This window comes from Lepisosteus oculatus, chromosome 4 (assembly GCF_040954835.1).
Source record: "Lepisosteus oculatus isolate fLepOcu1 chromosome 4, fLepOcu1.hap2, whole genome shotgun sequence".
In the NCBI taxonomy this organism is placed as follows: domain Eukaryota; kingdom Metazoa; phylum Chordata; class Actinopteri; order Semionotiformes; family Lepisosteidae; genus Lepisosteus; species Lepisosteus oculatus.
Genome location: NC_090699.1, coordinates 1,335,099 through 1,477,948, shown reverse-complemented (window position 1 = coordinate 1,477,948; position 142,850 = coordinate 1,335,099). Strand labels below are relative to the sequence as shown.

General features: G+C 53.5%; 5 protein-coding genes and 1 pseudogene across 21 annotated transcripts in view; 2 read left to right on the top strand and 4 right to left on the bottom strand.

Annotated features, from left to right (window-relative positions):
* The window catches only part of coro1a (coronin, actin binding protein, 1A), a 17,273-nt gene extending 6,012 nt beyond the window's left edge, over positions 1-11,261 (bottom strand). The window contains exons 1-4 of the mRNA XM_069188328.1: positions 11,135-11,261; positions 6,880-7,090; positions 2,866-2,988; positions 1,043-1,172 (exon numbers count right to left, since the gene is read on the bottom strand). Of these exons, the coding sequence (XP_069044429.1) occupies positions 1,043-1,172; positions 2,866-2,988; positions 6,880-7,077 (451 nt within the window). The 5' untranslated portion in view covers positions 7,078-7,090; positions 11,135-11,261. The remainder of the gene's footprint in view (positions 1-1,042; positions 1,173-2,865; positions 2,989-6,879; positions 7,091-11,134) is intronic.
* A 5,485-nt stretch (positions 11,262-16,746) lies between these two features.
* Positions 16,747-24,830, top strand: LOC138238239 (zinc finger protein 585A-like; annotated as a pseudogene).
* A 4,377-nt stretch (positions 24,831-29,207) lies between these two features.
* Positions 29,208-54,344, bottom strand: LOC107076123 (calcium-activated chloride channel regulator 3A-1-like). Of its 8 annotated transcripts, XM_069188324.1 has the most exons (16): positions 53,247-54,341; positions 53,019-53,162; positions 51,972-52,134; positions 50,909-51,017; positions 49,045-49,204; positions 47,118-47,342; positions 44,831-45,055; positions 44,226-44,403; positions 40,998-41,104; positions 39,659-39,880; positions 38,067-38,337; positions 34,764-34,934; positions 34,265-34,492; positions 31,741-31,970; positions 30,081-30,323; positions 29,208-30,037 (listed from the first exon to the last, which is right to left on the bottom strand). In XM_069188324.1, exons 1-15 carry the CDS (start codon positions 53,394-53,396, stop codon positions 30,102-30,104), a joined length of 2,805 nt encoding a protein of 934 aa, XP_069044425.1. In that variant the 5' UTR covers positions 53,397-54,341; the 3' UTR covers positions 29,208-30,037; positions 30,081-30,101. The 8 variants fall into 8 exon arrangements, 4 of the variants coding, with proteins under 4 accessions (XP_069044425.1, XP_069044424.1, XP_069044426.1 ...); XM_069188323.1 differs by having other exon boundaries at positions 29,208-30,323; positions 53,247-54,340; XR_011189330.1 differs by lacking the exons at positions 29,208-30,037; positions 30,081-30,323; positions 31,741-31,970 and adding exons at positions 31,977-32,109; positions 32,195-32,712 and having other exon boundaries at positions 53,247-54,344.
* An 11,066-nt stretch (positions 54,345-65,410) lies between these two features.
* On the top strand, positions 65,411-88,782 carry LOC138238237 (progestin and adipoQ receptor family member 4-like). Of its 2 annotated transcripts, XR_011189328.1 has the most exons (4): positions 65,411-66,371; positions 81,665-81,883; positions 84,136-87,064; positions 87,175-88,782. XR_011189328.1 is itself a non-coding variant. In XM_069188320.1 (3 exons), exons 1-3 carry the CDS (start codon positions 65,471-65,473, stop codon positions 84,567-84,569), a joined length of 1,554 nt encoding a protein of 517 aa, XP_069044421.1. In that variant the 5' UTR covers positions 65,411-65,470; the 3' UTR covers positions 84,570-88,782. The 2 variants fall into 2 exon arrangements, 1 of the variants encoding a protein (XP_069044421.1); XM_069188320.1 differs by having other exon boundaries at positions 84,136-88,782.
* Positions 88,783-89,288: 506 nt separating this feature from the next.
* Positions 89,289-101,950, bottom strand: pelo (pelota mRNA surveillance and ribosome rescue factor). Of its 2 annotated transcripts, none has more exons than XM_069188322.1 (15): positions 101,767-101,950; positions 99,794-100,019; positions 98,346-98,438; positions 96,758-96,908; positions 96,061-96,151; positions 95,099-95,262; positions 94,523-94,583; positions 93,648-93,809; positions 93,012-93,058; positions 92,530-92,603; positions 91,426-91,497; positions 90,917-90,991; positions 90,780-90,811; positions 90,138-90,258; positions 89,289-89,445 (listed from the first exon to the last, which is right to left on the bottom strand). In XM_069188322.1, exons 2-14 carry the CDS (start codon positions 99,832-99,834, stop codon positions 90,164-90,166), a joined length of 1,158 nt encoding a protein of 385 aa, XP_069044423.1. In that variant the 5' UTR covers positions 99,835-100,019; positions 101,767-101,950; the 3' UTR covers positions 89,289-89,445; positions 90,138-90,163. The 2 variants fall into 2 exon arrangements, with proteins under 2 accessions (XP_069044423.1, XP_069044422.1); XM_069188321.1 differs by having other exon boundaries at positions 101,805-101,950.
* A 4,466-nt stretch (positions 101,951-106,416) lies between these two features.
* LOC107076124 (uncharacterized) lies at positions 106,417-142,544 on the bottom strand. 8 transcript variants are annotated; one of them, XM_069188313.1, is made up of 31 exons: positions 142,424-142,544; positions 140,946-141,005; positions 139,497-139,544; positions 138,905-138,970; positions 138,174-138,212; positions 138,067-138,096; positions 137,943-137,984; positions 137,648-137,692; positions 137,520-137,567; positions 129,779-129,823; positions 128,929-128,970; positions 128,755-128,802; positions 126,834-126,860; positions 126,659-126,707; positions 125,189-125,214; positions 125,015-125,062; positions 123,506-123,547; positions 123,332-123,379; positions 122,452-122,538; positions 120,846-120,926; positions 119,066-119,218; positions 118,933-118,995; positions 118,776-118,832; positions 118,247-118,318; positions 117,702-117,761; positions 117,382-117,423; positions 115,594-115,782; positions 114,429-114,467; positions 109,911-109,949; positions 108,626-108,679; positions 106,417-106,782 (listed from the first exon to the last, which is right to left on the bottom strand). In XM_069188313.1, the coding sequence occupies exons 1-31, from the start codon at positions 142,488-142,490 to the stop codon at positions 106,778-106,780; spliced, it is 1,761 nt and encodes a 586-aa protein (XP_069044414.1). In that variant the 5' UTR covers positions 142,491-142,544; the 3' UTR covers positions 106,417-106,777. The 8 variants fall into 8 exon arrangements, with proteins under 8 accessions (XP_069044414.1, XP_069044413.1, XP_069044416.1 ...); XM_069188312.1 differs by having other exon boundaries at positions 125,189-125,230; positions 126,660-126,707; XM_069188315.1 differs by lacking the exon at positions 109,911-109,949 and having other exon boundaries at positions 125,189-125,230; positions 126,660-126,707.
* Positions 142,545-142,850: the final 306 nt, after the last annotated feature.

Below are 142,850 nucleotides of genomic sequence, written 5' to 3'. Positions count from 1 at the left end.
CACACTGACTGACACTCCAGTACATGAACACTGCACTGAGAGAGAGAGGGGTTCATACAGACACACTGACTGGACACTCCAGTACAGTAACACTGCACTGAGAGAGAGGGGTTAATACAGACACACTGACTGGACACTCCAGTACAGTAACACTGCACTGAGAGAGAGAGGGGTTAATACACACACACTGACTGGACACTCCAGTACAGTAACACTGCACTGAGAGAGAGAGGGGTTAATACACACACACTGACTGGACACTCCAGTACATTAACACTGCACTGAGAGAGAGAGGGGTTAATACAGACACACTGACTGGACACTCCAGTACATTAACACTGCACTGAGAGAGAGGGGGTTAATACAGACACACTGACTGGACACTCCAGTACATTAACACTGCACTGAGAGAGAGAGGGGTTCATACACACACACTGACTGGACACTCCAGTACATTAACACTGCACTGAGAGAGAGAGGGGTTAATACACACACACTGACTGACACTCCAGTACATTAACACTGCACTGAGAGAGAGAGGGGTTAATACACACACACTGACTGGACACTCCAGTACATTAACACTGCACTGAGAGAGAGAGGGGTTAATACAGACACACTGACTGGACACTCCAGTACATTAACACTGCACTGAGAGAGAGAGAGGGGTTAATACAGACACACTGACTGGACACTCCAGTACATTAACACTGCACTGAGAGAGAGGGGGGTTAATACAGTCACACTGACTGGACACTCCAGTACATTAACACTGCACTGAGAGAGAGAGGGGTTAATACAGTCACACTGACTGGACACTCCAGTACATTAACACTGCACTGAGAGAGAGAGGGGTTAATACACACACACTGACTGGACACTCCAGTACATTAACACTACCAGTTTGCAAGGTGTGTTCAGATGATTTTCAGTGTTTGCTCAGGTTTGTAGGATGTGTTGAGGGAGTTTTTAGGGTGCATTCAGGGTGTGTTCAGGGAGTGTGCAGGGAGTGTTCAGGGAGTGTGCAGTGGGGATGCAGTACCTGCGCTGAGTAGAACATTGTGTGCAGTGGGGTGCCAGCTCAGAATCCCGACACGCTTGGAGTGACCCTCCAGAGTGACCACTGCCTCGGTCATCGGCTTGGTCAGACCCCCGTCAGGAATCTCCCAGATCTACAGAGAGAGAGAGAGTGGTCAGAGAGACAGAGTGACCACTGGCCTGCTCAGACCCCCGTCAGGAATCTCCCAGATCTACAGAGAGAGAGAGAGTGGTCAGAGAGACAGAGTGACCACTGGCCTGCTCAGACCCCCGTCAGGAATCTCCCAGATATACAGAGAGAGAGAGTGGTCAGAGAGACAGAGTGACCACTGGCCTGCTCAGACTCCCGTCAGGAATCTCCCAGATCTACAGAGAGAGAGAGTGGTCAGAGAGACAGAGTGACCACTGGCCTGCTCAGACCCCCGTCAGGAATCTCCCAGATCTACAGAGAGAGAGAGTGGTCAGAGAGACAGAGTGACCATTGGCCTGCTCAGACTCCCGTCAGGAATCTCCCAGATCTACAGAGAGAGAGAGAGTGGTCAGAGAGACAGAGTGACCACTGGCCTGCTCAGACTCCCGTCAGGAATCTCCCAAATCTACAGAGAGAGAGAGTGGTCAGAGAGACAGAGTGACCACTGGCCTGCTCAGACTCCCGTCAGGAATCTCCCAGATCTACAGAGAGAGAGAGAGTGGTCAGAGAGACAGAGTGACCACTGGCCTGCTCAGACTCCCGTCAGGAATCTCCCAGATCTACAGAGAGAGAGAGAGTGGTCAGAGAGACAGAGTGACCACTGGCCTGCTCAGACTCCCGTCAGGAATCTCCCAGATCTACAGAGAGAGAGAGAGTGGTCAGAGAGACAGAGTGACCACTGGCCTGCTCAGACTCCCGTCAGGAATCTCCCAGATCTACAGAGAGAGAGAGTGGTCAGAGAGACAGAGTGACCACTGGCCTGCTCAGACTCCCGTCAGGAATCTCCCAGATCTACAGAAAGAGAGAGAGTGGTCAGAGAGACAGAGTGACCACTGGCCTGCTCAGACCCCTGTCAGGAATCTCCCAGATCTACAGAGAGAGAGAGAGTGGTCAGAGAGACAGAGTGACCACTGGTCTGCTCAGACCCCCGTCAGGAATCTCCCAGATCTACAGAGAGAGAGAGAGTGGTCAGAGAGACAGAGTGACCACTGGTCTGCTCAGACCCCTGTCAGGAATCTCACACAGTCTGTACTGATCGTCTCCCTCAGCGTCCAGCCAGTTCCAGACATGTCCAGTCTCATGGACACTGACCAGCAGAGACACAGACAGGATGACCAGTAGACAGACAGAGAGACAGACAGGCAGACAGGCAGAAATGCAGACAGACAAGCAGAGAGACAGACAGACAAGTAGACAGAGAGACAAACAGACAGAATTGCAGACAGAGAGGCAGAGAGACAGACAGACAAGTAGACAGAGAGACAAACAGACAGAATTGCAGACAGAGAGGCAGAGAGAGAGAGTCAGACAGGTAGATTAACAGACAGACAGGCTGAAGGACAGACAGGCAGAAATGCAGACAGACAGACAGAAATACAAACAAACAGGCAGAGAGACAGACAGGCAGAAATGCAGACAGACAGGCAGGACAGAGAAACAGGCTGAGAGACCGACAGACAGTCAAACAGGCAGAGAGACAGGCAGACAGACAAAGAGACAGGCAGAAATCCAGACAGACAGGCAGAGAGACAGACAGACAGGCAGAGCAGCCTACAGAGCTACAGGGAGGTCACAGCGACCTCTCACAGTGAGTCATGGGAAGGCTCTGGCTGAGTGAGGCAGCGTGGGAATCTCACCATGACTGAACAGTCCTCAGAACCGCTGGCGATGATGTTGTCATTGTGAGGACACCACTCAATATCCAGGACAGGACCAGTGTGACCACACACCGTGGGCTGGGCGATGTCAACACGACCTGTCTGAGAGAGAGAGAGGGGTCAATACAGACACACTGACTGGACACTCCAGTACATGAACACTGCACTGAGAGAGAGAGGGGTTAATACAGACACACAGACTGGACACTCCAGTACATTAACACTGCACTGAGAGAGAGAGGGGTTCATACACACACACTGACTGGACACTCCAGCACATTAACACTGCACTGAGAGAGAGGGGTTAATACAGACACACTGACTGGACACTCCAGTACATTAACACTGCACTGAGAGAGAGGGGTTAATACAGACACACTGACTGGACACTCCAGTACATTAACACTGCACTGAGAGAGAGAGGGGTTAATACAGACACACTGACTGGACACTCCAGTACATTAACACTGCACTGAGAGAGAGAGGGGTTCATACACACACTGACTGGACACTCCAGCACATTAACACTGCACTGAGAGAGAGGGGTTCATACAGACACACTGACTGGACACTCCAGTACATTAACACTGCACTGAGAGAGAGAGGGGTTAATACACACACTGAATGGACACTCCAGTACATTAACACTGCACTGAGAGAGAGAGGGGTTAATACACACACTGACTGGACACTCCAGTACATTAACACTGCACTGAGAGAGAGAGGGGTTAATACAGACACACTGGACACTCCAGTACATTAACACTGCACTGAGAGAGAGAGGGGTTAATACAGACACACTGACTGGACACTCCAGTACATTAACACTGCACTGAGAGAGAGAGGGGTTAATACAGACACACTGACTGGACACTCCAGTACATTAACACTGCACTGAGAGAGAGAGGGGTTAATACACACACTGACTGGACACTCCAGTACATTAACACTGCACTGAGAGAGAGGGGTTCATACAGACACACTGACTGGACACTCCAGCACATTAACACTGCACTGAGAGAGAGGGGTTCATACAGACACACTGACTGACACTCCAGTACATTAACACTGCACTGAGAGAGAGAGGGGTTCATACAGACACACTGACTGGACACTCCAGTACATTAACACTGCACTGAGAGAGAGAGGGGTTAATACACACACACTGACTGGACACTCCAGTATATTAACACTGCACTGAGAGAGAGAGGGGTTAATACACACACACTGACTGGACACTCCAGTACATTAACACTGCACTGAGAGAGAGAGGGGTTAATACACACACACTGACTGGACACTCCAGTACATTAACACTGCACTGAGAGAGAGAGGGGTTCATACACACACACTGACTGGACACTCCAGTATATTAACACTTCACTGAGAGAGAGAGGGGTTAATACACACACACTGACTGGACACTCCAGTACATTAACACTGCACTGAGAGAGAGAGGGGTTAATACACACACACTGACTGGACACTCCAGTACATTAACACTGCACTGAGAGAGAGAGGGGTTCATACAGACACACTGACTGGACACTCCAGTACATTAACACTGCACTGAGAGAGAGAGGGGTTAATACACACACACTGACTGGACACTCCAGTACATTAACACTGCACTGAGAGAGAGAGGGGTTCATACAGACACACTGACTGGACACTCCAGTACATTAACACTGCACTGAGAGAGAGAGGGGTTAATACACACACACTGACTGGACACTCCAGTACATTAACACTGCACTGAGAGAGAGAGGGGTTAATACACACACACTGACTGGACACTCCAGTACATTAACACTGCACTGAGAGAGAGAGGGGTTCATACAGACACACTGACTGGACACTCCAGTACATTAACACTGCACTGAGAGAGAGAGGGGTTAATACACACACACTGACTGGACACTCCGGTACATTAACACTGCACTGAGAGAGAGGGGTTAATACAGACATACTGACTGGACACTCCAGTACATTAACACTGCACTGAGAGAGAGAGAGGCTAATGGCAGCCTAGGGATGAATTCAGTCAGATGGTTTGAATTTGTGTGGACATGCCACCAATTACCCCAGTCAGCCTGAGTTTGTTAATAGTCTGTAGCTGTGTGTGAGACAGGGAGGAGATCAGGGAGAGTGTGGCTTCGTGACGACACTGCTTTCTGGACTGGGGTACTCAGAGCTGGCTACCATCGTGAACACACTCCTAAACCAGGGTTCGACACTTGTGCAGATATCACAGATAGCGCAGGGGTGCCGAGTCTGTTCTGTGTCTGTGAATCAACAGATTCAGAGCTCAGAGTCACCAGTACAGATTCAGAGCTCAGAGTCACCAGTAGAGATTCAGAATTCAGAGTGACCAGTACAGATTCAGGGCTCAGAGTGACCAGTACAGATTCAGGGCTCAGAGTGACCAGTACAGATTCAGAACTCAGAGTGACCAGCAGAGATTCAGAGCTCAGAGTCACCAGTACAGATTCAGGGCTCAGAGTGACCAGTAGAGATTCAGAGCTCAGAGTCACCAGTACAGATTCAGGGCTCAGAGTGACCAGTACAGATTCAGAGCTCAGAGTCACCAGTAGAGATTCAGACCTCAGAGTCACCAGTACAGATTCAGGGCTCAGAGTCACCAGTAGAGATTCAGAGCTCAGAGTCACCAGTACAGATTCAGGGCTCAGAGTGACCAGTAGAGATTCAGAGCTCAGAGTGACCAGTACAGATTCAGGGCTCAGAGTGACCAGTACAGATTCAGAGCTCAGAGTGACCAGTAGAGATTCAGGGCTCAGAGTCACCAGTACAGATTCAGGGCTCAGAGTGACAAGTAGAGATTCAGAGCTCAGAGTGACCAGTACAGATTCAGAGCTCAGAGTCACCAGTACAGATTCAGAGCTCAGAGTGACCAGTACAGATTCAGGGCTCAGAGTTACCAGTACAGATTCAGAGCTCAGAGTGACCAGTACAGATTCACACAGATCCTCTCTCTGTGTTTGTGTTTCTCAGTCTCTGTCTAGTTCACATACAAATTCCCTCTTAAATTTAATTTCAAACTCTCTCTTTCTCTCTTTCAATTCAATTCAATTCAAGGTGCTTTATTAGCATGACCGATGGGTACAATCAGTGTTGCCAAAGCAAATAAAATAATGAAATTCACATGAAACAAAACAGAAAATAAAAGTAAAATAAAATCTACAGACATATTACAGACATTTACAGCAAAGACTCAGTCTCTCTCTCTCTCAGTCTCTCTCTCTCTCAGTCTCTCTCTCTCTCAGTCTCTCTCAGTCTCTCTCTCTCAGTCTCTCTCAGCTCCGCCCACATCACCACTTCCTGGCAGCTGCACTCAGGGCTGCTGTGACCGAATAAGGTAAAAGTACCAGAGACAGCGAAAGCACACACACAGACACACACAGACACACACAGACACACACAGACCCCAGACCTGCACTGACCCCAGACCTCACTGACCCCAGCTCTCTGCACTGACCCCAGCCCTCACTGACCCCAGACCTCACTGACCCCAGCTCTCTGCACTGACCCCAGATCTCACTGACCCCAGCTCTCTGCACTGACCCCAGCCCTCACTGACCCCAGCTCTCTGCACTGACCCCAGCCCTCACTGACCCCAGACCTCACTGACCCCAGCTCTCTGCACTGACCCCAGCCCTCACTGACCCCAGACCTCACTGACCCCAGCTCTCTGCACTGACCCCAGATCTCACTGACCCCAGATCTCACTGACCCCAGCTCTCTGCACTGACCCCAGCTCTCTGCACTGACCCCAGCCCTCACTGACCCCAGCTCTCTGCACTGACCCCAGCCCTCACTGACCCCAGCCCACACTGACCCCAGCTCTCTGCACTGACCCCAGCCCTCACTGACCCCAGCCCTCACTGACCCCAGCTCTCTGCACTGACCCCAGCCCTCACTGACCCCAGCCCTGCACAGGGCTGCCAGCAGGTGGCGCTGTCGCACGGCTGGTACCTTGGCGAGGGGCAGCACCATGAAGGCACCCCCTCCACTGGCCTCCACGATCATGGCCAGGAACTTGGGGTTGACGGAGCAGAAGGTGCTGTCCCAGGTCATCTGCGAGATGCGCATATCATCGTAGCACTGGTCAGCCTTCACCCCTTGGCCAAACACGTGGCGGAACTTACTGGTGCGGACAACCTTCCTGGACATGGTCAGTGGTCAACTGAGGGAGAGAGAGAGAGGGGTTCATACAGACACACTGACTGGACACTCCAGTACATTAACACTGCACTGAGAGAGAGAGAGGGGTTCATACAGACACACTGACTGGACACTCCAGTACATTAACACTGCACTGAGAGAGAGAGGGGTTAATACAGACACACTGACTGGACACTCCAGTACATTAACACTGCACTGAGAGAGAGAGGGGTTAATACAGACACACTGACTGGACACTCCAGTACATTAACACTGCACTGAGAGAGAGAGGGGTTAATACAGACACACTGACTGGACACTACAGTACATTAACACTGCACTGAGAGGGAGAGGGGTTCATACAGACACACTGACTGGACACTCCAGTACATTAACACTGCACTGAGAGGGAGAGGGGTTCATACAGACACACTGACTGGACACTCCAGTACATTAACACTGCACTGAGAGAGAGAGGGGTTCATACAGACACACTGACTGGACACTCCAGTACATTAACACTGCACTGAGAGAGAGAGGGGTTAATACAGACACACTGACTGGACACTCCAGTACATTAACACTGCACTGAGAGAGAGGGGTTAATACAGACACACTGACTGGACACTCCAGTACATTAACACTGCACTGAGAGAGAGAGGGGTTAATACACACACACTGACTGGACACTCCAGTACATTAACACTGCACTGAGAGAGAGAGGGGTTCATACAGACACACTGCAGTGGTTGATGTGTCTTAGTGGTCATGAGTTACAGCTCAGTACGTCTGTTTCACACAGGAAGTCACAGACCAGGATGGAGCTGTACCACTCCCTTCTGCTGCTGAGAAAGAGCTTCAGCCGTCTCATGTGAACTGATCTGCAGGGGTCTCACTGGGCTTTACTGTGCTGTACTGTGTTTCTACCCTGCTCTCACTGGGCTTTACTGCCCTGTACTGTGTTTCTACCCTGCTCTCACTGGGCTTTACTGCGCTGTACTGTGTTTCTACCCCGATCTCACTGGGCTTTACTGCGCTGTACTGTGTTTCTACCCTGATCTCACTGGGCTTTACTGCGCTGTACTGTGTTTCAACCCGATCTCACTGGGCTTTACTGCGCTGTACTGTGTTTCTACCCTGCTCTCACTGGGCTTTACTGCGCTGTACTGTGTTTCTACCCCGATCTCACTGGGCTTTACTGCGCTGTACTGTGTTTCTACCCCGATCTCACTGGGCTTTACTGCGCTGTACTGTGTTTCTACCCTGCTCTCACTGGGCTTTACTGCGCTGTACTGTGTTTCAACCCGATCTCACTGGGCTTTACTGCGCTGTACTGTGTTTCTACCCTGCTCTCACTGGGCTTTACTGCGCTGTACTGTGTTTCTACCCTGCTCTCACTGGGCTTTACTGCGCTGTACTGTGTTTCTACCCCGATCTCACTGGGCTTTACTGCGCCGTACTGTGTTTCAACCCGATCTCACTGGGCTTTACTGCGCTGTACTGTGTTTCTACCCCGATCTCACTGGGCTTTACTGCGCTGTGCTGTGTTTCTACCCCGATCTCACTGGGCTTTACTGCGCTGTGCTGTGTTTCTACCCTGCTCTCACTGGGCTTTACTGCGCTGTACTGTGTTTCTACCCTGCTCTCTAGTCTCGACGTGCTGCTCTCTTGCACACACAGGCATCAGAGGAAGGAAGTGGAAACAGAGAGTTTTGAAACTCGACCTGCTTTTAAAAACAGCAAAACAGAAACCACAGACTCACATCAGCGACTTATAAGGGCACAAACTGGCTCCTGCCCTCTGCCCCTGCCCCGCCCCCTGCCCCCCCGCTCGGAGCTGTGTGCAGGTTCCCCATTTCTGCACTGACATCACCCTGAGAGACACAGACACCTGAGCCAGCACTGAACACTCATCACACTCCACAGGACTGGACCAGCGGTCCTCCTGGTCCAACAGGACCAGACCTGAGCCACTGGCCCAGCTGTCCTCCTGTGACTACAGGACTGGACCTGACTGTTATCTAGTCTGACCCTGGGAGAGGACAGTGATCCACTCTAACCCTGGGAGAGAGCAGTGATCCAGTTTGACCCTGAGAGACAGCAGTGGTATAGTCTGACCCTGGGAGAGGACAGTGATCCACTCTGACCCTGGGAGAGAGCAGTGATCCAGTGTGACCCTGAGAGACAGCAGTGATCTAGTCTGACCCTGAGAGAGGACACTGATCCACTCTGACTCTGGGAAAGCGCAGTGATCCAGTGTGACCCCGAGAGAGAACAGTGATCTAGTCTGACGCTGGGAGAGAGCAGTGGTCCATTCTGAAACCGAGAGAGAGCAGTGCTCCACTCTGACCCTGGGAAATGGATCCAGTGTGACCCTGAGAGACAGCAGTGATCCTGGGAGAAAGCTGTGCATTAAACAGAGAGATCAGTAGTCTGTGTGACAGAGACAGTGAGGAGTTGGTGTGATAGAGAGAGGATGTGGTCTAACTGCTCTCTCCCTCTTCTGCAGAATGCACTCTCTCATCTCTGCCACTTCTGTCTCATCTCTCTGGGTCACATCAGTGCACAAAAGAGCTGTGTCTCTGTGGGACAGTAATAGAGATCAGTGCTGTAAGAGAGCTGTGTCTCTGTGTGGGACAGTAATAGAGATCAGTGCTGTAAGAGAGCTGTGTCTCTGTGTGGGACAGTAATAGAGATCAGTGCTGTAAAAGAGCTGTGTCTCTGTGCGACAGTAATAGAGATCAGTGCTGTAAAAGAGCTGTGTCTCTGTGTGACAGTAATAGAGATCAGTGCTGTAAAAGAGCTGTGTCTCTGTGTGGGACAGTAATAGAGATCAGTGCTGTAAGAGAGCTGTGTCTCTGTGTGACAGTAATTGAGATCAGTGCTGTAAGAGAGCTGTGTCTCTGTGTGGGACAGTAATAGAGATCAGGGCTGTAAGAGAGCAGTGTCTCTGTGTGGGACAGTAATAGAGATCAGTGCTGTAAGAGAGCTGTGTCTCTGTGTGGGACAGTAATAGAGATCAGTGCTGTAAAAGAACTGTGTCTCTGTGTGACAGTAATAGAGATCAGTGCTGTAAGAGAGCTGTGTCTCTGTGGGACAGTAATAGAGATCAGTGCTGTAAGAGAGCTGTGTCTCTGTGTGGGACAGTAATAGAGATCAGTGCTGTAAAAGAACTGTATCTCTGTGTGGGACAGTAATAGAGATCAGTGCTGTAAAAGAGCTGTGTCTCTGTCTGACAGTAATAGAGATCAGTGCTGTAAAAGAGCTGTGTCTCTGTGTGGGACAGTAATAGAGATCAGTGCTGTAAAAGAGCTGTGTCTCTGTCTGACAGTAATAGAGATCAGTGCTGTAAAAGAGCTGTGTCTCTGTGTGGGACAGTAATAGAGATCAGTGCTGTAAAAGAGCTGTGTCTCTTTGGGACAGTAATAGAGATCAGTGCTGTAAGAGAGTTGTGTCTCTGTGTGACAATAACAGAGATCAGTGCTGTAAAAGAGCTGTGTCTCTGTGTGGGACAGTAATAGAGATCAGTGCTGTAAAAGAGCTGTGTCTCTGTGTGGGACAGTAATAGAGATCAGTGCTGTAGGAGAGCTGTGTCTCTGTGTGGGACAGTAATAGAGATCAGTGCTGTAAAAGAGCTGTGTCTCTGTGTAGGACAGTAATAGAGATCAGTGCTGTAAGAGAGACAGTAGTAGAGATGTACTAACACTGCTGTACTGTACTCTTACTGCAGCTCCTGGTATAACAGAACTGGTCTGTTGTAACACAGTGTTAGCGCAGTGGACTGTGATGACAGTGGGTGTTTCTAACAGGCCCAGTTGAAGCAGAAGGGACTCCAGTCTGCTGTGATACAGAGCCTGTCCCTGAAACACACACCACACGAGCTCTCTCCCTCTCTCCACACACTCGCTGCCTCTGCTACCCAATTAGCAGCAATTAGCAACAACAATCAGCCTTTGTACAACGCTGGAGGAGTTCACACAGAAACCTCCGCTGGCCTCCTCTCTCTGCCAGCCTGTCCACCTCCCTCCCCCCCCCGCCGGACGCAGAGGCGCTGGACAGTCCTTACCAGGTCAGCGAGAGGACGAGCAGGCCGGGTCGGGTCGGGTCGAGTCGGGTCTGTCAGGCGGCGGACCGGCGTCTCAGCGCGAGAGAGTGGAGTGAGGAAGAGCTGAGACTCACCGCAGCCTTAACTGACAGAGAGGAAGTGAGAGAGAGGGAGGAGAGAGAGAGGAGAGAGAGGAGGGAGAGAGGAGAGAGAGAGACAGACAGACAGTCAAAAAGCTAGTGAGACTTGTTAAACACACCAACTCCACTGAGCACGTCTGGGATCAACTCGCCCATCCCTGTACAACACAGAGCCTGAGAGAGTCAGGGCCTGACCAGTCACACACACACACACCCCACTGAGCACGTCTGGGATCAACTCACCCATCCCTGTACAACACAGAGCCTGAGAGAGTCAGGGCCTGACCAGTCACACACACACACACCCACTGAGCACGTCTGGGATCAACTCACCCATCCCTGTACAACACAGAGCCTGAGAGAGTCAGGGCCTGACCAGTCACACACACACACACCCCACTGAGCACGTCTGGGATCAACTCGCCCATCCCTGTACAACACAGAGCCCGAGAGTCAGGGTGGTTGTGTTTTATATCAGAAGATATGGAGCCTGAATCAGTCTACAGGAGCTCCAAACCCCTCCCTGTCTATAGGAGCACCACACCCCTCCCTGTCTATAGGAGCCCCACACCTGTTCCTGTCTATAGGAGCTCCACACCTGTTCCTGTCTATAGGAGCTCCACACCTGTTCCTGTCTATAGGAGCACCATACCCCTCCCTGTCTATAGGAGCCCCACACCTGTTCCTGTCAATAGGAGCGCCACACCTGTTCCTGTCTATAGGAGCACCACACCTGTTCCTGTCTATAGGAGCTCCAAACCCCTCCCTGTCTATAGGAGCACCATACCCCTCCCTGTCTATAGGAGCCCCACACCTGTTCCTGTCTATAGGAGCCCCACACCTGTTCCTGTCTACAGGAGCTCCACACCTGTTCCTGTCTATAGGAGCACCACACCTGTTCCTGTCTATAGGAGCCCCACACCTGTTCCTGTCTATAGGAGCGCCACACCTGTTCCTGTCTATAGGAGCACCATACCCCTCCCTGTCTATAGGAGCCCCACACCTGTTCCTGTCTATAGGAGCTCCACACCTGTTCCTGTCTATAGGAGCACCAAACCCCTCCCTGTCTATAGGAGCACCATACCCCTCCCTGTCTATAGGAGCCCCACACCTGTTCCTGTCTATAGGAGCACCATACCCCTCCCTGTCTATAGGAGCCCCACACCTGTTCCTGTCTATAGGAGCGCCACACCTGTTCCTGTCTATAGGAGCACCACACCTGTTCCTGTCTATAGGAGCTCCAAACCCCTCCCTGTCTATAGGAGCACCATACCCCTCCCTGTCTATAGGAGCCCCACACCTGTTCCTGTCTATAGGAGCTCCACACCTGTTCCTGTCTATAGGAGCCCCACACCTGTTCCTGTCTATAGGAGCACCATACCCCTCCCTGTCTATAGGAGCACCACACCTGTTCCTGTCTATAGGAGCTCCACACCTGTTCTTGTCTATAGGAGCCCCACACCTGTTCCTGTCTATAGGAGCACCACACCTGTTCCTGTCTATAGGAGCTCCACACCTGTTCCTGTCTATAGGAGCACCATACCCCTCCCTGTCTATAGGAGCACCATACCTGTTCCTGTCTATAGGAGCACCATACCCCTCCCTGTCTATAGGAGCCCCACACCTGTTCCTGTCTATAGGAGCACCACACCTGTTCCTGTCTATAGGAGCTCCACACCTGTTCCTGTCTATAGGAGCACCATACCCCTCCCTGTCTACAGGAGCCCACACCTGTTCCTGTCTATAGGAGCTCCACACCTGTTCCTGTCTATAGGAGCACCATACCCCTCCCTGTCTACAGGAGCCCACACCTGTTCCTGTCTATAGGAGCACCATACCCCTCCCTGTCTATAGGAGCACCATACCTGTTCCTGTCTATAGGAGCCCCACACCTGTTCCTGTCTATAGGAGCACCACAGCTGTTCCTGTCTATAGGAGCGCCATACCCCTCCCTGTCTATAGGAGCTCCAAACCCCTCCCTGTCTACAGGAGCCCCACACCTGTTCCTGTCTATAGGAGCGCCATACCTGTTCCTGTCTATAGGAGCACCACACCTGTTCCTGTCTATAGGAGCGCCATACCCCTCCCTGTCTATAGGAGCACCACACCTGTTCCTGTCTATAGGAGCGCCATACCCTTCCCTGTCTACAGGAGCGCCATACCCCTCCCTGTCTATAGGAGCACCACACCTGTTCCTGTCTATAGGAGCTCCACACCTGTTCCTGTCTATAGGAGCACCATACCTGTTCCTGTCTATAGGAGCCCCACACCTGTTCCTGTCTATAGGAGCCCCACACCTGTTCCTGTCTATAGGAGCTCCACAGCTGTTCCTGTCTATAGGAGCACCATACCCCTCCCTGTCTATAGGAGCACCATACCCCTCCCTGTCTACAGGAGCTCCACACCTGTTCCAGTCTATAGGAGCTCCACACCTGTTCCTGTCTATAGGAGCACCATACCCCTCCCTGTCTATAGGAGCTCCACACCTGTTCCTGTCTATAGGAGCACCACACCTGTTCCTGTCTATAGGAGCTCCACACCTGTTCCTGTCTATAGGAGCTCCACATCTGTTCCTGTCTATAGGAGCCCCACACCTGTTCCTGTCTATAGGAGCTCCACACCTGTTCCTGTCTATAGGAGCGCCATACCCCTCCCTGTTTATAGGAGCACCATACCCCTCCCTGTCTACAGGAGCCCCACACCTGTTCCTGTCTATAGGAGCTCCACACCTGTTCCTGTCTATAGGAGCTCCAAACCCCTCCCTGTCTATAGGAGCCCCACACCTGTTCCTGTCTATAGGAGCTCCACACCTGTTCCTGTCTATAGGAGCGCCATACCCCTCCCTGTCTACAGGAGCTCCACACCTGTTCCTGTCTATAGGAGCCCCACACCTGTTCCTGTCTATAGGAGCACCATACCTGTTCCTGTCTATAGGAGCACCATACCCCTCCCTGTCTATAGGAGCCCCACACCTGTTCCTGTCTATAGGAGCCCCACACCTGTTCCTGTCTATAGGAGCCCCACACCTGCTCCTGTCTATAGGAGCTCCACAGCTGTTCCTGTCTATAGGAGCACCATACCTGTTCCTGTCTATAGGAGCCCCACACCTGTTCCTGTCTATAGGAGCTCCACACCTGTTCCTGTCTATAGGAGCACCATACCCCTCCCTGTCTATAGGAGCACCATACCCCTCCCTGTCTATAGGAGCTCCACACCTGTTCCTGTCTATAGGAGCCCCACACCTGTTCCTGTCTATAGGAGCCCCACACCTGTTCCTGTCTATAGGAGCCCCACACCTGTTCCTGTCTATAGGAGCTCCTATAATCCTATCTACAGCTGGCGGTCTCTCTAGGTTACTCTATGCCTCTCTTGTCTTGGATGTACTGTCAAGTCTTTCGGAAAATATTTGGAGGATTAAAATATTTGTGAAACACAGGCAGAACGGGGCTTAAATAGACTTTTGAACATTTAACACACATTCCAAAATAAAATGATTACAGAATTATTCATAAAATAATCTAAGCTGGTGGTGTATATCTGCTCGTTTCTCAAGAAGTAGGGGGTATTTTCACTGACATAATTCCGATGTGGGGCAATGTGCTTCCGTAGGCGACCCCTCCCGTCGGTATACCACCGGAGCATCAGAAAGAGGGGACTTGTGCTCTGAAAACGGGGCTGAAGGTGGTGTCATCTGGGTAAAACACTGACCTGGTGCTGATGGGGCAATGTCTAATCACACCGACTGTGAACAGATAATAATGTCCTGCTACAGTTCATCAATACTAGATTGAAAGTTGACGCCCGTGCTGCAGATCCGAAGAAGGGCGCTGCCTCCTTCCAGAAACTGTGACAGTGGTCCATCAGAAACCATGGAGGACTGACAGCCTGGATCAGGCAGAAAGGAAAGGCCACATTCAGCCATACAGTAGGTTTATAATAGTTCATAACGAATACAGCAATATCTTGTCAGTTAAACTAGTTTGGACAACTCGTTTCGGATCCAATTCCACTGGAATAAAATAGGGATGAATGCTGTATAACCAGCTGTGTTTCTTCTCTTCTCAGCAGGAACACACCTGGACTTGTTCCCTCACAGCCTGCGCCCGCCCGCGCAGATCCTGGCTCGAGCTAGGTGAGGGAGATGTATAGAACTGTTCATCAGATTTACCCAGGAAAGACCCTTGGTGTGCGGAGATTTCCAATTAATTTAGGAGCTCCGGAAACTTGGTACAATACCATTTGTTTTCGCCATGTCCTCAATCTCAGGAGTGAGGGGCGAGAGACACACACTCTCTCAGGGGTGAGGGGGAGACACTCTCTCAGGGGTGAGGGGCGAGAGACACTCTCAGGGGTGAGAAATGAGAGACACACTCTCTCAGGGGTGAGGGGGAGACACTCTCTCAGGAGTGAGGGGCGAGAGACACACACTCTCTCAGGGGTGAGGGGGAGACACTCTCTCAGGGGTGAGGGGCGAGAGACACACACTCAATTTTTCAATTCAATTCAAGGTGCTTTATTAGCATGACCGATGGGTACAATCAGTGTTGCCAAAGCAAATAAAAATAATAAAATTAACATGGAACAAAACAAAAAATAGAAGTAAAATAAAATCTACAGACATGTTACAGACATTTACAACAAAGACATATTATATAATATTGACATATACTGTAGGCGGCTGGAGCATTATTGGGAGACGGACTCACTGTTCCTCAGGCTGTGACAGGAGATCACATACTGGGCTGCCAGATCAACTGAGTTCCCTCCTCCCTCTCCCGGTAGGATTGGGACCTGTTGTGGTTTTGGCAGGTGTGGGAACTCTGGGATTAGATTTCTGAATTTCGGGAAGAATGTTTCTCTAATCCCAGAGTATCTGTCACAGTGCAGTAGGAAGTGCACCTCTGTCTCTATTTCTCCCTGCTGGCAGTGGGAGCACAGCCTGTCCCCTCTGGGCAGCCAGGTCTGCCTGTGTCGCCCAGTTTCTATGGCCAGGCTGTCTCAGGGGCGAGGGGTGAGAGACACACACTCTCTTAGGGGTGAGGGGCGAGAGACACACTCTCTCAGGGGTGAAGTGGAGACACTTTCTCAGGAGTTTCGCTATGTCCTAGAGTGATCTGCGAAATGACATAAAGCAATATGTTGCTTTACTTTAGAATCCCGTTGAGAATAAATGCAGGAATGTCATGTGTTATTGACTCCGCCGTCCTGCTGGCCGTGAGCACACACAGGACACGGAGCGGTCTGGCAAGAGATTGAGGGCGTATCTCCGGACTCTACAAGTAAGAATATGAAAGCTGCGCGTACTTTATTTACCTCATTTAATCTTTCTTTTTAACGTGCAGATGTGTACTCTTCTGTGTATTGCGTATATATATATATTTATTTATTTTTCCTCGTCTTGCTGAAATGATAAAGAAGGTTGATCAGAAAAGAAAAAAAACAGGGCGTTGCTAAGTGAGTGACGTCACTCACCCGCGTCGCATCGGCGCGGGCTCTGGCGTCATCGCGGCGACGGAAGAGGAAGCCCGATGAACCATAACAACAACAACAAGAGCAGTAATAATTCTGTAGTAGTTCTGTATGGGTGTATTTAGAGTTGATATATTAAGTATGAAGTATTTTACTTCTGCCGTGTCCGCTCTCTGAAGCCGGGCTGTGGGGAGACCGGGCGGCAGGACAGAGCGGGGTAGGTACGGCGGTGCCTCTGCCCGGCGGGGGGCAGTTTCTCATGGAGCACGACCGCAGCGCGGTGTTAAACAGCCCCGCCAGCGACACAGCGCCAGGCCGTGCCGTGCCTCTCTGGACAGCCATCAGTGCCTGTGTCCAGTTTCTGTGTCTGAGCTGTGATCTGGCAGTTGTCATTATTCCTAGTTATCACAATAATCATAACTTAATTATCTATTCAGTAATTAGGTCATCGGAAATTATTAGATATGGTATAAGTATTAATTGTTTATCATATAAACATTATGCAACATCAATAATTAGATCATTAATGCTTAAGAAGAAATAAAATGTACCGTTTTATCAGTAAAATATGTGTGCAAGTGTATTTTTTATGTTTATTACTTTTTAATTGCAGAATAAATGTATATGTGAGACTGATCTGCTGCCTGAGCTGCTGTCCTGTGTGGACTGTATAAACAGACTGATCTGCTGTCCTGTGTGGACTGTATAAATAGACTGATCTGCTGTCCTGTGTGGACTGTATAAACAGACTGAGCTGCTGTCCTGTGTGGACTGTATAAACAGAGTGATCTGCTGTCCTGTGTGGACTGTATAAACAGACTGAACTGCTGTCCTGTGTGGACTGTATAAACAGACTGATCTGCTGTCCTGTGTGGACTGTATAAACAGACTGATCTGCTGTCCTGTGTGGACTGTATAAATAGTCTGGATCTCCCTGCAGGAGACTCGGCCCACTGGAATCTGCTGGAATGGAGAAGGAGCTCAGTGGGCCAGCAGCGGTCTGCGTGACAGAACTGTTCCCGGCGACCTCTGAAGGCAGGACCAGCGAACCTGAGTCCGACCCAGTTACAGACGGGCAGCTCAGCGGGTCAGAGCCGGACAGCGATGGAGGAGACTCTGTCTGCTCTGGGGACATAACCACTGTCCGTGTCAAGGAGGAAATGGAGGCCGAAGACTGTTTCCACCCCGAGGGAGTGGAGTCGGTCCACATCAAGCAGGAAGAGACGGATGAAGAGGAGTACATCTGTGGCGGACTTGCAGAGACGTCAGATCGCACTGACCACAACCCCGAGGTGCTAACAGTTCTGATCAAAGAAGAGCCAGATGACCCAGTCTGTGGCCCGGCTGACCCGGAACCCCAGCGGCCCGGCGCCGGAGCGCGGCCGTACCGCTGCGCTCAGTGTGGGAAGACGTTCAGTCACTCTCAGAACCTGAAGGCTCACCAGCAGATCCACACTGGCCAGGGCCCCTACATCTGCAGCGAGTGTGGGAAGAGTTTCACCCTGGTCCAGAACCTGAAGGTGCACCAGCGTATCCACAGCGGCGAGCGGCCCTACAGCTGCCTGCACTGCGGCAGGGGCTTCGTCTACTCGGGGGACCTGAAGAAGCACCAGCGCATCCACACGGGCGAGACCCCCTACCCCTGTGCCCAGTGTGGGAAGAGCTTCAGCCGGCTTGACCAGCTGCAGATCCACCAGCGCATCCACACCGGCGAGCGGCCCTACTGCTGCTCCCAGTGCGGGAAGAGCTTCATCGACTCGGGGGCCCTGAAGAAGCACCAGCAGACCCACACGGGCGAGAGGCCGCACCGCTGCTCGCACTGCGGCAAGGGCTTCACTCAGTCCGGGGACCTGAAGAAGCACCAGCGCATCCACACGGGCGAACGGCCCTACCCCTGCGCCCAGTGCGGGAAGAGCTTCAGCCAGTCGGCGGTCCTGAGGAACCACGAGCGCACGCACACCGGCGAGCGGCCCTACTCCTGCTCCCAGTGCGGGAAGAGCTTCAGCCAGTCGGCGGTCCTGAAGAAGCACCAGCAGACCCACACGGGCGAGAGGCCGCACCGCTGCTCGCACTGCGGCAAGGGCTTCAGCCAGATGTCCAACCTCAGGACGCACCAGCGCATCCACACGGGGGAGAAGCCCTACACCTGCGCCCAGTGCGGGAAGAGCTTCATCCGCTCCATCGTGCTCAGGAACCACCAGCGGACTCACGCTGGGGAGAAGGCGTAGCTCTGGCCTCTGAGTGGGGATCAACTCTGTGTTCTGTACTGTCACCGGGCTGTGTCCCTGAGCCTGTCCTCTCTGGACAGCCAGGTCTGCCTGTGTCCAGTGTGTGTGTCCAGGCTGTGGACACTGAGCCTGTCCTCTCTGGACAGCCAGGTCTGCCTGTGTCCAGTGTGTGTTGAGCTGGATGTTAAGGTTATTTTTTACTCACAATAAAAACTTAATTGGTGAGACCATTGAGTCAGAGAAGGACTGTGCTGTGTGTGTCGGGGAAGGGCGTGTGAGTTTGTGTGTGAGTGTGTCAGCGTGTGTGAATGTGTGTGTGTCGGGGCAGGGTGTGTGAGTTTGTGTGTGAGTGTGTCGGTGTGTGTGAATGTGTGTGTGTCGGGGAAGGGTGTGTGAGTTTGTGTGTGAGAGTGTCAGTGTGTGATAATGTGTGTGTCTGGGAGGGGTGTGTGTGAGTGTTGGAGAGTTTGAGTGTCTCAGTGAGAGTGTGTTCTGTGTGTGCATGTTTCAGTGTGTGTATCAGTAAGAGTGTGTGTGTGGGATGTGAGTATATGTCAGCGAGAATGTGCTAGTGTGTGTAAGTGTCAGTGAGAGTGTGTCAGTGTGTGTATCTCAGTGAGTGATAGTGTGTCAGTGAGAGTGTGTCAGTGTGTGTATCTCAGTGAGTGATAGTGTGTCAGTGAGAGTGTGTCAGTGTGTGTATCTCAGTGAGTGATAGTGTGTCAGTGAGAGTGTCAGTGTGTGTATCTCAGTGAGTGATAGTGTGTCAGTGAGAGTGTGTCAGTGTGTGTATCTCAGTGAGTGATAGTGTGTCAGTGAGAGTGTGTCAGTGTGTGTATCTCAGTGAGTGATAGTGTGTCAGTGTGTGTATCTCAGTGAGTGATAGTGTGTCAGTGAGAGTGTGTCAGTGTGTGTATCTCAGCGAGTGATAGTGTGTCAGTGAGAGTGTCAGTGTGTGTATCTCAGTGAGTGATAGTGTCTCAGTGAGAGTGTGTCAGTGTGTGTATCTCAGTGAGTGATAGTGTGTCAGTGTGTGTATCGCAGTGAGTGATAGTGTGTCAGTGAGAGTGTATCAGTGTGTGTATCTCAGTGAGTGATAGTGTGTCAGTGAGAGTGTGTCAGTGTGTGTATCTCAGTGAGTGATAGTGTGTCAGTGAGAGTGTATCAGTGTGTGTATCTCAGTGAGTGATAGTGTGTCAGTGAGAGTGTGTCAGTGTGTGTATCTCAGTGAGTGATAGTGTGTCAGTGAGAGTGTGTCAGTGTGTGTATCTCAGTGAGTGATAGTGTGTCAGTGAGAGTGTGTCAGTGTGTGTATCTCAGTGAGTGATAGTGTGTGTTCATGTCAGTGAGAGTGTGTCGGTGTGTGTATATGTCAGTGAGAGTGTGACAGTGTGTGTCAGTGTGTGTACATGTCAGTGAGAGTGTGTCAGTGTGTGTACATGTCAGTGAGAGTGTGTCGGTGTGTGTTTATGTCAGTGAGTGTTCTGGAGTTTGCAGGTTCACATCTCCAGTGAGGCTGGTCCCCGCTACAGGCGCCCCCTGCTGTGTTCGACACACACGCCCGCCGCTCGGTGACGTGAATGAACGGAGCAAGACGACAGATTTACGGTCCCGGCCGCTGAGCGCGTTTCCTCCGGCAGCCGGCCGGACAGGAGAGGCTCATGAACGCCGCAGCCGCGCAGCCCCCTGCCAACATGGCGGCCGCCGCGGCCGCGGGCGCGCGTGTGACGTCACCCGCAAGCGCTCCGCCCCGCGGCCCGTGCCTTCCCGAGCCGCCGCGCACTTCCGGCCACCAGCGGTTCGCTCCTTGTTACGGAAAAGGCCGAGGCGCGCCGAGGCGGCCCGGGTGGTGTTGTGCTTGTGAGCCGTGTGTGTGTTTGTTTCCCCTGCCCCGCTGACCGCCGCTGAGCCCCCGGACATGTCTCGGCTCGCTGGCGGCGCGGTGCTGTGAGAGCGGCCGGCCGGACCGGAGCTCGGGGGCCCAGGAGCGCACAGGCCGGGCCGGGCCGGGCCGGGCAGCCGCGGGACCCGGGTGGACAGACCGGCCCTGCGGACACAGGGGCAGGACAGAGCGGGTAGGTACTGCGGTCCCTCTTCCCGGGGGGTAGTTTCGTGTCACGTGAGCGGTCTGCGGCAGCATCGGCGTCAGGCCCTGCAGCCGGGGGCTCTGGGACATGCAGACTCCTCACCGAGGGGCTGCTCTCGTCCAGCTGGAAGTGTAAACAGCCTCTGTCCCTCTGACACCCTGGCTGACAGGCGTCTCTGACCTCCAGTATCCCCACCGGCAGAGCTGAGGTCTGAGGACACACAGAAGACAGACAGGACTCCAGTCTGAGGACACACACACACACACAGCTCCTGACGACAGACAGGACCAGTCTGAGGACACGCACACACACACACACACACACAGCTCCTGAAGACAGACAGGACCAGTCTGAGGACACACACACACACAGCTCCTGATGACAGATAGGACCAGTCTGAGGACACACACACACACACAGCTCCTGAAGACAGACAGGACCAGTCTGGGACACACACACACACACACACACACAGCTCCTGACGACAGACAGGACCAGTCTGAGGACACACACACACACACACACACACACAGCTCCTGACGACAGACAGGACCAGTCTGAGGACACGCACACACACACACACACACACAGCTCCTGACGACAGACAGGACCAGTCTGAGGACACGCACACACACACACACACAGCTCCTGAAGACAGACAGGACCAGTCTGAGGACACACACACACACACACAGCTCCTGATGACAGATAGGACCAGTCTGAGGACACACACACACACACAGCTCCTGAAGACAGACAGGACCAGTCTGGGACACACACACACACACACACAGCTCCTGAAGACAGACAGGACTCCAGTCTGAAGTCTGAGGGTCACACTCTGACCTACATAAAGACAGTTTACACTGACGTGAGTTTCCTGTACAGGGACTGTATATACTGCTCTGGTCTTCCTGTACAGAGAGACTAAGTTCACTGCTCCGATGTTCCTATCCAGAGATACTGTTTATACTGACCCAAGCTTCCTATAATGAGACTGTATACAGTAACATATATATATATACATGTGAGAAAAGATCTGCTACCTGAACTGTTATCCTGTGTGGACTCTATAAACAGCCCCTGATCTGCTGCCTGAACTGCTGTCCCGTGTGGACTGTAGAAACAGAACCCTGAGCTGCTGTCCTGTGTGGACTGTATAAATAGACTGAACTGCTGTCCTGTGTGGACTGTTTAAACAGACTGATCTGCTGTCCTGTGTGGACTGTATAAACAGACTGATCTGCTGTCCTGTGTGGACTGTATAAACAGACCGATCTGCTGCCTGATCTGCTGTCCTGTGTGGACTGTATAAACAGACTGATCTGCTGTCCTGTGTGGACTGTATAAACTGACTGATCTGCTGTCCTGTGTGGACTGTATAAACAGACTGATCTGCTGTCCTGTGTGGACTGTATAAACAGACTGATCTGCTGTCCTGTGTGGACTGTATAAATAGTCTGGATCTCCCTGCAGGAGACTCGGCCCACTGGAATCTGCTGGAATGGAGAAGGAGCTCAGTGGGCCAGCAGCGGTCTGCGTGACAGAACTGTTCCCGGCGACCTCTGAAGGCAGGACCAGCGAACCTGAGTCCGACCCAGTTACAGACGGGCAGCTCAGCGGGTCAGAGCCGGACAGCGATGGAGGAGACTCTGTCTGCTCTGGGGACATAACCACTGTCCGTGTCAAGGAGGAAATGGAGGCCGAAGACTGTTTCCACCCCGAGGGAGTGGAGTCGGTCCACATCAAGCAGGAAGAGACGGATGAAGAGGAGTACATCTGTGGCGGACTTGCAGAGACGTCAGATCGCACTGACCACAACTCCGAGGTGCTAACAGTTCTGATCAAAGAAGAGCCAGATGACCCAGTCTGTGGCCCGGCTGACCCGGAACCCCAGCGGCCCGGCGCCGGAGCGCGGCCGTACCGCTGCGCTCAGTGTGGGAAGACGTTCAGTCACTCTCAGAACCTGAAGGCTCACCAGCAGATCCACACTGGCCAGGGCCCCTACATCTGCAGCGAGTGTGGGAAGAGTTTCACCCTGGTCCAGTACCTGAAGGTGCACCAGCGCATCCACAGCGGCGAGCGGCCCTACAGCTGCCTGCACTGCGAGAAGACCTTCGTCTACTCGGGGGACCTGAAGAAGCACCAGCGCATCCACACGGGCGAGCGGCCGTATTCCTGCTCGCAGTGCGGGAAGGGCTTCATTCAGCTGGGCACCCTGCAGACGCACCAGCGCACCCACACCGGCGAGCGGCCCTACCGCTGCCCCACCTGCGGCAAGGGCTTCGTCTACTCGGGGGACCTGAAGAAGCACCAGCGCATCCACACGGGCGAGCGGCCCTACCCCTGCGCCCAGTGCGGCAAGAGCTTCGGCAGCGCGGGCAGCCTGGAGCGCCACCAGCGCATCCACACGGGCGAGAAGCTCTACTCCTGCCCCCAGTGCGGGAAGAGCTTCAACCACTCGGGCAACCTGGAGCGCCACCAGCAGACCCACACCCCTGACCGGCCCTTCCCCTGCCCGCAGTGCCCCAAGAGCTTCAAGACGGCGCGGTACCTGGCGCAGCACCAGCGCATCCACACGGGCGAGCGGCCCTTCCCCTGCGCGCACTGCGGCAAGCGCTTCATGCTGGCCGTGCACCTCAAGGCCCACCAGCGCATCCACGCCGCCGTCAACCCCTACCGCTGCGCGCAGTGCGACAAGAGCTTCGGCCAGCTGTCGCACCTGCAGATCCACCAGCGCACCCACACCGGCGAGCGGCCCTACCGCTGCCCCACCTGCGGCAAGGGCTTCATCTACTCGGGGGACCTGAAGAAGCACCAGCGCATCCACACGGGCGAGCGGCCCTACCCCTGCGCCCAGTGCGGCAAGAGCTTCAGCCAGCTCTCCCAGCTGCAGATCCACCAGCGCATCCACACCGGCGAGCGGCCCTACTGCTGCCCGCAGTGCGGGAAGAGCTTCATCGACTCGGGGGCCCTGAAGAAGCACCAGCAGACCCACACGGGCGAGAGGCCGCACCGCTGCTCGCACTGCGGCAAGGGCTTCAGCCAGATGTCCAACCTCAAAACGCACCAGCGCATCCACACGGGGGAGAAGCCCTACACCTGCGCCCAGTGCGGGAAGAGCTTCATCCAGTCGGGGGTCCTGAGGAAACACCAGCGGACTCACGCTGGGGAGAAGGCGTAGCTGGGGATCAACTCTGTGATCTGTACTGTCACTGTCCTCTCTGGACAGTCAGGGCTGAATGACTCTGCATGGGAGTGACTCTCTGTCCCGTGCTGTCCCAGACACTTCCAGAGGCAGCGATGGAGTCGCTGTCCTCGCAGGAGAGACTCGGTCAGGTCTCTGCTCTGTAGAGGGCTGAGAAGAACCTTGTGCCAGTGGGCTTAGAGATCTTCCAGCACCTGTGTCTGTCTCTCTGTCTCTCTGTCTCTCTGTCTCTCTGTCTCTCTGTCTCTGTTCCTCTGTCTCTCTGTCTCTCCCCTCTCCATCTCTCCGTCTGTCTCTCTCCCTCTCTGTCTCTGCCTCTCTGTTCATCTGTCTCTCTGTCTCTCTGTCTCTCCCCTCTCCCCTCTCCGTCTCTGTCTCTCTGTCTCTCCCTCTCTGTTCCTCTGTTCCTCTGTCTCTCTGTCTCTCCCCTCTCCGTCTCTCCATCTCTGTCTCTCTGTCTCTCCCTCTCTATTCCTCTTTCACCACAGTGTCCTTATTGTCTGTTCTGTCTCACTCTCAGCCTCGCTTCAAAGGTTGGATTTAAACTGTTTCTGATTAGTAATAAAAACAAAATGCTCTACTGTGTATGGATAAATCTATGGTATCACTTTATTTCTGAAATGAATTTTCTTTTACCAAAACAAGACTCCAGAAAAACTCCAGCTCACTGGTATGTATCGGGGACCTGGCGTCCTGCAGTGTTTCGCTCTGCTGCCTGGTGTCCGGCAGTGTATCGCTCTGCTGCCTGGCGTCCTGCAGTGTTTCGCTCTGCTGCCTGGTGTCCTGCTGTGTTTCGCTCTGCTGCCTGGCGTCCTTCAGTGTTTCTGTCTGCTGCCTGGCGTCCTGCTGTGTTTCTCTCTGCTGACTGGCGTCCTGCAGTGTTTCACACTGCTGAATGGTGTCCTGCAGTGTTTCTCTCTGTTGCCTGGCGTCCTGCAGTGTTTCACTCTGCTGCCTGGCGTCCTGCTGTGTTTCACTCTGCTGCCTGGCGTCCTGCTGTGTTTCACTCTGCTGCCTGGCGTCCTGCAGTGTTTCTGTCTGCTGCCTGGCGTCCTGCTGTGTTTCTCTCTGCTGACTGGCGTCCTGCAGTGTTTCACACTGCTGAATGGTGTCCTGCAGTGTTTCTCTCTGTTGCCTGGCGTCCTGCAGTGTTTCACTCTGCTGCCTGGCGTCCTGCTGTGTTTCAGTCTGCTGCCTGGCATCCTGCTGTGTTTCTGTCTGCTGCCTGGTGTCCTGCAGTGTTTCTCTCTGCTGCCTGGTGTCCTGCAGTGTTTCTCTCTGCTGCCTGGCGTCCTACTGTGTTTCTCTCTGCTGCCTGGTGTCCTGCAGTGTTTCTGTCTGCTGCCTGGTGTCCTGCAGTGTTTCACACTGCTGAATGGTGTCCTGCAGTGTTTCTCTCTGTTGCCTGGCGTCCTGCAGTGTTTCACTCTGCTGCCTGGCGTCCTGCTGTGTTTCAGTCTGCTGCCTGGCATCCTGCTGTGTTTCGGTCTGCTGCCTGGTGTCCTGCAGTGTTTCTCTCTGCTGCCTGGTGTCCTGCAGTGTTTCTCTCTGCTGCCTGGCGTCCTACTGTGTTTCTCTCTGCTGCCTGGTGTCCTGCAGTGTTTCTGTCTGCTGCCTGGTGTCCTGCAGTGTTTCACACTGCTGCCTGGCGTCCTACTGTGTTTCTCTCTGCTGCCTGGTGTCCTGCAGTGTTTCTCTCTGCTGCCTGGTGTCCTGCAGTGTTTCTCTCTGCTGCCTGGTGTCCTGCAGTGTTTCTCTCTGCTGCCTGGTGTCCTGCAGTGTTTCGCTCTGCTGCCTGGTGTCCTGCAGTGTTTCTCTGTGCTGCCTGGTGTCCTGCAGTGTTTCTCTCTGCTGCCTGGTGTCCTGCAGTGTTTCGCTCTGCTGCCTGGTGTCCTGCAGTGTTTCTCTCTGCTGCCTGGTGTCCTGCTGTGTTTCACTCTGCTGCCTGGTGTCCTGCAGTGTTTCACTCTGTTGCCTGGTGTCCTGCAGTGTTTCGCTCTGGTGCCTGGCGTCCTGCAGTGTTTCTCTCTGCTGCCTGGCGTCCTGCAGTGTTTCTCTCTGCTGCCTGGTGTCCTGCAGTGTTTCACTCTGCTGCCTGGTGTCCTGCTGTGTTTCTGTCTGCTGCCTGGCGTCCTTCAGTGTTTCTGTCTCCTGCCTGGCGTCCTGCAGTGTTTCTCTCTGCTGCCTGGCGTCCTGCAGTGTTTCACTCTGCTACCTGGTGTCCTACTGTGTTTAACTCTGCTGCCTGGCGTCCTTCAGTGTTTCTGTCTCCTGCCTGGCGTCCTGCAGTGTTTGTCTCTGCTGCCTGGCGTCCTGCAGTGTTTCTCTCTGCTGCCTGGTGTCCTACTGTGTTTAACTCTGCTGCCTGGCGTCCTACTGTGTTTAACTCTGCTGCCTGGTGTCCTGCTGTGTTTCACTCTGCTGCTTGGCGTCCTTCAGTGTTTCTGTCTCCTGCCTGGCGTCCTGCAGTGTTTCTCTCTGCTGCCTGGCGTCCTGCAGTGTTTCTCTCTGCTGCCTGGCGTCCTTCAGTGTTTCACTCTGCTACCTGGTGTCCTACTGTGTTTAACTCTGCTGCCTGGCGTCCTTCAGTGTTTCTCTCTCCTGCCTGGCGTCTTGCTGTGTTTCTCTCTGCTGCCTGGTGTCCTGCTGTGTTTAACTCTGCTGCCTGGCGTCCTGCTGTGTTTCAATCTGCTGCCTGGTGTCCTGCAGTGTTTCTCTCTGCTGCCTGGCGTCCTGCAGTGTTTCTGTCTGCTGCCTGGCGTCCTGCAGTGTTTCTGTCTGCTGCCTGGCGTCCTTCAGTGTTTCTGTCTCCTGCCTGGCGTCCTGCTGTGTTTCATTCTGCTGCCTGGCGTCCTGCTGTGTTTCATTCTGCTGCCTGGCGTCCTGCAGTGTTTCTCTCTGCTGCCTGGTGTCCTGCAGTGTTTCGCTCTGCTGCCTGGTGTCCTGCTGTGTTTCACTCTGCTGCCTGGTGTCCTGCAGTGTTTCACTCTGCTGCCTGGTGTCCTGCAGTGTTTCTCTCTGCTGCCTGGTGTCCTGCAGTGTTTCTCTCTGCTGCCTGGTGTCCTGCAGTGTTTCTCTGTGCTGCCTGGTGTCCTGCAGTGTTTCGCTCTGCTGCCTGGTGTCCTGCAGTGTTTCTCTCTGCTGACTGGTGTCCTGCTGTGTTTCACTCTGCTGCCTGGCGTCCTGCAGTGTTTCTGTCTCCTGCCTGGCGTCCTGCAGTGTTTCACTCTGCTGCCTGGTGTCCTGCAGTGTTTCACTCTGCTGCCTGGTGTCCTGCAGTGTTTCTCTCTGCTGACTGGCGTCCTGCTGTGCTTCACACTGCTGATTGGTGTCCTGCAGTGTTTCGCACTGCTGACTGGCGTCCTGTAGTGTTCTCAATAATACAGTGTGTGACCTCCTGTCCCAGCCTGAGGAACAGACAGTGAGCCTGTCTCTCAATAATAATAATAATACAGTGTGTGATCTCCTGTCCCAGCCTGAGGAACAGACAGTGAGCCTGTCTCTCAGTAATAATAATACAGTGTGTGATCTCCTGTCCCAGCCTGAGGAACAGACAGTGAGCCTGTCTTTCAATAATAAAAATACAGTGTGTGATCTCCTGTCCCAGCCTGAGGAACAGACAGTGAGTCTGTCTCTCAGTAATAATAATCCAGTGTGTGATCTCCTGTCCCAGCCTGAGGAACAGACAGTGAGCCTGTCTCCCAATAATAATAATACAGTGTGTGATCTCCTGTCCCAGCCTGAGGAACAGATAGTGAGCCCGTCTCTCAATAATAATAATACAGTGTGTGATCCTGTCCCAGCCTGAGGAACAGACAGTGAGCCCGTCTCTCAATAATAATAATAATACAGTGTGTGATCTCCTGTCCCAGCCTGAGGAACAGACAGTGAGCCTGTCTCCCAATAATAATAATACAGTGTGTGATCTCCTGTCCCAGCCTGAGGAACAGACAGTGAGCCCGTCTCTCAATAATAATAATACAGTGTGTGATCTCCTGTCCCAGCCTGAGGAACAGACAGTGAGCCTGTCTCTCAATAATAATAATACAGTGTGTGATCTCCTGTCCCAGCCTGAGGAACAGACAGTGAGCCTGTCTCTCAATAATCATAATACGGAGTGTGATCTCCTGTCCCAGCCTGAGGAACAGACAGTGAGCCTGTCTAATACAGTGTGTGATCTCCTGTCCCAGCCTGAGGAACAGACAGTGAGCCCGTCTCTCAATAATAATAATACAGTGTGTGATCTCCTGTCCCAGCCTGAGGAACAGACAGTGAGCCTGTCTCTCAATAATAATAATACAGTGTGTGATCTCCTGTCCCAGCCTGAGGAACAGACAGTGAGCCCGTCTCTCAATAATAATAATACAGTGTGTGATCTCCTGTCCCAGCCTGAGGAACAGACAGTGAGCCTGTCTCTCAATAATAATAATACAGGTGTGATCTCCTGTCCAAACCTGAGGAACCTTGAGCCTGTCTCTCAATAATGCTCCATATATTTATATGTTTACAGTATATCTTATGGCCGTGTCTTTATTGACAACAAAGTCTTTATTGTCTTTATTGGGTGGTGGGGTGGCTCTGGGGTTCAGGACCTGCGCCTGTGGCCGGGAGGTTGCCGGTTTGAATCCTACTCTGTTGGGCCCCTGATCGAGGCCCCTGAACCCCAGCTTCTCTCCCTGTGTGTGTGTGTGTGTGTGTGTGTGTATACAGTGTGTCCTGGAGAGTTGGGCCCCTGAGCCAGGCCCCTGAACCCCAGCTGCTCCAGGGGTGCTGTGTAAATGTGTGACCCTGCGCTCTGACCCCCAGCTTCTCTCCCTGTGTGTGTCTCCTGGAGAGCTGGGGCCCCTGAGCCAGGCCCCTGACCCCCAGCTGCACTCCCTGTGTGTGTGTGTGTGTGTGTGTGTCTCCTGGAGAGCAGGCTGGGGTCTGTGACAAGACAGACTCCTCACACGAGAGACTGTATCTGGCTTATAAAGTGATCTTTATTGTTGATTTTAGTTTATGTTAATTGTTTTTGTTTTGCATTGGTAACACAGGTTTCACTGACTGGTCCTGCCATTAAAACACCGGGAATTGAAATTGAAATTGAAAATTGACAGAGAGAGAGTGGGAGTGAGAGAGTGAGAGAGTGAGAGGTACTGACAGTGTCTGGGAGAGGAAGGGATTGTCAGGAGCGATGACCCGGTCTGACTCTGCCCGGAGCTCTGGGCCCTGCTGGGCCTGGTTCTGGACTGGTTCCCAGTGTGTCCCTGGGCCTGCTCCTGCAGACGTACTGAGGATAGGAGCACTGCGTCTTCGCCTTGGGCTCAGGGGCAACGTCACCATTGACAGTCTTCAATCACAAGGGCAGATCATCTGGAAACTAGTGTGTGTGTGTGGAGTCTCAGTCACACAGAGGGGTGTGTGTGTGTGGAGTCTCAATCACAGAGGGGTGTGTGTGTGTGGAGTCTCAGTCACACAGAGGGGTGTGTGTGTGTGGAGTCTCAGTCACACAGAGGGGTGTGTGTGTGTGTGGAGTCTCAGTCACACAGAGGGGTGTGTGTGTGTGGAGTCTCAATCACAGAGGGGTGTGTGTGTGTGGAGTCTCAGTCACACAGAGGGGTGTGTGTGTGTGGAGTCTCAATCACAGAGGGGTGTGTGTGTGTGGAGTCTCAGTCACACAGAGGGGTGTGTGTGTGTGGAGTCTCAGTCACACAGAGGGGTGTGTGTGTGTGGAGTCTCAGTCACACAGAGGGGTGTGTGTGGAGTCTCATTCACACAGAGGGGTGTGTGTGTGTGGAGTCTCAGTCACACAGAGGGGTGTGTGTGTGTGGGGAGTCTCACTGTCCTGTGGTATGGCTCCCCCTGCTGGTCAGGTCAGTGCTTGGCCATCGCCATGGCGTTGTGGATGGTCAGTCCTCCGGCCTGCTGCTGTCTCCTGCGTCTCCTCCAGCAGATCGCCACGGCGACGCAGGCCAGCGGCCCACCCAGCAGCAGGAGGGTCGCCCACCACAGCGCACAGCGGTCAGCGCCTGTCCCGGCCTGGGGGGCGGGCTGGGGGGCCGGAGGGGCCGGAGGGGTGTACACAGACACCGAGACCTGCAGGAGAGAGAGACAGGTCCTGTCAGACCGGGCTCTGTCTGTCTGTCTGTCTGTCTGTCTGTCTGTCTGTCTGTGTCCAGACCACAGGACAGCTGCCCCCTGTCTGTCTGTCTGTCTGTGTCCAGACCACAGGACAGCTGCCCTCTGTCTGTCTGTCTGTCTGTGTCCAGACCACAGGACAGCTGCCCTCTGTCTGTCTGTCTGTGTCCAGACCACAGGACAGCTGCCCTCTGTCTGTCTGTCTGTGTCCAGACCACAGGACAGCTGCCCCCTGTCTGTCTGTCTGTCTGTCTGTCTGTCTGTCTGTGTCCAGACCACAGGACAGCTGCCCCCTGTCTGTCTGTCTGTCTGTCTGTCTGTGTCCAGACCACAGGACAGCTGCCCTCTGTCTGTCTGTGTCCAGACCACAGGACAGCTGCCCTCTGTCTGTCTGTCTGTGTCCAGACCACAGGACAGCTGCCCTCTGTCTGTCTGTCTGTCTGTCTGTCTGTCTGTGTCCAGACCACAGGACAGCTGCCCTCTGTCTGCCTCTCTGTGTCCAGATACTGACTTGCATGCAGATTGGAGTGCTGACCCCTGTGCTGACCTGTGTGATGACTCCTGTGATGACCCCTGTGCTGGCCCCTCTGCTGACCCCTGTGCTGGCCCCTGTGCTGACCCCTGTGCTGACCCCTGTGCTGACCCCTCTGCTGACCCCTGTGCTGGCCCCTGTGCTGGCCCCTGTGCTGGCCCCTCTGCTGACCCCTGTGCTGACCCCTGTGCTGACCCCTGTGCTGGCCCCTCTGCTGACCCCTGTGCTGGCCTGTGTGCTGGCCCCTCTGCTGACCCCTGTGCTGACCCCTGTGCTGGCCCCTGTGCTGGCCCCTCTGCTGACCCCTGTGCTGACCCCTCTGCTGACCCCTGTGCTGGCCCCTCTGCTGACCCCTGTGCTGACCCCTGTGCTGACCCCTGTGCTGGCCCCTGTGCTGACCCCTGTGCTGGCCCCTGTGCTGACCCCTGTGCTGACCTGTGTGCTGACCCCTGTGCTGGCCCCTGTGCTGGCCCCTGTGCTGACCTGTGTGCTGACCCCTGTGCTGGCCCCTGTGCTGACCTGTGTGCTGGCCTGTGTGCTGACCCCTGTGCTGACTCCTGTGCTGGCCTGTGTGCTGACCCCTGTGCTGACTCCTGTGCTGGCCTGTGTGCTGACCCCTGTGCTGGCCCCTGTGCTGGCCCCTGTGCTGGCCTGTGTGCTGACCCCTGTGCTGACTCCTGTGATGACCCCTGTGCTGACCCCTGTGCTGACCTGTGTGCTGACCCCTGTGCTGGCCCCTGTGCTGGCCTGTGTGCTGGCCCCTCTGCTGACCCCTGTGCTGACCTGTGTGCTGACCCCTGTGCTGACCCCTGTGCTGGCCCCTGTGCTGGCCCCTCTGCTGACCTGTGTGATGATGGAGGTGGGTGACTCCTGTCCAGCCTCGTCCTGGGCGCGCAGGGCGAAGTACAGGACTGACCGGTTCCCGGCGGGCAGCTCGTCCAGCGCCGCGCGGAGGCTCTGGGGCTGACCGGCAGCCAAAATGACCACAGAGGACGTGTTGATCTGGGCGCATGCTGTGAAGTTGTCCCTCAGGGCGTGGGGGCTGGGGTGCACCCTGAGGTCATAGCGTGAGACTGGGGACACAGACACGGTCAGCTGACACACTGCGCATGTCCAGCAGCTCACAGCCCAGAGAGAGAAGAATAAAGAGGACAGGCGGCTTCCTGTCCCACCTGTCCCACCTGTCCCAGGACAGCCAGCATCCTGTCTCACCTGTCCAACCTGTCTCACCTTTCCCACCTGTCTCTCCTGTCCCTCCTGTCCTAGGACAGTCAGCATCCTGTCTCATGTGTCTCACCTGTCCCACCTGTCCCAGGACAGCCAGCATCCTGTCTCACCTGTCTCACCTGTCCCAGGACAGCCAGCATTCTGTCTCACCTGTCCCACCTGTCCCAGGACAGCCAGCATCCTGTCTCACCTGTCTCACCTGTCCCAGGACAGCCAGCATTCTGTCTCACCTGTCCCAGGACAGCCAGCATCCTGTCTCACCTGTCTCTCCTGTCCAACCTGTCTCACCTTTCCCAGCTGTCTCTCCTGTCCCTCCTGTCCTAGGACAGCCAGCATCCTGTCTCATGTGTCTCACCTGTCCCACCTGGCCCAGGACAGCCAGCATCCTGTCTCACCTGTCTCACCTGTCCCAGGACAGCCAGCATTCTGTCTCACCTGTCCCACCTGTCCCAGGACAGCCAGCATCCTGTCCCACCTGTCTCACCTGTCCCAGGACAGCCAGCATCCTGTCCCACCTGTCTCTCCTGTCCAACCTGTCTCACCTTTCCCACCTGTCTCTCCTGTCCCAGGACAGCCAGCATCTCCTCACTGGGACAAGTCAGATGGGAGAGTGAGAGAATGTCTGTGAGGGGGACGGACGTCTAGTCACTGTGTCTCAGGGTCGTCTCTGGGTGTGTCTCCTGTCCCAGTGTGTCTCCTGTTCCGGTGTGTCACCTGTCCCAGTGTGTCTCCTGTCCCATTGTAGTAGTCGTCTCAGGGTATGCCCATCTGTCCCAGTGTAGTAGTCGTCTCTGGGTGTGTCTCCTGTCCCAGTGTGTCTCCTGTCCCAGTGTAGTAGTTGTCTCCGGGTGTGTCTCCTGTCCCAGTGTAGTAGTCGTCTCCGGGTGTGTCTCCTGTCCCTGTGTGTCACCTGTCCCTGTGTAGTAGTCGTCTCCGGGTGTGTCTCCTGTCCCAGTGTGTCACCTGTCCCAGTGTAGTAGTCGTCTCCGGGTGTGTCTCCTGTCCCTGTGTGTCACCTGTCCCAGTGTAGTAGTCGTCTCCGGGTGTGTCTCCTGTCCCAGTGTGTCACCTGTCCCAGTGTAGTAGTCGTCTCCGGGTGTGTCTCCTGTCCCAGTGTAGTAGTCGTCTCCTGTCCCTGTGTGTCTCCTGTCCCTGTGTGGTAGTCGTCTCTGGGTGTGTCACCTGTCCCAGTGTAGTAGTCGTCTCCGGGTGTGTCACCTGTCCCAGTGTAGTAGTCGTCTCCGGGTGTGTCTCCTGTCCCAGTGTGTCACCTGTCCCAGTGTAGTAGTCGTCTCCGGGTGTGTCTCCTGTCCCTGTGTGTCACCTGTCCCAGTGTAGTAGTCGTCTCCGGGTGTGTCTCCTGTCCCTGTGTGTCACCTGTCCCAGTGTAGTAGTCGTCTCCAGGTGTGTCTCCTGTCCCTGTGTGTCACCTGTCCCAGTGTAGTAGTCGTCTCCAGGTGTGTCTCCTGTCCCAGTGTAGTAGTCGTCTCCGGGTGTGTCACCTGTCCCAGTGTAGTAGTCGTCTCCGGGTGTGTCTCCTGTCCCTGTGTGTCACCTGTCCCAGTGTAGTAGTCGTCTCCGGGTGTGTCTCCTGTCCCTGTGTGTCTCCTGTCCCAGTGCAGTAGTCGTCTCCGGGTGTGTCTCCTGTCCCAGTGTGTCTCCTGTCCCAGTGTAGTAGTTGTCTCCGGGTGTGTCACCTGTCCCAGTGTAGTAGTCGTCTCCGGGTGTGTCTCCTGTCCCTGTGTGTCACCTGTCCCAGTGTAGTAGTCGTCTCCAGGTGTGTCTCCTGTCCCTGTGTGTCTCCTGTCCCTGTGTGTCACCTGTCCCAGTGTAGTAGTCGTCTCCAGGTGTGTCTCCTGTCCCAGTGTAGTAGTCGTCTCCGGGTGTGTCACCTGTCCCAGTGTAGTAGTCGTCTCCGGGTGTGTCTCCTGTCCCTGTGTGTCACCTGTCCCAGTGTAGTAGTCGTCTCCAGGTGTGTCTCCTGTCCCTGTGTGTCTCCTGTCCCTGTGTGTCACCTGTCCCAGTGTAGTAGTCGTCTCCAGGTGTGTCTCCTGTCCCAGTGTAGTAGTCGTCTCCGGGTGTGTCACCTGTCCCAGTGTAGTAGTCGTCTCCGGGTGTGTCTCCTGTCCCTGTGTGTCACCTGTCCCAGTGTAGTAGTCGTCTCCAGGTGCTGTCCACAGCAGCTCCACGCTGCGGTTGAGCAGAGCAGCCTGCAGGTCAGTCACCCGGCCGGGGGGGAACTGGTCTCGGGGCGCGGGGGGCACCTGGCTGACCGTCACTGTGCCCCCACTGCCACTGCGGCTGAAGTTGCCCAGCGCTGTGCCGTTCTGCCCCGGCCGGCCAGAGGGGGCGCTGGGGTGCAGCGTTCCTGCGGAGGAGAGGAGGCACAGCGTCCCCGAGCAGCCTGGGCTGCAGGGGGGCTGCGGGGGGTGAGCTGGAGGTGGGGCACAGGAGGGTGAGGTAGGACTTGGGGTGCAGGGGGGAGGGGGGCTGATATTGGGGCGCAGGGGCGGAGGAGGACAGGTTGGGGTGCAGGGGGCTGGAATTGGGGTGCAGAGGGGCGAGGGACAGTGGGGGAGATAGGAGTTGGAGTGGAGGAGGGTGAGGGGGGCTGGAGTTGTGGTGCAGGGGGTGCTCACCATTGCCATCGATGTATTCAGGCTGAGGAGAGACGGAGTTCGCTGCCTGTGTCCAGACCTGCACTGTCCCCCCAGTCCCCATCACCTCGAACTTCAGACTGTACCGACCATCACCCCCATAGCTGAAGAACAACCCCGAGTACACCCCATCATTCCTGAAGATATCAGCACCTAGAGAGAGAGGGGTTAATACACTGCAGTCCACTAACACTGCACTGAGAGAGAGAGGGGTTCATACAGACACACTGACTGGACACTCCAGTACAGTAACACTGCACTGAGAGAGAGAGAGGTTAATACAGACACTGACTGGACACTCCAGTACATTAACACTGCACTGAGAGAGAGAGGGGTTCATACAGACACACTGACTGGACACTCCAGTACATTAACACTGCACTGAGAGAGAGAGAGGGGTTAATACACACACACTGACTGGACACTCCAGTACATTAACACTGCACTGAGAGAGAGAGGGGTTAATACAGACACACTGACTGGACACTCCAGTACATTAACACTGCACTGAGAGAGAGGGGTTAATACACACACACTGACTGGACACTCCAGTACATTAACACTGCACTGAGAGAGAGAGGGGTTCATACACACACACTGACTGGACACTCCAGTACATTAACACTGCACTGAGAGAGAGAGGGGGGTTAATACACACACACTGACTGGACACTCCAGTACATTAACACTGCACTGAGAGAGAGAGGGGTTAATACAGACACACTGACTGGACACTCCAGTACATTAACACTGCACTGAGAGAGAGGGGTTCATACACACACTGACTGGACACTCCAGTACATTAACACTGCACTGAGAGAGAGAGGGGTTAATACAGACACACTGACTGGACACTCCAGTACATTAACACTGCACTGAGAGAGAGAGGGGTTAATACACACACACTGACTGGACACTCCAGTACATGAACACTGCACTGAGAGAGAGGGGTTCATACACACACACTGACTGGACACTCCAGTACATTAACACTGCACTGAGAGGGAGAGAGGGGTTAATACACACACACTGACTGGACACTCCAGTACATGAACACTGCACTGAGAGAGAGGGGTTCATACACACACACTGACTGGACACTCCAGTACATTAACACTGCACTGAGAGGGAGAGAGGGGTTAATACACACACACTGACTGGACACTCCAGTACATTAACACTGCACTGAGAGAGAGAGGGGTTAATACACACACACTGACTAGACACTCCAGTACATTAACACTGCACTGAGAGAGAGAGGGGTTAATACACACACTGACTGGACACTCCAGTACATTAACACTGCACTGAGAGAGAGAGGGGTTAATACACACACACTGACTGGACACTCCAGTACATCAACACTGCACTGAGAGAGAGAGGGGTTAATACAGACACACTGACTGGACACTCCAGTACATTAACACTGCACTGAGAGAGAGAGAGAGGGGTTAATACAGACACACTGACTGGACACTCCAGTACATTAACACTGCACTGAGAGAGAGAGAGAGAGGGGTTAATACAGACACACTGACTGGACACTCCAGTACATTAACACTGCACTGAGAGAGAGAGGGGTTAATACAGACACACTGACTGGACACTCCAGTACATTAACACTGCACTGAGAGAGAGAGGGGTTAATACACACACACTGACTGGACACTCCAGGACATTAACACTGCACTGAGAGAGAGAGGGGTTAATACAGACACACTGACTGGACACTCCAGTACATTAACACTGCACTGAGAGAGAGAGGGGTTAATACACACACACTGACTGGACACTCCAGTACATGAACACTGCACTGAGAGAGAGAGAGGGGTTAATACAGACACACTGACTGGACACTCCAGTACATTAACACTGCACTGAGAGAGAGGGGTTCATACACACACACTGACTGGACACTCCAGTACATTAACACTGCACTGAGAGAGAGAGGGGTTAATACAGACACTGACTGGACACTCCAGTACATTAACACTGCACTGAGAGAGAGAGGGGTTAATACAGACACACTGACTGGACACTCCAGTACATTAACACTGCACTGAGAGAGAGAGGGGTTAATACACACACACTGACTGGACACTCCAGTACATGAACACTGCACTGAGAGAGAGGGGTTCATACACACACACTGACTGGACACTCCAGTACATTAACACTGCACTGAGAGGGAGAGAGGGGTTAATACACACACACTGACTGGACACTCCAGTACATGAACACTGCACTGAGAGAGAGGGGTTCATACACACACACTGACTGGACACTCCAGTACATTAACACTGCACTGAGAGGGAGAGAGGGGTTAATACACACACACTGACTGGACACTCCAGTACATTAACACTGCACTGAGAGAGAGAGGGGTTAATACACACACACTGACTAGACACTCCAGTACATTAACACTGCACTGAGAGAGAGAGGGGTTAATACACACACTGACTGGACACTCCAGTACATTAACACTGCACTGAGAGAGAGAGGGGTTAATACACACACACTGACTGGACACTCCAGTACATCAACACTGCACTGAGAGAGAGAGGGGTTAATACAGACACACTGACTGGACACTCCAGTACATTAACACTGCACTGAGAGAGAGAGAGAGGGGTTAATACAGACACACTGACTGGACACTCCAGTACATTAACACTGCACTGAGAGAGAGAGAGAGAGGGGTTAATACAGACACACTGACTGGACACTCCAGTACATTAACACTGCACTGAGAGAGAGAGGGGTTAATACAGACACACTGACTGGACACTCCAGTACATTAACACTGCACTGAGAGAGAGAGGGGTTAATACACACACACTGACTGGACACTCCAGGACATTAACACTGCACTGAGAGAGAGAGGGGTTAATACAGACACACTGACTGGACACTCCAGTACATTAACACTGCACTGAGAGAGAGAGGGGTTAATACACACACACTGACTGGACACTCCAGTACATGAACACTGCACTGAGAGAGAGAGAGGGGTTAATACAGACACACTGACTGGACACTCCAGTACATTAACACTGCACTGAGAGAGAGGGGTTCATACACACACACTGACTGGACACTCCAGTACATTAACACTGCACTGAGAGAGAGAGGGGTTAATACAGACACTGACTGGACACTCCAGTACATTAACACTGCACTGAGAGAGAGAGGGGTTAATACAGACACACTGACTGGACACTCCAGTACATTAACACTGCACTGAGAGAGAGAGGGGTTAATACACACACACTGACTGCACACCTATGCCGTTGTCCTGTAGAGGCAGCCTGATTTTGGACCCGTTGGCGAGCTCCATGATTGCCACGACGATGGCGTTGACAACAGGCCTGTCGCCCTGGGAGACCCGCACGGTGATGGTGATTGGCTGGGGGTAGGTGGTGGCGGTGACATTCATGCCTCCCGTCACAGTGATGGGAGACACACACTCGTGCGCAGCGCTGGAGGTCACAGTCAGGGTGAAGGTCTGCTGACTGCTGTCAGTGTTGAGGACAGAGTAGCTCCAGCTTCCAGCCTGCAGCACACAGACAGGGCTCACAGGGGCAGAGACAGACAGACAGGGCTCACAGGGGGAGAGACAGACAGACAGACAGGGCTCACAGGGGGAGAGACAGACAGACAGGCCACACAGGGGGAGAGACAGACAGACAGACAGGCCACACAGGGGCAGAGACAGACAGACAGGGCTCACAGGGGGAGAGACAGACAGACAGACAGGGCTCACAGGGGGAGAGACAGACAGACAGACAGGCCACACAGGGGGAGAGACAGACAGACAGGGCTCACAGGGGGAGAGACAGACAGACAGACAGGGCTCACAGGGGGAGAGACAGACAGACAGACAGGCCACACAGGGGGAGAGACAGACAGACAGGGCTCACAGGGGGAGAGACAGACAGACAGACAGACAGACAGGGCTCACAGGGGGAGAGACAGACAGACAGGGCTCACAGGGGGAGAGACAGACAGACAGACAGACAGACAGGGCTCACAGGGGGAGAGACAGACAGACAGGGCTCACAGGGGGAGAGACAGACAGACAGACAGACAGACAGGGCTCACAGGGAGAGAGACAGACAGACAGGCCACACAGGGGGAGAGACAGACAGACAGACAGGGCTCACAGGGGGAGAGACAGACAGACAGACAGGGGGAGAGACAGACAGACAGGGCTCACAGGGGGAGAGACAGACAGATAGAGCTAACAGGGAGACAGACAGACAGACAGACAGACAGACAGACAGGGCTCACAGGGGGAGAGACAGACAGGGCTCACAGGGAGAGAGACAGACAGACAGGGCTCACAGGGGGACGGGATCAGAGAGACAGACAGACAGGGCTCACAGGGGGGAGAGACAGACAGACAGGGCTCACAGGGGCAGAGACAGACAGACAGGGCTCACTGGGGGACAGGATCAGAGAGACAGACAGACAGGCCACACAGGGAGAGAGACAGACAGACAGAGCTCACAGGGAGAGAGACAGACAGACAGGGCTCACAGGGGGACAGGATCAGAGAGACAGACAGACAGGGCTCACAGGGGGAGAGACAGACAGATAGAGCTCACAGGGAGAGAGACAGACAGACAGGCCACACAGGGAGAGAGACAGACAGACAGGGCTCACAGGGGGAGAGACAGACAGACAGACAGGGCTCACAGGGAGACAGGATCAGAGAGACAGACAGACAGGCCTCACAGGGAGAGAGACAGACAGGGCTCACAGGGGGAGAGACAGACAGACAGACAGACAGACAGGGCTCACAGGGAGACAGGATCAGAGAGACAGACAGACAGGCCTCACAGACAGACAGACGGACAGACAGACAGCTGTACCTCGGCCACCCCTGGCACTCTGAGGCGGCTGACGCGTGGGCTCTGCTGGGGGTCCAGGTGTGAGCTGTTGTAGGCGTCCCCGCGGGGGCTGTCCACCTGGATGTCCGGCGGGCTGCTCTGCCAGGTGACAGTGAACACGGTGCTGTTGCCCACAGTGGAGTCCAGAGTCACTGTGCCTCTGAGCCGGGCTCCAGGACCGATCACAGCACTCACACTCAGGACCTGGGGACAGGGGGGCAGGGGGACAGAGCTGAGTCCGCAGTTCCAGTGTGGGAGGGGGGCAGACACAACACTGACACAACACTGACACAACACTGACACAATAATGACACAACGATGACACAATAATGACACAATAATGACACAATAATGACACAACAGCCAATTACAGCTGGAATGATGGAAATAATCTGACAGAGAGTCTCCCCAGGACAGAGAGTGTCCCCTGTCCTCCCCAGGACAGAGAGTGTCCCCAGTCCTCCCCAGGACAGAGAGTCTCCCCAGTCCTCCCCAGGACAGAGAGTGTCCCCAGTCCTCCCCAGGACAAAGAGTGTCCCCAGTCCTCCCCAGGACAGAGAGTCTCCCCAGTCCTCCCCAGGACAGAGAGTCTCCCCAGGACAGAGAGTCTCCCCAGTCCTCCCCAGGACAGAGAGTGTCCCCAGGACAGAGAGTCTCCCCAGTCCTCCCCAGGACAGAGAGTGTCCCCAGTCCTCCCCAGGACAGTGAGTGTCCCCAGTCCTCCCCAGGACAGAGAGTCTCCCCAGTCCTCCCCAGGACAGAGAGTCTCCCCAGGACAGAGAGTCTCCCCAGTCCTCCCCAGGACAGTGAGTGTCCCCAGTCCTCCCCAGGAGAGAGAGTGTCCCCAGGACAGTGAGTGTCCCCAGTCCTCCCCAGGACAGAGAGTGTCCCCAGGACAGTGAGTGTCCCCAGTCCTCCCCAGGACAGCGAGTGTCCCCAGTCCTCCCCAGGACAGTGAGTGTCCCCAGGACAGTGAGTGTCCCCAGTCCTCCCCAGGACAGTGAGTGTCCCCAGGACAGTGAGTGTCCCCAGTCCTCCCCAGGACAGTGAGTGTCCCCAGGACAGTGAGTGTCCCCAGTCCTCCCCAGGACAGTGAGTGTCGTCAGGACACTGAGTGTCCCCAGGACAGTGAGTGTCCCCAGTCCTCCCCAGGACAGTGAGTGTCCCCAGTCCTCCCAAGGACAGTGAGTGTCCCCAGGACAGCGAGTGTCCCCCAGTCCTCCCCAGGACAGTGGTGTCCCCAGGACAGTGAGTGTCCCCAGTCCTACCCAGGACAGAGGTGGGGTTAAGTGATGAGGTCAGAAGGTTCTGGAAGACTTGCCTGGATGGTGGTGACACTGTCGTCTCCAGACTCAGAGGAGAAGTCACTGAACGCATCGATCAGGGCAGTGGAGTCCAGCCTGTCACTGCTCGAGAACCGCTGTCCCCCTGCAGGACAACACAGCAGGACAGGAGGGTCAGCTGTCCCCCCAAAACCCCTCCCCTCCCTCATGTGTCCAGGGAGTGTCAGGACAGGCTCTGTGTGGGACTGGACACTCCTGGGTCAGTGAGGAGGGAGAGAGAGGGGTCAGGACAGGCTCTGTGTGGGACTGGACACTCCTGGGTCAGTGAGGAGGGAGAGAGGGGTCAGGACAGGCTCTGTGTGGGACTGGACACTCCTGGGTCAGTGAGGAGGGAGAGAGGGGTCAGGACAGGCTCTGTGTGGGACTGGACACTCCTGGGTCAGTGAGGAGGGAGAGAGGGGTCAGGACAGGCTCTGTGTGGGACTGGACACTCCTGGGTCAGTGAGGAGGGAGAGAGAGGGGTCAGGACAGGCTCTGTGTGGGACTGGGACACTCCTGGGTCAGTGAGGAGGGGGGGAGGGGTCAGGACAGGCTCTGTGTGGGACTGGACACTCCTGGGTCAGTGAGGAGGGAGAGAGGGGTCAGGACAGGCTCTGTGTGGGACTGGACACTCCTGGGTCAGTGAGGAGGGAGAGAGGGGTCAGGACAGGCTCTGTGTGGGACTGGACACTCCTGGGTCAGTGAGGAGAGGGAGAGAGGGGTCAGGACAGGCTCTGTGTGGGACTGGACACTCCTGGGTCAGTGAGGAGGGAGAGAGGGGTCAGGACAGGCTCTGTGTGGGACTGGACACTCCTGGGTCAGTGAGGAGGGGAGAGAGGGGTCAGGACAGGCTCTGTGTGGGACTGGACACTCCTGGGTCAGTGAGGAGGGAGAGAGGGGTCAGGACAGGCTCTGTGTGGGACTGGACACTCCCTGGGTCAGTGAGGAGGGAGAGAGAGGGGTCAGGACAGGCTCTGTGTGGGACTGGACACTCCTGGGTCAGTGAGGAGAGGGAGAGAGAGGGGTCAGGACAGGCTCTGTGTGGGACTGGACACTCCTGGGTCAGTGAGGAGGGAGAGAGGGGTCAGGACAGGCTCTGTGTGGGACTGGACACTCCTGGGTCAGTGAGGAGAGGAGAGAGAGGGGTCAGGACAGGCTCTGTGTGGGACTGGACACTCCTGGGTCAGTGAGGAGAGGAGAGAGGGGTCAGGACAGGCTCTGTGTGGGACTGGACACTCCTGGGTCAGTGAGGAGGGAGAGAGGGGTCAGGACAGGCTCTGTGTGGGACTGGACACTCCTGGGTCAGTGAGGAGAGGGAGAGAGGGGTCAGGACAGGCTCTGTGTGGGACTGGACACTCCTGGGTCAGTGAGGAGGGAGAGAGGGGTCAGGACAGGCTCTGTGTGGGACTGGACACTCCTGGGTCAGTGAGGAGGGAGAGAGGGGTCAGGACAGGCTCTGTGTGGGACTGGACACTCCTGGGTCAGTGAGGAGGGAGAGAGAGGGGTCAGGACAGGCTATGTGTGGGACTGGACACTCCTGGGTCAGTGAGGAGGGAGAGAGGGGTCAGGACAGGCTCTGTGTGGGACTGGACACTCCTGGGTCAGTGAGGAGGGAGAGAGAGGGGTCAGGACAGGCTCTGTGTGGGACTGGACACTCCTGGGTCAGTGAGGAGAGGGAGAGAGGGGTCAGGACAGGCTCTGTGTGGGACTGGACACTCCTGGGTCAGTGAGGAGGGAGAGAGAGGTCAGGACAGGCTCTGTGTGGGACTGGACACTCCTGGGTCAGTGAGGAGAGGGAGAGAGGGGTCAGGACAGGCTCTGTGTGGGACTGGACACTCCTGGGTCAGTGAGGAGGGAGAGAGAGGGGTCAGGACAGGCTCTGTGTGGGACTGGACACTCCTGGGTCAGTGAGGAGGGAGAGAGGGGTCAGGACAGGCTCTGTGTGGGACTGGACACTCCTGGGTCAGTGAGGAGGGAGAGAGGGGTCAGGACAGGCTCTGTGTGGGACTGGACACTCCTGGGTCAGTGAGGAGGGAGAGAGGGGTCAGGACAGGCTCTGTGTGGGACTGGACACTCCTGGGTCAGTGAGGAGGGAGAGAGAGGGGTCAGGACAGGCTCTGTGTGGGACTGGACACTCCTGGGTCAGTGAGGAGGGAGAGAGGGGTCAGGACAGGCTCTGTGTGGGACTGGACACTCCTGGGTCAGTGAGGAGGGAGAGAGAGGGGTCAGGACAGGCTCTGTGTGGGACTGGACACTCCTGGGTCAGTGAGGAGAGAGAGAGGGGTCAGGACAGGCTCTGTGTGGGACTGGACACTCCTGGGTCAGTGAGGAGGGAGAGAGGGGTCAGGACAGGCTCTGTGTGGGACTGGACACTCCTGGGTCAGTGAGGAGAGGGAGAGAGGGGTCAGGACAGGCTCTGTGTGGGACTGGACACTCCTGGGTCAGTGAGGAGGAGGGAGAGAGGGGTCAGGACAGGCTCTGTGTGGGACTGGACACTCCTGGGTCAGTGAGGAGAGGGAGAGAGGGGTCAGGACAGGCTCTGTGTGGGACTGGACACTCCTGGGTCAGTGAGGAGGGGAGAGAGGGGTCAGGACAGGCTCTGTGTGGGACTGGACACTCCTGGGTCAGTGAGGAGGGAGAGAGGGGTCAGGACAGGCTCTGTGTGGGACTGGACACTCCTGGGTCAGTGAGGAGGGAGAGAGGGGTCAGGACAGGCTCTGTGTGGGACTGGACACTCCTGGGTCAGTGAGGAGGGAGAGAGAGGGGTCAGGACAGGCTCTGTGTGGGACTGGACACTCCTGGGTCAGTGAGGAGGGAGAGAGGGGTCAGGACAGGCTCTGTGTGGGACTGGACACTCCTGGGTCAGTGAGGAGGGAGAGAGGGGGTCAGGACAGGCTCTGTGTGGGACTGGACACTCCTGGGTCAGTGAGGAGGGAGAGAGGGGTCAGGACAGGCTCTGTGTGGGACTTGACACTCCTGGGTCAGTGAGGAGGGAGAGAGGGGTCAGGACAGGCTCTGTGTGGGACTGGACACTCCTGGGTCAGTGAGGAGGGAGAGAGGGGTCAGGACAGGCTCTGTGTGGGACTGGACACTCCTGGGTCAGTGAGGAGAGGGAGAGAGGGGTCAGGACAGGCTCTGTGTGGGACTGGACACTCCTGGGTCAGTGAGGAGGGAGAGAGGGGTCAGGACAGGCTCTGTGTGGGACTCACACAGAGGGGGATCCCTACCTGTTCGAAGGGCGAACTGCTCCAGCAGAGGGTCAGCGCTGGGGCCCAGTGCCACTGTGTGGATAGTGACCCCACTGCTCTGCGCTGTCTGCAGACAGGAGCCCACATTGCTGTCCTCCCCGTCTGTCAGTAGGATGATCTCAGTGCCCGCGACGTCCTGGTCATCCTCTCTCAGGACCTGGAGCAAGGCAGACCTGGTCACTCCGGGGCGGAGACCAGGGGGACAGCTGGTCCAGTGGCTCAGGTCAAGTCCTGTTTGACCAGGAGGACAGCTGGCCCAGTGGCTCAGGTCCAGTCCTGTTTGACCAGGAGGACAGCTGGTCCAGTGGTTCAGGTCCGGTTCTGTTGGACCAGGGGGACAGCTGGCCCAGTGGCTCAGGTCCGGTTGGACCATGAGGACAGCTGGTGCGGTGGTTTAGGTCCAGTCCTGTTGGACTGGGGTCTCCGGGTCCAGTTGATATGTGAGTGGACCGATGGTCCAGTGCGTAATGAGACCTCTGGGGTCTGTATAGTGACGTCCTGCTACGAAGGCCCACAGGAGACACGGTGTGTTGACCCTGCAGGCTGTGGACACCAGGGGGCACTAAGGAGAAGCTCTCTCTCACCTCGAACCCCTTGTTTAGACCCTCACAGATGTTGGTCCCTCCTGAGGCCTGGGTGGGCAGCTTGCGGGCCAGCTCTGTCCGCACGGCCAGCCCACTGACCAGGGTGAGGTGCTGCAGGATGACGGCGCTGCTATCAAAGCGCACGATTCCGGCCAGCGAGTCCTGCTCCAGGATCTGGACCAGGAAGATCTCCGCAGCCTGGCGCATCCGAGCGATCCTGTCAGACTGAGGAAATAACGTCTGTACGAGTGCGCTGCCACAGAATCACCACTGCACCACCACTGTACTAATGCACTGCCACAGAATCACCACTGCACAACCACTGCACTAGTGCACTGCCACAGAATCACCACTGCACCACCACTGTACTAGTGTACTGCCACAGAATCACCACTGCACCACCACTGTACTAGTGCGCTGCCACAGAATCACCAGTGCACCACCACTGTACTAGTGCACTGCCACAGAATCACCACAGAATAAACACTGCACTAGTGTACTGCCACAGAATCACCACTGCACAACCACTGCACTAGTGCACTGCCACAGAATCACCACTGCACCACCACTGTACTAGTGCACTGCCACAGAATCACCACCACTGTACTAGTGCACTGCCACAGAATCACCACTGCACCACCACTGTACTAGTGCACTGCCACAGAATCACCACTGCACAACCACTGCACTAGTGCACTGCCACAGAATCACCACTGCACCACCACTGCACTAGTGCGCTGCCACAGAATCACCACTGCACAACCACTGCACTAGTGCACTGCCACAGAATCACCACTGCACCACCACTGCACTAGTGCACTGCCACAGAATCACCACTGCACAACCACTGCACTAGTGCGCTGCCACAGAATCACCACTGCACCACCACTGCACTAGTGCGCTGCCACAGAATCACCACTGCACAACCACTGCACTAGTGCACTGCCACAGAATCACCACTGCACCACCACTGCACTAGTGCGCTGCCACAGAATCACCACTGCACCACCACTGTACTAGTGCACTGCCATAGAATCACCACTGCACAACCACTGTACTAGTGCACTGCCACAGAATCACCACTGCAACACCACTGTACTAGTGTACTGCCACAGAATCACCACAGAATAAACACTGCACTAGTGTACTGCCACAGAATCACCAATGCACAACCACTGTACTAGTGCACTGCCACAGAATCACCACAGAATAAACACTGCACTAGTGTACTGCCACAGAATCACCACTGCACCACTAGTGTACTGCCACAGAATCACCACTGCACAACCACTGTACTAGTGTACTGCCACAGAATCACCACTGCACAACCACTGTACTAGTGCACTGCCACAGAATCACCACAGAATAAATACTGCACTAGTGTACTGCCACAGAATCACCACTGCACCACCACTGTACTATTGTACTGCCACAGAATCACCACTGCACCACCAGTGTACTAGTGCACTGCCACAGAATCACCACTGCACAACCACTGCACTAGTGTACTGCCACAGAATCACCACTGCACCACCACTGTACTAGTGTACTGCCACAGAATCACCACTGCACAACCACTGTACTAGTGCACTGCCACAGAATCACCACTGCACCACCACTGTACTAGTGTACTGCCACAGAATCACCACAGAAGAAACACTGCACTACTGTACTGCCACATAATCACCACTGCACCACCACTGTACTAGTGCACTGCCACAGAATCACCACTACACCACCACTGTACTAGTGTACTGCCACATAATCACCACTGCACCACCACTGTACTAGTGCACTGCCACAGAATCACTACAGAATCACCACTGCACCACCACTGTACTAGTGTACTGCCACAGAATAACCACTGCACAACTGCAAAACTACCACAGTATAACCACTGCAGAACTGCACAACCAGCACAACCACCACAGTATAACCACTGCACAATTGCACAACCAGCACAACTGCCACAGTATAACCACTGCACAACCAGCACAACCACCACAGTGTAACCACTGCACAACTGCACAACCAGCACAACTGCCACAATATAACCACTGCACAACTGAACAACCAGCACAACTGCCACAGTATAACCACTGCACAACTGCAAAACTACCACAGTATAACCACTGCACAACTGCACAACCAGCACAACTGCCACAGTATAACCACTGCACAACTGCACAACTGCACAACCAGCACACCTGCCACAGAATCGCCCTGCCTCTCGGCCCGAGTGCCAGCAGTGCCAGCGGTCAGTTCCTTGTTCCTGTACTCCTCTCACCGAGCCCATGCTGCCCGAGGTGTCCAGCACCAGGCAGACCACGCGCTGACGGACCCTCAGCAGGGTGAAACTGGGGCTGGGGGGCTCCGTGGCATTTGGGGGGTTGCGACCATTGAAGTCGGGGGTCTGGCTGATGACGTCCCAGGTGCTCCTGTAGTCGCACAGTCGATTGTGGGCACTGGGCGCCTCAAAATTGTGGGAGCTGTCATCACAGAACTGCTTGATCTGGGATCGAGACAAAGAAGAGCCTTTCTTCTCTACTGGACCTGGACACTGGAGACACACTCACACTCACACTAATACACACTCACACTAATACTCCTCTACTGGACCTGGACACTGGAGACACACTCACACTCACACTAATACACACTCACACTAATACTCCTCTACTGGACCTGGACACTGGACACTGCACTGGGCACAGGAGACACACTCACACGCACACTAATACACACTCACACTAATACTCCTCTACTGGACCTGGACACTGGACACTGCACTGGGCACAGGAGACACACTCACACTAATACACACTCACACTAATACTCCTCTACTGGACCTGGACACTGGACACTGCACTGGGCACAGGAGACACACTCACACTCACACTAATACACACTCACACTAATACTCCTCTACTGGACCTGGACACTGGACACTGCACTGGGCACAGGAGACACACTCACACTAATACACACTCACACTAATACTCCTCTACTGGACCTGGACACTGGACACTGCACTGGGCACAGGAGACACACTCACACTCACACTAATACACACTCACACTAATACTCCTCTACTGGACCTGGACACTGGACACTGCACTGGGCACAGGAGACACACTCACACTAATACACACTCACACTAATACTCCTCTACTGGACCTGGACACTGGACACTGCACTGGGCACAGGAGACACACTCACACTCACACTAATACACACTCACACTAATACTCCTCTACTGGACCTGGACACTGGACACTGCACTGGGCACAGGAGACACACTCACACTAATACACACTCACACTAATACTCCTCTACTGGACCTGGACACTGGACACTGCACTGGGCACAGGAGACACACTCACACTCACACTAATACACACTCACACTAATACTCCTCTACTGGACCTGGACACTGGACACTGCACTGGGCACAGGAGACACACTCACACTAATACACACTCAAACTAATACTCACACTAATACTCACTCGCGTTCACACTAATATTTGCTCACACTGTCACACTCACACCCTCACAGGCACACTCTCACACACTCATGAACACTCCCCACCTCTCAACTGACACACACAATCACACACTCATACACTCTCACACTGACTCACTCAAACACAGTCAGACACTCAATGAATCTGACACACTTACACTGACACACACTCACACTGACACTGTAACACGCACTGACACTAACACACACTCACACTGACACACACACTCATACTGATACACTCACTCACACTGACTAACACACACTCACTGACACACTCACACTGACACACACACTCATACTGATACACTCACTCACACTGACACATTCACTCACACTGACTAACACACACTCACTGACACACTCACACTGACACACACACTCATACTGATACACTCACTCACACTGACTAACACACACTCACTGACACACTCACACTGACACACACACTCATACTGATACACTCACTCACACTGACACATTCACTCACACTGACTAACACACACTCACTGACACACTCACACTGACACACACACTGATACTGACACACACACTCACACTGACACACACACTGATACTGACACACACACTCACAATGACACTGACACACACTCACACTGACACCAACTGAAACCAAGCCCATCACACTGAAAGGTTGTGTGATGTCTGATGTGTGCTCTCGGTTTTACCTCTGGTAAGGAGGGCTGGTACATGATGGAGGCACTAGTGGCTCTGTTGTCCTGCAGCACGAAGACACAGCTCTCAGTGGGGAGACCTGTCAAGGGGTCCAGATCACAGGCTTCTCCAGTGACCCGGTCAATCAGAGAGCCAGGAAGATCCTTCGAGCACCTGAGAGAGGAGCAGCAGGTGACCAGACAGACTGGACAGGTCCAGTACACTGACACAGCCCAGTCACAGGCTCTAGACTCTTCTTGTCCCTGTGGAGTCCAGCACACTGACACAGCCCAGTCACAGGCTCTAGACTCTTCTAGTCCCTGTGGAGTCCAGCACACTGACACAGCCCAGTCACAGGGCTCTAGACTCTTCTAGTCCCTGTGGAGTCCAGCACACTGACACACAGCCCAGTCACAGGCTCTAGACTCTTCTTGTCCCTGTGGAGTCCAGGACACTGACACAGCCCAGTCACAGGGCTCTAGACTCTTCTAGTCCCTGTGGAGTCCAGCACACTGACACAGCCCAGTCACAGGCTCCAGACTCTTCTAGTCCCTGTGGAGTCCAGCACACTGACACAGCCCAGTCACAGGCTCCAGACTCTTCTAGTCCCTGTGGAGTCCAGTACACTGACACAGCCCAGTCACAGGCTCTAGACTCTTCTAGTCCCTGTGGAGTCCAGCACACTGACACAGCCCAGTCACAGGGCTCTAGACTCTTCTAGTCCCTGTGGAGTCCAGCACACTGACACAGCCCAGTCACAGGCTCTAGACTCTTCTAGTCCCTGTGGAGTCCAGCACACTGACACAGCCCAGTCACAGACTCTAGACTCTTCTAGTCCCGGTGGAGTCCAGCACACTGACACAGCCCAGTCACAGGGCTCTAGACTCTTCTAGTCCCTGTGGAGTCCAGCACACTGACACAGCCCAGTCACAGGCTCTAGACTCTTCTAGTCCCTGTGGAGTCCAGCACACTGACACAGCCCAGTCACAGGCTCTAGACTCTTCTAGTCCCTGTGGAGTCCAGCACACTGACACAGCCCAGTCACAGGCTCTAGACTCTTCTAGTCCCTGTGGAGTCCAGCACACTGACACAGCCCAGTCACAGGCTCTAGACTCTTCTAGTCCCGGTGGAGTCCAGCACACTGACACACAGCCCAGTCACAGGCTCTAGACTCTTCTAGTCCCTGTGGAGTCCAGCACACTGACACAGCCCAGTCACAGGCTCTAGACTCTTCTAGTCCCGGTGGAGTCCAGCACATTGACACACAGCCCAGTCACAGGGCTCTAGACTCTTCTAGTCCCTGTGGAGTCCAGCACACTCACACAGCCCAGTCACAGGCTCTAGACTCTTCTAGTCCCGGTGGAGTCCAGCACACTGACACACAGCCCAGTCACAGGGCTCTAGACTCTTCTAGTCCCTGTGGAGTCCAGCACACTGACACAGCCCAGTCACGGGGCTCTAGACTCTTCTAGTCCCTGTGGAGTCCAGCACACTGACACAGCCCAGTCACAGGCTCTAGACTCTTCTAGTCCCTGTGGAGTCCAGCACACTGACACAGCCCAGTCACAGGCTCTAGACTCTTCTAGTCCCTGTGGAGTCCAGCACACTGACACACAGCCCAGTCACAGGCTCTAGACTCTTCTAGTCCCGGTGGAGTCCAGCACACTGACACACAGCCCAGTCACAGGGCTCTAGACTCTTCTAGTCCCTGTGGAGTCCAGCACACTGACACAGCCCAGTCACAGGGCTCTAGACTCTTCTAGTCCCTGTGGAGTCCAGCACACTGACACAGCCCAGTCACAGGCTCTAGACTCTTCTAGTCCCTGAGGAGTCTAGACTGAGAGACATGTGTTGTATGTTCGCCTGTGTTGTATTTACCTGGTGGCCTCTATTTGTCCAGTGGATGAACGATAGAAGGGAATTCTTGTGTCAAACTCACTAAACACCCCCCATCGCAGAGTAGCCCAGGAGTGGACCAGCACACGTCCTGCAAGAGACAGACACACATTAACACTGCACTGAGAGAGAGAGGGGTTCATACAGACACACTGACTGGACACTCCAGTACATTAACACTGCACTGAGAGAGAGAGGGGTTAATACACACACTGACTGGACACTCCAGTACATTAACACTGCACTGAGAGAGAAAGGGGTTAATACAGACACACTGACTGGACACTCCAGTACATTAACACTGCACTGAGAGAGAGAGGGGTTAATACAGACACACTGACTGGACACTCCAGTACATGAACACTGCACTGAGAGAGAGAGGGGTTAATACAGACACACTGACTGGACACTCCAGTACATTAACACTGCACTGAGAGAGAAAGGGGTTAATACAGACACACTGACTGGACACTCCAGTACATGAACACTGCACTGAGAGAGAAAGGGGTTAATACAGACACACTGACTGGACACTCCAGTACATTAACACTGCACTGAGAGAGAGAGGGGTTCATACAGACACACTGACTGGACACTCCAGTACATTAACACTGCACTGAGAGAGAGAGGGGTTAATACACACACTGACTGGACACTCCAGTACATGAACACTGCACTGAGAGAGAGGGGTTAATACACACACACTGACTGAACACTCCAGTACATTAACACTGCACTGAGAGAGAGAGAGGGGTTAATACACACACACTGACTGAACACTCCAGTACATTAACACTGCACTGAGAGAGAGGGGTTAATACAGACACACTGACTGGACACTCCAGTACATTAACACTGCACTGAGAGAGAGAGGGGTTAATACAGACACACTGACTGGACACTCCAGTACATGAACACTGCACTGAGAGAGAGAGGGGTTAATACACACACACTGACTGGACACTCCAGTACATTAACACTGCACTGAGAGAGAGAGGGGTTCATACAGACACACTGACTGGACGCTCCATGTTTGACCCCTCACCTCTGGGTCCGTAGCTGCGGACGCCCTGTTCCTCCAGCAGGTACCTGGGGCTCATGTGTGTGTACCGTCCCGGCTGGCCGCAGTGCCCATCGGTCAGCGTGTAGGGAGCAGCGGGAGGTCCTGTGCTGTCCTTGCAGGAGGGGTCTGACACGATCACACTGGCCTGTAGGGGGCACAGGAGAGACCAGCTGTGTACTCTGTGTATCTCCTTTGAGCCTGGACTTTGGAGTAGTTCTCTCTGCAGGGTAGTATAGTGCAGTACAGAGTGTAGCCTGTGGAGTATTTCTCAGTACAGTGTAGTATAGTCTAGCCTATGGAGTATTTATCAGTACAGTGTAGTATAGTGAAGTACAGAGTCTGGCCTGTGGAGTGTTCCTCAGTACAGTGTAGTGTAGTGAAGTACAGAGTATGGACTGTGGAGCATTTCTCAGTACAGTGTAGTATAGTCTAGCCTATGGAGTATTTATCAGTACAGTGTAGTATAGTGAAGTACAGAGTCTGGACTGTGGAGAATTTCTCAGTACGTGTAGTATAGTGAAGTACAGAGCCTGGACTGTGGAGTATTTATCAGTACAGTGTAGTATAGTGAAGTACAGAGCCTGGACTGTGGAGCTTTTATCAGTACAGTGTAGTATACTGATAAAACTCCTGGACTGTGGAGTATTTCTTATTGCAGTGTAGTATGGTGAAGTATAGAGTCTGGACTGGGGGGTATTTCTCAGTACGGTGTAGTATAGTGAAGTACATAGTCTGGCCTGTGGAGTATTTCTCACTACAGGGTAGTATTGTGTATTACAGAGCCTGGACTGTGGAGCTTTTATCAGTACAGTGTAGTATAGTGAAGTACAGAGTCTGGACTGTGGACTGTTTCTCAGTACAGTGTAGTACGGTGAAGTATAGAGTCTGGATTGGGGGGTATTTCTCAGTACAGTGTTGTATAGTGAAGTACATAGTCTGGCCTGTGGAGTATGTCTCACTACAGGGTAGTATTGTGTAGTACAGAGCCTGGTCTTTCTCAGTATGGTGTTGTACACTACAGTACTTGACCTTTGTGTATTTCTCCGTGCGCGGCCTGCTGTAGAGGCTGTTGTTTCTTCTCCAGGTGTTGGGCACGAGGATCCTGACCTCCTGGAAGTAAGCTCGCCTCCCTGTGGCGGCGAACAGGTACGACGAGGCAGCGGCGAACATGTCCTGTTGGGAAGAGGAGACACAGACAGGCTCGAGTGGCACACCTGCAGAGTGACCGCCTCAGCTCCGAGCCTGAGCACCACTCACCTTGATGCTGGAGATGAGGGCAGGGCTCTCTGGCACTCTGGGGTGAATGGCGATGACCACTCCTCTGTATCCATTACTGTCCAGCTGGACAGTGGAGCCCCAGGCCACAGACAGGGACAGAGTCCAGTACAGCAGCACACTGGGCAGCATGACTCCTGACCCTCGACAGGCGACGAGCTTGGAGATCTGGACTCACTCTGACGGGCGACGAGCTCTGAGATCTGGACTCGCTGACGGGCGACGAGCTCGGAGATCTGGACTCGCTGACGGGCGACGAGCTCGGAGATCTGGACTCACTCTGACGGGCGATGAGCTCTGAGATCTGGACTCACTCTGACGGGCGACGAGCTCTGAGATCTGGACTCGCTGACGGGCGACGAGCTCGGAGATCTGGACTCACTCTGACGGGCGACGAGCTCGGAGATCTGGACTCGCTGACGGGTGACGAGCTCGGAGATCTGGACTCACTCTGACGGGCGACGAGCTCTGAGATCTGGACTCGCTGACGGGCGACGAGCTCGGAGATCTGGACTCGCTGACGGGCGACGAGCTCGGAGATCTGGACTCACTCTGACGGGCGACGAGCTCGGAGATCTGGACTTGCTGACGGGCGACGAGCTCGGAGATCTGGACTCGCTGACGGGCGACGAGCTCTGAGATCTGGACTCACTCTGACGGGCGACGAGCTCGGAGATCTGGACTCGCTGACGGGCGACGAGCTCGGAGATCTGGACTCACTCTGACGGGCGACGAGCTCTGAGATCTGGACTCGCTGACGGGCGACGAGCTCTGAGATCTGGACTCGCTGACGGGCGAGGAGCTCGGAGATCTGGACTCGCTGACGGGCGACGAGCTCTGAGATCTGGACTCGCTGACGGGCGACGAGCTCTGAGATCTGGACTCACTCTGACGGGCGACGATCTCTGAGATCTGGACTCACTGACGGGCGACGAGCTCGGAGATCTGGACTCGCTGACGGGCGACGAGCTCGGAGATCTGGATTCGCTGACGGGCGACGAGCTCGGAGATCTGGACTCGCTGACGGGCGAAGAGCTCGGAGATCTGGAGATACATGAACTGAATACGGGGATGTCGGGACATTTATAGCGATGGGGACGAGGGAAGTACAGTCGCTGTTTCCTCATCGGACAGAAAGTCGCAGGACTCAGTTCCTGCTTTCTGGCAGAAGGCCATCATTGTACCAGGAGCAGGTGCTTCATGACTGAAGAGAGAACCATTGTCCTGCAATCACGGATGTCAGACAAGACACCACACAGACACTGTCTCTGTCCTGGAAACAGGCGAGAGAGCTCACAGTCTCTCAGACAAAGGAGCCACTGTGTTCGGCAGGGCTAGGACCAACAGACCAGGGGCACAGTGTGACCCAGACTGGACTGGAGGGGTACAGTGTGACCCAGACTGGACTGGAGGGGTACAGTGTGACCCAGACTGGACCAGTGATCTCTGGACTGGAGGGGTACAGTCTGACCCAGACTGGACTGGAGGGGTACAGTGTGCCCCAGACTGGACCAGTGATCTCTGGACTGGAGGGGTACAGTGTGACCCAGACTGGACCACTGATCTCTGGACTGTAGGGGTACAGTGTGACCCAGACTGGACCAGTGATCTCTGGACTGGAGGGGTACAGTGTGCCCCAGACTGGACCAGTGATCTCTGGACTGGAGGGGTACAGTGTGACCCAGACTGGACCAGTGATCTCTGGACTGGAGGGGTACAGTGTGACCCAGACTGGACCAGTGATCTCTGGACTGGGGGGGTACAGTGTGACCCAGACTGGACCAGTGATCTCTGGACTGGAGGGGTACAGTGTGACCCAGACTGGACCAGTGATCTCTGGACTGGAGGGGTACAGTGTGCCCCAGACTGGACTGGAGGGGTACAGAGTGACCCAGACTGGACCAGTGATCTGTGGACTGGAGGGGGACAGTGTGACCCAGACTGGACTGGAGGGGTACAGTGTGACCCAGACTGGACCAGTGATCTCTGGACTGGAGGGGTACAGTGTGCCCCAGACTGGACTGGAGGGGTACAGAGTGACCCAGACTGGACCAGTGATCTCTGGACTGGAGGGGTACAGTGTGTCCCAGACTGGACTGGAGGGGTACAGTGTGCCCCAGACTGGACCAGTGATCTCTGGACTGGAGGGGTACAGTGTGACCCCGACTGGACTGGAGGGGGACAGTGTGACCCAGACTGGACCAGTGATCTCTGGACTGGAGGGGTACAGTGTGACCCAGACTGGACTGGAGGGGGACAGTGTGACCCAGACTGGACCAGTGATCCCTGGACTGGAGGGGTACAGTGTGACCCAGACTGGACCAGTGATCTCTGGACTGGAGGGGTACAGTGTGACCCCGACTGGACTGGAGGGGTACAGTGTGACCCAGACTGGACCAGTGATCTCTGGACTGGAGGGGGACAGTGTGACCCAGACTGGACCAGTGATCTCTGGACTGGAGGGGTACAGTGTGACCCAGACCGGACTGGAGGGGTACAGTGTGACCCAGACTGGACCAGTGATCTCTGGACTGGAGGGGTACAGTGTGACCCAGACTGGACCAGTGATCTCTGGACTGGAGGGGTACAGTCCTAGTACAGTAATAATAATAATAATAATAATAATAATAATAATAATAATAATAATAATAATTATTATTATTATAATGAACTGTATTTTATATAGCGCCTTTAAAGGTGGCTTCTCAAAGCACTTTGAGAATGACAACAGCAACAACAACAATTAAAAATAAATAATAACAAATACAGAAGATGTGCACAGTGAGAGGAGACAGTGAGAGGAGACAGTCGATGGAGTTACCGAGTACAGCAGGAGCAGAGGGGTCAAGAACAGAACCAGGTCAGTCCAGGCTCTTCTGAAGAACAGGTTTGAGTCTGGATCTGAAGGAGTTGAGAGAAGGAGACTCTCTGATGTCCTTGGGGAGAGAGTCCAGAGCTTGGGGGCGCAGCAGGAGAAGCCCTGTCACCCCTAGAGTGTCGAGGGGCCTGGGGGACAGACAGGAGAGCAGAATCAGAGGAGCGAAGGTGGTGAGGTGGGGAGCAGGGAGACAGCAGCTCAGACAAGCAGAGCCTTACAGGCGAGCAGGAGGATTTGGAAGTCGACACGAAACCTGACGGGAAGCCAGTGCAGGGACTCCAGGACAGGAGTGATGGGATTACTTGCACTGGACCTGGTCAGGATTGTGGCTGGCGGATTCTGGACAGACTGGAGTTTGTTCAGTGTGGATTTAGAAACCCCAGAGAGTAGAGCATTGCAGTAGTCGATTCAGGAGAAGACGAATGTGTTGATGCGCTTTTCAGCCACAGTTAGGAATAACACAGGGCGTAGTCTAGAGATGATTCTGAGGTGGAAGAAAGATGTTTTGACAGGATGCTGCATGTGTGGGTCAGACGTCAAGCCTGAATCAAATATCACCCCCAGGTTCTTCAATGTAGACTGAAGCTCAGGTACAGTACCCTCCACAGACAGGTTTACAGCACTGGCTCTAGAGCTGATGGGATGTCAATAAGTCTTGTCACAGAGAGAACAGAGACAGCCACATCAGTGTCGGGTTTAATATGGACATAGATCTGAGTATCTTCAGTACGGAAATGATGACTTAGACCACGTGATGCTAAAAGCTGACCAAGTGGGAACATGTAAATGCTGAAAAGTAGGGGACCCAGTATCGGGCCCTGAGGAACACCAGACTTAGCAAGACCAATTCCAGACCTGTACCCATTGAGAGAGACAAAGTGACAGCGATCAGTGAGGTAAGACCTGAACCATCTGAGAGCAGTGTCAGAGACTCCAAACACAGTCTCGAGACGAGAGAGTAAGATGTCATGGTCAACAGTGTCAGAGGCAGCACTGAGATCAAGAAGGATGAGTATAGGTGGATGCTGCACATTGGTGGTGGTGGAGGAGAGTCCCCATTACCTGTAAAGCACTTTGAGTGGAGTGTCCAGAAAAGCGCTATATAAGTGTAAGCAATTATTATAATTATTATAGGAAGAGAACCAGAGTCAGAAGCTATTAGGAGATCGTTGGTGACTTTGACTAGGGCAGTTTCTGTGCTGTGAAGTTGACAGAAGCCAGATTGGAGGGGTTCGAAAAGGTTGTTTGTCATGAGGTGGTTATGTAACTGAAGTGTGACAGCACGCTCTAGAATTTTAGAGAGAAAGGGTAAGTTGGAGATGGGGCGGAAGTTGTTAAGATTGTCGAGAGCCATGTTAGGCTTCTTTGGCACTGGGGTAATAGCAGCAGTTTTGAGGACTGTTGGTACAATGCCGGTGCTCAAGGATTCATGTATTATATTGAGGACAATGGGACAGAGAGAAGAGAAACAGGACTGGAATAAAGTGGTGGGAATGGGATCTAAAATAGATGTGGTGGGTTTCATGCATGTGACTAGTTTGTTTTGGGATGCTGAGTCAAGAAGAGAGAAGCTGGAGAGAAGGGAACCAGAGAAGTTGGATGAGGAGGGAGGAGGTGTGGAAATGATATCCGTAGTGGAGAGAATGTGATGCCGGATGATGTCGATCTTGGAACTAAAGAAATCTAAGAATGTGTTGCGAAGTTGTGATGAGGCAGGTCATGTGGTGGGGCAGTTTGGCTTGAGCAGTCTGTTGATGGTGGAGAAGAGATGTCTGGGATTGTTTTGGTGATTTTCAATGTGAGAGAAGTAGGTGGATCTAGCAGACTCTACAGTAACCTGATATTCAGATAAGTAACCTCTCCAGGCCTGATAATGTACATTTAGGCCAGAAAGACGCCACCTACGCTCAAGTTTGCGAGAGGCACCTTCATGGAGCGCAGATGGTCGTTGTACCAGGGGGCAGGGCGAGAGAAGGAGATGGTTCGAGTTTTTAAAGGAGCAAATGTGTTGAGGGTAGATAAAAGAGCACTGTCAAGTAACGGTATTTTGTCCTCTAGAGGGTCAGAGGAAGAGAAACAAGATAAGGAGGACAAAGCAGAACTTGCAGACCTTGGGTGATCAATTGATCGCCAGTTGCGGACGTTTACAGAGCGTGTCGGGGGGGAGTGTTAGAAACAGGTCATTCCAGATTGAAGAGGATGGCTGGGTGGTCAGAGAGGCGTAGATCAAGGGGAGAGCAGCAATAACTCAATCTAAGGTGTGTCGTTTGTAATGTGTAGAGGAACAAACAAACTGAGCAAGGTCAGAGCAATGATTAATGATCACACTGGCAGTGTGTTGTGTGATTGCGTGTTGGTTGTGTGTGTTAATGGCACAGTGTGTTGTGTGTGTAGTAATGGGTGTTGTCTGTGCTGTTGCGGTGTGTTGTGTGTGTAGTAATGGGTGTTGTCTGTGCTGTTGCGGTGTGTTGTGTGTGTAGTAATGGGTGTTGTCTGTGCTGTTGCGGTGTGTTGTGTGTGTAGTAATGGGTGTTGTCTGTGCTGTTGCGGTGTGTTGTGTGTGTAGTGATGGGTGTTGTCTGCGCTGTTGCGGTGTGTTGTGTGTGTAGTAATGGGTGTTGTCTGTGCTGTTGCAGGTGTGGTAACACTTAACACACACTGCTACACACACTCACACACACTGATTCACACACAAATAAACACACACTGTATTATTATTATTATTATTGAGAGACAGGCTCACTGTCTGTTCCTCAGGCTGGGACAGGAGATTACACACTGTATTATTATTATTGAGAGACGGGCTCACTGTCTGTTCCTCAGGCTGGGACAGGAGATCACACACTGTATTATTATTATTGAGAGACAGGCTCACTGTCTGTTCCTCAGGCTGGGACAGGAGATCACACACTGTATTATTATTATTGAGAGGCAGGCTCACTGTCTGTTCCTCAGGCTGGGACAGGAGATCACACACTGTATTATTATTATTGAGAGACAGGCTCACTGCCTGTTCCTCAGGCTGGGACAGGAGATCACACACTGTATTATTATTATTATTGAGAGACAGGCTCACTGTCTGTTCCTCAGGCTGGGACAGGAGATCACACACTGTATTATTATTATTGAGAGACAGGCTCACTGTCTGTTCCTCAGGCTGGGACAGGAGATCACACACTGTATTATTATTATTATTGAGAGACGGGCTCACTGTCTGTTCCTCAGGCTGGGACAGGAGATCACACACTGTATTATTATTATTGAGAGACAAGCTCACTGTATGTTCCTCAGGCTGGGACAGGAGATCACATACTCCAGTTCCAGTTCAGCTCCCCCCTCTCCCAGTATGATGGGGAGTTGTTGTGATTCTGGCAGGTGTGGGAATTCTGGGATTAGATCTGTAAAGCGAGGGAAGAATGTTTCTCTAATCCCCGACGCTACGACCTTAAAACAAACTGCAGTCTGTCCACAATTCAGCAGCCAGAATCCTGACCAGGTCTGGTGCAAGTGTTCACATTACTCCTATCCTGGAGTCCTTGCACTGGCTTCCAGTCAAATTCCGCGTAGACTTTAAAATCCTCATGCTCACCTGTAAGGCTCTGCTTGGCTGGGCACCTCAGTACCTGTCTGAGCTGCTGTCGCCCTTCACCACCTTCGCTCCTCTGATTCTGCTCTCCTGTCTGTCCCCCAAGCCCCTCGACACTCTAGGGGTGACAGGGCCTTCTCCTGTTGTGCCCCCAAGCTCTGGAACTCTTTGCCCAAGGACATCAGAGAGTCACCTTCTCTAAACTCCTTCAAATCCAGACTCAAAACCTTCTTCTTCAGAAGAGTCTTTACTGAACTGGTTCCATTCCTCACCCCTCTGCTCTTCTTAATACCATCTTCCACGGTCTCTGCTATTGTTATTGTTGTATTGTTGTAATTATAATTGTGTCCTGTCTTGTGAAATTTTCTTATTTATTGTTGTAGTCTTCTTATTTATTGTTATTGTCATCTTGTAAAGCGCTTTGAGAAGCCACCTTTAAAGGCGCTATATAAAATAAAGTTTATTATTATTATTATTATTATTATTATTATTATTATTCTAAAATACATGACTAGGGCTTGACCGAAACGCTGCAACATGAAAATCCGACAGATCAGACTCCCCTGGGAGCACCAAGCAACTTCATCATCACCACAAACCCAGGAACCCAGAAGTCGGCGTTCGGATTCACATCGGGGGGAAAAACCAGGAAACAAAAACTCCCAGGCCAAGATCCTGACGACAGAAGAAAAACAAACACAGCAGAAAAACTGGAACCAGAAAACAGATGTAGCCGTGCCTGATCAACAGCCTGGTACAAACAAGACTTCTGCTTCCACACCTGCCTGCACTAACGGACCGAACGCACACACACCCTCCGCCAGCCCCAGGAACCCAGGAACCCCGCCACATCCCTCCACCCACCTCATCTGCTCCCTTCACTGGCAGCACCTGGGCACAGAGGAAAATAGCACTCGGTCAAGGGCTGTCACACCAGAGCATCTGTCCCAGTGCAGCAGGAAGTGCACCTCTGTCTCTATCTCTCCCCACTGGCAGTGGGAGCACAGCCTGTCCTCTCTGGACAGCCAGGTCTGCCTGTGTCCAGTGTGTGTGTCCAGTGTGTGTGTCCAGACTGTGGTCACTGAGCCTGTCCTCTCTGGACAGCCAGGTCTGCCTGTGTCCAGTGTGTGTGTCTAGGTTGTGGTCACTGAGCCTGTCCCCTCTGGACAGCCAGGTCTGCCTGTGTCCAGTGTGTGTGTCCAGGCTGTAGACACTGAGCCTGTCCTCTCTGGACAGCCAGGTCTGCCTGTGTCCAGTGTGTGTGTCCAGACTGTGGTCACTGAGCCTGTCCTCTCTGGACAGCCAGGTCTGCCTGTGTCCAGTGTGTGTGTGTCTAGGCTGTGGTCACTGAGCCTGTCCTCTCTGGACAGCCAGGTCTGCCTGTGTCCAGTGTGTGTGTCCAGGCTGTCGACACTGAGCCTGTCCTCTCTGGACAGCCAGGTCTGCCTGTGTCCAGTGTGTGTGTCCAGGCTGTGGTCACTGAGCCTGTCCTCTCTGGACAGCCAGGTCTGCCTGTGTCCAGTGTGTGTGTCCAGGCTGTGGTCACTGAGCCTGTCCTCTCTGGACAGCCAGGTCTGCCTGTACCCAGTGTGTGTGTCCAGACTGTGGTCACTGAGCCTGTCCTCTCTGGACAGCCAGGTCTGCCTGTGTCCAATGTGTGTGTCCAGGCTGTGGTCACTGAGCCTGTCCTCTCTGGACAACCAGGTCTGCCTGTGTCCAGTGTGTGTGTCCAGGCTGTGGTCACTGAGCCTGTCCTCTCTGGACAGCCAGGTCTGCCTGTGTCCAGTGTGTGTGTCCAGGCTGTGGTCACTGAGCCTGTCCTCTCTGGACAACCAGGTCTGCCTGTACCCAGTGTGTGTGTCCAGACTGTGGTCACTGAGCCTGTCCTCTCTGGACAGCCAGGTCTGCCTGTGTCCAGTGTGTGTGTGTCTAGGCTGTGGTCACTGAGCCTGTCCTCTCTGGACAGCCAGGTCTGCCTGTGTACAGTGTGTGTGTCCAGGCTGTGGTCACTGAGCCTGTCCTCTCTGGACAGCCAGGTCTGCCTGTGTCCAGTGTGTGTGTCCAGGCTGTAGACACTGAGCCTGTCCTCTCTGGACAGCCAGGTCTGCCTGTACCCAGTGTGTGTGTCCAGACTGTGGTCACTGAGCCTGTCCTCTCTGGACAGCCAGGTCTGCCTGTGTCCAGTGTGTGTGTCCAGGCTGTGGTCACTGAGCCTGTGATCTCTGGACAACCAGGTCTGCCTGTGTCCAGTGTGTGTGTCCAGGCTGTGGTCACTGAGCCTGTCCTCTCTGGACAGCCAGGTCTGCCTGTGTCCAGTGTGTGTGTCCAGGCTGTTGTCACTGAGCCTGTCCTCTCTGGACAACCAGGTCTGCCTGTACCCAGTGTGTGTGTCCAGACTGTGGTCACTGAGCCTGTCCTCTCTGGACAGCCAGGTCTGCCTGTGTCCAGTGTGTGTGTGTCTAGGCTGTGGTCACTGAGCCTGTCCTCTCTGGACAGCCAGGTCTGCCTGTGTACAGTGTGTGTGTCCAGGCTGTGGTCACTGAGCCTGTCCTCTCTGGACAGCCAGGTCTGCCTGTGTCCAGTTTCTATGGCCAGGCTGTGGTCACTAAGCCTGTCCTCTCTGGACAGCCAGGTCTGCCTGTGTCCAGTGTGTGTGTCCAGGCTGTAGACACTGAGCCTGTCCTCTCTGGACAGCCAGGTCTGCCTGTGTCCAGTGTGTGTGTCCAGGCTGTAGACACTGAGCCTGTCCTCTCTGGGCAGCCAGGTCTGTCTGTGTACAGTGTGTGTGTCCAGGCTGTGGTCACTGAGCCTGTCCTCTCTGGACAGCCAGGTCCTGGTCATCTGCATAGAGCAGGAACTTGATTTCTGTGTGGTGTAGTGTAAGACCAGGAGCTGCAAACTGCTCCAACATTCCTGCTAATTCATTGATATAGATATTGAACAGTGTTGGGCTCAGGCTGCAGCCCTGTCTCACCCCATGGCCTTGGGTGAAGAATTTAGTCCTTTTGTTTCCAATTTTCACTGCACATTTGCTCTCTGAATACATTGATTTAATGATGTCGTACACTTTGCCCCCTATGCCACTTTGGAGTAGTTTATAAAACAATCTCTCATGCCAAATCGAGTCAAATGCTTCTTTGAAATCGACAAAGCAGGCAAAAATTTTTCCTTTGTGTTTTTGGTGGACGTGTTTGTCTATCAGTGTGTGTAGGGTGTAAATGTGATCAGATGTGCGGTGATCTGGCAAGAAGCCAATCTGACTTTTACTCAGGACATTGTGTTCGGTAAGGAAGGCCAGTATTCGTGTATTTAGGATACTCCAGAATACCTTCCCCAGGTTACTGTTCACACAGATGCCCCGGTAGTTGTTGGGATCGAGTTTATCTCCACTCTTATAGATGGGCGTGATCAGTCCTTGGTTCCAGGCCTCGGGGAAACATCCAGCTGTCATGATGAGATTGAGGAGCTTGAGCAGGGCTTGTTGCAACTTTGGGCTGCTGTGTCTCAGCATCTCATTTATGACTCCATCATGGCCACAGGCTTTGCGTGGTCTGAGGGCCTGGAGTTTGCCCAGTAGCTCCTGCTCAGTGATTGGGGAGTCTAAGGGGTTTTGGTTGTCTTCGATAGCCAATTCCAAACTTTCGAGTTTTTCATAAATGGTGTTTTGGTCTGATTGATTTGTATTTGGGAGCTTTTCATAGAGATTTTCAAAGTATGTTTGCCAGATTGTTCCATTTTGGATGGCCAATTCTTCTGGTTTTGATTTGTTTAAATTGTTCCACTTCTCCCAGAAACAGTTCTGATTTAGTGACTCCTCAATTTCTGCAAGTTGTTTGTCTATGTATGTGTTTCTTTTCTTTTTCAGCGTGTGTTTGTAAAGTTTTACCATGTCACAGTACCTGAGTCGCAGATCTGTGTTGTGTGGTTGTCTGTGTTGTTGATTTGAGACTTTTCGTAGTGCATTTCTGATGTTTTTGCACTCCGTATCAAACCACTTTTCTTTTGCTTTTGTTTTTTGGTAGTTTTTTTGATTTAGTTGTTTTTAGCTTAGATTTTGATCCTAGTTTGTGGAATAGGTGATTTAGTTTTTGTGTGGCCATGTTTATGCCTAATTTGTTGGTTAGGAATGTGTCCATCAGTGTCTGAATTTCCTCATGGCCCAGTGCAGTTTGGTATCTGTCTAGGCTGTCTGTGTCCCATCTGTATGCCTGGTTGAGGTCATACAGCTGGCTGGGCTGTGTCAGTGTGTCTCTGTGCTGGTGTGCTCTCTTCATGTAGAGTGTGATCTGGCTGTGGTCGGAGAGGGGAGTTTGTGACCTGACAGTGAAGGCACTGATACAGGAGGGGTCCAGGTCGGTGATGGCGTAGTCCACCACACTGCTGCCCAGAGCTGAGCTGTAGGTGAACCTGCCTAGAGAGTCCCCTCTAGTCCTGCCGTTGACGATGTACAGGCCCAGCCCTTGACAGAGCTGCAGCAGCTCGCGCCCGGTGCTGTTGACCGTGGTGTCATGGCTGCACCTGTGTGAGGTGACCGGTGTGTGGTACAGAGGGGATTGTCCGAATATGTGAGTGTTTCCCTGTGTGCTGGTGAAGTCTGCCAGTGTGCCTGTTCGTGCGTTGAGGTCACCACAGAGCAGCACGTTTCCCTGGCCCTGGAAGTGACCGATCTCCGTGTGGAGACTGGGGAGAATTCCCTCACTGTAGTAGGGGGATTCTGAGGGCGGGATGTAGACAGCACACAGGAAAACCTCGTTTTCTGTACAGATGGTATTTCTTTTGATTTTAAGCCAAGCTCGTGACTCTTCTTTCTTTACTAATTGTATGGAGTGACTGAGCTCCGCTCTGTACCACACAATGATCCCCCCAGAGTCTCTGCCCCGGGTGATTTGGGGTTTTTTGACAGAGGGCACCATGATCTCCTTGTAGCCTGGGGGACAGTGGGTAGCCAAGTCTCCCCGACACCATGTCTCCTGTAGGATCATGATGTCTGTCTCCTTTACATCCTATCTCTCTCTCTGTACCTCCCCCTCTCCTCTCTCCTGTCTCCCCCCTCCCCCCTCCTCCTCTCTCCTCTCTCCCCCCTCCTCTCTCCTCTCTCCCCCCTCCTCTCTCCTGTCAATTCAATTCAGTTCAAGGTGCTTTATTAGCATGACCGATAGGTACAATCAGTGTTGCCAAAGCAAATAAAAATAATGAAATTCACATGAAACACCACAAAAATAACATTAATATAAAATCTACAGACATATTACAGACATTTACAACAAAGACATATTATAAAATATTGACATATACTGTAGGCGGCTGGAGCATTATTGGGAGACAGACTCACTGTTCCTCAGGCTGTGACAGGAGATCACATACTGGGCTGCCAGATCAACTGAGTTCCCTCCTCCCTCTCCCAGTAGGATTGGGACCCGTTGTGATTCTGGCAGGTGTGGGAACTCTGGGATTAGATTTCTGAATTTCGGGAAGAATGTTTCTCTAATCCCAGAGTATCTGTCACAGTGCAGTAGGAAGTGCACCTCTGTCTCTATTTCTCCCCGCTGGCAGTGGGAGCACAGCCTGTCCTCTCTGGACAGCCAGGTCTGCCTGTGTCCAGTGTGTGTGTCCAGGCTGTGGTCACTGAGCCTGTCCTCTCTGGACAGCCAGGTCTGCCTGTGTCCAGTGTGTGTGTCCAGGCTGTGGTCACTGAGCCTGTCCTCTCTGGACAGCCAGGTCTGCCTGTGTCGCCCAGTTTCTATGGCCAGGCTGTGGTCACTGAGCCTGTACTCTCCTGTCTCTCTCTCTGTACCTCCCCCCTCCTCTCTCTCCTGTCTCCGCCCTCCTCTCTCTTCTCTCCTCTCTCCTCTCCGCCCCCCGGAAGGCGGCGGCGGCGGCGGCGGCTTCAGTGTAGGAGCTGCAGCCGGTCAGACACAGCGCGCAGCCCGGCAGGTCGGTACGCAGCGCCCGGGGCAGGCCCAGAGCCCAGCAGCGGAGAGAGCGAGGCCGGGGCAGACCGGGACCGGGGCCCGGGCCGGGACCACGACCGGGGCCGAGCCGGTGTTTGTGGGACCGGAGCCCCTCGGCACCTCGAACAATAACAACCCGGCCGGTTTCCTGGCGACGTCCCTGCGCGGCCCCGGCGGCGTGCGCGCCCCCGGCGTGTCCAGGCAACGCGGTGACCGGAGCGCCGGACCGGCACCCGGGACCGGCGGACACGCGGCTCTTCACTGGGACCGGTTTCATTCTGCTGGCCCGGCTGGTCGGCTGGGCTTCGTGTCCCTCGGAGGGACCGTTCCCCTGGGTCACCGGACCGGCGGCACTCGTGTGCGCGGAGGAGCCGGTCCGGACGGCACGGGCCGAGCGGGGCTCCGGACCCGAGAGCCGGCAGCTGGGGGCGATGGGGTTTTAACGGGCCGGGCCGGACCGGACCGGGGAGACAGCTGCCTCTGGGCCCCAGCTGAGCTCGGCGTGCGGGCGGCGCGGTTAGCGGCCATGGCGTTCCTGGACGGGCCGCGGCTCCTGGACTGGGCCAGCTCGCCGCCGCACCTGCAGTTCAACAAGTACGTGCTGACGGGCTACCGGCCCGTGTCGTCCGTGCAGGACTGCCTGCGCAGCCTCTGCTACCTGCACAACGAGCTCGGCAACATCTACACGCACGGTGGGTCCGCACGGCGCCGGCCGCTGGGGCTCTGTGTGTGTGTGTGTCAGTGACTCTGTGTCAGTGGCTCTGGGGCTCTGTGTGTGTGTGTGTCAGTGGCTCCGGGGCTGTGTGTGTGTGTCAGTGACTCTGGGGCTGTGTGTGTGTGAGTCAGTGGCTCTGTGTCAGTGACTCTGGGGCTCTGTGTGTGTGTGTGTCAGTGGCTCTGGGGCTGTGTGTGTGTGTGTCAGTGGCTCTGGGGCTGTGTGTGTGTGTGTCAGTGGCTCTGTGTCAGTGACTCTGGGGCTCTGTGTGTGTGTGTGTCAGTGGCTCTGGGGCTGTGTGTGTGTGTGTGTGTCAGTGACTCCGGGGCTGTGTGTGTGTGTCAGTGACTCTGGGGCTGTGTGTGTGTGTGTCAGTGGCTCTGTGTCAGTGACTCTGGGGCTCTGTGTGTGTGTGTGTCAGTGGCTCTGGGGCTCTGTGTGTGTGTGTGTGTCAGTGGCTCTGGGGCTCTGTGTGTGTGTGTGTCAGTGGCTCTGGGGCTGTGTGTGTGTTTCAGTGACTCTGGGGCTCTGTGTGTGTGTGTGTCAGTGACTCTGTGTCAGTGGCTCTGGGGCTCTGTGTGTGTGTGTCAGTGACTCTGGGGCTGTGTGTGTCAGTGACTCTGGGGCTCTGTGTGTCAGTGACTCTGTGTCAGTGACTGGGGCTGTGTGTGTGTGTCAGTGGCTCTGGGGCTCTGTGTGTGTGTGTCAGTGACTCTGTCTGTGACTCTGGGGCTGTGTGTGTGTGTGTCAGTGGCTCTGTGTCAGTGACTCTGGGGCTCTGTGTATGTGTGTGTCAGTGACTCTGTGTCAGTGGCTCTGGGGCTCTGTGTGTGTGTGTGTCAGTGGCTCCGGGGCTGTGTGTGTGTGTGTCAGTGGCTCCGGGGCTGTGTGTGTGTGTGTCAGTGACTCTGGGGCTGTGTGTGTCAGTGACTCTGGGGCTCTGTGTGTGTGTCAGTGACTCTGTGTCAGTGACTGGGGCTGTGTGTGTGTGTCAGTGACTCTGGGGCTGTGTGTGTCAGTGACTCTGGGGCTCTGTGTGTGTGTCAGTGACTGGGGCTGTGTGTGTGTGTCAGTGGCTCTGGGGCTCTGTGTGTGTGTGTGTCAGTGACTCTGTCAGTGACTCTGGGGCTGTGTGTGTGTGTATCAGTGGCTCTGTGTCAGTGACTCTGGGGCTCTGTGTGTGTGTGTGTCAGTGACTCTGGGGCTCTGTGTGTGTGTGTCAGTGGCTCTGTGTCAGTGACTCTGGGGCTCTTTGTGTGTGTGTGTCAGTGACTCTGTGTCAGTGGCTCTGGGGCTCTGTGTGTGTGTGTGTCAGTGACTCTGTGTCAGTGGCTCTGGGGCTCTGTGTGTGTGTGTGTCAGTGGCTCTGGGGCTGTGTGTGTCAGTGACTCTGGGGCTCTGTGTGTGTGTGTGTCAGTGGCTCTGGGGCTGTGTGTGTCAGTGACTCTGGGGCTCTGTGTGTGTGTGTCAGTGGCTCTGTGTCAGTGGCTCTGGGGCTGTGTGTGTGTGTGTCAGTGGCTCTGGGGCTGTGTGTGTCAGTGACTCTGGGGCTCTGTGTGTGTGTGTCAGTGGCTCTGGGGCTGTGTGTGTGTGTGTCAGTGGCTCTGGGGCTCTGTGTGTGTGTGTGTCAGTGGCTCTGTGTCAGTGACTCTGGGGCTCTGTGTATGTGTGTGTCAGTGACTGTGTCAGTGGCTCTGGGGCTCTGTGTGTGTGTGTGTCAGTGGCTCTGGGGCTCTGTGTGTGTGTGTCAGTGGCTCTGGGGCTGTGTGTGTGTGTCAGTGACTCTGGGGCTGTGTGTGTGTGTCAGTGGCTCTGGGGCTGTGTGTGTGTGTGTCAGTGACTCTGTGTCAGTGACTCTGGGGCTGTGTGTGTGTGTCAGTGGCTCTGGGGCTCTGTGTGTGTGTGTCAGTGGCTCTGGGGCTCTGTGTGTGTGTGTCAGTGGCTCTGGGGCTGTGTGTGTGTGTCAGTGGCTCTGGGGCTGTGTGTGTGTTTCAGTGGCTCTGGGGCTCTGTGTGTGTGTGTCAGTGACTCTGTGTCAGTGACTCTGGGGCTCTGTGTGTGTGTGTCAGTGACTCTGGGGCTGTGTGTGTGTGTCAGTGACTCTCTGTGTCAGTGACTCATGGGCTCTGTGTGTGTGTGTCAGTGACTCTGTGTCAGTGACTCTGGGGCTGTGTGTGTGTGTCAGTGACTCTGTGTCAGTGACTCTGGGGCTCTGTGTGTGTGTGTGTCAGTGGCTCTGGGGCTCTGTGTGTGTGTGTCAGTGACTCTGTGTCAGTGACTCTGGGGCTGTGTGTGTGTGTGTCAGTGACTCTGGGGCTGTGTGTGTGTGTCAGTGACTCTCTGTGTGTCAGTGACTCTGGGGCTCTGTGTGTGTCAGTGACTCTCTGTGTTTTTCAGTGGCTCTGGGGCTGTGTGTGTCAGTGGCTCTGGGGCTGTGTGTGTCAGTGACTCTGGGGCTATGTGTGTGCGTCAGTGACTCTGGGGCTGTGTGTGTCAGTGACTCTGGGGCTGTTTGTGTGTGTGTGTCAGTGGCTCTGTGTGTGTGTGTCAGTGGCTCTGGGACTGTTTGTGTGTGTTAGTGGCTCTGGGGCTGTGTGTGTGTCAGTGGCTCTGTGTCTGACTCTGGCTCTGTTAGTGTGTGTGTGTGTCAGTGACTCTGGGGCTCTGTGTCAGTGACTCTGGGGCTCTGTGTGTGTGTGTGTGTGTGTCAGTGACTCTCTGTGTGTCAGTGACTCACACACACACACACCTGGAGTACAGACTCACTGTATAGACACACACACACACACACGTATACCTGGAGTACAGACTCACTGTATACACACACACACACACACCTGGAGTACAGACTCACTGTGTAGACACACACACACACACACACACACACACACACACACACACACCTGGAGTACAGACTCACTGTGTAGACACACACACACACACGCACACACACACACACCTGGAGTACAGACTCACTGTGTAGACACACACACACACACGCACACACACACACACCTGGAGTACAGACTCACTGTGTAGACACACACACACACACACACCTGGAGTAGAGACTCACTGTGTAGACACACACACACACACACACACACACACACACACACACTGGAGTAGAGACTCACTGTGTAGACACACACACACACACACACCTGGAGTACAGACTCACTGTATAGACACACACACACACACACCTGGAGTACAGACTCACTGTGTAGACACACACACACACACACACACACACACACACACACACACACACACTCCTGGAGTACAGACTCACTGTATAGACACACACTCACACACACCTGGAGTACAGACTCACTGTATAGACACACACACACACACACACACACACACACACACACAGCTGGAGTACAGACTCACTGTATAGACACACACACACACACACAGCTGGAGTACAGACTCACTGTATAGACACACACACACACACAGCTGGAGTACAGACTCACTGTATAGACACACACACACACACAGCTGGAGTACAGACTCACTGTATAGACACACACACACACACACACACACACACACACACACACACAGCTGGAGTACAGACTCACTGTATAGACACACACACACACACACACACACAGCTGGAGTACAGACTCACTGTATAGACACACACACACACACACACAGCTGGAGTACAGACTCACTGTATAGACACACACACACACACAGCTGGAGTACAGACTCACTGTATAGACACACACACACACAGCTGGAGTACAGACTCACTGTATAGACACACACACACACACAGCTGGAGTACAGACTCACTGTATAGACACACACACACACACACAGCTGGAGTACAGACTCACTGTATAGACAGACACACACACACACACACACACACACACCTGGAGTACAGACTCACTGTGTAGACACACACACACACACACCTGGAGTACAGACTCACTGTGTAGACACACACACACACACACACTCCTGGAGTACAGACTCACTGTGTAGACACACACACACACACACACACACACACACACACACACTCCTGGAGTACAGACTCACTGTGTAGACACACACACACACACACACACACACACACACACACACACTCCTGGAGTACAGACTCACTGTGTAGACACACACACACACACACACACACACACACACACACTCCTGGAGTACAGACTCACTGTGTAGACACACACACACACACACACTCCTGGAGTACAGACTCACTGTGTAGACACACACACACACACACTCCTGGAGTACAGACTCACTGTATAGACACACACTAACACACACCTGGAGTACAGACTCACTTATAGACACACACTCACACACACCTGGAGTACAGACTCACTGTATAGAGACAGACACACACCTGGAGTACAGACTCACTGTATAGACACACACTCACACACACCTGGAGTACAGACTCACTGTATAGACACACACTCACACACACCTGGAGTACAGACTCACTGTATAGACACACACACACACACACCTGGAGTACAGACTCACTGTGTAGACACACACACACACACGCACACACACACACACCTGGAGTACAGACTCACTGTGTAGACACACACACACACACGCACACACACACACCTGGAGTACAGACTCACTGTGTAGACACACACACACACACACACACCTGGAGTACAGACTCACTGTGTAGACACACACACACACACACACACACACACACACACTCCTGGAGTACAGACTCACTGTATAGACACACACTCACACACACCTGGAGTACAGACTCACTGTATAGACACACACACACACACACACCAGGAGTACAGACTCACTGTATAGACACACACACACACACACACACACACACACACACACACACACAGCTGGAGTACAGACTCACTGTATAGACACACACACACACACACAGCTGGAGTACAGACTCACTGTATAGACACACACACACACACACAGCTGGAGTACAGACTCACTGTATAGACACACACACACACACAGCTGGAGTACAGACTCACTGTATAGACACACACACACACACACACACACACACACACACACACACACACACACACACAGCTGGAGTACAGACTCACTGTATAGACACACACACACACACACACAGCTGGAGTACAGACTCACTGTATAGACACACACACACACACACACACACACAGCTGGAGTACAGACTCACTGTATAGACACACACACACACACACACACAGCTGGAGTACAGACTCACTGTATAGACACACACACACACACAGCTGGAGTACAGACTCACTGTATAGACACACACACACACACAGCTGGAGTACAGACTCACTGTATAGACACACACACACCTGGAGTACAGACTCACTGTATAGACACACACACACACACACAGCTGGAGTACAGACTCACTGTATAGACAGACACACACACACACACACACACACACCTGGAGTACAGACTCACTGTGTAGACACACACACACACACACCTGGAGTACAGACTCACTGTGTAGACACACACACACACACACACTCCTGGAGTACAGACTCACTGTGTAGACACACACACACACACACACACTCCTGGAGTACAGACTCACTGTGTAGACACACACACACACACACACTCCTGGAGTACAGACTCACTGTGTAGACACACACACACACACACACTCCTGGAGTACAGACTCACTGTGTAGACACACACACACACACACTCCTGGAGTACAGACTCACTGTATAGACACACACTAACACACACCTGGAGTACAGACTCACTGTATAGACACACACTCACACACACCTGGAGTACAGACTCACTGTATAGAGACAGACACACACCTGGAGTACAGACTCACTGTATAGACACACACTCACACACACCTGGAGTACAGACTCACTGTATAGACACACACTCACACACACCTGGAGTACAGACTCACTGTATAGACACACACACACACACACACACCTGGAGTACAGACTCACTGTGTAGACACACACACACACACACACACCTGGAGTACAGACTCACTGTGTAGACACACACACACACACACCTGGAGTACAGACTCACTGTGTAGACACACACACACACACACACCTGGAGTACAGACTCACTGTGTGAGTGAGACTCACTGTACTCACATACAGTGAGTCTGTACTCCACTCACACACTCCTGGAGTACAGACTCACTGTGTAGACACACACACACACCTGGAGTACAGACTCACTGTATAGACACACACACACACACACACACACACACACACACACACACACACACTCCTGGAGTACAGACTCACTGTGTAGACACACACACACTCCTGGAGTACAGACTCACTGTGTAGACACACACACACTCCTGGAGTACAGACTCACTGTGTAGACACACACACACTCCTGGAGTACAGACTCACTGTGTAGACACACACACACTCCTGGAGTACAGACTCACTGTGTAGACACACACACACACACACACACACTCCTGGAGTACAGACTCACTGTGTAGACACACACACACACACACTCCTGGAGTACAGACCAGTGTGTGTGTTCAGTGTGTACCTGGGTGAAATGTTTGCTGTGAAGCTCTGAGCTGGACAGTGATGTTGGTAAGAGGCTGAGAAGATTAAGGTGTTGAGTGGAAACTCTGGGGTGAAGAAAGCTGATTAGTACTCCATTAATACTCCCTGTGACGCTTAATACTCCATTAATACCCCTCTGTTCATTTCAGTCATTTTACCCTGAAGTAACACCATCAACCATGGTACATCCCATTAAAGAGTGGTGATATTGTGGTAAAATCACATTGCAGTGCAGTAAAGCCTAGTGAGATCCGGGTAAAATCACAGTACTGTTCAGTAAAGGCCAGTGAGACTGTGGTAAACTCACAGTGCAGTTCAGTACAGTCCAGTAAGATCAGGGTAAAATCACAGTATTAGTGCTGTGTGTTAAACTGAGTGTGAGACAGTGTCTCTGCTGGGATCAGTGTGTGTGTGTTAAACTGAGTGTGAGACAGTGTCTCTGCTGGGATCAGTGTGTGTGTTAAACTGAGTGTGAGACAGTGTCTCTGCTGGGATCAGTGTGTGTGTTAAACTGAGTGTGAGACAGTGTCTCTGCTGGGATCAGTGTGTGTGTTAAACTGAGTGTGAGACAGCGTGTCTCTGCTGGGATCAGTGTGTGTGTTAAACTGAGTGTGAGACAGTGTCTCTGCTGGGATCAGTGTGTGTTAAACTGAGTGTGAGACAGTGTCTCTGCTGGGATCAGTGTGTGTGTTAAACAGAGTGTGAGACAGTGTCTCTGCTGGGATCAGTGTGTGTGTTAAACTGAGTGTGAGACAGTGTCTCTGCTGGGATCAGTGTGTGTGTTAAACTGAGTGTGAGACAGTGTCTCTGCTGGGATGAGTGTGTGTGTTAAACTGAGTGTGAGACAGTGTCTCTGCTGGGATGAGTGTGTGTGTTAAACTGAGTGTGAGACATTGTCTCTGCTGGGATGAGTGTGTGTGTTAAACTGAGTGTGAGACAGTGTCTCTGCTGGGATCAGTGTGTGTGTTAAACTGAGTGTGAGACAGCGTGTCTCTGCTGGGATCAGTGTGTGTGTTAAACTGAGTGTGAGACAGCGTGTCTCTGCTGGGATCAGTGTGTGTGTTAAACTGAGTGTGAGACAGCGTGTCTCTGCTGGGATCAGTGTGTGTGTTAAACTGAGTGTGAGACAGCGTGTCTCTGCTGGGATGAGTGTGTGTGTTAAACTGAGTGTGAGACAGTGTCTCTGCTGGGATGAGTGTGTGTGTTAAACTGAGTGTGAGACAGTGTCTCTGCTGGGATCAGTGTGTGTGTTAAACTGAGTGTGAGACAGTGTCTCTGCTGGGATCAGTGTGTGTGTTAAACTGAGTGTGAGACAGTGTCTCTGCTGGGATGAGTGTGTGTGTTAAACTGAGTGTCTCCAGATTGTTTTATATTTCCTCTGTGACCTTGACATTCTAATGAATCTCTTTCTCCTTACAAACCTTTGATAAGTCCATTAGCTAACAGGCTTACAGGGAAAAAAAGATTATCCCCCATTGACAGTATACACAATAACAGAGAGAGAGGGTTAATACACTGAGTGCAGTCTTACTGGAGTTTGTGTGTCTGTATTAACCCCCCTCTCTCTCAGTGCAGTGTTAATGTACTGGAGTGTCCAGTCAGTGTGTGTGTATTAACCCCTCTCTCTCAGTGCAGTGTTAATGTACTGGAGTGTCCAGTCAGTGTGTGTGTATTAACCCCTCTCTCTCTCAGTGCAGTGTTAATGTACTGGAGTGTCCAGTCAGTGTGTGTGTATTAACCCCTCTCTCTCTCAGTGCAGTGTTAATGTACTGGAGTGTCCAGTCAGTGTGTCTGTATGAACCCCTCTCTCTCTCAGTGCAGTGTTAATGTACTGGAGTGTCCAGTCAGTGTGTCTGTATTAACCCCTCTCTCTCAGTGCAGTGTTAATGTACTGGAGTGTCCAGTCAGTGTGTTTGTATTAACCCCCCTCTCTCTCTCAGTGCAGTGTTAATGTACTGGAGTGTCCAGTCAGTGTGTCTGTATTAACCCCTCTCTCTCAGTGCAGTGTTAATGTACTGGAGTGTCCAGTCAGTGTGTCTGTATTAACCCCTCTCTCCCTCTCAGTGCAGTGTTAATGTACTGGAGTGTCCAGTCAGTGTGTGTGTATTAACCCCTCTCTCCCTCTCAGTGCAGTGTTAATGTACTGGAGTGTCCAGTCAGTGTGTCTGTATTAACCCCTCTCTCTCTCAGTGCAGTGTTAGTGTACTGGAGTGTCCAGTCAGTGTGTGTGTATTAACCCCTCTCTCTCTCAGTGCAGTGTTAATGTACTGGAGTGTCCAGTCAGTGTGTCTGTATGAACCCCTCTCTCTCTCAGTGCAGTGTTAATGTACTGGAGTGTCCAGTCAGTGTGTCTGTATGAACCCCTCTCTCTCTCAGTGCAGTGTTAATGTACTGGAGTGTCCAGTCAGTGTGTCTGTATTAACCCCTCTCTCTCAGTGCAGTGTTAATGTACTGGAGTGTCCAGTCAGTGTGTTTGTATTAACCCCCCTCTCTCTCTCAGTGCAGTGTTAATGTACTGGAGTGTCCAGTCAGTGTGTCTGTATTAACCCCTCTCTCTCAGTGCAGTGTTAATGTACTGGAGTGTCCAGTCAGTGTGTCTGTATTAACCCCTCTCTCCCTCTCAGTGCAGTGTTAATGTACTGGAGTGTCCAGTCAGTGTGTGTGTATTAACCCCTCTCTCCCTCTCAGTGCAGTGTTAATGTACTGGAGTGTCCAGTCAGTGTGTCTGTATTAACCCCTCTCTCTCTCAGTGCAGTGTTAATGTACTGGAGTGTCCAGTCAGTGTGTCTGTATTAACCCCTCTCTCTCTCAGTGCAGTGTTAATGTACTGGAGTGTCCAGTCAGTGTGTCTGTATTAACCCCTCTCTCTCTCAGTGCAGTGTTAATGTACTGGAGTGTCCAGTCAGTGTGTCTGTATGAACCCCTCTCCCTCTCAGTGCAGTGTTAATGTACTGGAGTGTCCAGTCAGTGTGTCTGTATTAACCCCTCTCTCTCTCAGTGCAGTGTTCATGTACTGGAGTGTCCAGTCAGTGTGTCTGTATGAACCCCTCTCTCTCTCTCTCTGTGTGTTTCTCGCGAGACTGAGTGAGTGAGTGGGCGGAGCTTCGGTGGGTTTGATCGTGTGGCGGTGTTTTCTTCACTGGGTTTGTGTTTTTCTGTCTTTTTTGGGGAAAAGCGGGGTTTATTTTCTCATCATGGCCGGTTCTGGAGGCTCTGATCCTCCAGACCTCTCCTTTGAGAAACTAACTCGCCGCCATGGTGTGAAAATCTCCCCTGCGGAGTTCTGTCCGCTTGAGAGGTGCGTTCTTGCGGTCGGGGAGGTCGTGGGCTGCAGGAACATCAGGTCCGCTTCCCGCATGAGTGGAGGTATAGTCATTTTCTTGCAGTCTACCGATTTGGCAAACACCCTGGTGGAGAAGGGAGTTGTCCTGGACGGCACCTTCACCCCGGTACTGCCTCTCGCGGCCCCGGCTCGAAAGATCACCCTCTCCAACGTGCCTCCGTTCATGAGGAACGAGCTGCTGGAGAGGGAACTGTCCCGATACGGACAGGTGGTCTCTCCGATCAGGAGGGTCCCTCTGGGCTGCAGGGCTCCGCAGCTGAAGCACGTCGTCTCTTTCCGGAGACAGGTCTACGTCATCCTAAAAAACCCCACGGAAGAGATCAATGTGGCCCTTAAATTTCGTATTGACAGCTGCGACTATGTTGTATTCGTGACTTCGGAATCGATGAAGTGCTTCAGGTGCGGGAGCGAGGGGCATGTGGTGAAGAACTGCCCGGAGGTGGAGGAAGAGACAGGCAGGGAGCCTCAGCCCCAGGGCGCACAGGAGGCTAGCCGACAGCGTCAGGCAGCGGGGAGCGGAGCAGCGCAGGGAGGCAGCGGGGAGTCAGAGCCCACGGCCGGGGTGCAGGAGAGGAGATCGCTGGAGGGAGCAGGTGAGCCCGAGCCGGTGGCGTCCCAATCAGGAGAGCAGATAGTAAAGAGTGGACCACCGCAGCCCTCAGAAGAGCAGGGAGCCCCCCACACCGGAGAGCAAGAGATGAGCGCTGGCGGAGAGATGAGCGCTGCTCAGGAGAGTCAGGGAGAGAGAGAGCAGGTAGTGACACCGACAGGGGAAAACGCGTCTCAAGCGCCAGCGAAAATTGCAGACACGGTGTGGGGAGGAAATGAGTTATCATCTGAAAAAATAGATGATGGTTTTAAGACGCCGCGGAGAAAGCGCACGAAAAAATCTGTGCAGAGTGCGGTGCAGAAGAAGCGCAGCACAGAGAGCTCGGTGGAGGGCGGCTCTGTCGCCGGCCCGGGGGCCGCGAGTGACTCCGACACCGGGAGAGTGAGGACGCGCTGGAGTGTCCTCGCCGCCACCGCCGCCGCCGCCCGGAGCTCCTCGGAGTCCGGGAGCGACGACGAGGGCGGCTTCACCGACTCCTCTCTCGCCTCGGGCTCCTCGGCCCGGCGGAGCTGCAGAGGAGGCTACAGTTTCCAGAGCATTAGGGAGTTCTTAGAGAAGACTAAAGGTAAGAGGGGAACTGTGGTCGAGGACTTTTTTCCCGACACCGAGCTCTTTGTCCTCTCCGCGACGCGCCATCTGAAGAGGGGCTCGGGTGCGAATGACTTCAGCGATCAGGAGAGATGGCGCCTGAAGAGCCTTTTAGGTAAGATCAAGGCAGGACCGCGGAACGCACCTCAGCACGAATGAGTCCTGTCCCTTACATCACATCACTATCCGTCTGCGTGCTACGTGTCTGTTCGTGTTTTATGTTTTTTCTTTTTTTCTTTTCCGCAAACATGGGCGACATTAGGATAGGGAGTTTGAACACCAATGGGTGCAGGAGGGCTTTGAAGCGAGCTGCGGTGTTGGAGATTATCAAAGAAAAGAACCTGCAGGTGACTTTCCTGCAGGAGACCCACACCGACAGCTCCAACATCGTCGCCTGGCAGCGGGAGTGGCAGGGGGACATCGTGTACAGTCACGGGTCCCCTGTGAGCGCGGGGGTCGCGGTGCTGTTCTCTGTGGGGTTCAGGCCCCTCTCTATCGCCGTCCAGGAGGTGGTGAAGGGTCGCCTGCTACTCGTGCGAGTAGTTATCGGAAAGAAAACCTTTGTTTTTATTAACGTTTACGCTCCCACCGACGGCGGGGAGAGGGTCACCCTCTTCAGGGAGCTTGAGACTGCACTGGCGACCTGCCAGCCTGAAGAGCTGGTCTTCCTGGGGGGTGATTTCAACTGCACAGAGAACAGCACACTGGACAGGAATCATGCAGAGCCACATGGCCCGTCGGCCAGGGAGTTGCGCAGGATCCTCGTCAAGTCTGACCTCACTGACATCTGGAGGAGATGTCATGGGGACACGAGGCAGTACACCTGGGCCCAGGTCAGGGGGAATACCCTCTCTCTGGCCAGGCTAGACCGACTTTACTGCCGTAAACATCATTACAGCATCGTCAAGCAGTGCTCCATCTGTCCAGTGGGCCTGTCGGACCACTGTCTCACTGTCTGCACAGTCGCTGTGCCATCAGTGAGGGCCCGCAGTGCCTACTGGCACTTTAATACCCAGCTGCTTGACGATGCTCACTTCTGCGACTGCCTCGTGTTCTTCTGGCAGCAGTGGAGGAGTCAGAAAGCCCACTTTGTCTCCCTGAGGCAGTGGTGGGATATTGGCAAGGTGCAGATTCGCCAGTTCTGCCAGCAGTACACTGGAAGTGTCACGAGAGGTATCCATGAGTCCATGAAGGCTCTGGAGAGAGACATTCTGGAGCTCCACCAGGCTCTGGAGTGTCGTGCAGACAGGAGGCTAATTGATGACCTCCAAACCCAAAAAGAATCACTCATTGGCCTTCTGGACACAAAAGTACAAGGAGCTCTAATAAATTCTAGGGTTCAGAGTGCATCACAGGTAGACGCCCCGACTCGCTATTTCTTCGGCCTAGAGAAGAAACCGGGCCAGAGCCTGTCCATCCCGGGCTGCCCCGACTCCACTGTCAAGATCTCGGCGTACGCTGATGACATCATGGTCGTGGTCAGTGGAGAACAGGATGTCAGGGCGCTACAGACAACTTTAAGTGATTTCCAGCGGCTATCATCAGCCAAAGTGAACTGGGCCAAGAGTAGCGCCCTACTCCTGGGGGAGTGGAGCGAGATGGGTCCCCCAGCCTTGCCAGAGAGGCTCAGCTGGACCAGAGGGGGACTCAAATACCTGGGGGTGCACCTGGGGGATGAGGCCAGCGTGAAAAAGAACTGGGAGGGGCTCCTTGAAAAAGTGAAAGGTCGTCTGGACCGCTGGCGCTGGCTGCTCCCCCAGATCTCCTACAGAGGCCGGGTTCTGATTGTCAACACCCTGGTGGCTTCGATGTTGTGGCATCGCTTGGTGTGTCTGGAGCCACCAGCCGGACTGGTCGAGGAGCTGCAGGCCACGCTCCTCGACTTCTTCTGGGACGGACTGCACTGGCTGCGGAGGGGCGTCCTCTATTTGCCCAGAGAGGACGGAGGGCAAGGACTTATCGACATCCGGAGCCGAGTGGACGCCTTTCGCCTGCAGGCAGTGCAGAAGCTGCTGTTCGGCCCGGCCTCGCTGTCCTGGAGGGAGCTGACCTTCACCCTGCTGCGTCGAGCAGGACACCTCGGGCTCGACTGTGTGCTCTTCCTTATGGACACCAGCAGGGTTGACCTGTCTCCACTGCCGCCTTTCCAGCGCAGTCTCCTGGAGGCCTGGCGGCATCTGCGCGTGCAGAGGGAAGAGGAGCGGCCCAGTCTATACTGGACACTCAGGGAACCATTAATACACAATCTACGAATGGACATAGAACCGGGCCGCTCCTTGGACTTTACCAGCAGACTGGTCCACGCCAACATTACACAGCTCCACCACCTGCTGGACGTGGATCAGGGCTGCTGGCGCAGCGTGGAGTGGGCGTGTGGCGCGCTGGGACTACACTCGCGGCGGTGTGTAGACAGGTTTCTCAGTCAGCTTCGCTCTGCTCTGCCTCTCCAGGAGATGCTGCTGATCCAGGGTCTGTTTGAGGACCATCACATTCCAATCACACAGCCTCCTTTCCCTGGTCTGCTAGTGTCTCCTGCGCTCAGTCCCGGACCGACGGGATCTCTCCTTGAGCCCCTTGCCTCAGAGGAGAGGTCTCTAGCTGGTGTTGGGGGGAAATGTCTGTACAGACTAGTCGTAACATCTAGGCACCAGGCCCAGCTGTCCGCGCTCCCTGACACTCCCTGGAGGGCTCGTCTGGGAGTGCCGGATGACGTCCGGCCTGCCTGGGGTAGCCTCTACAGATTTCCCCTCAACAAGAGGGCTGGTGATCTGCAGTGGAGGGTCCTGCACACCATCCTGGGGGTCAACTCGTTTGTGTCGGTTCTGGACCCGGCGGTGTCTGACGCCTGTCCCTTCTGCGCTCAGAGGGAGACGGTGTTCCACTGCTACAGCGCCTGCCCCCGCCTGTCGCCCATGTTTGCTGTACTGATCCGGCTCTTCACCAACCTTGGCCTGGCCTTCAACAATGTTATCTTCGTGTTTGGGGTAGGTCACACAAAAAAACGGAAAACTCAGACCCTCCTCGCTAATTTTTTGCTGGGCCAGGCCAAACTCACCATCTACAGGACTCGGAAAAATAAGATCTCTGGTTCCGGGTCTGTAGACTTGGTGAGGATGTTCGAAGGGTTGGTGAAGAGCAGGATATCGTTAGAATTTCTGTTTTACAAATCGCATAATGACCTCAGAACATTCGAAAAGTTTTGGTGTTTTGGAAATGTCCTGTGCAGGATCATAAATAATGAAAGAGTTTTATTCCAATTATGATTTTTATTTATTTTTATTATTTTTTTTTTTCTTAATTCTTAAAATAGAGTTTTAAGACCCTTGATTAATACTTTTGTTTTTTTTCTGTCAAATAAAGTTTGATTGAACTCTCTCTCAGTGCAGTGTTAGTGTACTGGAGTGTCCAGTCAGTGTGTGTGTATTAACCCCTCTCTCTCTCAGTGCAGTGTTAATGTACTGGAGTGTCCAGTCAGTGTGTCTGTATGAACCCCTCTCCCTCTCAGTGCAGTGTTAATGTACTGGAGTGTCCAGTCAGTGTGTCTGTATTAACCCCTCTCTCTCTCAGTGCAGTGTTCATGTACTGGAGTGTCCAGTCAGTGTGTCTGTATGAACCCCTCTCTCTCTCTCAGTGCAGTGTTCATGTACTGGAGTGTCCAGTCAGTGTGTGTGTATTAACCCCTCTCTCTCTCAGTGCAGTGTTCATGTACTGGAGTGTCCAGTCAGTGTGTCTGTATTAACCCCTCTCTCTCAGTGCAGTGTTAATGTACTGGAGTGTCCAGTCAGTGTGTCTGTATGAACCCCTCTCTCTCAGTGCAGTGTTAATGTACTGGAGTGTCCAGTCAGTGTGTCTGTATTAACCCCTCTCTCTCTCAGTGCAGTGTTAATGTACTGGAGTGTCCAGTCAGTGTGTCTGTATGAACCCCTCTCTCTCTCAGTGCAGTGTTAATGTACTGGAGTGTCCAGTCAGTGTGTGTGTATTAACCCCTCTCTCTCTCAGTGCAGTGTTCATGTACTGGAGTGTCCAGTCAGTGTGTCTGTATGAACCCCTCTCTCTCTCTCAGTGCAGTGTTCATGTACTGGAGTGTCCAGTCAGTGTGTCTGTATTAACCCCTGTCTGTCTCTCCACAGGAATCCCTCTGCTGTGTTTCTTGGTGCTCCTCCCTCTCAATATTCCCTGGTCCCAGATCAGTGTGACATGGCTGGGTGTGGTTCACTTCCTGGCCTGCCTGTCTCCTCAGCTGGGCTCAGTGCTGTACCACCTGTTCATGAACCATGAGGGTGGGGCTCCTGTCTACCGTACCCTTCTCACCCTGGACATGTGCGGTATCTGCATGATAAACACTCTGGGTCAGTCTGATCAACCCCTCTCGCCTACTGTCTCAGTGCAGTGTTAATGTACTGGAGTGTCCAGTCAGTGTGTCTGTATTAACCCCTCTCTCTCTCTGTGCAGTGTTAATGTACTGGAGTGTCCAGTCAGTATTACCTGTCTCTCTCTCTCAGTGTTGTTTCGTATCTCTCTCAGTATTACGTGTCTCTCAGTGTGTATTACCTGTCTCTCTCTCTGTGTTACCTGTCTCTCTCTCTCCAGGGACTCTCCCTATCTTCTACACCACACTGGTGTGCTACCCACAGATGCGCAGTGTGTGTGACCTGTCTCTCTGTGTGTGTGTGTGTAACTTCTTTCTCTGTGTATGTGACCTGTCTCTCTCCCTGTGTGTGTGTGACCTGTCTCTCTCTCTCTCCCCGTGTGTGTGTGACCTGTCTCTCTCTCTCTCTCTCTCTCTCTCTCTCTCTCTCTCTCTCTCTCTCTCTCTCTCTCTCTCTCTCTCTCTCAGTGTGTGTGTGACCTGTCTCTCTCTCTCTCTCTCTCTCAGTGTGTGTGTGACCGGTCTCTCTCTCTCAGTGTGTGTGTGACCTGTCAATTCAATTCAATTCAAGGTGCTTTATTAGCATGACCGATGGGTACAATCAGTGTTGCCAAAGCAAATAAAAATAATAAAATTAACATGGAACAAAACAAAAAATAGAAGTAAAATAAAATCTACAGACATGTTACAGACATTTACAACAAAGACATATTATAAAATATTGACATATACTGTAGGCGGCTGGAGCATTATTGGGAGACGGACTCACTGTTCCTCAGTCTGGGACAGGAGATCACATACTGGGCTGCCAGTTCAACTGAGTTCCCTCCTCCCTCTCCCAGTAGGATTGGGACCTGTTGTGGTTTTGGCAGGTGTGGGAACTCTGGGATTAGATTTCTGAATTTCGGGAAGAATGTTTCTCTAATCCCAGAGTATCTGTCACAGTGCAGTAGGAAGTGCACCTCTGTCTCTATTTCTTCCTGCTGGCAGTGGGAGCACAGCCTGTCCTCTCTGGACAGCCAGGTCTGCCAGTGTCCAGTGTGTGTGTCCAGGCTGTGATCACTGAGCCTGTCCTCTCTGGGCAGCCAGGTCTGCCTGTGTCCAGTGTGTGTGTCCAGGCTGTGGTCACTGAGCCTGTCCTCACTGGACAGCCAGGTCTGCCTGTGTCCAGTGTGTGTGTCCAGGCTGTGGTCACTGAGCCTGTCCTCTCTGGACAGCCAGGTCTGCCTGTGTCCAGTGTGTGTGTCCAGGCTGTGGTCACTGAGCCTGTCCTCTCTGGGCAGCCAGGTCTGCCTGTGTCCAGTTTCTATGGTCAGGCTGTGGTCACTGAGCCTGTACTTCGTCAGGGTCTATTTCTGTTTGTTGTTTCTTATTTTGGTCAGATATTCGGCTAGTGTGTATTGTCTGTTTAGGGTTCTGTAGCATTCCAGTTTATGTTGTGTTTGTGTGTGTGTGTCCCAGTGTGTGAGATATTGCTGTTTGATCTGTGCTGTGATGTGGTTGAGTCTGGGTTGTGGTGCTCTAGCAGTGCTGTCCTGAGGCTGGTTAGTGTCGGTGTGGCTCAGGTCAGTGAGCCTCAGGACCAGCTGGCTCAGGGGGCTCTGTTTTGGGCTCAGCTCTTGGGGACCCCACACTTCACTGCCGTATAGGGCAATGGCTTGGATTACACTTTCAAATATTTGGAGCCAGATTCTTGTTGGTGGGTTGATGTTGAAGAGCCTCCTTCTTATTGCGTAGAAAGCCCTGAGTGCCTTCTCCCTCAGTGCCTTCACTGCCAGGTCAAAACTCCCGGAAGAGCTGATGGTGAGACCGAGATATGTGTAGCTGGATGTGTGCTCCAATGTGTTGTTGTTCAGTGTGAATTTGTACCTGTTTCCCTGAGGTCTGGCTTTCTTCTGGAAAACCATAACTCTGGTCTTGTCCAGGTTGACTGTCAGTGCCCAGGTCTGACAGTCCTGCTCCAGCAATTATAAAAATAATAAAATTAACATAGAACAAAACAAAAAATAGAAGTAAAATAAAATCTACAGACATGTTACAGACATTTACAACAAAGACATATTATATAATATTGACATATACTGTAGGCGGCTGGAGCATTATTGGGAGACAGACTCACTGTTCCTCAGGCTGTGACTCTCTCTCTCTCTCTCTGTCTCAGTGTGTGTGACCCGTCTCTCTCTCTCTGTCTCAGTGTGTGTGACCTGTCTCTCTCTCCCTGTCTCTCCCCAGGGGCCCTCCCGATCGTCTACACCACGCTGCTGTGCTACCCGCGGACGCGCGGCGTGGCGCTGCTGGCCTACGTGCTGCTGTCCAGCTGCTCGATCTACGGCGCGGTGACGGCGCCCAGCAGCGCGCGGCGGCTCTGGTCCTTCGCCTGGCAGGCGCTGTTCCGCCTGCTGCTGTTCCTGCTGCGCGGCGCGGGGCTGGGCGCGGGCGCCCCCGGCGCACTGCGCCACTTCCTGGCCATGGACGCGCTGGCGCTGCTGGGCGGCCTCATCAACGTGAGCCGCGTGCCCGAGCGCCTGCGGCCCGGCCGCTTCGACTACTGGGGCAACAGCCACCAGATCATGCACGTGCTGGTGGTGGGCTCCATCCTGCAGCTGCACTGGGGCGTGCTGGACGACCTGCTGTGGATCAGCACACACCGCTGTCCCCCCGACTGACCGGGGCGCAGAGAGGGACAGGGGTGCTCTCACACACACACACACAGAGAGAGAGAGACAGGGTACACTCACACACACACACACACACACACACAGAGACAGGGTACACTCACACACACACACAGAGAGAGAGAGGGATGGGGTACACTCACACACACACAGAGAGAGACGGGGTACACTCACACACACAGAGAGAGAGAGAGATGGGGTACACTCATACACGGAGAGAAACACACAGAGCGTAGAGGATAGGGGTACACACACAGAGCGTAGAGGATAGGGGTACACTCTCTCACAGCGTAGAGGAGAGGAGTACACACTCACACACAGAGAGTAGAGGATAGGGGTACACACACAGAGCGTAGAGGATAGGGGTACACTCTCTCACAGCGTAGAGGAGAGGAGTACACACTCACACACAGAGAGTAGAGGATAGGGGTACACACACAGCGCAGAGGATAGGGGTACACTCTCTCACAGCGTAGAGGAGAGGAGTACACACTCACACAGAGAGTAGAGGATAGGGGTACACTCACAGCGCAGAGGATAGGGGTACACTCTCTCACAGCGTAGAGGAGAGGAGTACACACTCACACAGAGAGTAGAGGATAGGGGTACACACACAGCGCAGAGGATAGGGGTACACTCTCACAGCATAGAGGAGAGGAGTACACACTCACACAGAGAGTAGAGGATAGGGGTACACTCAGCGCAGAGGATAGGGGTACACTCTCTCACAGCGTAGAGGAGAGGAGTACACTCACACACAGAGAGTAGAGGAGAGGATACACTCACACCCACAGCGTAGAGGATAGGGGTACACTCTCACACAGAGCGTAGAGGAGAGGGGTACACTCACACACAGAGCGTAGAGAATAGGATACACTCACACCCACAGCGTAGAGGAGAGGGGTACACTCTCACACAGAGCGTAGAGGAGAGGGGTACACTCACAGCGTAGAGGAGAGGGGTACACTCACAGAGCGTAGAGGAGAGGGGTACACTCTCTCACAGTGTAGAGGAGAGGGGTACACTCTTACACAGAGCGTAGAGGAGAGGGGTACACACTCACACACACAGGGTAGAGGATAGGGGTACACTCTCACACAGAGCGTAGAGGAGAGGGGTACACTCACAGCGTAGAGGAGAGGGGTACACACACACACACAGCGTAGAGGAGAGGGGTACACTCTCACACAGAGCGTAGAGGAGAGGGGTACACTCACAGCGTAGAGGAGAGGGGTACACTCTCTCACAGTGTAGAGGAGAGGGGTACACTCTTACACAGAGCGTAGAGGAGAGGGGTACACACTCACACACACAGGGTAGAGGAGAGGGGTATCCTCTCTCACAGCGTAGAGGAGAGGGGTATCCTCTCTCACAGCGTAGAGGAGAGGGGTACACTCTCACACAGAGCGTAGAGGATAGGGGTACACTCTCACACAGAGCGTAGAGGATAGGGGTACACTCTCACAGAGCGTAGAGGATAGGGGTATCCTCTCTCACAGCGTAGAGGAGAGGGGTACACTCTCACACAGAGCGTAGAGGAGAGGGGTACACTCTCACACAGAGAGTAGAGGAGAGGGGTACACTCTCACAGAGCGTAGAGGAGAGGGGTACACTCTCACACAGAGAGTAGAGGAGAGGGGTACACTCTCACAGAGCGTAGATGACAGGGTGTAGGCCCTGGAGCGTTCCCTCAGGATGGGGGCTCACACGGAGAAGGAGGGTTACGCGCTCGTCCTGTCTCACTGCTGCGTGTGAGTAAAGCTCTGAAGGGCCCCTGGACTGGTCACTCCCTGTGTCCACCTGCGTCAGCGCAGAGTGACCACTGGCCAGGACTGAGGCCACAGGGCTGAGGAAGGAGTGTTCATCCTCCCCTCCTCTTCCTCAGAGCTGTAGACTCACTGCTTCATCATCACCCTCCTCTTCCTCAGAGCTGTAGACTCACTGCACACAGACCCAGTCCAGCTGCTTCATCATCACCCTCCTCTTCCTCAGAGCTGTAGACTCACTGCACACAGACCCAGTCCAGCTGCTTCATCACCCTCCTCTTCCTCAGAGGTGTAGACTCACTGCACACAGGCCCAGTCCAGCTGCTTCATCATCACCCTCCTCTTCCTCAGGGCTGTAGACTCACTGCACACAGACCCAGTCCAGCTGCTTCATCATCACCCTCCTCTTCCTCAGAGCTGTGGACTCACTGCTTCATCATCACCCTCCTCTTCCTCAGAGCTGTAGACTCCCTGCACACAGACCCAGTCCAGCTGCTTCATCACCCTCCTCTTCCTCAGAGCTGTAGACTCACTGCTTCATCATCACCCTCCTCTTCCTCAGAGCTGTAGACTCACTGCTTCATCATCACCCTCCTCTTCCTCAGAGCTGTAGACTCACTGCACACCGACCCAGTCCAGCTGCTTCATCATCGCCCTCCTCCTCCTCTTCCTCAGGGCTGTAGACTCACTGCTTCATCATCACCCTCCTCTTCCTCAGAGGTGTAGACTCACTGCTTCATCATCACCCTCCTCTTCCTCAGAGGTGTAGACTCACTGCACACAGGCCCAGTCCAGCTGCTTCATCATCACCCTCCTCCTCTTCCTCAGAGCTGTAGACTCACTGCACACAGACCCAGTCCAGCTGCTTCATCATCACCCTCCTCTTCCTCAGAGGTGTAGACTCACTGCTTCATCATCACCCTCCTCTTCCTCAGAGGTGTAGACTCACTGCACACAGACCCAGTCCAGCTGCTTCATCATCACCCTCCTCTTCCTCAGAGCTGTAGACTCACTGCACACAGACCCAGTCCAGCTGCTTCATCATCACCCTCCTCTTCCTCAGAGCTGTAGACTCACTGCTTCATCACCACCCTCCTCTTCCTCAGAGCTGTAGACTCACTGCACACAGACCCAGTCCAGCTGCTTCATCACCCTCCTCTTCCTCAGAGCTGTAGACTCTTGTCTACTTGTTCCTCCTCATCTTCCTCAGTGAGGCGGTGCAGACCGGAGTCACTGTGGTGAGTTCAGCTGGGGGCTGTGGGATGGACACCAGCCTGTCCATCAGCAGGCGTGTCCAGCCCCAGGACGGGTGCCCGTCCCCCTCCTTCTCCGTTAGACTGGCGATCGGGTCAGCAGGACACGATGAAGAAGTAAACACTCCATTAATATGATATTGGAATAATTCTTTAATAATTACATTGTATAACACTGGAGGACAGAGAAGAGCTCTTTGACAATTTCTCGGTACGGACCGCACACCAATGGGACAGGAGACACATCGAGAGAGAGGAGAGGTCATGGAGAGTCTCTCGCGAACAACCACACGCACACACGAGTCCGGGGTTGCTCAGCGATACCGAGAATCCTGCTGGTCATAATTTCATCTGGGTCAGAAAGATTCCTACTAAAATATTTTTTTTAACACACAGGTGCGGGATAGCCTGTTATTAACGATTCTGTCTCATCACTATTGATGATGTCATTCTGCTCAGCGAACGGGACTGGTCCCAGCAGGGGGGGGGCTGCCTGCAGGGGGCGCTGTCTGTGCCCTCACCGCCGCGATCCAGTGAGCTGAAGGGTTCACTGCCCGCCCGAGCGCTGGTCTCCTGGACTGGGTCACGCCGGAGCGCTGGTCTACTGGACTGGGTCACGCCCGAGCGCTGGTCTCCTGGCCCGGGTCACGCCGGAGCGCTGGGTCACGCCCGAGCGCTGGTCTCCTGGCCCGGGTCACCCCAGAGCGCTGGTCTACTGGACTGGGTCACACCCGAGTGCTGGTCTACTGGACTGGGTCACGCCGGAGCGCTGGGTCACCCCGGAGCGCTGGTCTACTGGACTGGGTCACGCCGGAGCGCTGGGTCACCCCGGAGCGCTGGTCTCCTGGCCCGGGTCACGCCCGAGCACTGGTCTCCTGGCCCGGGTCACGCCGGAGCGCTGGTCTACTGGACTGGGTCACGCCCGAGCGCTGGTGTCCTGGCCCGGGTCACGCCGGAGCGCTGGGTCACCCCGGAGCGCTGGTCTCCTGGCCCGGGTCACGCCCGGGCGCTGGTCTCCTGGCCCGGGTCGGGCGCTGGTGTCCTGGAGCGGGTCGGGCGCTGGTGTCCAGCAGGCCAGGACCAGGCCGCGCCCCCTGTCCGTCCGTCCAGCTCTGCTCTCTGGCTGCAGGCGGCCCGCGCTGTACACTGGATCTTTCTGTAATAAACTGGAGCTCTATATTCCTACTGGTGCTGCTCCTGTCCTCTGTCGGGGGGGACTGAGAGTGAGGTCTGGCAGCGCCCAGTGTGTTGAGGCACTCAGTGTGTCCAGTGTGCGTCAGCTCAGTATGTCCGGTGTGTTGGGGTGCTCAGTGTGTCCAGTGTGCGTCAAGCTCAGTATGTCCGGTGTGTTGGGGTGCTTAGTGTGTCCAGTGTGCGTTAAGCTCAGTGTGTTGGAGTGCTCAGTGTGTGTTGGGGTGCTTAATGTGTCCAGTGTGCGTTAGGCTCAGTATGGTCGGTGTGTTGAGGTGCTCAGTATGTCCAATGTGTTGGGGTGCTCAGTGTGTCCAGTGTGCGTTAAGCTCAGCATGTGTTGGGGTGCTTAGTGTGTCCAGTGTGCGTTAAGCTCAGTATGGCCGGTGTGTTGGGGTGCTCAGTGTGCGTTGGGGTGCTCAGTGTGTCCAGTGTAGTTTCAGACCAGACACCCAGTCTGTGATGTAAGACTAAACCACACCCACTTCTCCACAACCAGCCAATAGCAACACAGACTTTATTAAGGAGCTGAGCTGAACACACCCCCGCAGAGGACGGGTCCGAAGCACAGAGTCCGGGATTCCTGTGGCACCATCGTCCATCTGGGCCAAGCCCGTCCAGTCCGGTCCGGTCCGGCGCCGCCTCCAGACCGGCCACCTGTCGGGACAACCGGAGCAGAACCAGTTAAAACAACAGCTCAGAACTGGACCAGTGCTCAGTCGGGGTTAAAGGTCACTGTGGCTCTGGGCTCATGAGGACAGTAACTGGCTCAGCTCAGTCTTAGAGACCCCAGTCTTTCAGGGGCTTGGGGGTCTTCAGTCAGGGGTTAAAGGTCACTGTGACTCTGGGCTCAGCTCAGTCCCTGAGACCCCAGTCTGTCAGGGTCCGGGGGTCTTCAGTCAGGGGTTAAAGGTCACTGTGACTCTGGGCTCAGCTCAGTCCCTGAGACCCCAGTCCGTCAGGGTCCGGGGGTCTTCAGTCGGGGGTTAAAGGTCACTGTGACTCTGGGCTCAGCTCAGTCCCTGAGACCCCAGTCCGTCAGGGTCCGGGGGTCTTCAGTCGGGGGTTAAAGGTCACTGTGACTCTGGGCTCAGCTCAGTCCCTGAGACCCCAGTCCGTCAGGGTCCGGGGGTCTTCAGTCGGGGGTTAAAGGTCACTGTGACTCTGGGCTCAGCTCAGTCCCTGAGACCCCAGTCTTTCAGGGTCCGGGGGTCTTCAGTCAGGGGTTAAAGGTCACTGTGGCTCTGGGCTCAGCTCAGTCCCTGAGACCCCAGTCCGTCAGGGTCCGGGGGTCTTCAGTCGGGGTGAAAGTGGTTTAATACGAACACACTAGTTTCCAGGTGACCAACCTCCTGAAACACCGGGCCAGCAGAGCTCAGCCCTCCTCTGAGCTGGAGTCCTGCTCCCCATCAGACAGGTCAGCTACTGGGAACCTCAGGATCGCAGCCACTCCACTGAGCTGATTCAGCTCTGACAGAGAGAGAGAGAGACAGGTTAATACACACTGAGAGAGAGAGGGGTTCACACACACACACACACTGACTGGACACTCCAGTACATTAACACTGCACTGAGAGAGAGAGAGAGGGGTTAATGCACACACTGACTGGACACTCCAGTACATGAACACTGCACTGAGAGAGAGGGGTTAATACAGACACACTGACTGGACACTCCAGTACATTAACACTGCACTGAGAGAGAGAGAGGGGTTAATGCACACACTGACTGGACACTCCAGTACATGAACACTGCACTGAGAGAGAGAGAGGGGTTAATGCACACACTGACTGGACACTCCAGTACATGAACACTGCACTGAGAGAGAGAGGGGTTCATACAGACACACTGACTGGACACTCCAGTACATTAACACTGCACTGAGAGAGAGGGGTTCATACAGACACACTGACTGGACACTCCAGTACATTAACACTGCACTGAGAGAGTGTGTCCAGTCACTCCAGGATTGAACAGTAACAGATACTCACGTTCTCCAGACACATGCAGACTGGAGAAGATCCTGGAAGAGCAGAGACAAGATGTCAGATCGGTGTGTGTGTGTGTGTGTGGAGGTGAGGGGTGATCACTGGGGATTATCGGGGTGCCCTGTTGGCTCTGCTCTGACCTGACGGATCCTGCGTTCTCTCGGACGCTGTCCACCAGCCTGACGTATCGGCTCCGCGTGGCGACGTCCTGGTGTCTGGAGGGACAGGAGCAGAGAGGGACAGATCTCACGCCTGCTCACACCCCACACAAACACACACACACCTGCTCACACCCCACACACAACATCCTGGTGTCTGGAGGGACAGGAGCAGAGAGGGACAGATCTCACGCCTGCTCACACCCCACACAAACACACACACCTGCTCACACCCCACACACAACATCCTGGTGTCTGGAGGGACAGGAGCAGAGAGGGACAGATCTCACGCCTGCTCACACCCCACACAAACACACACACCTGCTCACACCCCACACACAACATCCTGGTGTCTGGAGGGACAGGAGCAGAGAGGGACAGATCTCACGCCTGCTCACACCCCACACAAACACACACACACACACACCTGCTCACACCCCACACCTTGTCTCACCCCCCCACTCACACACACACCCCAGCTCACACCTCACCTGAACAGCTCATCGCTGATCAACAGCACATCGACTGCCAATGCCTCATTAGCCTTCTCCACGTGCGCTATCCTGCAGAACCAGAGCAATTACTTACTTAACATTATCTACTGCCCCTCAACGCCTGTCTGCCTGTCTCTCTCTGTCCAGATCTCCCCTCACTGCCTGTCTGTCTGTCCAGATCTCCCCTCACTGCCTGTCTGCCTCACTCCCAGTCTGTCCAGATCTCCCCTCACTGCCTGTCTGTCTGCCTCTCTCCCAGTCTGTCCAGATCTCCCCTCACTGCCTGCCTGCCTGTCTCTCTCCCAGTCTGTCCAGATCTCCCCTCACTGCCTGTCTGTCTGTCCAGATCTCCCCTCACTGCCTGTCTGCCTCACTCCCAGTCTGTCCAGATCTCCCCTCACTGCCTGTCTGCCTCACTCCCAGTCTGTCCAGATCTCCCCTCACTGCCTGTCTGCCTCACTCCCAGTCTGTCCAGATCTCCCCTCACTGCCTGTCTGTCTGCCTCTCTCCCAGTCTGTCCAGATCTCCCCTCACTGCCTGTCTGTCTGCCTCTCTCCCAGTCTGTCCAGATCTCCCCTCACTGCCTGTCTGTCTGCCTCTCTCCCAGTCTGTCCAGATCTCCCCTCACTGCCTGTCTGTCTGCCTCTCTCCCAGTCTGTCCAGATCTCCCCTCACTGCCTGTCTGTCTGCCTCTCTCCTAGTCTGTCCAGATCTCCCCCTCACTGCTTGTCTGTCTGCCTCTCTCCTAGTCTGTCCAGATCTCCCCCTCACTGCCTGTCTGTCTGTCTGTCTGTCCAGATCTCCCCCTCACTGCCTGTCTGTCTGTCTGTCTGTCCAGATCTCCCCTCACTGCCTGTCTGTCTCTCTCTCTCCCAGTCTGTCCAGATCTCCCCTCACTGCCTGTCTGTCTCTCTCTCTCCCAGTCTGTCCAGATCTCCCCTCACTGCCTGTCTGTCTGCCTCTCTCCCAGTCTGTCCAGATCTCCCCCTCACTGCCTGCCCGTCTGTCTCTCTCTCTCCCAGTCTGTCCAGATCTCCCCTCACTGCCTGTCTGTCTGCTTCAGTTTCTTGTTCATATTCTGGCGCTGTCTGTCTCTCTCACCCATAGAAAGCTCTGTCAGGCTCATGTTGCAGCATTTTGTAGAAATCTTCTAGTGTCTTAACTTCTCCTGCAGCCTGCAAGAGAGAGAGGGGTTAATACAGACACACTGACTGACACTCCAGTACATTAACACTGCACTGAGAGAGAGAGAGGGGTTAATACACACACTGACTGGACACTCCAGTACATTAACACTGCACTGAGAGAGAGAGGGGTTAATACAGACACACTGACTGGACACTCCAGTACATTAACACTGCACTGAGAGAGAGAGGGGTTCATACAGACACACTGACTGGACACTCCAGTACATGAACACTGCACTGAGAGAGAGAGGGGTTAATACAGACACACTGACTGGACACTCCAGTACATTAACACTGCACTGAGAGAGAGAGAGGGGTTAATACAGACACACTGACTGGACACTCCAGTACATTAACACTGCTCTGAGAGAGAGAGGGGTTAATACAGACACTCACCTTAGTGTCAGACAGTCTGTTTGTCACTGCTGGATCAGAAAGAACTTCTGTGAGGAGAGATGATAATTATGATTAATATTCTGGTTATTAATTAAGATATTGCAGCAGAAAGAGAGTATTTCAGCCTGCAGTTGCAGAGTTTCTGCTTGCAGTTACACCTTCTGACCACTTGGTGTCTCTCTGCATTGGACACAGAGACAGAGAGACAGACTCCAGGTGAGAGAGTGCTGAAGGTACAATTATCACTGGACCAGTGTACAGTGTGCCCCAGACTGGACTGGAGGGGGACAGTGCGCCCCAGACTGGACCAGTGATCTCTGGACTGGAGGGGGACAGTGCGCCCCAGACTGGACTGGAGGGGGACAGTGTGACCCCAGACTGGACTGGAGGGGGACAGTGTGACCCCAGACTGGACCGGAGGGGGACAGTGTGACCCAGACTGGACCGGAGGGGTACAGTGTGACCCAGACTGGACCAGTGATCTCTGGACTGGAGGGGGACAGTGTGACCCAGACTGGACCAGTGATCTCTGGACTGGAGGGAGACAGTGCGCCCCAGACTGGACTGGAGGGGGACAGTGCGCCCCAGACTGGACTGGAGGGGGACAGTGCGCCCCAGACTGGACTGGAGGGGTACCTTTCAGAGAGTACTTGTGTCCAGAGGAGGAGTGGACCTGCAGGAACTTGGAGCGGTTCTCCAGAAGGAGCTTGTTGTCGGTCTTCACTGCCTGCTGGAACATGAAGCTGCAGAACTGGTCCTTCACAAAGCCAGGACTGGCCACCAGAACACACTTCACCACTGAGAGAGAGACAGGCTCATTACTCACACCTCACCACTGAGAGACAGACAGGCTCATTACTACACACTTCACCACTGAGAAAGAGAGAGAGACAGGCTCATTACTCACACCTCACCACTGAGAGACAGACAGGCTCATTACTCACACCTCACCACTGAGAGACAGACAGGCTCATTACTACACACTGCACCACCGAGAGAGAGAGAGAGACAGGCTCATTACTACACACCTCACCACCGAGAGACAGACAGGCTCATTACTACACACCGCACCACTGAGAGACAGACAGGCTCATTACTACACACCGCACCACTGAGAGAGAGAGAGAGAGAGACAGGCTCATTACTACACACCTCACCACCGAGAGACAGACAGGCTCATTACTACACACCGCACCACTGAGAGACAGACAGGCTCATTACTACACACCTCACCACTGAGAGAGAGAGACAGGCTCATTACTACACACCGCACCACTGAGAGACAGACAGGCTCATTACTACACACCTCACCACTGAGAGACAGACAGGCTCATTACTACACACCTCACCACTGAGAGAGAGAGACAGGCTCATTACTACACACCGCACCACTGAGAGACAGACAGGCTCATTACTACACACTGCACCACTGAGAGAGAGAGAGACAGGCTCATTACTAAACACAGGGGTTAAAACACATTTCCACAGAGAGAACGATGGAAAACTCTCACCATCAAAGTTGACGTGTCTGAGTATCCCCTGCATCACAGCATCATAGAACCTCTCCAGAGCCTGAGAGAGAGAGACAGGCAGGGCGTGAGTACCACACACACACACACACCTTGTCCCGAGACGCGCGCACACACACACACACACACACCTTGTCCCGAGACGCACACGCACACACACACACACCTTGTCCCGAGACGCGCGCACACACACACACCTTGTCCCGAGACGCGCGCACACACACACACACTGTCCCGAGACGCACACACACACACACTGTCCCGAGACGCGCGCACACACACACACACACTGTCCCGAGACGCGCGCACACACACACACACACTGTCCCGAGACGCGCGCACACACACAACCTTGTCCCGAGACACGCACACACACACTGTCCCGAGACGCGCGCACACACACAACCTTGTCCCGAGACACACACACACACACACACACAACCTTGTCCCGAGACACACACACACACACACAACCTTGTCCCGAGACACACACACACACACACAACCTTGTCCCGAGCACACACACACACACACACACACACACACACACACACACACCTTGTCATGCTGGGCACAGCTCCCTCTTCTCTTGCGCGGAATGGTGACCTCGACCTTTGCCCTCAGCAGGGTCATCGCTGGGGTCACAAGCACGATGTTGGCCAGACCCTCCTGCATGACCACAGCTGCGACATCTGCCTTCTGTGCTGGGTCACAGGCCTGCTCTGAGAGAGAGAGAGAGAGAGAGAGAGAGAGAGACATTCAGAAATTCAGAAATCTATTCCCAGAGTTCCCACACCTGCCAGAGTCACAACTCTGTGAGTCCGTCTCCCAATAATGCTCCAGCCGCCTACAGTATATGTCAATATTTTATAATATGTCTTTGTTGTAAATGTCTGTAACATGTCTGTAGATTTTATTTTACTTCTATTTTTTGTTTTCTTTAATGTAAATATTATTACTTTCATTTGCTTTGGCAACACTGATTGTACCCATCGGTCATGCTAATAAAGCACCTTGAATTTAACTGAATTGAGACAGGCAGGCAGGCAGTGAGACAGACAGGCCCACTCTGAGAAAGACAGAGAGACAGACAGGCAGGCAGGCAGTGAGACAGACAGGCCCGCTCTGAGAGAGACAGAGAGACAGACAGACAGGCAGGCAGGCAGTGAGACAGACAGGCCCGCTCTAAGAGAGAGACAGGCAGACAGGCAGGCCCGCTCCGAGAGAGAGAAAGAGACAGTGAGACAGACAGGCCCGCTCCGAGAGAGAGGCAGGCAGTGAGACAGACAGACAGGCCGTGAGACCGGCAGACCTGCTCTGAGAGAGAGAGACAGACAGGCAGGTCTCTTCTGAGAGAACCACAGACAGACAGGCAGGTCTGCTCTGAGAGAGAGGGGGACACAGACAGAGAGACAGACAGGCAGGTGTTCTCTGAGAGAGAAACACAGAGAGAGAGAGACAGACAGGCAAGCAGTAAGACCCACAGGCAGAGAGAGAGACAGGCAGGCAAGCTCACTCACCGATCCTGTCCAGAACCACACTGTCCCAAACCTTCTTAGCCAGAGTGAACTTCCTGTTGAGCTCCAGCTCTATAGTGTGATAGGCTCCCATCTAGAAACAATAACATCCAATAATAACAATCTCTGACAGAGACAGAGACAGAGACAGAGACAGAGACAGAGACAGAGACAGAGACAGAGACAGAGACAGAGACAGAGACAGAGACAGAGACAGAGACAGAGACAGAGACAGAGACAGAGACAGAGACAGAGACAGAGACAACTTCCTGTTGAGCTCCAGCTCTATAGTGTGATAGGCTCCCATCTAGAAACAATAACATCCTATAATAACAATCTCTGAGAGAGACAGAGACAGAGACGGAGACAGAGACAGAGTGAACTTCCTGTTGAGCTCCAGCTCTATAGTGTGATAGGCTCCCATCTAGAAACAATAACATCCTATAATAACAATCTCTGAGAGAGACAGAGACAGACAGGAGGACGGAATGAGACAGAGAGACAGACAGGAGAGACAGACAGGAGAGACAGACAGAGACAGAGAATCCAGGAGTTGGGTTGGGGAGGGGTTAAAACAGGGCGGAGCCATGATTAAGGGGGGCGTGTTTCTAATCGAAGGAGGGTGAGATATAATCCTATTGGGGGCGGGGTCTATACTCAGATGGGGCGGGGTCAATATCAGGGGTGGGCGGGGCCTCACCTTGACGAACTCGTTCTCCTGGATGTTGGTTCCTTTCACTCGCAACTGGCAGGCCTGCGTGTCGAAGTCGATGGTTTCCACGGAGATGGTGAGTGTGGTCCTCACACGGCTACTGCCCACACTGCCTGTGGAGGACTCTGTCTGCACCTTCCTGAGAGACAGACGCAGAGAGAGACACTGTCTGTGGAGGACTCTGTCTGCACCTTCCTGAGAGACAGACGCAGAGAGAGACACTGTCTGTGGAGGACTCTGTCTGCACCTTCCTGAGAGACAGACGCAGAGAGAGACACTGTCTGTGGAGGACTCTGTCTGCACCTTCCTGAGAGACAGACGCAGAGAGAGACACTGTCTGTGGAGGACTCTGTCTGCACCTTCCTGAGAGACAGACGCAGAGAGAGACACTGTCTGTGGAGGACTCTGTCTGCACCTTCCTGAGAGACAGACGCAGAGAGAGACACTGTCTGTGGAGGACTCTGTCTGCACCTTCCTGAGAGACACTGTCTGTGGAGGACTCTGTCTGCACCTTCCTGAGAGACAGACGCAGAGAGAGACACTGTCTGTGGAGGACTCTGTCTGCACCTTCCTGAGAGACAGACGCAGAGAGAGACACTGTCTGTGGAGGACTCTGTCTGCACCTTCCTGAGAGACAGACGCAGAGAGAGACACTGTCTGTGGAGGACTCTGTCTGCACCTTCCTGAGAGACAGACGCAGAGAGAGACACTGTCTGTGGAGGACTCTGTCTGCACCTTCCTGAGAGACAGACGCAGAGAGAGACACTGTCTGTGGAGGACTCTGTCTGCACCTTCCTGAGAGACAGACGCAGAGAGAGACACTGCCTGTGGAGGACTCTGTCTGCACCTTCCTGAGAGACAGACGCAGAGAGAGACACTGCCTGTGGAGGACTCTGTCTGCACCTTCCTGAGAGACACTGTCTGTGGAGGACTCTGTCTGCACCTTCCTGAGAGACAGACGCAGAGAGAGACACTGCCTGTGGAGGACTCTGTCTGCACCTTCCTGAGAGACACTGCCTGTGGAGGACTCTGTCTGCACCTTCCTGAGAGACAGACGCAGAGAGAGACACTGCCTGTGGAGGACTCTGTCTGCACCTTCCTGAGAGACAGACGCAGAGAGAGACACTGCCTGTGGAGGACTCTGTCTGCACCTTCCTGAGAGACACTGCCTGTGGAGGACTCTGTCTGCACCTTCCTGAGAGACAGACGCAGAGAGAGACACTGTCTGTGGAGGACTCTGTCTGCACCTTCCTGAGAGACAGACGCAGAGAGAGACACTGTCTGTGGAGGACTCTGTCTGCACCTTCCTGAGAGACACTGTCTGTGGAGGACTCTGTCTGCACCTTCCTGAGAGACAGACGCAGAGAGAGACACTGTCTGTGGAGGACTCTGTCTGCACCTTCCTGAGAGACAGACGCAGAGAGAGACACTGTCTGTGGAGGACTCTGTCTGCACCTTCCTGAGAGACAGACGCAGAGAGAGACACTGTCTGTGGAGGACTCTGTCTGCACCTTCCTGAGAGACAGACAGGCAGACAGGACTCACGTGTCTGAAGGGTGTTTCCATGGTGACTCACCTGATTGTGGAGGCTCGCAGGCTGTCGCCCACCTGTAGGAGATTGTAGGTGTGCCACATGTCCTCTGGCTCCTCTGGAATCAGTGTCACCTGACTGAGAGAGAGAGGGGTTAATACACACACTGACTGACACTCCAGTACATTAACACTGCACTGAGAGAGAGAGGGGTTCATACAGACACACTGACTGGACACTCCAGTACATTAACACTGCACTGAGAGAGAGAGGGGTTAATACACACACACTGACTGGACACTCCAGTACATTAACACTGCACTGAGAGAGAGAGGGGTTCATACACACACACTGACTGGACACTCCAGTACATTAACACTGCACTGAGAGAGAGAGGGGTTCATACAGACACACTGACTGGACACTCCAGTACATTAACACTGCACTGAGAGAGAGAGGGGTTCATACAGACACACTGACTGGACACTCCAGTACATTAACACTGCACTGAGAGAGAGAGGGGTTAATACAGACACACTGACTGGACACTCCAGTACATTAACACTGCACTGAGAGAGAGAGAGGGGGGTTAATACACACACACTGACTGGACACTCCAGTACATTAACACTGCACTGAGAGAGAGAGGGGGGTTAATACACACACACTGACTGGACACTCCAGTACATTAACACTGCACTGAGAGAGAGGGGTTAATACAGACACACTGACTGGACACTCCAGTACATTAACACTGCACTGAGAGAGAGGGGTTCATACACACACACTGACTGGACACTCCAGTACATTAACACTGCACTGAGAGAGAGAGGGGTTAATACAGACACACTGACTGGACACTCCAGTACATTAACACTGCACTGAGAGGGAGAGAGGGGTTAATACAGACACACTGACTGGACACTCCAGTACATTAACACTGCACCGAGAGAGAGGGGGGTTCATACAGACACACTGACTGGACACTCCAGTACATTAACACTGCACTGAGAGAGAGAGGGGTTAATACACACACACTGACTGGACACTCCAGTACATTAACACTGCACTGAGAGAGAGAGGGGTTAATACAGACACACTGACTGGACACTCCAGTACATTAACACTGCACTGAGAGAGAGAGGGGTTAATACACACACTGACTGGACACTCCAGTACATTAACACTGCACTGAGAGAGAGAGAGGGGTTAATACAGACACACTGACTGGACACTCCAGTACATTAACACTGCACTGAGAGAGAGAGGGGTTAATACACACACTGACTGGACACTCCAGTACATTAACACTGCACTGAGAGAGAGAGGGGTTAATACACACACTGACTGGACACTCCAGTACATTAACACTGCACTCCAGTACATTAACAGTGAGAGTAAATCACTCATGTTTTATGACACAACAGAGTTTAAATGAATGACTACGAGACAATTATACCGAAGACCAGACGTTTCTATCCCGATAGACTTACCCCGCATTGTCTTTCTCAATGTCTTTACTTAGAAGCTTCATCTTCAAACTGCTCTAAAATCCAACTAAATTTCTTTGAGTCTATTTATTTATTTCGCCAGCTTTCGGAAGAGGTGCAGTCCGTCATCACGGAAAGACGCGGGCGCAGCTCGGAGACGCAGCGCGTCGCAGCTTGATGACGACTTCCGGCAAGCGCTGCTGCTGGAGCTGATAGCGGTTTTCAGGTTCTTTTTAAAACAAATGATTATTAAACTTATAAAGAATTTACAAATACAACTACAACCAGAGGATCAGAAACAGGTACGAGAGAAAAAAAAACAAACAGAAAAAAACATTTAACTGCCAGAGGTCATGAAGTAATTTATGTGATCAAACTGTATTTTTTTACACATATGTTTTCCGTGCTTTATTATTTCTGACATTTTTAATAGAATTTAAATAGTGTTTCAGCTCCACCTCGAAAGTACTAAAAAGGGGATTATTACTAGACCATTCTATAAATACATGCTCTTTTTCCAAATTTTCTATTAAGCAGTACAATAAAATAGAAAAAAACTTAAATCTAAAAAACACCTTTAACTGCCTGCAAACACAACTCTGCAAGTCCGTCCAAAAGAACTTGACAAACCTCCACCTAACAAATAAATAACTGCTTCAAGGACCCCCCATTCAGCCCGACAAGACACACACAGGTCCCCCTGCACAGACACACACTCAGAGAGCGCCGTCAGCCCAAGACACACACAGGTCCCCCCGCACAGACACACACTCAGAGAGCGCCGTCAGCCCAAGACACACACAGGTCCCCCCGCACAGACACACACTCAGAGAGCGCCGTCAGCCCAAGACACACACAGGTCCCCCCGCACAGACACACACTCAGAGAGCGCCGTCAGCCCAAGACACACACAGGTCCCCCCGCACAGACACACACTCAGAGAGCGCCGTCAGCCCAAGACACACACAGGTCCCCCCGCACAGACACACACTCAGAGAGCGCCGTCAGCCCAAGACACACACAGGTCCCCCCGCACAGACACACACTCAGAGAGCGCCGTCAGCCCAAGACACACACAGGTCCCCCCGCACAGACACACACTCAGAGAGCGCCGTCAGCCCGAGACACACACAGGTCCCCCCGCACAGACACACACTCAGAGAGCGCCGTCAGCCCAAGACACACACAGGTCCCCCCGCACAGACACACACTCAGAGAGCGCCGTCAGCCCAAGACACACACAGGTCCCCCCGCACAGACACACACTCAGAGAGCGCCGTCAGCCCAAGACACACACAGGTCCCCCCGCACAGACACACACTCAGAGAGCGCCGTCAGCCCAAGACACACACAGGTCCCCCCGCACAGACACACACTCAGAGAGCGCCGTCAGCCCAAGACACACACAGGTCCCCCCGCACAGACACACACTCAGAGAGCGCCGTCAGCCCAAGACACACACAGGTCCCCCCGCACAGACACACACTCAGAGAGCGCCGTCAGCCCAAGACACACACAGGTCCCCCCGCACAGACACACACTCAGAGAGCGCCGTCAGCCCAAGACACACACAGGTCCCCCCGCACAGACACACACTCAGAGAGCGCCGTCAGCCCAAGACACACACAGGTCCCCCCGCACAGACACACACTCAGAGAGCGCCGTCAGCCCAAGACACACACAGGTCCCCCCGCACAGACACACACTCAGAGAGCGCCGTCAGCCCGAGACACACACAGGTCCCCCCGCACAGACACACACTCAGAGAGCGCCGTCAGCCCGAGACACACACAGGTCCCCCTGCACAGACACACACTCAGAGAGCGCCGTCAGCCCAAGACACACACAGGTCCCCCCGCACAGACACACACTCAGAGAGCGCCGTCAGCCCAAGACACACACAGGTCCCCCTGCACAGACACACACTCAGAGAGCGCTCATTTCACTGGATAGAACTGATATCTCTTTAACTTGACCTGTAGTACAATATCGACCAGGAGTTGTCCAAACTAACTTCGTTTGTATTTTCACACACTGCATTCCAGAAAGATGAACGAGGAGAGATTAGATGGGTTTTACAAAGATTCGTTCTCCACGTATAATTCCATTTCTTATCCTCCATGCCCACGCCCCCCGTGAACGGACCAGAAAGGAAGTCGGTCCTGATCGCGCTGGGATTTGCTTTGAACAAGCGCTCTGCGCCTTCCGGAATGGCACTAGAAACTACCGCGTGTTCCTCAGGGCGACAGCGAGCTGGAGTCTGTCCAGGAATTCAGGAGTAAACAACCACCGTCTTCATTCAACAGCTGAGCCACGACATACTGTACATTGTGTTGTTAAACGAGTCTGTAAAAAAAGCTTTATTTTTACCCTTAATGTCTTTATCTTTCCAAATATGATATGTGTGTGGTGAAAAACTGTTTGTATAACAAAGTCCATTATAATCATACCAGCTTGTGGAAATTAGATCACTTAATTGGGATTTTTTTTTTAATATCAAAGTTACATTTTAACAAAAAGTCAAGATCCCCAACATTCTGAAAAGTTATGTTTGGAATAAGATTCCAAATATTTCATTTGTTATTAATATATTTCCTAATCCACTTAGTTTTAAATGTTATATTTGACATAAAGTCTATAACATTCATGCCACCTTGATGTTTAGGTTTACTCAGAAGGTGTTTTCTAACAGAATGAGGTTTATTCTTCCCAATAAAGTTCTATAATACTCCGTCAGACTCCTCAATGAGATGTGAAGGAACAGTGAGGCTTTCAGTTCCACAGTCAGCTTATCGAGCCAGATATATGAGCTGGAAATCAATCCAAATGAAAGAATACTGAAATGGAGTATGAGTTTATAATTCCTACTGTAACACACACACACACACACACACACACAGGTCCCAGTGGAAAAGAGCTCCTCCAGGCTGGGACAGGAGATCACACACTGTATTAATATTATTGAGAGACAGGCTCACTGTCTGTTCCTCAGACTGGGACAGCAGATCACACACTGTATTATTATTATTGAGAGACGGGCTCACTGTCTGTTCCTCAGGCTGGGACAGGAGATCACACACTGTATTATTATTATTGAGAGACGGGCTCACTGTCTGCTCCTCAGGCTGGGACAGGAGATCACACACTGTATTATTATTATTGAGAGGCAGGCTCACTGTCTGTTCCTCAGGCTGGGACAGGAGATCACCTGTCCTCTCTGGACAGCCAGGTCGGCCTGTGTCCAGTGTGTGTGTCCAGGCTGTGGTCACTGAGCCTGTCCTCTCTGGACAGCTAGGTCTGCCTGTGTCCAGTTTCTATGGCCAGGCTGTGGTCACTGAGCCTGTCCTCTCTGGACAGCCAGGTCTGCCTGTGTCCAGTGTGTGTGTCCAGGCTGTGGTCACTGAGCCTGTCCTCTCTGGACAGCCAGGTCTGCCTGTGTCCAGTGTGTGTGTCCAGGCTGTGGTCACTGAGCCTGTCCTCTCTGGACAGCCAGGTCTGCCTGTGTCCAATGTGTGTTTCCAGGCTGTGGTCATTGAGTCTGTCCTCTCTGGACAGCCAGGTCTGCCTGTGTCGCCCAGTTTCTATCGCCAGGCTGTGGTCACTGAGCCTGTCCTCTCTGGACAGCCAGGTCTGCCTGTGTCCAGTGTGTGTGTCCAGGCTGTGGTCACTGAGCCTGTCCTCTCTGGACAGCCAGGTCTGCCTGTGTCCTGTGTGTGTGTCCAGGCTGTGGTCACTGAGCCTGTACTTCGTCAGGGTCTGTTTCTGTTTGTTGTTTCTTATTTTGGTCAAATATTCAGCTAGTGTGTATTGTCTGTTTAGGGTTCTGTAGCATTCCAGTTGATGTTGTGTTTGTGTGTGTGTGTCCCAGTGTGTGAGATATTGCTGTTTGATCTGTGCTGTGATGTGGTTGAGTCTGGGCTGTGGTGCTCTAGCAGTGCTGTCCTGAGGCTGGTTAGTGTTGGTGTGGCTCAGGTCGGTGAGCCTCAGGACCAGCTGGCTCAGGGGGCTCTGTTTTGGGCTCAGCTCTTCGCTCAGAAGGGCTTTGTGGTGGTAGGAATTTTGGTCGCTGTTTTTTAGGTGTAGCCAATACTTTAATATTCTTTTCTGTATGTTTATCAATAGTGGGTACTGGCCTAATTCGGCCCTGCACCCGTTGTTAGGAGTTTTTCTCTGCACACGGAGGATGTTTCTACAGATTTCCATGTGCAGAGTTTCTGTGGGGTGTTTGTCCCATTGAGTGTACTCCTGGTCTGTGAGGGACCCCACACTTCACTGCCGTATAGGGCAATGGGTTGGATTACACTTTGAAATATTTGGAGCCAGATTCTTGTTGGTGGGTTGATGTTGAAGAGCCTCCTTCTTATTGCGTAGAAAGCCCTGAGTGCCTTCTCCCTCAGTGCCTTCACTGCCAGGTCAAAACTCCCGGAAGAGCTGATGGTGAGACCGAGATATGTGTAGCTGGATGTGTGCTCCAATGTGTTGTTGTTCAGTGTGAATTTGTACCTGTTTCCCTGAGGTCTGGCTTTCTTCTGGCTTTCTTTCTTCAATGAGCAAGACTCCTGTCTGTTCAGTGTGCAGTACGACGAGCAGGACAGCTGTGTTCAGTGTGCAGTACGACGAGCAGGACGCCTGTGTTCAGTGTGCAGTACGACTAGCAGGACGCCTGTCTGTTCAGTATGCAGTACGACGAGTAGGACGCCTGTGTTCAGTGTGCAGTACGACGAGCAGGACGCCTGTGTTCAGTGTGCAGTACGACGAGCAGGACGCCTGTGTTCAGTGTGCAGTACGACGAGCAGGACCCCTGTGTTCAGTGTGCAGTACGACGAGCAGGACGCCTGTGTTCAGTGTGCAGTACGACGAGCAGGACGCCTGTGTTCAGTGTGAAGTACGACGCCTGTGTTCAGTGTGCAGTATGACGAGCAGGACGCCGGTCTGTTCAGTGTGAAGTACGACGCCTGTCTGTTCAGTGTGAAGTACGACGCCTGTCTGTTCAGTGTGCAGTACGACTAGCAGGACGCCTGTGTTCAGTGTGAAGTACGACGCCTGTGTTCAGTGTGAAGTACGACTAGCAGGACGCCTGTCTGTTCAGTGTGAAGTACGACGAGCAGGACGCCTGTCTGTTCAGTGTGAAGTACGACGCCTGTGTTCAGTGTGCAGTACGACGAGCAGGACGCCTGTGTTCAGTGTGCAGTACGACGAGCAGGACGCCTGTGTTCAGTGTGCAGTACGACGAGCAGGACGCCTGTGTTCAGTGTGCAGTATGACGAGCAGGACGCCTGTGTTCAGTGTGCAGTACGACGAGCAGGACCCCTGTGTTCAGTGTGCAGTATGACGAGCAGGACCCCTGTGTTCAGTGTGCAGTACGACGAGCAGGACGCCGGTCTGTTCAGTGTGAAGTACGACACCTGTCTGTTCAGTGTGAAGTACGACGCCTGTCTGTTCAGTGTGCAGTACGACTAGCAGGACGCCTGTGTTCAGTGTGAAGTACGACGCCTGTGTTCAGTGTGAAGTACGACTAGCAGGACGCCTGTCTGTTCAGTGTGCAGTACAACGAGCAGGACGCCTGTGTTCAGTGTGAAGTACGACTAGCAGGACGCCTGTCTGTTCAGTGTGAAGTACGACGAGCAGGACGCCTGTCTGTTCAGTGTGAAGTACGACGCCTGTGTTCAGTGTGAAGTACGACGAGCAGGATGCCTGTCTGTTCAGTGTGCAGTACGACGAGCAGGACGCCTGTGTTCAGTGTGCAGTACGACGAGCAGGACGCCGGTCTGTTCAGTGTGCAGTACGACGAGCAGGACGCCTGTGTTCAGTGTGCAGTATGACGAGCAGGACGCCGGTCTGTTCAGTGTGAAGTACGACACCTGTCTGTTCAGTGTGAAGTACGACGCCTGTGTTCAGTGTGAAGTACGACTAGCAGGACGCCTGTCTGTTCAGTGTGCAGTACGACGAGCAGGACGCCTGTGTTCAGTGTGCAGTACGACGAGCAGGACGCCGGTCTGTTCAGTGTGAAGTACGACGCCTGTCTGTTCAGTGTGAAGTACGACGCCTGTCTGTTCAGTGTGCAGTACGACTAGCAGGACGCCTGTGTTCAGTGTGAAGTACGACGCCTGTGTTCAGTGTGAAGTACGACTAGCAGGACTCCTGTCTGTTCAGTGTGCAGTACAACGAGCAGGACGCCTGTGTTCAGTGTGAAGTACGACTAGCAGGACGCCTGTCTGTTCAGTGTGAAGTACGACGAGCAGGACGCCTGTCTGTTCAGTGTGAAGTACGACGCCTGTGTTCAGTGTGAAGTACGACGAGCAGGATGCCTGTCTGTTCAGTGTGCAGTACGACGAGCAGGACCCCTGTGTTCAGTGTGCAGTACGACGAGCAGGACGCCGGTCTGTTCAGTGTGCAGTACGACGAGCAGGACGCCTGTGTTCAGTGTGCAGTACGACGAGCAGGACCCCTGTGTTCAGTGTGCAGTACGACGAGCAGGACGCCGGTCTGTTCAGTGTGCAGTACGACGAGCAGGACGCCTGTGTTCAGTGTGCAGTATGACGAGCAGGACGCCTGTGTTCAGTGTGCAGTACAGTAAAGATGACGCAGATCAGGACTGTCAATAACTTTTACAAATGAGCCAGAAATCTCTGGAGGAGAGATCTTTATTGAAACACAGCAGCACTGGGAGGGGATGACGACAGACAGGGGTATGAGAGAGAGAGAGAGAGAGACAGGCACAGCGAAGGAGACATGGAAAGAAGCAAGAGAGACAGATGGGGAGAGGGAGAGAGAGACAGACAGGGAGAGGAGGAGCTTGAGAAATGGGGATCGAGACAGGACAGAGGACAGAGAGAGGGACAGTTTTGTGTGTTGAAATGAGATCTGCTCCTCTCTCACTCACACAGTCCACAGCAAAGAGAAACAATATACAAAACTTGTACCAAACACAACAAACACAACAATGGAGAGCAGATACCGACGCTGGTGTCAGGAGTCACTCAGGGCTCAGCCTGCAGAGAGGAGAGAGGAAATATTAAACCTGCGTCTGAAAACCCTGCGAGCACTGAGTCTCCTGTCCTGCTTTGTGTTCATTACTGAGGAATTCTCTGTGATCTCCTCTCCCTCACTGTGTCTCCTGTCCTGGTGTGTGTGTTTGTTACTGAGGGATTCTCTGTGATCTCCTCTCCCTCACTGTGTCTCCTGTCCTGCTTTGTGTTCATTACTGAGGAATTCTCTGTGATCTCCTCTCCCTCACTGTGTCTCCTGTCCTGCTGTGTGTTTGTTACTGAGGGATTCTCTGTGATCTCCTCTCCCTCACTGTGTCTCCTGTACTGCTGTGTGTTTGTTACTGAGGGATTCTCTGTGATCTCCTCTCCCTCACTGTGTCTCCTTTCCTGCTGTGTGTGTTCATTACTGAGGGATTCTCTGTGATCTCCTCTCCCTCACTGGGTCTCCTGTCCTGCTGTGTGTTTGTTACTGAGGGATTCTCTGTGATCTCCTCTCCCTCACTGTGTCTCCTGTCCTGCTGTGTGTTTGTTACTGAGGGATTCTCTGTGATCTCCTCTCTCTCTCACTGTGTCTCCTGTCCTGCTGTGTGTTTGTTACTGAGAGATTCTCTGTGATCTCCTCTCTCTCACTGTGTCTCCTGTCCTGCTGTGTGTTTGTTACTGAGGGATTCTCTGTGATCTCCTCTCCCTCACTGTGTCTCCTGTCCTGCTGTGTGTTTGTTACTGAGGGATTCTCTGTGATCTCCTCTCTCTCTCACTGTGTCTCCTGTCCTGCTGTGTGTTTGTTACTGAGGGATTCTCTGTGATCTCCTCTCCCTCACTGTGTCTCCTGTCCTGCTGTGTGTTTGTTACTGAGGGATTCTCTGTGATCTCCTCTCTCTCTCACTGTGTCTCCTGTCCTGCTGTGTGTTTGTTACGGAGAGATTCTCTGTGATCTCCTCTCTCTCACTGTGTCTCCTGTCCTGCTGTGTGTTCATTACAGGTGTGTGGGTGTGTAGGGTGGGAGTGAGGGGTGTGAGTGTGAGGGTGTGTAGTGTGTGTAGTGGGTCTGTAGTGTGGATGTTAAGTGAGGGGTGTGAGTGTGTGTAATGGGTGTGTAGAGGGTGTGTCTGTGTGTAGTGAGTATGTAGTGTGGGAGTGAGGGGTGTGAGTGTGAGGTGGGGGTGTGTAGTGAGGGGTGTGTAGTGAGGGGTGTGAGTGTGTGTAATGGGTGTGTAGTGTGGGAGTGAGGGGTGTGAGTGTGAGGTGGGGGTGTGTAGTGAGGGGTGTGAGGGTGTGTAGAGGGTGTGTAGAGGGTGTGTCTGTGTGTAATGGGTGTGTAGTGTGGGAGTAAGGGGTGTGAGTGTGAGGTGGGGGTGTGTAGTGAGGGGTGTGAGGGTGTGTAATGGGTGTGTAGAGGGTGTGTCTGTGTGTAGTGAGTATGTAGTGTGGGAGTGAGGGGTGTGAGTGTGAGGTGGGGGTGTGTAGGGAGGGGTGTGAGGGTGTGTAATGGGTGTGTAGAGGGTGTGTCTGTGTGTAGTGAGTATGTAGTGTGGGAGTGAGGGGTGTGAGTGTGAGGTGAGGGGTGTGTAGAGGGTGTGTAGAGGTAGTGTGTGTGTTTAGTGAGGGGTGTGTAGTGAGGGGTGTGAGTGTGTGTAATGGGTGTGTAGTGTGGGAGTGAGGGGTGTTAGTGTGAGGGTGTGTAGTGGGTGTGTAGAGGTAGTGTTTGTGTGTAGTGAGGGGTGTGAGTGTGTGTAATGGGTGTGTAGTGTGGGAGTGAGGGGTGTTAGTGTGAGGGTGTGTAGTGGGTGTGTAGAGGTAGTGTTTGTGTGTAGTGAGGGGTGTGTAGTGAGGGGGTAGATCTCACCTCTGTATCTGAAGCCATTAAATCCATTGAGACCAGTTTTCCACTCCTTGCCACCTGTGTGCAGAGAGACAGGCAGGTGTGTCGTATATACAGACGGTGATCGAGAGAGACAGGCAGAGAGACAGGCAGAGAGACAGGCAGAGAGACAGGCAGGTGTGTCGTATATACAGACGGTGATCGAGAGAGACAGGCAGAGAGACAGGCAGGTGTGTCGTATATACAGACGGTGATCGAGAGAGACAGGCAGAGAGACAGGCAGGTGTGTCGTATATACAGACGGTGATCGAGAGAGACAGGCAGAGAGACAGGCAGGTGGGTCGTATATACAGACGGTGATCGAGAGAGACAGGCAGAGAGACAGACAGGTGTGTCGTATATACAGACGGTGATCGAGAGAGACAGGCAGAGAGACAGGCAGAGAGACAGGCAGGTGTGTCGTATATACAGACGGTGATCGAGAGAGACAGGCAGAGAGACAGGCAGAGAGACAGGCAGGTGTGTCGTATATACAGACGGTGATCGAGAGAGACAGGCAGAGAGACAGGCAGAGAGACAGGCAGAGAGACAGGCAGAGAGACAGGCAGGTGTGTCGTATATACAGACGGTGATCGAGAGAGACAGGCAGAGAGACAGGCAGAGAGACAGGCAGAGAGACAGGCAGGTGTGTCGTATATACAGATGGTGATCGAGAGAGACAGGCAGAGAGACAGGCAGGTGGGTCGTATATACAGACGGTGATCGAGAGAGACAGGCAGAGAGAAAGGCAGGTGGGTCGTATATACAGACGATGATCCAGAGAGACAGACAGGTGTGTCGTATAAACAGACGGTGATCAAGAGAGACAGGCACAGAGAGAGAGAGAGACTCCAGTGTACAGTCAGACAGCAAGCAGAGAGACCCCAGTGTACAGACAGACAGCAGACAGAGAGACCCCAGTGTACAGACAGACAGCAGACAGAGAGAGAGACCCCAGTGTACAGTCAGACAGCAGACAGAGAGAGAGACCCCAGTGTACAGTCAGACAGCAGACAGAGACAGAGAGACCCCAGTGTACAGTCAGACAGCAGTCAGAGAGACCCCAGTGTACAGTCAGACAGCAGACAGAGAGAGAGACCCCAGTGTACAGTCAGACAGAGAGAGAGACCCCAGTGTACAGTCAGACAACAGGCAGAGACAGAGAGACCCCAGTGTACAGTCAGACAGCAGTCAGAGAGACCCCAGTGTACAGTCAGACAGCAGGCAGAGACAGAGAGACTCCAGTGACACCTGTCATTTCTCTACTCACCATAGGGTCCCTGTCCAGCTCCCAGCTGTCCTGCATAACCTGCAACATGCCCAGCAGACATTAATAACCTGCTACACGCCAAGCCCACGCTAACAACCTGTAACATGCTGACAGACTGACCCCCTGTCTGTCTCTCTCTCTCTGTGAGTCAGAGAGACCCCAGTGTACAGTCAGACAGCAGACAGAGAGACCCCAGTGTACAGTCAGACAGCAGACAGAGAGACCCCAGTGTACAGTCAGACAGCAGGCAGAGACAGAGAGACCCCGGTGTACAGTCAGACGGCAAGCAGAGAGACTCCGGTGTACAGTCAGACAGCAGACAGAGAGAGAGACCCCAGTGTACAGTCAGACAACAGACAGAGAGACTACAGTGTACAGTCAGACAGCAGTCAGAGAGACCCCAGTGTACAGTCAGACAGCAGACAGAGAGACCCCAGTGTACAGTCAGACAGCAGACAGAGAGACCCCAGTGTACAGTCAGACAGCAGATAGAGACAGAGACCCCAGTGTACAGTCAGACAACAGACAGAGAGAGAGACCCCAGTGTACAGTCAGACAGCAGACAGAGAGACTCCAGTGTACAGTCAGACAACAGACAGAGAGAGAGACCCCAGTGTACAGTCAGACAGCAGACAGAGAGACTCCAGTGTACAGTCAGACAGCAGACAGAGAGACTCCAGTGTACATTCAGACAACAGTCAGAGAGACCCCAGTGTACAGTCAGACAGCAGTCAGAGAGACCCCAGTGTACAGTCAGACAGCAGGCAGAGAGACTCCAGTGTACAGTCAGACAGCAGGCAGAGAGACTCCAGTGTACAGTCAGAAGGCAGTCGGAGAGACTCCAGTGTACAGTTAGACAACAGGCAGAGACAGGGAGACTCCAGTGTACAGTCAGACAGCAGACAGAGAGACCCCGGTGTACAGTCAGACAGCAGACAGAGAGACCCCAGTGTACAGTCAGACAGCAGACAGAGAGACTCCAGTGTACAGTTAGACAACAGGCAGAGACAGGGAGACTCCAGTGTACAGTCAGACAGCAGACAGAGAGACCCCAGTGTACAGTCAGACAGCAGTCAGAGAGACTCCAGTGTACAGTCAGACAGCAGACAGAGAGACTCCAGTGTACAGTCAGAAGGCAGTCGGAGAGACTCCAGTGTACAGTTAGACAACAGGCAGAGACAGGGAGACTCCAGTGTACAGTCAGACAGCAGACAGAGAGACCCCGGTGTACAGTCAGACAGCAGACAGAGAGACTCCAGTGTACAGTCAGACAGCAGACAGAGAGACTCCAGTGTACAGTTAGACAACAGGCAGAGACAGGGAGACTCCAGTGTACAGTCAGACAGCAGACAGAGAGACCCCGGTGTACAGTCAGACAGCAGACAGAGAGACCCCAGTGTACAGTCAGACAGCAGACAGAGAGACCCCAGTGTACAGTTAGACAACAGGCAGAGACAGGGAGACTCCAGTGTACAGTCAGACAGCAGACAGAGAGACCCCGGTGTACAGTCAGACAGAAGTCAGAGAGACCCCAGTGTACAGTCAGACAGCAGACAGAGAGACTCCAGTGTACAGTCAGACAGCAGACAGAGAGACCCCAGTGTACAGTCAGACAGCAGACAGAGAGAGAGACCCCAGTGTACAGTCAGACAACAGGCAGAGAGACCCCAATGTACAGTCAGACAGCAGTCAGAGAGACCCCAGTGTACAGTTAGACAACAGGCAGAGACAGAGAGACTCCAGTGTACAGTCAGACAGCAGACAGAGAGACCCCAGTGTACAGTCAGACAGCAGACAGAGAGAGAGACCCCAGTGTACAGTCAGACAACAGGCAGAGAGACCCCAGTGTACAGTTAGACAACAGGCAGAGACAGAGAGACTCCAGTGTACAGTCAGACAGCAGACAGAGACAGAGAGACTCCAGTGTACAGTCAGACAACAGGCAGAGACAGAGAGACTCCAGTGTACAGTAAGACAGCAGACAGAGACAGGGAGACTCCAGTGTACAGTCAGACAGCAGACAGAGACAGAGAGACTCCGGTGTACAGTCAGACAGCAGGCAGAGAGACCCCAGTGTACAGTCAGACAGCAGACAGAGACAGAGAGACCCCAGTGTACAGTCAGACAGCAGACAGAGAGAGAGACCCCAGTGTACAGTCAGACAGCAGACAGAGAGAGAGACCCCAGTGTACAGTCAGACAACAGGCAGAGAGACCCCAGTGTACAGTCAGACAGCAAACAGAAAGACCCCAGTGTACAGTCAGACAACAGGCAGAGACAGAGAGACCCCAGTGTACAGTCAGACAGCAGTCAGAGAGACCCCAGTGTACAGTTAGACAACAGGCAGAGACAGAGAGACTCCAGTGTACAGTCAGACAGCAGACAGAGACAGAGAGACTCCAGTGTACAGTCAGACAACAGGCAGAGACAGAGAGACTCCAGTGTACAGTCAGACAGCAGACAGAGACAGAGAGACTCCAGTGTACAGTCAGACAGCAGACAGAGAGACTCCAGTGTACAGTCAGACAGCAGGCAGAGAGACTCCAGTGTACAGTCAGACAGCAGGCAGAGAGACCCCAGTGTACAGTCAGACAGCAGACAGAGAGACCCCAGTGTACAGTCAGACAGCAGACAGAGACAGAGAGACTCCAGTGTACAGTCAGACAGCAGACAGAGAGACTCCAGTGTACAGTCAGACAGCAGAAAGAGAGACCCCAGTGTACAGTCAGACAGCAGGCAGAGAGACCCCAGTGTACAGTCAGACAGCAGACAGAGAGACTCCAGTGTACTGTCAGACAGCAGTCAGAGAGACCCCAGTGTACAGTCAGACAGCAGACAGAGAGAGAGACCCCAGTGTACAGTCAGACAACAGGCAGAGAGACCCCAATGTACAGTCAGACAGCAGTCAGAGAGACCCCAGTGTACAGTTAGACAACAGGCAGAGACAGAGAGACTCCAGTGTACAGTCAGACAGCAGACAGAGACAGAGAGACTCCAGTGTACAGTCAGACAACAGGCAGAGACAGAGAGACTCCAGTGTACAGTAAGACAGCAGACAGAGACAGGGAGACTCCAGTGTACAGTCAGACAGCAGACAGAGACAGAGAGACCCCAGTGTACAGTCAGACAGCAGACAGAGACAGAGAGACTCCAGTGTACAGTCAGACAGCAGACAGAGACACTCCAGTGTACAGTCAGACAGCAGACAGAGAGACCCCAGTGTACAGTCAGACAGCAGACAGAGAGACCCCAGTGTACAGTCAGACAACAGGCAGAGAGACCCCAGTGTACAGTCAGACAGCAAACAGAAAGACCCCAGTGTACAGTCAGACAACAGGCAGAGACAGAGAGACCCCAGTGTACAGTCAGACAGCAGTCAGAGAGACCCCAGTGTACAGTTAGACAACAGGCAGAGACAGAGAGACTCCAGTGTACAGTCAGACAGCAGACAGAGAGAGAGACCCCAGTGTACAGTCAGACAACAGGCAGAGAGACCCCAGTGTACAGTCAGACAGCAAACAGAAAGACCCCAGTGTACAGTCAGACAACAGGCAGAGACAGAGAGACCCCAGTGTACAGTCAGACAGCAGTCAGAGAGACCCCAGTGTACAGTTAGACAACAGGCAGAGACAGAGAGACTCCAGTGTACAGTCAGACAACAGGCAGAGACAGAGAGACTCCAGTGTACAGTCAGACAGCAGACAGAGACAGAGAGACTCCAGTGTACAGTCAGACAGCAGACAGAGAGACTCCAGTGTACAGTCAGACAGCAGGCAGAGAGACTCCAGTGTACAGTCAGACAGCAGGCAGAGAGACCCCAGTGTACAGTCAGACAGCAGACAGAGACAGAGAGACTCCAGTGTACAGTCAGACAGCAGACAGAGAGACTCCAGTGTACAGTCAGACAGCAGACAGAGAGACCCCAGTGTACAGTCAGACAGCAGGCAGAGAGACCCCAGTGTACAGTCAGACAGCAGACAGAGAGACTCCAGTATACAGTCAGACAGCAGTCAGAGAGACCCCAGTGTACAGTCAGACAGCAGACAGAGAGACTCCAGTGTACTGTCAGACAGCAGTCAGAGAGACCCCAGTGTACAGTCAGACAGCAGACAGAGAGACCCCAGTGTACAGTCAGACAGCAGTCAGAGAGACCCCAGTGTACAGTCAGACAGCAGTCAGAGAGACCCCAGTGTACAGTCAGACAGCAGGCAGAGAGACTCCAGTGTACAGTCAGACAGCAGACAGAGAGACTCCAGTGTACTGTCAGACAGCAGTCAGAGAGACCCCAGTGTACAGTCAGACAGCAGACAGAGAGACCCCAGTGTACTGTCAGACAGCAGTCAGAGAGACCCCAGTGTACAGTCAGACAGCAGACAGAGAGACCCCAGTGTACAGTCAGACAGCAGTCAGAGAGACCCCAGTGTACAGTCAGACAGCAGTCAGAGAGACCCCAGTGTACAGTCAGACAGCAGGCAGAGACAGAGAGACTCCAGTGACACCTGTCATTTCTCTACTCACCATAGGGTCCCTGTCCAGCTCCCAGCTGTCCTGCATAACCTGCAAGATGCCCAGCAGACATTAATAACCTGCTACACGCCAAGCCCACGCTAACAACCTGTAACATGCTGACAGACTGACCCCCTGTCTGTCTCTCTCTCTCTGTGAGCACTGACCCCCTGTCTGTCTCTCTCTCACTGTCAGCACTGACCCCCTGTCTGTCTGTCTCTCTCTCTGTGAGCACTGACCCCCTGTCTGTCTGTCTCTCTCTCTCACTGTCAGCACTGACTCCCTGTCTGTCTGTCTCTCTCTCACTGTCAGCACTGACCCCCTGTCTGTCTGTCTCTCTCTCTGTGAGCACTGACCCCCTGTCTGTCTGTCTCTCTCTCTCACTGTCAGCACTGACTCCCTGTCTGTCTGTCTCTCTCTCTCTGTGAGCACTGACTCCCTGTCTGTCTGTCTGTCTGTCTCTCTGTGAGCACTGACTCCCTGTCTGTCTGTCTCTCTCTCTCTCTGTGAGCACTGACCCCCTGTCTGTCTGTCTCTCTCTCTCACTGTCAGCACTGACCCCCTGTCTGTCTCTCTCTCTCTCTCACTGTCAGCACTGACTCCCTGTCTGTCTGTCTCTCTCTCTCACTGTCAGCACTGACTCCCTGTCTGTCTGTCTCTCTCTCTCTGTGAGCACTGACCCCCTGTCTGTCTGTCTGTCTGTCTCTCTGTGAGCACTGACCCCCTGTCTGTCTGTCTCTCTCTCTCTCACTGTCAGCACTGCCCCCCTGTCTGTCTGTCTCTCTCTCACTGTCAGCACTGCCCCCCTGTCTGTCTGTCTCTCTCTCTCTCTCTGTGAGCACTGACTCCCTGTCTGTCTGTCTGTCTGTCTGTCTCTCTGTGAGCACTGACCCCCTGTCTGTCTGTCTCTCTCTCACTGTCAGCACTGACCCCCTGTCTGTCTCTCTCTCTCTCTCACTGTCAGCACTGACTCCCTGTCTGTCTGTCTCTCTCTCTCACTGTCAGCACTGACTCCCTGTCTGTCTGTCTCTCTCTCAATGTCAGCACTGACCCCCTGTCTGTCTGTCTCTCTCTCACTGTCAGCACTGACTCCCTGTCTGTCTGTCTCTCTCTCTCACTGTCAGCACTGACCCCCTGTCTGTCTGTCTGTCTGTCTGTCTGTCTGTCTGTGTCATACCTGTCTTGCACGGTTTAGCGTTGCCCTTGGCAATGGGCTGCTGAAGCTGCTGTAGCTGCGCATACAGCTGCTGTAGCTGCTGCAGCTGCTCTGCCTGCGCTGGCAGCGGAGCCTGCGATTGGCTGTCAGGAGGTGGGAGGGAGGGGCCAGCAGCAGTGGGGAGCAGGGGAGCAGCAGGGACCTCTGGACCTGCGGAGGTGTGAGGGAGGGGGAGGCCGCAGGGTTAGCAAGCCAGCACGCAGACAGACAGGCAGGCAGGCAGGCAGGGACAGGGCACTGACAGGCAGGGAGGCAGGCAGGCACAGAGCACTGACAGGCAGGCAGACAGACCGGCAGACACGGGGCACTGACAGGCAGACATGCAGACCGGCAGACACGGGGCACTGACAGGCAGACAGACAGGCAGGCACAGAGCACTGACAGGCAGACAGACAGGCAGGCAGACAGGCAGGCAGACACAGGACACTGACAGGCAGGCAGACAGGCAGGCACAGAGCACTGACAGGCAGGCAGACAGACCGGCAGACACAGGACACTGACAGGCAGACAGACAGGCAGGCACAGAGCACTGACAGGCAGGCAGACAGGCAGACACAGGACACTGACAGGCAGACAGACAGGCAGGCACAGAGCACTGACAGGCAGACAGACAGGCAGGCAGACAGGCAGACACAGGACACTGACAGGCAGACAGACAGGCAGGCAGGCAGACAGGCAGACACAGGACACTGACAGGCAGACAGACAGGCAGGCACAGAGCACTGACAGGCAGACAGACAGGCAGGCAGACAGGCAGACACAGGACACTGACAGGCAGGCAGACAGGCAGGCAGACAGGCAGACACAGGACACTGACAGGCAGACAGACAGGCAGGCACAGGACACTGACAGGCAGGCAGACAGGCAGGCACAGAGCACTGACAGGCAGGCAGACAGGCAGGCACAGGACACTGACAGGCAGGCAGACAGGCAGGCACAGGACACTGACAGGCAGGCAGACAGGCAGGCACTGGGCACTGACAGGCAGACAGACAGGCACTGGGCACTGACAGGCAGACAGACAGGCAGGCAGAGAGGCACAGAGCACTGACAGGCAGACAGACAGGCAGGCACTGGGCACTGACAGGCAGGGACACAGGCAGGCAGGCAGGCAGGCAGACACAGAGCACTGACAGGCAGACAGACAGGCAGGCACAGAGCACTGACATGCAGGCAGACAGGCAGGCAGACAGGCAGGCACAGAGCACTGACAGGCAGGCAGACAGGCAGGCACAGAGCACTGACAGGCAGGCAGGCAGGCAGACAAGCAGGCGCAGGACACTGACAGGCAGACAGACAGGCAGACACAGGGCGCTGACAGGCAGGCAGACAGGCAGACACAGGGCGCTGACAGGCAGGCAGACAGGCAGGCAGGCAGACAGGCAGGCACAGGGCACTGACAGGAAGGCAGACAGGTGGGGACTGGAGCACAGACTCACAGACAGGCAGACAGAAATAGGGCACTGGCACACAGACAGACAGGCAGACAGACAAGCACACAGACACAGAGCACCGACAGGCACAGAGACAGGCAGACAGACAGCTCACTGAGAGAGACAGGTCTGTCAGACACGCAGACAGGCACAGAGCACTGACAGACAGGCAGACAGCTCACTGAGAGAGACACAGGGCTGGCAGACAGGCAGAGAGGTTAAGAGTGAATCTGACAAAAGACATTTCTACTGTGGGTCATATCTGTGTGTCCATTTCCACTGTCTGTCCGCCTGTCTGACTGTCCCTCAGTCCTACCTGCAGGCTGCAGTCCTCCATTCAGGTAACCTCCTCCATTACCTGGAAGAGGAAAGACAGTCAGTAGCTCTCAGACAGAGACACAGAGAGAGAGAGAGAGAGAGAGAGAGAGAGAGAGAGAGAGAGAGAGAGAGAGAGAGAGAGAGAGAGACAGAGAGAGAGAGAGAGAGAGAGAGAGAGAGAGAGAGAGAGAGAGAGAGGGACGCACACACACACACACACACACAGAGGGACGCACACACACACACAGAGGGATGCACACAGGCGTCCCAATGAAAGGACAGGAAAGAGAGAGACAGGAGGACAGTGACAAGACTCACCCAGCTTGCCTTCAGCCCCAAGGCCAGCAGTCTGAGCACCAAACGGCAACTGACCATTACCTGACAACAGAGAGAGGGGTTAATACAATCACACTGACTGGACACTCCAGGACATTAACACTGCACTGAGAGAGAGAGGGGTTAATACAGACACACTGACTGGACACTCCAGTACATTAACACTGCACTGAGAGAGAGGGGTTAATACAGACACACTGACTGGACACTCCAGTACATTAACACTGCACTGAGAGAGAGAGGGGTTAATACAGACATACTGACTGGACACTCCAGTACATTAACACTGCACTGAGAGAGAGAGGGGTTAATACACACACACTGACTGGACACTCCAGTACATTAACACTGCACTGAGAGAGAGAGAGGGGTTAATACAGACACACTGACTGACACTCCAGTACATTAACACTGCACTGAGAGAGAGAGAGGGGTTAATACACACACACTGACTGGACACTCCAGTACATTAACACTGCACTGAGAGAGAGGGGTTAATACAGACAGTAAGGTATTGGGGTTCCTACCATATTTTCCTGCCAGTTTCCCATTGGGTCCCAGACCAGCAGTTTGAGGCTCAAATGGCAGCTGTCCAGCTCCTGACAGAGAGAGGGACAGTAAACTTGCTGATACAATGACACACACACACACACACACACACACACACACACCTCTCTGTGTGCTGTAGCCTGTCTCTCTCTCACACACAGACACACACACACAGACACACACACACACACACCTCTCTGTGTGCTGTAGCCTGTCTCTCTCTCACACACAGACACACACACAGACACACACACACACACACCTCTCTGTGTGCTGTAGCCTGTCTCTCTCTCACACACAGACACACACACACAGACACACACACAGACACACACACACAGACACACACACAGACACACCTCTCTGTGTGCTGTAGCCTGTCTCTCTCTCACACACAGACACACACACAGACACACACACAGACACACCTCTCTGTGTGCTGTAGCCTGTCTCTCTCTCACACACAGACACACACACAGACACACACAGACACACACAGAGGCTCACCGTCCAGAGCTGCAGGAATCAGCTGTGCTCCGTTATAGTCAAACTGACCAGCGCCCCCTGCAGGTCCCAAGAAGAAGCACAGTTAGTGTGACTGGCGCCCCGCCGCCCGCCCGCGCCCCGCCCGCGCCCAGCCCGAGACAGGAAGTTGCCTCCGTACCGTATTTGGCAGCAGACGCGTCGAACCCCAGGCCAGCGGCGCCAAACGGAGGCTGAGCTCCCCCTGCAACAGGAAGTTCTGGGGTCACAGAACTGAACACCATGCCCCCCCCCCAACGCAGCCCGTCGCTCACCGTATTTCCCCAGGGCGGCCTCGGGTCCGAGGGCTGCGGGCGACGCAGGCTCCCCTGTGTACGGCACCTGGCCGTATTTCCCAGACTTCCCTTCGGCACCCAGCACCGCCGGGAGCGCGGGCTCAGCTCCGTAAGGCAAGTGACCGGCTCCCCCTACAGGGCGGGAGAGGACAGCTCAGCGCCCGAGGAACAGCGGTACAGTCAGACAGCGAGTCCTTCAGTCAGACAGCGAGTCCCTCAGTGTCAGCGAGTCCTTCAGTGTCAGTGTGTCCTTCAGTCAGACAGCGAGTCCTTCAGTGTCAGTGTGTCCTTCAGTCAGACAGCGAGTCCTTCAGTCAGACAGCGAGTCCTTCAGTGTCAGTGTGTCCTTCAGTCAGACAGCAAGTCCTTCAGTGTCAGTGTGTCCTTCAGTGTCAGTGTGTCCTTCAGTCAGACAGCGAGTCCTTCAGTGTCAGCGAGTCCTTCAGTCAGACAGCGAGTCCTTCAGTGTCAGTGTGTCCTTCAGTCAGACAGCGAGTCCTTCAGTCAGACAGCGAGTCCTTCAGTGTCAGTGTGTCCTTCAGTCAGACAGCGAGTCCTTCAGTGTCAGTGTGTCCTTCAGTGTCAGTGTGTCCTTCAGTCAGACAGCGAGTCCTTCAGTGTCAGTGTGTCCTTCAGTCAGACAGTGTGTCCTTCAGTGTCAGTGTGTCCTTCAGTCAGACAGCGAGTCCTTCAGTCAGACAGCGAGTCCTTCAGTGTCAGTGTGTCCTTCAGTCAGACAGCAAGTCCTTCAGTGTCAGTGTGTCCTTCAGTCAGACAGCGAGTCCTTCAGTCAGACAGCGAGTCCTTCAGTGTCAGTGTGTCCTTCAGTGTCAGTGTGTCCTTCAGTCAGACAGCGAGTCCTTCAGTCAGACAGCGAGTCCTTCAGTGTCAGTGTGTCCTTCAGTCAGACAGCGAGTCCTTCAGTGTCAGCGAGTCCTTCAGTCAGACAGTGAGTCCTTCAGTCAGACAGCGAGTCCTTCAGTCAGACAGCGAGTCCTTCAGTGTCAGTGTGTCCTTCAGTCAGACAGCGAGTCCTTCAGTCAGACAGCGAGTCCTTCAGTGTCAGTGTGTCCTTCAGTCAGACAGCGAGTCCTTCAGTGTCAGTGTGTCCTTCAGTGTCAGTGTGTCCTTCAGTCAGACAGCGAGTCCTTCAGTGTCAGTGTGTCCTTCAGTCAGACAGCGAGTCCTTCAGTCAGACAGCGAGTCCTTCAGTGTCAGTGTGTCCTTCAGTGTCAGTGTGTCCTTCAGTGTCAGTGTGTCCTTCAGTCAGACAGCAAGTCTTTCAGTCAGACAGCGAGTCCTTCAGTGTCAGTGTGTCCTTCAGTCAGACAGCAAGTCTTTCAGTCAGACAGCGAGTCCTTCAGTGTCAGTGTGTCCTTCAGTCAGACAGCAAGTCCTTCAGTGTCAGCGAGTCCTTCAGTCAGACAGCGAGTCCTTCAGTCAGACAGCGAGGCGGTCAGTCAGACAGCGAGGAGGTCAGTCAGACAGCGAGGCGGTCAGTCAGACAGCGAGGCGGTCAGTCAGACAGCGAGGAGGTCAGTCAGACAGCGAGTCCTTCAGTCAGACAGCGAGTCCTTCAGTCAGACAGCGAGGAGGTCAGTCAGACAGCGAGGAGGTCAGTCAGACAGCGAGGCGGTCAGTCAGACAGCGAGGCGGTCAGTCAGACAGCGAGTCCTTCAGTCAGACAGCGAGGAGGTCAGTCAGACAGCGAGGAGGTCAGTCAGACAGCGAGGAGGTCAGTCCCTTGTGGTTTAGTTACCTGCTCCTGCTGTTCCTGCTGCTTTCCCAGCCTTTGCTCCTAGTCCAGCACCATCAGCCAAAACACTGGGGTATCCCAGACCTAAAACACACACACAGTTACACACACTGGGGTATCCCAGACCTAAAACACACACACAGTTACACACACTGGGGTATCCCAGACCTAAAACACACACACAGTTACACACACTGGGGTATCCCAGACCTAAAACACACACACACACACACACACACACACAGTTACACACACTGGGGTATCCCAGACCTAAAACACACACACTGTTACACACACTGGGATATCCCAGACCTAAAACACACACACAGTTACACACACTGGGGTATCCCAGACCTAAAACACACACACAGTTACACACACTGGGGTATCCCAGACCTAACACACACACACACACACACAGTTACACACACTGGGGTATCCCAGACCTAAAACACACACACACACACACACACACAGTTACACACACTGGGGTATCCCAGACCTAAAACACACACACACACACACACACACACACAGTTACACACACTGGGGTATCCCAGACCTAAAACACACACACAGTTACACACACTGGGGTATCCCAGACCTAACACACACACACACACACACACACACAGTTACACACACTGGGGTATCCCAGACCTAAAACACACACACACACACACACACACACAGTTACACACACTGGGGTATCCCAGACCTAAAACACACACACACACACAGTTACACACACTGGGGTATCCCAGACCTAAAACACACACACAGTTACACACACTGGGGTATCCCAGACCTAAAACACACACACACACACACACTGGGGTATCCCAGACCTAAAACACACACAAACACACACACACACACACACACACACACACACTGGGGTATCCCAGACCTAAAACACACACACACTGGGGTATCCCAGACCTAAAACACACACACACACACACACACACACACAGTTACACACACTGGGGTATCCCAGACCTAAAACACACACACACACACAGTTACACACACTGGGGTATCCCAGACCTAAAACACACACACACACACAGTTACACACACTGGGGTATCCCAGACCTAAAACACACACACACACAGTTACACACACTGGGGTATCCCAGACCTAAAACACACACACACACAGTTACACACACTGGGGTATCCCAGACCTAAAACACACACACACACAGTTACACACACTGGGGTATCCCAGACCTAAAACACACACACACAGTTACACACACTGGGGTATCCCAGACCTAAAACACACACACAGTTACACACACTGGGGTATCCCAGACCTAAAACACACACACACACAGTTACACACACTGGGGTATCCCAGACCTAAACACACACACACACACACACACACACACACACACACAGTTACACACACTGGGGTATCCCAGACCTAAAACACACACACACAGTTACACACACTGGGGTATCCCAGACCTAAAACACACACACACAGTTACACACACTGGGGTATCCCAGACCTAAAACACACACACACAGTTACGCACACTGGGGTATCCCAGACCTAAAACCACACACACACACACACACACACACAGGTAATTACCAGCTCCATATCCTGGCTGAAGCTGCCCAGCGCCGTAACCGTTTCCGAAGCCGTTTCTGTAGCCGTTTCCGAAGCCGTTTCCGAAGCCTGGTGCAGGGAGTGGGAGAGATGAGACCGAGCTGTATCAATGCCACAAACCTCACCGACCTCAGCAATCTCACTGCACCCACAGTCACTCAGATCCATTCACTCTGCTATCAGCTGAGACCACACCCACAGTCACTCAGATCCATTCACTCTGCTATCAGCTGAGAGACCACAGCCACTCAGATCCATTCACTCTGCTATCAGCTGAGAGACCACAGCCACTCAGATCCATTCACTCTGCTATCAGCTGAGACCACACCCACAGTCACTCAGATCCATTCACTCTGCTATCAGCTGAGAGACCACAGCCACTCAGATCCATTCACTCTGCTATCAGCTGAGAGACCACAGCCACTCAGATCCATTCACTCTGCTATCAGCTGAGACCACACCCACAGTCACTCAGATCCATTCACTCTGCTATCAGCTGAGAGACCACAGCCACTCAGATCCATTCACTCTGCTATCAGCTGAGACCACACCCACAGTCACTCAGATCCATTCACTCTGCTATCAGCTGAGAGACCACAGCCACTCAGATCCATTCACTCTGCTATCAGCTGAGACCACACCCACAATCACTCAGATCCATTCACTCTGCTATCAGCTGAGACCACACCCACAATCACTCAGATCCATTCACTCTGCTATCAGCTGAGATCAGGAAGCAGGGGAGAGATACAGCATCATCGAGCAGCAGTTTGTGTCTCCTGTCCCACAGAGGGATTGTCTGTCTCCTCCCTCTCACTGTGCCTCCTTTCTCTGTTGCTCCGATTGACTTCTTGAGACTCACCGTTACCAAGTCCAGCCCCAGGATAGCCAGCAGCACCATTCCCATAACCTGCAGAGAGGAGACACACACTGGTCACTCCCACCCCGACACACACCAGTCACTCCCAACAGAAACCCAGTCAGACAGAGACAGACAGAAACCCAGAGAGCGAGACAGATAGACAGAGACACTTACCAGCCTGCTTGACTTTCCCAGCCTGAGGGAGTCCAGCCTGACCTGAGAGAGGAGAGAGAGGAGACAGGTGATCAGGGGAGAGCAGAGAGAGAGAGGAGACAGGTGATGGGGGAAGAGGAGAGAGAGAGGGGACAGGTATAATTAGGGCATATCTTACAAGTACAATAGGAGAGAGAGACAGGAGAGAGAGAGGAGACAGGTGATCGGGGTAGAGGAGAGAGAGAGGGGAGTCAGGTGATCGGGGGAGAGGAGAGAGAGAGGAGACAGGTGATAGGAGGGAGGAGAGAGAGAGATATCTGACCAAGATAAGAAACAACAAACAGAAACAGACCCTGACGAAGTACAGGCTCAGTGACCACAGCCTGGACACACACACTGGACACAGGCAGACCTGGCTGCCCAGAGAGGACAGGCTCAGTGTCCACAGCCTGGACACACACACTGGACACAGGCAGACCAGGCTGCCCAGAGAGGACAGGCTCAGTGATCACAGCCTGGACACACACACTGGACACAGGCAGACCTGGCTTTTCAGAGAGGACAGGCTCAGTGACCACAGCCTGGACACACACACTGGACCCAGGCAGACCCGTTTGCCCAGAGAGGACAGGCTCAGTGAGTGCCCAAAGCCACTCAGATCCATTCACTCTGTTATCAGCTGAGAGACCACAGTCACTCAGATCCATTCACTCTGCTATCAGCTGAGAGACCACAGTCACTCAGATCCATTCACTCTGCTATCAGCTGAGACCACACCCACAGCCACTCAGATCCATTCACTCTGTTATCAGCTGAGACCACACCCACAGTCACTCAGATCCATTCACTCTGCTATCAGCTGAGACCACACCCACAGTCACTCAGATCCATTCACTCTGTTATCAGCTGAGAGACCACAGTCACTCAGATCCATTCACTCTGCTTTCAGCTGAGAGACCACAGTCACTCAGATCCATTCACTCTGCTATCAGCTGAGACCACAGTCACTCAGATCCATTCACTCTGCTATCAGCTGAGAGACCACAGTCACTCAGATCCATTCACTCTGCTATCAGCTGAGACCACACCCACAGCCACTCAGATCCATTCACTCTGCTATCAGCTGAGACCACACCCACAGTCAATCAGATCCATTCACTCTGCTATCAGCTGAGAGACCACAGCCACTCAGATCCATTCACTCTGCTATCAGCTGAGACCACAGTCACTCAGATCCATTCACTCTGCTATCAGCTGAGAGACCACAGTCACTCAGATCCATTCACTCTGCTATCAGCTGAGACCACACCCACAGCCACTCAGATCCATTCACTCTGCTATCAGCTGAGACCACACCCACAGTCAATCAGATCCATTCACTCTGCTATCAGCTGAGATCAGGAAGCAGGGGAGAGATACAGCATCATCGAGCAGCAGTTTGTGTCTCCTGTCCCACAGAGGAATTGTCTGTCTCCTCCCTCTCACTGTGCCTCCTGTCTCTGTTGCTCCGATTGACTTCTTGAGACTCACCGTTACCAAGTCCAGCCCCAGGATAGCCAGCAGCACCATTCCCATAACCTGCAGAGAGGAGACACACACTGGTCACTCCCACCCCGACACACACCAGTCACTCCCAACAGAAACCCAGTCAGACAGAGACAGACAGAAACCCAGAGAGCAAGACAGATAGACAGAGACACTTACCAGCCTGCTTGACTTTCCCAGCCTGAGGGAGTCCAGCCTGACCTGAGAGAGGAGACATGAGACAGGTGATCAGGGGAGAGGAGAGAGAGAGAGAGAGAGAGAGAGAGAGAGAGAGAGAGAGAGAGAGAGAGAGAGAGAGAGAGAGAGAGAGAGAGAGAGAGAGAGAGAGAGAGAGAGGAGACAGGTGATGGGGGGAGAGGAGAGAGAGAGAGGGGAGTCAGGTGATCGGGGGAGAGGAGAGAGAGAGAGGAGACAGGTGATAGGAGGCAGGAGAGAGAGAGATATCTGACCAAGAAAAGAAACAACAAACAGAAACAGACCCTGACGAAGTACAGGCTCAGTGACCACAGCCTGGACACACACACTGGACACAGGCAGACCTGGCTGCCCAGAGAGGACAGGCTCAGTGTCCACAGCCTGGACACACACACTGGACACAGGCAGACCAGGCTGCCCAGAGAGGACAGGCTCAGTGATCACAGCCTGGACACACACACTGGACACAGGTAGACCTGGCTGTTCAGAGAGGACAGGCTCAGTGACACAGCCTGGACACACACACTGGACACAGGCAGACCTGGCTTTTCAGAGAGGACAGGCTCAGTGACCACAGCCTGGACACACACACTGGACACAGGCAGACCCGGCTGCCCAGAGAGGACAGGCTCAGCGAGTGCCCACAGCCACTCAGATCCATTCACTCTGCTATCAGCTGAGAGACCACAGTCACTCAGATCCATTCACTCTGCTATCAGCTGAGACCACACCCACAGCCACTCAGATCCATTCACTCTGCTATCAGCTGAGACCACACCCACAGTCACTCAGATCCATTCACTCTGCTATCAGCTGAGACCACACCCACAGTCACTCAGATCCATTCACTCTGCTATCAGCTGAGACCACACCCACAGTCACTCAGATCCATTCACTCTGCTATCAGCTGAGACCACACCCACAGTCACTCAGATCCATTCACTCTGCTATCAGCTGAGACCACACCCACAGTCACTCAGATCCATTCACTCTGCTATCAGCTGAGACCACACCCACAGTCACTCAGATCCATTCACTCTGCTATCAGCTGAGACCACACCCACAGTCACTCAGATCCATTCACTCTGTTATCAGCTGAGAGACCACAGTCACTCAGATCCATTCACTCTGCTATCAGCTGAGAGACCACAGTCACTCAGATCCATTCACTCTGCTATCAGCTGAGACCACACCCACAGCCACTCAGATCCATTCACTCTGTTATCAGCTGAGACCACACCCACAGCCACTAAGATCCATTCACTCTGCTATCAGCTGAGACCACACCCACAGTCACTCAGATCCATTCACTCTGCTATCAGCTGAGATTAGGAAGCAGGGGAGAGATACAGCATCATCGAGCAGCAGTTTGTGTCTCCTGTCCCACAGAGGGATTGTCTGTCTCCTCCCTCTCACTGTGCCTCTTGAGACTCACCGTTACCAAGTCCAGCCCCAGGATAGCCAGCAGCACCATTCCCATAACCTGCAGAGAGGAGACACACACTGGTCACTCCCACCCCGACACACACCAGTCACTCCCAACAGAAACCCAGTCAGACAGAGACAGACAGAAACCCAGAGAGCGAGACAGATAGACAGAGACACTTACCAGCCTGCTTGACTTTCCCAGCCTGACCTGAGAGAGGAGACATGAGACAGGTGATCGGGGGAGAGGAGAGAGAGAGGAGACAGGTGATCGGAGACAGGAGAGAGAGGAGACAGGTGATCGGGGGAGAGGAGAGAGAAAGAGGAGACAGGTGATTGGAGACAGGAGAGAGAGAGATATCTCACACACAAACACAACATCAACTGGAATGCTACAGAACCCTAAACAGACAATACACACTAGCTGAATATTTGACCAAAATAAAAAATAACAAACAGAAACAGACCCTGACGAAGTACAGGCTCAGTGACCACAGCCTGGACACACACACTGGACACAGGCAGACCTGGCTGTCCAGAGAGGACAGGCTCAGTGACCACAGCCTGGACACACACACTGGACACAGGCAGACCTGGCTGTCCAGAGAGGACAGGCTCAGTGACCACAGCCTGGACACACACACTGGACACAGGCAGACCTGGCTGTCCAGAGAGGACAGGCTGTGCTCCCACTGCCAGCGGGGAGAAATATAGACAGAGGTGCACTTCTTACTGCACTGTGACAGATACTCTGGGATTAGAGAAACATTCTTCCCTAAACTCAGAAATCTAATCCCAGAGTTCCCACACCTGCCAGAGTCACAACGGGTCCCAATCCTACTGGGAGAGGGAGGAGGGAACTCAGTTGATCTGGCAGCCCAGTATGTGATCTCCTGTCCCAGCCTGAGGAACAGTGAGTCTGTCTCCCAATAATGGTCCAGCCGCCTACAGTATATGTCAATATTTTATAATATGTCTCTGTTGTAAATGTCTGTAATATTTCTGTAGGTTTTATTTTACTTCTATTTTTTGTCTTGTTCCATGTTAATTTTATTATTTTTATTTGCTTTGGCAACACTGATTGTACCCATCGGTCATGCTAATAAAGCACCTTGAATTGAATATCTTACCAAGATAAGAAACAACAAACAGAAACTGTGACCACAGCCTGGACAAACACTGGACATAGGCAGACCTGGCTGTCCAGAGAGGACAGGCTCAGTGACCACAGCCTGGACACACACACTGAACACTGGCAGACCTGGCTGTCCAGAGAGGACAGGCTCAGTGAGTGCCCACAGCCAATCAGATCCATTCACTCTGGTATCAGCTGAGAGACCACAGCAACTCAGATCCATTCACTCTGCTATCAGCTGACAGACCACACCCACAGTCACTCAGATCCATTCACTCTGCTATCAGCTGAGACCACACCCACAGTCACTCAGATCCATTCACTCTGCTATCAGCTGAGACCACACCCACAGTCACTCAGATCCATTCACTCTGCTATCAGCTGAGACCACACCCACAGTCACTCAGATCCATTCACTCTGCTATCAGCTGAGAGACCACAGCCACTCAGATCCATTCACTCTGCTATCAGCTGAGAGACCACAGCCACTCAGATCCATTCACTCTGCTATCAGCTGAGACCACACCCACAGCCACTCAGACCCATTCACTCTGCTATCAGCTGAGACCACACCCACAGCCACTCAGATCCATTCACTCTGCTATCAGCTGAGACCACACCCACAGCCACTCAGATCCATTCACTCTGCTATCAGCTGAGAGACCACAGTCACTCAGATCCATTCACTCTGCTATCAGCTGAGAGACCACAGTCACTCAGATCCATTCACTCTGCTATCAGCTGAGAGACCACAGCCACTCAGATCCATTCACTCTGTTATCAGATGAGACCACACCCACAGTCAATCAGATCCATTCACTCTGCTATCAGCTGAGATCAGGAAGCAGGGGAGAGATACAGCATCATCGAGCAGCAGTTTGTGTCTCCTGTCCCACAGAGGGATTGTCTGTCTCCTCCCTCTCACTGTGCCTCCTGTCTCTGTTGCTCCGATTGACTTCTTGAGACTCACCGTTACCAAGTCCAGCCCCAGGATAGCCAGCAGCACCATTCCCATAACCTGCAGAGAGGAGACACACACTGGTCACTCCCACCCCGACACACACCAGTCACTCCCAACAGAAACCCAGTCAGACAGAGACAGACAGAAACCCAGAGAGCGAGACAGATAGACAGAGACACTTACCAGCCTGCTTGACTTTCCCAGCCTGAGGGAGTCCAGCCTGACCTGAGAGAGAAGACATGAGACAGGTGATGGGGGGAGAGGAGAGAGAGAGGAGACAGGTGATGGGGGGAGAGGAGAGAGAGGAGACAGGTGATGGGGGGAGAGGAGAGAGAGAGGAGTCAGGTGATCGGGGGAGAGGAGAGAGAGAGGAGACACGTGATCAGGGGAGAGGAGAGAGAGAGGAGACAGGTGATCGGGGGAGAGGAGAGAGAGGAGACAGGTGATCAGGGGAGAGGAGAGAGAGAGGAGACAGGTGATGGGGGGAGAGGAGAGAGAGAGGAGACAGGTGATGGGGGGAGAGGAGAGAGAGGAGACAGGTGATGGGGGGGAGAGGAGAGAGAGAGGAGACAGGTGATGGGGGGGAGAGGAGAGAGAGAGGAGACAGGTGATGGGGGGAGAGGAGAGAGAGAGGAGACAGGTGATGGGGGGAGAGGAGAGAGAGGAGACAGGTGATGGGGGGAGAGGAGAGAGAGAGGAGACAGGTGATGGGGGGAGAGGAGAGAGAGAGGAGACAGGTGATCGGGGAGAGGAGAGAGAGAGGAGACAGGTGATCGGGGGAGAGGAGAGAGAGAGGAGACAGGTGATCGGGGAGAGGAGAGAGAGAGGAGACAGGTGATCGGGGAGAGGAGAGAGAGAGAGGAGACAGGTGATCGGGGAGAGGAGAGAGAGGAGACAGGTGATCGGGGAGAGGAGAGAGAGGAGACAGGTGATCGGGGGAGAGGAGAGAGAGAGAGGAGACAGGTACTGTATAATTAGGGTATATCTTACAAGTACAATATCAGTGTGTCCGAATCTCTGTGCTCAGTCTTACCTCCATCGCCCAGCCCAGCGAACCCAGCTGCTCCATTCCCAAACCCTGAGTCAACACACAGACAACACTGAGACCCTGTCCTGCAGTCGGACTGTCCTACTGCACTGTCCTACAGCCCCTATTGTAACAGACTGTCCTACTGTACTGAGACTGTAGCTCCTATTGTAACAGGACTGGTGTACTGTACTGGGACTGGAGCCCCTATTGTAACAGACTGGTCTACTGTACTGGGACTGTAGGTCCTATTGTAACAGGACTGGTCTACTGCACTGGGACTGGAGCCCCTATTGTAACAGACTGGTCTACTGTACTGGGACTGTAGCTCCTACTGTAACAGACTGTTCTACTGTACTGGGACTGTAGCTCCTATTGTAACAGGACTGGTCTACTGTACTGGGACTGTAGCTCCTATTGTAACAGACTGGTCAACTGTACTGGGACTGTAGCTCCTATTGTAACAGACTGTCCTACTGTACTGGGACTGTAGCTCCTATTGTAACAGGACTGGTCTACTGTACTGGGACTGTAGCTCCTATTGTAAGAGACTGGTCTACTGCACTGGGACTGTAGCTCCTATTGTAACAGGACTGGTCTACTGTACTGGGACTGTAGCCCCTATTGTAACAGACTGGTCTACTGTACTGGGACTGTAGCTCCTATTGTAACAGACTGTTCTACTGTACTGGGACTGTAGCCCCTATTGTAACAGGACTGGTCTACTGCACTGGGACTGTGTCTCCTATTGTAACAGGACTGGTCTGCTGTACTGGGACTGTAGCTCCTATTGTAACAGGACTGGTCTACTGTACTGGGACTGTAGCTCCTATTGTAACAGACTGGTCTACTGTACTGGGACTGTAGCTCCTATTGTAACAGACTGGTCTACTGTACTGGGACTGTAGCCCCTATTGTAACAGACTGGTCTACTGTACTGGGACTGTAGCTCCTATTGTAACAGACTGGTCTACTGTACTGGGACTGTAGCTCCTATTGTAACAGGACTGGTCTACTGTACTGGGACTGTGTCTCCTATTGTAACAGGACTGGTCTACTGTACTGGGACTGTAGGTCCTATTGTAACAGGACTGGTCTACTGCACTGGGACTGGAGCCCCTATTGTAACAGACTGGTCTACTGTACTGGGACTGTAGGTCCTATTGTAACAGGACTGGTCTACTGCACTGGGACTGGAGCCCCTATTGTAACAGACTGGTCTACTGTACTGGGACTGTGTCTCCTATTGTAACAGGACTGGTCTACTGTACTGGGACTGTAGGTCCTATTGTAACAGGACTGGTCTACTGCACTGGGACTGGAGCCCCTATTGTAACAGACTGGTCTACTGTACTGGGACTGTAGCTCCTATTGTAACAGACTGGTCTACTGCACCGGGACTGGAGCCCCTATTGTAACAGACTGGTCTACTGTACTGGGACTGTAGCTCCTATTGTAACAGACTGTTCTACTGTACTGGGACTGTAGCCCCTATTGTAACTGGACTGGTCTACTGTACAGGGACTGTAGCTCCTATTGTAACAGACTGTTCTACTGTACTGGGACTGTAGCCCCTATTGTAACAGACTGTTCTACTGTACTGGGACTGTAGCTCCTATTGTAACAGACTGGTCTACTGTACTGGGACTGTAGCTCCTATTGTAACAGGACTGGTCTACTGTACTGGGACTGTGTCTCCTATTGTAACAGGACTGGTCTACTGTACTGGGACTGTAGGTCCTATTGTAACAGGACTGGTCTACTGTACTGGGACTGTAGGTCCTATTGTAACAGGACTGGTCTACTGCACTGGGACTGGAGCCCCTATTGTAACAGACTGGTCTACTGTACTGGGACTGTGTCTCCTATTGTAACAGGACTGGTCTACTGTACTGGGACTGTAGGTCCTATTGTAACAGGACTGGTCTACTGCACTGGGACTGGAGCCCCTATTGTAACAGACTGGTCTACTGTACTGGGACTGTAGCTCCTATTGTAACAGACTGGTCTACTGCACTGGGACTGGAGCCCCTATTGTAACAGACTGGTCTACTGTACTGGGACTGTAGCTCCTATTGTAACAGACTGTTCTACTGTACTGGGACTGTAGCCCCTATTGTAACTGGACTGGTCTACTGTACTGGGACTGTAGCTCCTATTGTAACAGACTGTTCTACTGTACTGGGACTGTAGCCCCTATTGTAACTGGACTGGTCTACTGTACTGGGACTGTAGCCCCTATTGTAACAGACTGTCCTACTGTACTGGGACTGTAGCTCCTATTGTAACAGGACTGGTCTACTGTACTGGGACTGTAGCCCCTATTGTAACAGACTGGTCTACTGCACTGGGACTGTAGCTCCTATTGTAACAGACTGTTCTACTGTACTGGGACTGTAGCCCCTATTGTAACTGGACTGGTCTACTGTACTGGGACTGTAGCCCCTATTGTAACAGACTGTCCTACTGTACTGGGACTGTAGCCCCTATTGTAACTGGACTGGTCTACTGTACTGGGACTGTAGCCCCTATTGTAACAGACTGTCCTACTGTACTGGGACTGTAGCTCCTATTGTAACAGGACTGGTCTACTGTACTGGGACTGTAGCCCCTATTGTAACAGACTGGTCTACTGTACTGGGACTGTAGCTCCTACTGTAACAGACTGTTCTACTGTACTGGGACTGTAGCTCCTATTGTAACAGACTGGTCTACTGTACTGGGACTGTAGCTCCTATTGTAACAGACTGGTCTACTGCACTGGGACTGTAGCTCCTATTGTAACAGACTGGTCTACTGTACTGGGACTGTAGCTCCTATTGTAACAGGACTGTCCTACTGTACTGGGACTGTAGCTCCTATTGTAACAGACTGGTCTACTGCACTGGGACTGTAGCTCCTATTGTAACAGACTGGTCTACTGCACTGGGACTGTAGCTCCTATTGTAACAGGACTGGTCTACTGTACTGGGACTGTAGCTCCTATTGTAACAGACTGGTCTACTGTACTGGGACTGTAGCTCCTATTGTAACAGACTGGTCTACTGTACTGGGACTGTAGCTCCTACTGTAACAGACTGTTCTACTGCACTGGGACTGTAGCCCCTATTGTAACAGACTGGTCTACTGTACTGGGACTGTAGCTCCTATTGTAAGAGACTGGTCTACTGTACTGGGACTGTAGCTCCTATTGTAAGAGACTGTTCTACTGTACTGGGACTGTAGCTCCTACTGTAACAGACTGTCCTACTGCACTGGGACTGTAGCTCCTATTGTAACAGGACTGGTCTACTGGACTGGGACTGGAGCTCCTATTGTAACAGACTGGTCTACTGTACTGGGACTGGAGCTCCTATTGTAACAGGACTGGTCTACTGCACTGGGACTGTAGCTCCTATTGTAACAGGACTGGTCTACTGTACTGGGACTGTAGCTCCTATTGTAACAGACTGGTCTACTGCACTGGGACTGTAGCTCCTATTGTAACAGACTGGTCTACTGTACTGGGACTGTAGCTCCTACTGTAACAGACTGGTCTACTGCACTGGGACTGTAGCCCCTATTGTAACAGACTGGTCTACTGTACTGGGACTGTAGCTCCTATTGTAACAGGACTGGTCTACTGTACTGGGACTGTAGCTCCTATTGTAAGAGACTGGTCTACTGTACTGGGACTGTAGCTCCTACTGTAACAGACTGTCCTACTGCACTGGGACTGTAGCTCCTATTGTAACAGGACTGGTCTACTGGACTGGGACTGGAGCTCCTATTGTAACAGACTGGTCTACTGTACTGGGACTGGAGCTCCTATTGTAACAGACTGTCCTACTGTACTGGGACTGTAGCTCCTATTGTAACAGACTGGTCTACTTTACTGGGACTGTAGCTCCTATTGTAACAGACTGGGCTACTGTACTGGGACTGTAGCTCCTATTGTAACAGACTGGTCTCCTGTACTGGGATTGTAGCTCCTATTGTAACAGACTGTTCTACTGTACTGGGACTGTAGCCCCTATTGTAACAGACTGGTCTACTGTACTGTGACTGTAGCTCCTATTGTAACAGACTGTTCTACTGTACTGGGACTGTAGCTCCTATTGTAACAGACTGGTCTACTGTACTGGGACTGTAGCTCCTATTGTAACAGGACTGTTCTACTGCACTGGGACTGTAGCTCCTATTGTAACAGACTGGTCTACTGTACTGGGACTGTAGCTCCTATTGTAACGGACTGGTCTACTGTACTGGGACTGTAGCTCCTATTGTAACAGTACTGGTCTCCTGTACTGGGACTGGAGCTCCTACTGTAACAGACTGGTCTCCTGTACTGGGACTGGAGCTCCTATTGTAACAGACTGGTCTACTGCACTGGGACTGGAGCTCCTATTGTAACAGACTGGTCTCCTGTACTGGGACTGGAGCTCCTATTGTAACAGACTGGTCTACTGTACTGGGACTGGAGCTCCTATTGTAACAGGACTGTCCTACTGTACTGGGACTGTAGCTCCTATTGTAACAGACTGGTCTACTGTACTGGGACTGTAGCTCCTATTGTAACAGACTGGTCTACTGTACTGGGACTGTAGCTCCTATTGTAACAGACTGGTCTACTGCACTGGGACTGGAGCTCCTATTGTAACAGACTGGTCTCCTGTACTGGGACTGGAGCTCCTATTGTAACAGACTGGTCTACTGCACTGGGACTGGAGCTCCTATTGTAACAGACTGGTCTCCTGTACTGGGACTGGAGCTCCTATTGTAACAGACTGGTCTACTGTACTGGGACTGTAGCTCCTATTGTAACAGGACTGTCCTACTGTACTGGGACTGTAGCTCCTATTGTAACAGACTGGTCTACTGTACTGGGACTGTAGCTCCTATTGTAACAGACTGGTCTACTGTACTGGGACTGTAGCTCCTATTGTAACAGACTGGTCTACTGTACTGGGACTGTAGCTCCTATTGTAACAGGACTGGTCTACTGCACTGGGACTGGAGCCCCTATTGTAACAGGACTGGTCTACTGCACTGGGACTGGAGCCCCTATTGTAACAGACTGGTCTACTGTACTGGGACTGGAGCTCCTATTGTAACAGACTGTTCTACTGTACTGGGACTGTAGCTCCTATTGTAACAGGACTGGTCTACTGTACTGGGACTGTAGCTCCTACTGTAAGAGACTGGTCTACTGTACTGGGACTGTAGCTCCTACTGTAACAGACTGTCCTACTGCACTGGGACTGTAGCTCCTATTGTAACAGGACTGGTCTACTGGACTGGGACTGGAGCTCCTATTGTAACAGACTGGTCTACTGTACTGGGACTGGAGCTCCTATTGTAACAGACTGTCCTACTGTACTGGGACTGTAGCTCCTATTGTAACAGACTGGTCTACTTTACTGGGACTGTAGCTCCTATTGTAACAGACTGGTCTACTGTACTGGGACTGTAGCTTCTATTGTAACAGACTGGTCTCCTGTACTGGGACTGTAGCTCCTATTGTAACAGACTGTTCTACTGTACTGGGACTGTAGCCCCTATTGTAACAGACTGGTCTACTGTACTGGGACTGTAGCTCCTATTGTAACAGACTGTTCTACTGTACTGGGACTGTAGCTCCTATTGTAACAGACTGGTCTACTGTACTGGGACTGTAGCTCCTATTGTAACAGGACTGTTCTACTGCACTGGGACTGTAGCTCCTATTGTAACAGGACTGTTCTACTGCACTGGGACTGTAGCTCCTATTGTAACAGACTGGTCTACTGTACTGGGACTGTAGCTCCTATTGTAACGGACTGGTCTACTGTACTGGGACTGGAGCTCCTATTGTAACAGTACTGGTCTCCTGTACTGGGACTGGAGCTCCTATTGTAACAGACTGGTCTCCTGTACTGGGACTGGAGCTCCTATTGTAACAGACTGGTCTACTGCACTGGGACTGGAGCTCCTATTGTAACAGACTGGTCTCCTGTACTGGGACTGTAGCTCCTATTGTAACAGACTGGTCTACTGTACTGGGACTGTAGCTCCTATTGTAACAGACTGGTCTCCTGTACTGGGACTGTAGCTCCTATTGTAACAGACTGGTCTCCTGTACTGGGACTGGAGCTCCTATTGTAACAGACTGGTCTACTGCACTGGGACTGGAGCTCCTATTGTAACAGACTGGTCTCCTGTACTGGGACTGTAGCTCCTATTGTAACAGGACTGGTCTACTGCACTGGGACTGGAGCCCCTATTGTAACAGGACTGGTCTACTGCACTGGGACTGGAGCCCCTATTGTAACAGACTGGTCTACTGTACTGGGACTGTAGCTCCTATTGTAACAGACTGTTCTACTGTACTGGGACTGTAGCTCCTATTGTAACAGACTGTTCTACTGTACTGGGACTGTAGCTCCTATTGTAACAGGACTGGTCTACTGTACTGGGACTGTAGCTCCTATTGTAACAGACTGGTCTACTGTACTGGGACTGTAGCTCCTATTGTAACAGACTGGTCTCCTGTACTGGGACTGTAGCTCCTATTGTAACAGACTGGTCTCCTGTACTGGGACTGTAGCCCCTATTGTAACAGACTGGTCTTCTGTACTGGGACTGTAGCTCCTATTGTAACAGACTGGTCTACTGTACTGGGACTGTAGCTCCTATTGTAACAGACTGGTCTCCTGTACTGGGACTGTAGCTCCTATTGTAACAGGACTGTTGTACTGTACTGGGACTGTAGCTCCTAATGTAACAGACTGTCCTACTGTACTGGGACTGTAGCTCCTATTGTAACAGGACTGTTGTACTGTACTGGGACTGTAGCTCCTATTGTAACAGGACTGGTCTACTGTACTGGGACTGTAGCTCCTATTGTAACAGGACTGGTCTACTGTACTGGGACTGTAGCTCCTATTGTAACAGGACTGGTCTACTGTACTGGGACTGTAGCCCCTATTGTAACAGACTGGTCTTCTGTACTGGGACTGGATCCCCTATTGTAACAGACTGGTCTACTGTACTGGGACTGTAGCTCCTATTGTAACAGACTGGTCTACTGTACTGGGACTGTAGCTCCTATTGTAACAGACTGGTCTTCTGTACTGGGACTGTAGCCCCTATTGTAACAGACTGTTCTACTGTACTGGGACTGGAGCCCCTATTGTAACAGACTGGTCTACTGCACTGGGACTGTAGCTCCTATTGTAACAGACTGGTCTTCTGTACTGGGACTGGAGCCCCTATTGTAACACGCACGCACACACCTGCACAGACACGCGCACACATGTAGACACCTGCACAGACACGCGCACACGTGTAGACACCTGCACAGACACGCGCACACATGTAGACACCTGCACAGTCACGCGCACACGTGTAGACACCTGCACAGACACGCGCACACATGTAGACACCTGCACAGTCACGCGCACACGTGTAGACACCTGCACAGACACGCGCACACATGTAGACACCTGCACAGACACGCGCACACGTGTAGACACCTGCACAGACACGCGCACACGTGTAGACACCTGCACAGTCACGCGCACACGTGTAGACACCTGCACAGACACGCGCACACGTGTAGACACCTGCACAGACACGCACACGCAGACTGACCTGCCAGTCCAGCAGAGACTCCAGGCCCTGAGGGGGAAGGAGGTGTGAGAGGGGCGGGTTGTGCTGGTGAAGACCCAGATGACACAGCGAATCAGGGACATGGACAAAAGCAGACAGACAGCCTATTGGCTCTTACCTGCCCCAAGCCCCGCCCCCAGATAGGCTCCTGCCCCAGGTCCGTATCCTAGCAACAAAAGACAGGTGTAGTAAGTTTAAAGAGCTGTGGACTGTCACACACACCGACACACACTGTCAAACACTGACCTCCGAGTGGCTGAGCCCCATAAGCATATCCATTGCCGCCATAACCTGCAGAAACAGAGACACAGTGAGGACAGCAGACAGACACAGAGACACACAGTGAGGACAGCAGAGCACCGGAGAGCCAGTTGCACACACACACACACACACACACACACACACACACACACACACACACACACACACACACACACACACACACACACACACACACACACACACACACACACACACACACACACACACACACACACACACACACACACACACACACACAGGGTGCTGCTGTGTCTCTCACCTGCTTTCTGTTTCCTGGCCTGAGGTAGCCCGAGTGCCGCTCCTGCAACAGAAATAGCAGTGATGAAGAAGGTCACAGTAGTGATGATGATGAAGATTTGATGATGACAAAGAGATGGTCGTACCTGCTCCATAGCCTGGCTGGACGCCGTAACCTGAAACACACGCGACAAGTCACGCGAGGATTGTGCTTCGCTGTGCGGAGCTCGGCGAGGGGTGGGACTCTACTCACCCTGTTTCAGTGGCCTGGCTGCAGCCCCCGCAGCTGCCCCTGCGGAGACACAGGGGTTAATGTGTTACCCCTCTTAACGAGTCTCGACGCCCAGCTCCACCTGACACACACACACCACACACCACAGCGCCCCAGCGCCCCTTCCCGCCCCAGCGCCCCAGCGCCCCTCCCCGCCCCAGCGCCCCAGCGCCCCTCCTCACCCCAGCGCCCCACACACCCCAGCGCCCCAGCACCCCTCCTCACCACAGCGCCCCAGCGCCCCTCCCCGCCCCAGTGCCCCAGCGCCCCTCCCCACCCCAGCGCCCCAGCGCCCCTCCCCGCCCCAGTGCCCCAGCGCCCCTCCCCACCCCAGCGCCCCAGCGCCCCAGCGCCCCAGCACCACTCCTCACCCCAGTGCCCCAGCGCCCCAGCGCACCTCCCCACCCCAGTGCCCCAGTGCTCTAGCGCCCCAGCACCCCTCCTCACCCCAGTGCCCCAGCGCCCCTCCCCGCCCCAGTGCCCCAGCGCCCCTCCCCACCCCAGCGCCCCAGTGCCCCAGCGCCCCTCCCCACCCCAGTGCCCCAGTGCTCTAGCGCCCCAGCACCCCTCCTCACCCCAGTGCCCCAGCGCCCCTCCCCGCCCCAGCGCCCCTCCCCGCCCCAGCGCCCCAGCGCCCCTCCCCACCCCAGCGCCCCAGTGCCCCAGCGCCCCTCCCCTCCCCAGCGCCCCAGTGCCCCAGCGCCCCTCCTCACCCCCTGCTTTTCCAGGCTTGACTCCGAACCTGCGGCCAGGCTGCAGTCCCAGGGGCAGGGTCACACCTGCAGGCAGGAGTACAGGAGTTAGCAGAGCCTGAGGAGACTGTCGGAGTGCTCCCACTGTACCCCACAGAACCCCACCGAACCCCACTGTCACTGTCACAGTACCCCACTGTCACTGTCCCCCACTGAACCCCACTGTCACTGTCCTGTACCCCACTGTCACTGTCCCCCACTGAACCCCACTGTCACTGTCACAGTACCCCACAGAACCCCACCGAACCCCACTGTCCCTGACCCAGTACCCCACTGTCACTGTCCCCCACTGTCACTGTCACAGTACCCCACTGAACCCCACTGTCACCGTCCCTGTACCCCACTGAACCCAACTGTCCCTGACCCTGTACCCCACTGTCACCGTCCCTGTACCCCACTGTACCCCACTGTCACCGTCCCTGTACCCCACTGAACCTGTACCCCTCTGTAACTGTCCTGTCCCCCACTGAACCCCACTGTCACCATTCTGTACCCCACTATCCCTGTACCCCACTGTCACTGACCCTGTACCCAAATGTACCCCACTTCTCACCACCAGCTTTGGCCCCATATGGCCCCAGTGCAGCACCTGCTCCAGCCCCTGAAACACAACAGACATCAGAGCACAGAGCTACAGCACACACACTATAATAAACCCCGAAAGACAAGAGCACAGAGCTACAGCAAACACACTATAATAAACCCCGAAAGACAAGAGCACAGAGCTACAGCACACACACACTATAATAAACCCCGAAAGACAAGGGCACAGAGCTACAGCACACACACTATAATAAACCCCTAAAGACAAGAGCACAGAGCTACAGCACACACATTATAATAAACCCTGAAAGACAAGAGCACAGAGCTACAGCACACACACTATAATAAACCCCCGAAAGACAAGAGCACAGAGCTACAGCACACACACTATAATAAACCCCCGAAAGACAAGAGCACAGAGCTACAGCACACACACTATAATAAACCCCCGAAAGACAAGAGCACAGAGCTACAGCACACACACTATAATAAACCCCCGAAAGACAAGGGCACAGAGCTACAGCAAACACACTATAATAAACCCCCTAAAGACAAGGGCACAGAGCTGCAGGACACACACTATAATAAACCCCGAAAGACAAGAGCACAGAGCTACAGCACACACACTATAATAAACCCCAAAAGACAAGAGCACAGAGCTACAGCACACACACTATAATAAACCCTGAAAGACAAGAGCACAGAGCTACAGCACACACACTATAATAAACCCTGAAAGACAAGAGCACAGAGCTACAGCACACACTATAATAAACCCCGAAAGACAAGAGCACAGAGCTACAGCACACACACACTATAATAAACCCCGAAAGACAAGAGCACAGAGCTACAGCACACACACTATAATAAACCCCGAAAGACAAGAGCACAGAGCTGCAGGACACACACTATAATAAACCCCGAAAGACAAGAGCACAGAGCTACAGCACACACACTATAATAAACCCCGAAAGACAAGGGCACAGAGCTGCAGGACACACACTATAATAAACCCTGAAAGACAAGAGCACAGAGCTACAGCACACACACTATAATAAACCCTGAAAGACAAGAGCACAAAGCTACAGCACACACACTATAATAAACCCCGAAAGACAAGAGCACAGAGCTACAGCACACACACACTATAATAAACCCCGAAAGACAAGAGCACAGAGCTACAGCACACACACTATAATAAACCCTGAAAGACAAGAGCACAGAGCTACAGCACACACACTATAATAAACCCTGAAAGACAAGAGCACAGAGCTGCAGGACACACACTATAATAAACCCCGAAAGACAAGAGCACAGAGCTGCAGGACACACACTATAATAAACACTGTAATTCAGAAATACACATTCAAACAACACACAATCCCTCAGTAATAAACACACAACAGGACAGGAGGCACAGAGAGAGAGAGGAGATCACAGCTGTAGTCTGGTGTCTCACCTCTCATTGCTGAAGGCAGGAGCAATCTTCCAAGAGCACCTCCTGTCTGGGGCTTCACTCCTGTGGAAAAGACAGCACCTTCATCATAATCATCATCACACAGTCCTCTTACAGGCCAGCGTGTATCAGGGGGACAGGACAGCTGGTCCACTGGCTCAGGACCTGTCCTGTTGGACCAGGAGGACAGCTGGTCCAGTGGTTCAGGACCAGTCCTGTTGGACCAGGAGGACAGCTGGTCCAGTGGCTCAGGACCAGTCCTGTTGGACCAGGAGGACAGGACAGCTGGTCCACTGGCTCAGGTCCGGTCAAGGTCTGGCCCATCACAGAACCCCAGCTGTCAGACAGGAAGACACACTGGGGTAACTCTGGCAGGACTGTTGTTAAAGTGGGGGTGTTAGTTAACAGCAGGGGGGGAGGGGGTGTGCACGCTGGCTGGAACAGCACAGGGGCAGAAGGGGCACATTGTCCGGCCCAGCCCTCACACAGTCCTGCCAGATTCCCAGCAGGCTGCAGAGGTGAGCCTGTCTCACCCCAGCTGACCGCCACACAGACGCAGGAATTTCACAGGCAAACACAGCCGGGAGAGGGAGAGAGGGAGAGAGGGAGAGAGGGAGAGAGAGAGGGAGGGAGAGAGAGGGGGAGAGAGGTCGTGAAGAAAAAGGACAGTGGTCCATCACAGGACACACACACACACACCCTGGACAGGACAGCGGTCCATCACAGGACACACACACACACACACACAAACCCTGGACAGGACAGCGGTCCATCACAGGACACACACACACACACACACACACACACACACACACACACACACACACACACACACACACACACACACACACACACACCTGAAGATCTGTACAACTGCACAGAAGTCAGTCCAGCCCATCAGCAAAGAGATTGTAGGAGTAACGATCTCAGCCTGGCCCAGAGACTGCAAGAGTGACAGCAGAGCAGGAAACCTTTCACATCTGCCCCCTCGGCCCAATACCGCCCTCCCCCTATCTGCCTCTTCCCAGTACCCCTCTCCCCCTGCACCTGTCTACCTCTGCCCAGTACCCCTCTCCCCCTGTCTACCTCTGCCCAGTACCCCTCTCCCCCTATCTGCCTCTCCCCAGTACCCCTCTCCCCCTGCACCTGTCTACCTCTGCCCAGTACCCCTCTCCCCCTGTCTGCCTCTCCCCAGTACCCCTCTCCCCCTGCACCTGTCTACCTCTGCCCAGTACCCCTCTCCCCCTGTCTGCCTCTCCCCAGTACCCCTCTCCCCCTGCACCTGTCTACCTCTGCCCAGTACCCCTCTTCCCCGTCTGCCTCTCCCCAGTACCCCTCTCCCCCTGCACCTGTCTACCTCTGCCCAGTACCCCTCTCCCCCTGTCTGCCCCTCTCCCCAGTACCCCTCTCCCCCTGCACCTGTCTACCTCTGCCCAGTACCCCTCTCCCCCTGTCTGCCCCTCTCCCCCTGCCTGTCTCACCTCCTTGCAGAGACTGTTTCACAAGCCAGAGCGCCAGGCATGTCTGCAGCAGTGTGTGTCCCAGCATTGTGGAGGAACAGAGATACGCTGATGGCTGATGGCTGATGGTCCTCACTGAGCAGACGGCACAACTGGGAAGGTCTGAGGAGCGCACTGGCCTTTTATAGTGACTGACCCCGCCCACAGCACCGCCCCTTACTGCACAGGGCGCCGCCCACCACCCAGACCACGCCCACTGTTTCTGTCAGGAGGAGAGTGAGAGACGGGCAGTCAGTATAGCATCAGACAGTGACTACTGCTCAGACCTCCTGTTCCACTAACACCTGTGTTCAGTATAGCATCAGACAGTGACTACTGCTCAGACCTCCTGTTCCACTAACACCTGTGTTCAGTATAGCATCAGACAGTGACTACTGCTCAGACCTCC

Bases quoted from the DNA above. Each gene is read 5' to 3' on its own strand.
- LOC107076123 (XM_069188324.1), bottom strand. From the start codon at position 53,396: ATGCTGCCCAGTGTGCTGCTGTACTGGACTCTGTCCCTGTCTGTGGCC. The intron at 53,163-53,246 runs GTGAGTGGTGCT...TCTTCCCAACAG, and splicing joins CCCTCATCTCCAGCATCAAG to GACATGTTCGCCGCTGCCTC. The intron at 49,205-50,908 runs GTAAATACAACA...CTCCTCTCTCAG, and splicing joins GGACAAATAGAGGCCACCAG to GTGCTCGAAGGATCTTCCTG.
- LOC138238237 (XM_069188320.1), top strand. From the start codon at position 65,471: ATGGCCAGGCTGTGGTCACTGAGCCTGTACTCTCCTGTCTCTCTCTCT. The intron at 66,372-81,664 runs GTGGGTCCGCAC...GTCTCTCCACAG, and splicing joins CGGCAACATCTACACGCACG to GAATCCCTCTGCTGTGTTTC. The intron at 81,884-84,135 runs GTCAGTCTGATC...GTCTCTCCCCAG, and splicing joins CTGCATGATAAACACTCTGG to GGGCCCTCCCGATCGTCTAC.
- pelo (XM_069188322.1), bottom strand. From the start codon at position 99,834: ATGAAGCTTCTAAGTAAAGACATTGAGAAAGACAATGCGGG. The intron at 96,909-98,345 runs GTGAGTCACCAT...TCTGTCTCTCAG, and splicing joins CTGCGAGCCTCCACAATCAG to GAAGGTGCAGACAGAGTCCT. The intron at 90,992-91,425 runs GTGAGGTGTGAG...CTGTCCCTCCAG, and splicing joins ATCAGCGATGAGCTGTTCAG to ACACCAGGACGTCGCCACGC.
- LOC107076124 (XM_069188312.1), bottom strand. From the start codon at position 142,490: ATGCTGGGACACACACTGCTGCAGACATGCCTGGCGCTCTGGCTTGTG. The intron at 126,861-128,754 runs GTGAGTCTCAAG...CTCCTCTCTCAG, and splicing joins TGGGGCTGGACTTGGTAACG to GTCAGGCTGGGAAAGTCAAG. The intron at 119,219-120,845 runs GTAACTAAACCA...CCCGCCCTGTAG, and splicing joins AGCAGGAACAGCAGGAGCAG to GGGGAGCCGGTCACTTGCCT.